At 39.6% G+C, this 132,989-nt stretch overlaps 1 protein-coding gene across 1 annotated transcript; it reads right to left on the bottom strand.

Moving 5' to 3' along the window:
• Positions 1 to 11,559: 11,559 nt before the first annotated feature.
• LOC149209495 (uncharacterized) lies at positions 11,560 to 110,567 on the bottom strand. The gene is made up of 9 exons (XM_089398646.1): positions 110,449 to 110,567; positions 110,057 to 110,171; positions 108,486 to 108,600; positions 31,865 to 31,901; positions 31,534 to 31,603; positions 31,155 to 31,259; positions 30,561 to 30,711; positions 30,310 to 30,392; positions 11,560 to 11,936 (listed from the first exon to the last, which is right to left on the bottom strand). Exons 1-9 carry the CDS (start codon positions 110,488 to 110,490, stop codon positions 11,560 to 11,562), a joined length of 1,095 nt encoding a protein of 364 aa, XP_089254772.1. The 5' UTR covers positions 110,491 to 110,567.
• Positions 110,568 to 132,989: the final 22,422 nt, after the last annotated feature.

Raw genomic sequence — 132,989 nt, 5'->3', positions numbered from 1 at the left:
AGAATCTAGGGCAATTAGATATAATAGGATTCTTCTAGACTTGATAACAATTTGTGAAGCACTTTTACAATTTATCTTGTTAGCTTAATCGTCTTCTCTTCTTATTAATACTTGTGTGTTTACTTCATCAAACTGCTACCAAAACACAAGATGTTGGCTCTCCGCTAGGGCAAAACCTCTCTCTTAGAGAGGAAAACCCTTTCGTAATTTCTCTTATTGAAGCTTCTATTGATCAATGCCAAACCTTAGACCCTTGACAAGAATATCCTCCAAGCACAAGTCAAGTCCTTCCTCCTTCCTGCACTTTGTTTCCCCAGCACTTCGTCCTTCTTCTTCCAACACTTCATTCCCCAGCACTTCGTCCTCCTCCTTCCGGCACTTCGTTCTTCTTTCAACTGTTGATAGTCCTTGGTATACTAGCTCTAGAAGAGACTCCAACCTTTGATGCTTAGTGAGATCCTTTACCAATGAAGACACCTTCCTCCTCTTAACCAACTGAGCCTTTTCTTCATGTGAGGTTGCAGACTTGATGTGACAGTATTGCAGCCCTAGTTTCTCACACGTGTGAGAAGTTTCTTTTGTATTTGATCCTTTTCTTCTTCGCTTGAGAGAGAGTCTTCTTCGCTTAAGTAGGAGGCCTTGTAGGCCTAAGTTTCTAGCCCAAACGATGAGAGATGAGCAACTGTGATGTGGTTGTTGTAGTGACCGCAGACAGCCCTCCTTTTCTTGCATGTGTGACTGCAATTCACCCTAAAAGCAGTCCTTTCAACTTCAGTTATGTCTCCTCCTTCACTGCACTAGAGGCTCCTTATCTCGCTTTTCCTTCACTCTTTTCTCAGCTCTTTTTCCCACTGATTTTAGAGATGAGATGGCTTGTCGTTAGAGGAGTGGACAGTCTCTATATATAGAGGATTGTACCTCCTTTAGGCAGACTTGAGGACTGTAGGCCGACTTGAGTTTTCTTCATCGTTTTTGCTTCTTTGAAGATGTCGTTGCATGGAGAGGACTTAACTTTGCTTGGAGGAATATCTTTTGACTCCTATACAAATATATGCATGGTGTAACATGCCCTTAAGGGTCTTCAACATTTTCTTGACTCTTTGACTTACCTATAACACTTTGACATGTGCTTGACCTACTTCAATGAACAAGAATCTCATTGATAAATATACCAAAAATAATATTTCTTTTCTTGAATAAATACAAATATCAAAAGTACATTTATGAAGACCAAACCTAGTTACACTTTCTTCAACACTCTATGTATCTTGTCTATGGTGAAATACCTTTGGTCTAGGCATTTTTTCACCGCATATCTGACGTTCAAAATGGTGAGCTCTGAAAATTTTGCATCCAACAGCATGTTGCTGCTAGTTTTCACAAACGATAATGCAAGCTCGTATGTTCCATGCCCTAGGTTGTGATGATTTTCTAGTGCTAATTAGACAAGCACAATTTTATGTCACTAATAATTACTTTCAATGATATATCATATATGATATTACTTTAACACACTCCATAACATCATTAAATAATTACACTCAGAAAATTCAATAGGTCAAACATTGACTGTCTCATAAATTTGACTCCTTAAAAACTTTGGCCTCTTCCTCAAATTCCTTTTCATGTGTGAGAAAAATGTGAGTAATAAATGAGTATGATTGTGTATGAAAATGAGAAGTTCAAGTGTCTTTTTATAGTGATTTTAGGATGCCCAAGAGGCACATCTCTTTGCAAATTAAATTTAAAATTTATTTTTTTCCTTTTAATTTGTCTTTCTTTTAACTTGTATAGCTGGGGAATACCTCCCGCAGCTACCCAAAAGTCAGCACTCCCTCTTAGCTAGGGAGGTATCCACCTTGACTTCCTCAGATATCCACTTAGCTGGAAAAAAAAATCCATCCCAAGATCCCACAGTCATAAATTGTGATAATCAAATCAGCATCAAGATGTATGAAGACCTCCGTGCTCCATTCCAGAACTAAGCATATTAACAATAAGTATCATTATATTAGAAGTCTAGTACAAGATGGGGTCGTGAAGCTATAGTACGTACCAACAGATGAACAAGTAGTTGATGTATTGACGAAATCTCTTCCCAACAAGAAGTTAGTTTATTTTAGGAGCATGCTCAGGTTGGTGGATATCTCTGGCTTGGTTGAGAGGGAGAGATGATGTACCAGAAAATTGCTTGTATGATAGTACTTGGGAGGACATCGTGGCCTGGTGAGTATTGAGATCTCAATTGATGTCTACATCCCAATGGTAGTGTATTGTGTGGAGCTCCACTTTAGTGTTGATGCCCAGATCCCTGTAAGGGTTGGTGTCAGGGCATGGAGGCCTAGAAGGTATCCTATTGAATGGATACCTGGGTTGTAGCCTGATGTACCTATAGTGCCAAATGCCTAGATGACAACTTAGTCCCTGTTGGAAGGATACCTTGGCAGTAAGGGTATCCCTGGCATTGTGTATGTCGTAACTCTTCTGTAAACATGTCAATTTGAATACATCATTGTACCTATTTGTAAAAATTATGAATACCTCCCTAGTTAAGAGGGAGTTTTGAAAATGTAACTATGGCCAGTCTTCATAATTGCTATTGTCATTTGTAATTATGTATTTATTGTAAAATTGAGAAAGAAAGAAAGAAAAAATGTTTTTTAAGCATGGCTTTCATGCTCTTTTATTTATTTAATAGGTTAAAGCCTCCATTGTAGGCTTCGAGAGTTTCTCTTAAGTCATAAGAGTCATTGTCATATTTATTAAACCCTTCTTGGGATTTTGCATCATGTTAAGAAAACTATTTTTGAGACAAAATAGTCATTTGTCACCTCCTCACCAAGTTGGCTCTACCTTTAAGAAGTCGGTCCAGAATGAGGCAATTCGACCCCGTAGAAACAATATAAATAGAAGAGGAACTCGACCTATTTGACATTCATTCATCCACAAGTTCGATCTGCAATTCGAGGGCAAAAAAAGATGAGTGAAGTTAATGAGAAGGAAGAACAAAGCAAAGGAAGTCTAAATCAAAGTTTTTGGGCATCTCTCTCTCACGCGTGCGAGTTTTTCTAGGGTTTTTGGGCAAGTTGCAGGGGCCGAAATTTTTACAGTAACTGTAGGTCCGAAATTTTGAGTTGCAGTGGCTTCGAAATTTTGAGCTGCAGTGGGCCGGAATTCCAAATTCATGCATATTTGAAGCAATTGACCATTGTTGATTGGAGCAGGTTTTGTCTACTTGAAAGGAGGGTTGACTTGGTGATTGGAGGAGGTCTTGTCTAGGTCAAAAGGTCTTGGATGCAAGTGATTAGAATTTACAAAGATAATTTGGATGACATCCAATCTCATTGGATGATGAGAATTTATAAAAATAAGTTGTCAAATTTCTACCAGGCAAGCTGGCAAGCGAATTACCTTGAGGTCCATTTGCTAGGCCATGCACTGTCACCCTCACAGTTGGTGCACAACATTACAAGATACCTGTATCCTCAAACCCTCGTTCATCATAAGGCCACCCACAAACACAAGGTTATGGGTCAACCACACAAAACCCCTTTGCCAACGAAGTCCATTTGCTCGACCACACACTGTCCACGTCATAGTTGGCCCACCAACATTATAGGGTGTCTCTATCCTCGGCTCTTCGTTCATCATGGTTATGGGTCAACTGCACAAAACCCTTGTCCTTGAAATCCATTTGCTTGGCCACATGTTGTCAATATCACAGTTTGCTCGCAAGCATTACAAGGTATCTCTATCCTTGGAACTTCGTGCATCATGGTTATGGGTCATCCACAACTCATCTTCAACAAAGGCTTCTCCAGAGGGAACTTCACACAATGGGGACCATTAATTCCTAAGGGGGGAGGAATGATCCGAATGGAAATTTACCCATGGTATTTTCCCATGGTAATGTAACTAAAAGAAACTATAAATAACCAGACTCACTTTGTAAGAGGACAGATTGTCCAGCAAAATGTAGTTGCAATCATCATCCTGATCTAATAAAAAAAAATAGTTTTCTGATTTATTTTTTGGGTTGGTTTACTGCATGGATTTCTTCTTTTGCTTCCTGGTGCAACAATTACTCAGATCTTGGGCCCCCAAGATCCGGATCACCTTTAGAAAATCATTGGCTCGATTGTGTGACCTACTTTTCCTGCAATAATAACAGTCAATATCTTCTTTAACTATATGTTTCCTTGTTTTTTGTTCATTAGCCTTTTAGTAAGTAATGCATTTTCAGGATAGACTCCTCCATTTATCATGTTATCTTTAGCCAAAAGAGATGATATGATATCATTTAAAAATTGAAGGCATTTGATTTAGTGTAAAATTAGCATTGTTGTAAGTTGAAGGTAACGCATTTAACAAGGTTTTTGCATTTTCTTCTACTTTTACACCAACTTCAGCTAAGCAACTTTAAAACATTTATATGGCTAGACATAGTAGTTTCAGTAGCCATTTTGAATATAAAGAGTTGTAACTTCCAAGAAAATTTTGCATCCAATGTTTTTGCACCAAATAACTTTTGTAATTCCTCTCACATTTCTTTAGAAAATTTGTCTAGATCAAAATGATGTAAATTGGACTCTGAAATAGCAAGGCAAGTTATTGATTGCATATTATCATCTCTATGATACCATTCAATCAATTTATTAGGCTATGTAAGTTCTAGAAAATTGCCTTTGACTATTGAATTTGAATATTTACTTTCCTTGCGTGAATGTTATATCCATTGAATTTTTCTACAGGGACTTGCATTCTCAGAAAATGACATGAGTAATATGTGAATGACAATTTTCAAATGCCTCCGAGATACATATTGTTAAAATGGAACACCAATGTTGTTTAAACTTTAGGGTTTTAAATTCTGCTCAAAAAAATTCATGATAGTAAAACATCTATGAATGTTATGTCTCCCTAAATTTAGATAAGTTCCTGTCACTGGTAAACTTAGGGTATGAATCATGGCCACTCCATCAGAATGATCAGCGCCTCGCTACAATTTGATGAACAATGGCTACAGGTTTACTTCTTCCTTGATACTACACTATGGTATAGATGGTGGCTCACTCATATTCTTCAACGGCACTCAATGCCAACAAATCAAAAGACCAACAATCCAACTCATTCAGGAATTACAAGCAATGAATTTTTCACCCATGAACAAATTTCTATACAAAGTGGGATATGCAATTCAACTTAGTTATGACCTTGTAGATGTGTGTCGGGCTGAATTATTGCAACTGAACTATGGCCTCTACTTTCATAGATTTGATTATGACCAGATAGAGTGGCTCCCTCAATCTGATAACTAGCAGCAACGATTTTTTGTTCTGATAGAGAAGCTCTTTTGATTTCATGACAAGAAACTCACTTTTTATTTGTTACAATAATCGCTTTCAATTCCCATATATGTTTGCTTCATTCCTTCAATACACCTAGCGGATTCGCTATATAACATCAACTTTCTCAACTCAACATTTATACTTTCTCCTTTGACAAACCACTACCTCTCACAACAACACAACATTATCTAGATCAAGGCATAAATTATAACTTCTTCACAAATAATGGACTCCAATATCTCTAGGCTCACAGACTTCAATGATGCTATGACACTAAGTTATAAAATTGACTATGCATCATAAAAGAAATAGGGATAAAGGAGATTAACACAAGAAATTTTATTAATATAGCCACTTATTTAACATGTCTTCATTACATTGGGTTATTGGAGCATTATACTCCAATGCCCTAGCTAGTAGTTTGTTCCTTCAAGGCTATCACCTCAACCAGTTGTCAAGGCATGCCTATGGTTGGTTCCCAAAGGATTCCCAACACCTTTAGTTTATGGCCATCTCTCCAAATTGTCTACCCCCTTTTAGGTAGTCACTAGAAACACCAAGACATCTCCTTCTGTTAAGCAAGACTTGAACTGAGCCACTAGAGAGGGCATTTATAAATGATACATCCAAACCACTTGGATCACACGCTTTTTGGAGTTGAGGGATGACCTTATTGTCTGAACTCCATACATGCGTCGAGTTCAAATGCATGCTCTTGAGATCCCCATGGATCAATTTTGAGTGTGCTCTCACATGCTCTGAGTAGAGATCCATCACCGCATCTAGCAGCTTGATAAGATCAAGGCTACATGGAAGCCGGAGTGAAAGTGGGAAGTCGACAATTTTTAGAAGCTTTCGTGTCAAGAGTGATTTTGGGAACATTTTTATATAATATATATTTTGATGCATATATGTCAACAAAAGCATGTAGAATGTTATAAAAAGCATAAAAGCATGGATTAAACCATATAACATCAATCATCTAGTAGTTATAATCTTCATCAACCATAGGTCCACAAGTTACAACCAGTGTGGAAAAAGTCTGCAAAAAATCGGGATTAAATCCCAAAATGGCGATTTTTTTTAGCAAAACGATTTAATCGGCCGATTTTTTGCAGACTTTTTCAGTCCCGAAAAAATCGTGATTAAATCATTTTATGCCCGATTTTATAGGGAGTCGACCGAAAAAGTCAGTCGTCCCTCCCAGGCCACGGATAAAGAGGCCAAAAAGGCCGAAAATAATATCATTCTCTGTTGTTTTTTCTCCCATTCGACGTTGTGGAGAGAGTAGTTGTTTGCCATTGCCCTAGAGGAGAAGATTTGCTAGTTTTGTGGTGGGGATTTGGAGATTTGTCCACTGCTCAACGTGAGAGATTCAAAGTGCCGAATTGTTGTTGCCAGGTATGTATTTTAATCTCTCTTAGTTTTTTTACACAAATGGCTTCTTAAATCTTTCTATAATTCTATTATTTTGTTTATATCTTATTTTTGCCTAGAATTTTGAAAGGGAAACATTGTTTAGAATCTAGATTGAAGCAAAACTTCAACTTTCAAGAATAAAATGACAAAAATTCAAACCCTTGTTTACTGAATCTTAGTGTTTTCAAGTGACTATAAAGAGGCATTTAAAATCTAAAATCAACTATTGCATTTGTGTTTGCTTCTTATGTGATGGGAAATTTTTAATTTGTTTCAAATTTTTTTTTTGTGCCCGGGTTTAAAATCAAGCTCAAAGTTTAAAACAAAATGCCAAGGATTTTGGAGTCTACGTGGGAATATGCTGAACCTGATACTATACCCGAATCTGGGGGGATCAATAGAATGTATTTGACTTGCAAGTTGTATGGCAAGCATATGTCAAGAGGTATCAACAGATTAAAATTCCATTTGGGGCAAATTTCGGGGCAAAATGTTGACCTTTACCCAATACATCTCTAGAAATCATCTGACGGGCCATTCAATCGTTGATGGATAAAGAGGAGAGAAAAGACACCAGGGCAACACTAAAATTCCAACTTGTAGGGGCCTCAAGAGTGGGGGGAATTGAGAGTGGCAGTGCTTCTTCAGCATCACCTTCCTCACCCATATGTCCCAACCCCTCATCTATCTCATCTTTTTTTGTTCCTAGAACCACACCTGGTGCACAACCTGGCATCAAATCAGCACTTAAAAAAGGAAAAGGAAGAAGTTGACAGGTTGGTCAGTAAGTGTCTTCTATGGAGTGATGTTCCTTTCAACAATGCCAAGACAAACCCATTCTACCAACCTATGTTTGATGTTGTCGTTGTCGTTGGCCCAAGGTACAAAGCCCCCACCTTTGCAGAATTGAGAAGGCCTCTTCTTCAAGATGAATATACTGATTGCACTTTTAGATTGGAGGAGTTTAGGGCATCATGGGAATTGGATGCACAGTCATGTCAAATGGTTGGACTGACCAGAAGGGTAGGACCCTTCTTAACTTCTTGGTTAATTGTCCCAAGGGGCAATGTTTATGAAATCTGTTGATGCATCTGCACACATTAAAGATGCACATACATTATGTGAGTTGTTGGACCTCATCATTCAGGAAGTAGGCCCAAGCAATGTTGTCCAAGTCATGACAGACAACGCTGCAAATTATGTTGCAGCTGGCAAGTTGCTTATGGAGAGGTATCCTAACTTGTTTTGGACACCTTGTGTTGCTCATTACATTGACTTGATGTTGGAGGATATAGGTAAGATTCCTATTGTGAAGGATATTGTTGAATCATCCAAGAGCATAACAAAATTTATATATAATCATGCATCTGTGCTTAGCTTGATGAGAAAATTCACCAAAAACAAAGAGTTGGTGCATCCTGCCATTACACGATTTGCCACTACTTTCATATCTCTTCAGTCTCTGTTGAATTCTATGTGGGATGTGAAGAGCATGTTTCTTTCACCAGATTGGCGTGCTTTATCTATTAGCCGCAAACCAGAGGGAGAGGGCATATGCAAACTAGTTTCATATGATCAGAGCTTTTGGGCAGGAGTAGAGGAGGTGTGTGCCATTTCAGAACCTTTGGTAAGGGTTCTTCGGTTGGTTGATGGAGACAAGCCCGCAATGGGCTACTTGTATGAGGCCATGGATAGGGCCAAAGAAGCCATTCGTGCTTATTATGAAGATAAGGGAGACGAGGGGTTAGAGAAACAATAGTTCATATGGAGAGTGATTGATGAGTGATGGAACAATACCCTCCATCGCCCCATTCATGCTACAGGTATCTACCTCAACCCCGCATTTTCTTACGCCTCTGCTTTTAGATTTGATGCCGAGGTGATGGATGGATTTTTCACTTGTGTGGAGAGGATGGTGTCATCTGAGCAAGAACGTGAAGATATTTCTAAAGAAATGGAGGTATATAGGATGGGGGGGCGGCACATTTGGTTTTACCATGGCTATTAAGAATAGGATGACCAAAATGCCAAGTAAGCTTTAGTTTGTTTCAAAATTTGAAGTTTAAAATTTCAATGTTTTTTTTTATGTTTCTCATTTTTCTTTTAACTTGTAGATGCTTGGTGGACAAGCTATGGTGGCAAAGTACAACATCTCCAAAAGCTTGTTGTTCGAGTGCTCAGCCAAACATGCAGTTCCTCTGGGTGTGAGTGCAACTGGAGTGTACTTGACAAAATACACAGCAAAAAGCGCAACAAGTAAAAAAATTTCAAATTAAATTTTTTGAATTCATATGATTATTTTTTATATTTAAAATTTCTAAGTACTAATTTACAATCTATGACCCTAATACAGATTGGAGTCCCAACGCCTTAATGACATGGTCTACGTCTACTACAATCTTCGATTGTGGGTGAGACAACTTCAGACACCTCCTGATGTGGAAGCCATCTCATTGGACAATATTGATACCACTGTTGCATGGAGGGTCGACACTGAGAGGCCGACCATGGACTCGATCCCAAATTGGTTGGGTGTGGATCTAGAGGGGGTAGCAGTTGCAGGGGAGGGAAAGCCAGAGGTAGAGGAGGAGGAGCAACATCAAGGTTAGGAGGCAGAGCTGGATGAGGATGATGAGAAGGAGGTGACACCATCTAGGATGGGCAGCAGCAGCATAGGACAGAGGCCACCTCTTTTATCTGCTTCTAGAGGACGACTAACTCCATTTGTATTTCCAAGGGCTGGGCCTTCTTCCTCTGGAGGAAAAGGCAAATCCATTCCCTATTCCAGTAAAAGGGGAAGAGGATCTCAGTGATTGATTACTTTATGACTTTTAGATGACTCACAATATACATTTATTATATTTTTTGTTGATATTTTGACTCTTGAGAGTTGAGAATCAGACAAGACTCCAGATTCAGGAGTTGATTCACTATTTTGATATGTGATGTAGCACTAGACTTCATATTAACTTCTTTACATGTTTATGTGGAAATGCATTTATTTGATGTTGTGGATACTCTAGATGTTAAAAAAAATAAAAATAAAAATGAATATTTTTGTGTTTTTTTAATTTTGCCGACTTTTTCAAAAAACACCAGACTTTAACAACTTTTTCAACTTTTGGACCCTTGTCGATTTAATCCCAACTTCGACTTTTTCCACATTGGTTACAACATCTCGGTTCTCATCATGTTGGGTGTGAAGCCAAATTATCCTCTTGATTCAGGAGTCTTGTTTCGGTCGCATTTGGATCCCAGTCCCTGATGGGGGGTGTGGGGGGGCTTGCCCCCCCACTAGTGTTGCAAGGGGGTCCAGGGGGTTGGCAACAGCGTTTGAGGCCCCCCTGGTAGAGATTCAGGGACAATGCCCTCGAAAGGAAATTTTTGAGAAAATTGCCTTGGAAAATATTGTAATTTTGTAGTCAATTTGGTCTGTTCATTAGGCAGAAGAATTGATGATAGAAGTTATGTTAATTTAGCGTTTTTTACCTAGAAGGCAACCCTCTGTTTGTATGATGGAATTGTATTGCGGCTGCGTATTATTCTGTATCTATTCCTATCTTTTGCTAGCACTTGATCACAAGTTTTGACTCGTAGTGTCTTATTTTCATCACATGGCATAATCTTGTAGAGATGCTTTCTTACACAAGTATATGAACTAGTGTAGGTTGTTTTACAATGGGAGCATGTAAAATTTGTTTGTTCCAACCCTTTTCCTTCTCATTAGCTTTGTAGTATACTTTTACAAGGGTTTTTTTGTAAAGAAAAGCTAGGGAGCAGAAAAAATTGCGGGAGCAAGCTCCTGAAAATCATCACTCCCTGAGCACTTTCGTTCGGAGCATGCTTCGAGAGCGGAAGCAAGGGAGGCAGGGGGGGCTCCCCCACAACACTGAATAAGATATACCAGCTTTGTCACCTACATGAGCCAAAGATGGAGGTGCATCTCAGTTTTGGTGACCTCTATACTATGACAGAAAGGGTAGATATCATTGCTTCTTTCGCAACTAGGGGGGCTCCCTTTCCATCTTCTTTTGTTGTCCCAACCAGCAATGCCTTGATTTATTTTTCAGAGAATTGTTCAGTCACAGATCTCAGTCTTCATGTCTTTGTCTCAGTCGATGGCTGTTGGGAGGAACACCTCCTACTTCTTGGTTGGCCTATATGATCGGAACAACAAACAGCAAGCAGCATGTGTTCAGAATAATGAGACCCCGTGACTTCTCTAGACCTAAAACATCTTCACAGCCTATAAGAGGGAATGTCATTCCAGCTCAGAGGACATAGCACACAACACATTATTCCCAAAACTCAATTGAGTAACCAAGTTTCTATACAAAGTTTCTTTCCCACGACCTCAAATGTTAAGAGAGTTGAGATACATTATTTGTGTGTTCCCCTCAGCTAGCTCATACAGCTAGCACCTGTCAGCCCTGGTCACTGACCAATGGATATCATATGCTAGTGCATAGACCCTTTCACGGTGATTGATGGTTCCAACAACGAGCCTGTAGGGCCCCCTCACTCATCCTCAGCCACCAGACCCAACAGGCCTTGACATCCTCTCTCCCTTTGGTTTGGCAATGAGATCTCCAGCTTGGAGAATTTTTACTTCTGTTGGACCCACATTTTATCTCATACTCTCTCTCAGCTAGACTTGCTTCTAGTTTCTAGCTTGTTCTTAGATATTAATATATTTTTCTATTTTCAGCATAGATCTAGGAAATGCTTTTGTATACCCACCTTGTACTTGTAGTAGATGATCTTAGCCCCATTGACCTACTTTTGTGGTCATTTATTGGAACTTGGACATCAATAAAATTAATCTCATCTTATCTATGTCAAGTTGAACTTGTTGCATCTTATATTCTGGTTGCCCTATTTCCACTAGCGCACTCCATTTGGAATGAAGAATATTCAGAATCAAGTTATGAATTGATGTTCTGCACAGGTGAATAGACCTAAGCATATACGTTTGCATCCAATTTGTTTGAGAAAGACCAAAGGAGATCATTTTTAATTTTTGAATCTTTACAGTAAGAGCAAATTTTAGTGAAGAAGATAAATAAGAGATATACCCTTTGTAACTTTTGAAAGTCAAATTGCCAAATCCAGAGGCCTCCAAAACTTGAGCAGACTTTTCTCCATGTTTGTAAATGACGACATCATCCACTGCAAGATAAGTTGAAATATGCAGTGAGTTGAAATTCACACTTTCAACGAAATAAATTATTCAAAATGGATGATTATTATCTATAGTACATATCAATAAAGTATAAAAATGCAAACTGGAATGACAACATGCTTAACAGAGACCTTTTCAACAGAAAGATGGTACACAACTAACATTATATCAAAATTCAACACACACACAGAGCTTTCCAGCATGAACATGGACCAGAATATGTAATAGCAGATTCATATGAAAAGTCCAAGGATCAAGTATTTGATTGATATTTGATACCTAATTGTATAGGAAGCCTATGATATTCAATCTTTTGAAGTAAACTGTAACCTTGGGCAATCAATAAAACAGAAAAAACCCATAAGAAAGCCCTAAAAAGTATGCAAAACAAGATTAGTTCAGAGATTGAAAGATAAAACATTTGCGATAAACAATTCAATCAAATCCACTTAAAGCTATTTTCTCCAAATAACTGAAGATATATGTCTTCAGCCCATTTCTTAATAGCAAGGTGTAACCAACAGAGTATGCAAGAAGTTAATATAAAGGGCATTAGAATGTGGACAACCAACAGAGTTTGGCAGTACTGCTGGTGTAAAGGGTTTTTGTTCAAAGCTACTTGAACCAAAGCACTTATTTGGTTTGGTTTCAAAATTCACTACTGTTTAGCATAAATAATGAGCATATTTTTTATGGTATAATGGTATAAATCATACATATCAATGTTGCAGTAATTGTTATCGGGATAATATCGGTGAGGGAAAAAAACTGGAAAAAATCAGAAAAATCGGGAAAAACTCGTAAAATACAAAAAATATTCATTTTTTTTCAATCTTTTTAATATCTAAAGCATCTACAACATAAAATAAATACATTGACACATAAATATGATAAAAGAACTAATATATAAGATGTGTAATATGATAATATCATTTCTAGTGCTACATCACACATAACAGTGAATCATGTCCTGACTCTGGAGTCCCAACTCAGCCTCAAAATATCAACAAAAAATATAATAATGTATCTCATATCATGAGTCATGATGTCAAATAAAATGAAATGAACCAAATATCTAATACCACTGATTTCCTCTGCCCCTCTTGCGAGAAAATGCAATAGCTTTCCCTCTAGATGTAGATGCCGATGGAGTTGACAGTGGACTCTGCGGTGCTCTAGACGCTGAAAAACTAGGAGCTACAGGAGGTAGACCACATCCTCTACTGGTGACAGGGGTAGCCTGGGCAGGTTGTGTCACCTCCTCCTCATCAAAAAATCGGCAAAAAAAAATTAAAATTAAAATTAAAGATTTTTTCCCAAAAAATCGTGATTTTTTTGTAAAAAGCATGATTATTTCAAGTTATTGCAATTTTTTGCGAAAAATAAAAATAAAAATAAAAAATTAACATAAAAATCGGGTGATAATATCACCAAACTCAAAAAATCGCGATTTTCCGATAATATCGCGATTTTCGCAACACTGATACATATAAAATACTGCACAAATTGACGGATGCTCATATGCCTATATGATTAAGCTGCAATAAATATTAATCATTCAAAAGTTATTATACTGCATCAAAAAGCATAAGATATGCTAAGTTGTTTTATTATCATCCCAACCTAGTCACCTGCAAATGCTGAGCCTTTTATATTACCAAGCCCAATGACAAAATTGTCAAAGACAGGAAAACTAATTATTGCTCATTATTGACTGCTGACCAAGCCCCCTAAAAGTTTTTAGTTGCTAGAAATTAGAAATATGCAGAACCAGAAAAAAGGAAAATCACTTCAGGGGCTCATTCAAGAACAAAAGAGACTCATTACTCATTCAAACTAATATCAAATTATGCAATCTGGATCACCCATTTAACAGAATTCGAATTTTTTTGAGTTCCGCCATCTTCAAACCTATGTTCCAGCGGGATATGATGTCAATCAGGTTTTAGGCACCAATTTAAGGGCATAATTGACTGTTTTCAAAGCCCTAGTTTGCCAAAGGGTTTAGGAAAAGAATTTGGCCATTTGAAATTTCCACATTACTTATAAATGAATTTTAAAGTTTTCCCAATGTACATAATGGGAAAATGTATCCACATTCCACTGCTGGCACCATGTCATCTAAATATTCCGTCCCATCAAAAGCATAGTCAATTTCAATCATTTTATACTTGAGAAAGTATAAGTCTGCTTTTCAATAGTAGCATAAAGATGGTTAGGATCTGTGCCAGTGTCATTTTTATCACAGATATATTATTATATTGTAACTATTACAATAAGTACGATATTTTCTGGCTACCCACTATGTCTCCTGCACATACTGTGACAAGACAATAATTTCATGTTGTTGCAGTAAATTTGAAATTATCCCACTAAAATCAATTTTTTGTATAATTTCAAATGCATATTTTTAAAAATGAATATATCATTATAAGTTTGCAATGAATATATATTGTATTTATTAACGCTTGTGGATATTACGATAACACAAGTTTATTCCATCCAACGACAAACTGTCAAAAAAGCTATTTGCAACACTGATCTACCCATGGTTTCACAATCAATCCTAATTTGACCCTTCTACCTTCAGAATTCACACTTGATGTCCTCCCTAGAACCCTATGTTGCCAGCTTTTGGCCCATTGGTCGATGTGCTTTTTATGGCTATCACCTTGTCCTCCATTACAGTGATGTTGAAGCTGGTGAGAAGGATCATGGCACAAAAGCAGCCCTGCAGGTTTGTCGCAGGTTCCAACAGTATATGAGAAATAACAATACCTGAGAAAGTTTGAATTAATGTACCTTGCTCAGATATTTTTTTCGTCCAGTCTACTCTAACAATATATCATTAGGGTCAAGGGACTAGATATATGTGAAAACACATTGTTGGCATTTGCATGACATGTAAAACCTAACTAAAGGTTTCTTTATGATTGGAAGACCAGACTCTATAAAACCAAGTGATAAGTTGTGCAACACAGGTTTGTAGAAAGACCCTTGTGCTATGTATTAATATTAAATGTATATTAATTATAAGATTAATTTAGGAAGAAGGGGCACAATCAAAATATCATGACCTCTCATGTAAAGGCACCAAGGCTATATTTAAGCCAGGGGCCATCATTGTAACATCATCATTCAGTTCTTTCATATAATAAATATAGATATATAAATATTTGTTCAATTCTCTCTGTAACATTTGGTATCAGAGCCAGCCATAGCTGCTACTCACTATTCGCTGAAAACCACCGTCGTTTTCTCTGTCTGTCTCGTTGTTCGATGCCCCATCTGCTGCTCATTCATTCTGTTAACCTGATCTACTCCTGGTCCGTTGTCCCCATCCATTCCTTTAACCTGCCCCACTCCTGGTCTGTCGTCGTCGTGTGGTGTAGACCAATGACAACCCTCACCATCTCACCATAGTCACACTCTTATGTCTCCATTTTTTTCTCACCCGAACATCACGCCGCTATCAACTGGTCGTGACTCCCCGACAAAACCGTCCCTCGTCGTAATCTTCTTGGTCGCGACCACAATACGTACATTTCGCCTTACGCCTTTTATAGTATGATATATTATTTATTGATTTAGATATAGTTATAACTTAATATATTTAAAACATAAGTTATAAATTTATAATTTAGCATAGTAAATAATTATTATTATTATTATAACTATATGTTATTAGTAAATAATAATAATTATAGTTATAACTATATAATATTAGTAAATAATAATAATAATATTATAACTATATATTATTATTATAAACTAATAATATAATTAATCAAACAAATTAATTGAAAAAAGAATAGGAGAGAAAGTCAAACGAGAATGTAACACCACCAGTGACCCGAACAATGATGATGAGCAAATTCAATAAAAAACTGGATGAGTTTGAGAAGAAGCTCAACCAGAGTGACACAAAATTTACGACACTCCAAGATAAAACAGAGAGTATAGAGAATCAGCTCCAACAAAATTATAATGCCATTCGAAAGGACCACGCAGACCTTTCAAAAAAGGTTGATCATAATCACAATCAAGTGATGAATATGTTGAACCAGATATTTTCAAAAAATAATGTCACCACTAAATGACAAGGCTCTTCTAATATGTTAGAGCCGTCAGATTCATGTCAAACTCCTGAATCTCCACATTCATCTACCATACCTAATCCAGAAAACAATATACTAAATATTCAAAATATGTTGATTTCAAACCAAATTCTTTCATTCAAGGCAGCGATTGTCATGTACCAACAAAACAAAGAGCAAAACTTGAGTTATTGAAATTTGACAGTAATGAGAAACATGTTGTAGCATGGCTCAATAAGGAAGAGGAATATTTTGAGATTTACAATATTTACAATGATGATAAAAAAATCAAACATGCTTCCCCACACGTTGAAGGTGATGCATATAACTAGTACATGTGGTGGAAGAAATCATCATATGCAACCAATAGCAAATTCAGAGATGCTTTCTTTAAGGAGATCTAAAGTGTCAAGGAAGAAGAGTTTTTCATAGAACTCACCAGACTACAACAAAAAGGTGATGTGGACAAATATATTGTAGAATGGGAAACACTAGCTACACGAGTGTGCGGATTATCAAAAAAAAGCCTTATTCAATCATACATCATTGGACTTAAACCCTATCTCCAGCATGAACTTAAGCTTCATGATGTTATATTTATAGATGAAGCAAGACAAAAAGCAAAAGTTGCAGAAAAGAAAATCGAGAGAATGTTGTGGCCAAAGGCTGAAAGACTATACTCAAGACGAAGGTTTCCCCAAACTTCTGACATGGAAAATACAAAGTATGTTCCACCACATCTATGAGGAGGAAAATCTAATATCACGGTGCAAAAAATGAAAGAATGTAAATGCAAACATTGTGGCGAAAAATGGGACCCTATACACATGTTTTAAGGGAGTTTTAAGGGGAAGGATACCAAGAACTTATATAAATGTGAAGCAACCAATGATTCAGATAGTGAAGAAGCAAACATAAAAGAAGTTGAGGATTCTCAACAATTTTCCCCAGAATTAGATGGTGAAAATGTTCCGCAAGTATCACTATCAACCATGACAAGAATAGCCCAACCCCAGATCATGAAGTTAAAAGGGCATATCAAAAAACACAATGTAATGGTTCTAACTGATACAGGAAGTACTCACAGTTTTTTGGTTTCAAATCTTGCAAAAAGGCTCAACATTTTCACATATCCAATGCCTAATATGAAAGTGATGGTAGCAAATAGAAAGAAAATTGGAGTGGGAAAATGCCATAAGGTTAAATTGTAGATTCAGGACTACAATATAGAATCCCCATTTTACATTGTACTGCTTGGAGGAGTGGATGTGGTCCTAGGTGTCCAATGGCTACAAACCTTAGGCACTTACTAGTCCAACCATCAAAAACAATTTATAAAGCTTAGATGGGAAGAACAAAATATAAGTTATATGGCTTTCAACCACCAAAAAATCAGATTGTGTCATCCCATCAAATGGTGAAGTTGACCCAAAAAGGAGCTCCAGGATATATGGTGTGATGTCATCAGATGGAAATAATGGCTTCAAAATTAATTGGCGGTGAACCACCCAAAATTCAGGAGTTGATCCAAAAACACAAGAAGGTATTCCAAGATCTTCCCCTACATATGCCACCTAAAAGATAAATTGAGCACATAATCGAAGTCAAGTCAGGATCAAACCCTGCTAACATCCAACCATATAGATATCCACATGATCAAAAAAAAAAATCAAAAGAATGGCACAAGATCTCTTAAAATGTGGTATCATCACAAAGAGTAGAAGCCCTTACGTTGCTCTGGTAATTCTAGTTCAAAAGAGGGATGGACTATTTAGACTATGTGTAGATTATAGAGGATTGAATAAGATAACGATTAAGAACAAGATCCTTATACCCTTCATAGATGAAATGTTAGATGAACTTCATGGATCCAAATATTTTTCAAAATTGGACTTAAGATCTATATACTACCAAATCAGAATAAGATTAAAGGACATCGCAAAGACTGTATTTCATACTCATGAAGGTCATTACAAATTTCAAGTAATGCCTTTTGGGCTAACTAATTCTCTAGCAACCTTCTAGGCAAAGTTGCATGATACGGGGAAATGAGTACGAGTTTCCAAAACAGGTACAGGTACAAAACGTGACCCCCCCAAATTTTGGAAACAGAGAAACACAATATATATATATATATAAGGACATTTAAGAAATATGTGCAATCATAAAGCATACATGATACATTCTAATTTATTACATTATGATTAAATTGTCCAATGTCAATGCATAAACTATAAGTCTTTAAATTTACATCACATTTACTCGTGAATGATCACATAATGAAAATAGTAACATCCAAAATCAGCCATGAGAAATTTCTAATTTCTTGTCTCATTCTTGATTGGGAGTTCCTCCTGCATAGTCGAACGCCCTTAGTGCTCTTGCTTAAATACAAGTTACATACCCTAGTACCCTAGGTGCTCTTGATTATTGGGAGTCTCCCCTGCATAGAGAGCTTGGTTCTCTTGATTAAATACAAGTTCCATACCCTCGTACATGACAAAATCCAATGAAAACATTGCAATCCCCCCAATCCTAAAATCTTGAAAAACAGATAAGTTTGTTGGATTTTGAGTGAGATCTAAAATTCTACTTTATCCATATGAAATCCAACAAGGATGAAACCACTCTCAAACATCCCGAGTCATTTCATGGTAATGTTAAAAATTTAAGTAAAAGGATGAAAATGAAGGATAAAGAAGAATGTCACTTTTAAATCAAGAATTTAACATTACCATGAACTACATATCAACACTAGGGCCATAGGCTTGAAAATTAGGCTGCCCCACTCAAAAAAATTTGTTTCCAATCTTCAATTGCTCCCTCTATCACTCCTGAATTGGCAGAGAGCGAAAAAATAAATAAACACTTTATCGTTGAAACGTGGTTGTACGACCTGAAAACATGTTTCAAGCCATACTGGGCCACGTTTCCCCCACATGAAACGTGGCAGTACGGCCTGAAACACGTTTCCGCATTTTCGTTTCGTTTCAGCCCAAAAACTTCCTTAGCACCAGTGTTTCCTACAACATAGCTTCCAAGCTACCATGAATGAAGTATTCGGACCATATTTGAGGAATTTTGTACTAGTTTTCTTTGATGATATTCTAGTCTATAATAAAACATGGAAGGAGCATCTACAACATCTAGAACAAGTTCTCACTATACTAGAAGAGAATCAGTTTTATGCAAAGATGTCCAAATGCACCTTTGGAAAAGAAGAAGTAGAGCACCCTGGACACATAATATCCGAAGGAGTAAAAGTAGATCCTAATAAGATCAAGGCAATAAAAGAATAGCCTAAACCAATTAACATCTCCAAATTAAGAGGATTTTTAGGGTTGATTGGATACTACTGACGGTTTATTAGAAATTATGCCCACATAACTACTCCTCTGAGAAATCTTTTAAAGAAAAATTTGTTCATATGGGATGATCAAGTAAAGCAATGTTTTGAAATATTAAAGGAATTCATCTCTTCAATGTCGGTCTTATCAACTCCTGATTTTTCAAAACCTTTTATAATTGAATGTGGTGCTTTCATATTTGGATTAAGAGTCGTATTAATGCAAGATGGCCATCCCATAGGTTTTGAGAGCAAAAAGTTAAATAAGAGGAAGCGTTTGAAATCAACATATGATAAAGAGATGCTTGCTATCATGCATGCCCTAACCAAATGGCGACAATATCTTCTAGGTAGCAAAGTCTTGATACATACGGATCACAATAGCCTGCAGTACCTTTTACAATGGAAAACACTTTTGGCAAAACAACAAAAATGGTTTGAAATCAACTATAGTTCCAAAATGGTTAGATGAAATTCAACGCGAATATGCGAAGAATCGAGATATATGTAACTTAATTGTTAATCCTATTCACAATTCAAAACTCGAATGGAGGAATGCGTTGAGAAATCTAGGGCATTCAAAATTTAACAATCTCTCTGCTTGATAATTGCTTGTGATGTACTTTTACTTCTTAGCTTATGATATTTTCTTTATTAGGTTATGAATGTGTTCTCTTCATCAAGGCCAATTACCAATATGCAAAATAAAAGACAAGTGACACAGTATGTAGACTTCTCATCCAAGGCCAAAACCTCTCACCTCTTGAGAGGAAAACCCTATCAAAATTCTTCTTCTAGATCTTTAATCGATAAGTATCAAGAGCATGACACAGACCCTTGACTCTAGTATCCTCTCAAGAACCTTGTCACTAAACTTGATGCTCTACTTCTTCCTTTCCTCGCCTTCCTTCTTGATCTTGAACTGCTCTCCTCGACTTCTACTTAGAGAAACTCGGTCTCTATTCTTCTCACTGCTCCTCCCCGACTTCCCTAGAGAATCTCGGTCTCTAGGTCTTCTACTTCAACCTTCCCAGAAGAATCCTTTATGCTCTAGAAGAAACCCCTTTTCGCTTGCCCCGAAGAAACTTCGTTGCCCTAAAAGAAACTTTGTTTTCCTAACTTCTTACTGCCTAGAAGAGACTTCTAGCTGCCCCAGAAGCTAAGTTGCAGGAAACGTTGGAGAAGGGTCCGTTTCCGGCCAGAAACGAAACAGAAATGAGGAAACTCGTACCATATGGCCTAGAAACTTGTTTCTGGCCGTATTGGCCCGTTTCTCTAGGAGGAAACATGGCCAGTACGGCCGGAAACGTGTTTCCAGGCCGTACGGTGGAGTTTCCTCTTCTAACTTGGTTTTTTCTTGTATTTAAAAAAAAAATTCGCTTCTAATTTTTTATTGGGCGACTAAAATATCTTTTGGATGCTTCTAGATGCCTCTAAAGTTATAAAAAAGAGGATTTTTTTAGTGGGGCAGCCTAATGTTCAAGCCTATGGCCCTAGTGTTGATATGCAGTTCATGGTAATGTTAAATTCAAGTAAAAGTGACATTCTCCTTTATTTTTCATTTTCATCATCCTTTTACTTAAATTTTTAACATTACCATGAAATGACTCAGGATGTTTGAGAGTGGTTTCACCTTCATTGGATTTCATATGGAGAAAGTAGAATTTTAGATCTCACTCAAAATCCAGCAGACTTATCTGTTTTTCAGGATTTCAGGATTGGGGGGATTGCAATGTTTTCATTGGATTTTGTCATGTACTAGGGTATGGAACTTGTATTTAATTAAGAGAACCAAGCCCTCTATGCAGGGGAGACTCCCAATAATCAAGAGCACCTAGGGTACTAGGGTATGGAACTTGTATTTAATCAAGAGCACTAAGGTCGTTCAACTATGTAGGAGGAGACTCCCAATCAAGCACGAGACAAGAAATTAGAAATTTCTCGTGGCTTATTTTGGATATTGCTATTTTCATTATGTGATCATTCATGAGTAGATGTGATGTAAATTTATAGACTTATAGTTTATGCATTGACAATTGACAATTTAATCATAATGTAATAAATTAGAATGTATCATATATGCTTTATGATTGCACATATTTCTTAAATGTCCTAAAATATATATATACATATATATATATATATATATATATATATTGTGTTTCCCTGTTTCCAAAATTTGTGGGGGTCACGTTTAGTACACGTGCCCATTTCCCCATTTCGTGCAACTTAGCCCAGAAGAAAATCCTTTTCGCTGGCCTAGAAGAAATTTCCTCAGAAGATACTTTTGCACTTCTCTTTGTTGCTCCTTTTTCGCACTTCTTTCTAGACCGAATTCAAGTCGAGTTGCTTTCTAGAATGGAGCCTAAGTTCTTCTATTTATAACCTTCTTCACAGGACGTTAAGGTTGACTTGATAGTTAGAGTTAGGCCGACTTCATCTAGCAGATTCCCCATCGTTTGTAGGCCGACTTGAAGAGGTTAGGTGACAAGTTCTTGGAGGATACTTTTACATAGACAAGATGACCTTTTACAAAGTGTAACATGACTTCATTTACATGACAATGACTCTTGCATTTTATGAATAGATGACAAATAAATCCTAAAGACTCTCAATGGGAGTCTTGACTTAAAAACAAAATCCTTGCTCATAAAACCCATGAAGCAAGTCAATAAACTAATTTCATTTTTCTTATTTACATCTCATTACATAAAATCATATTTACATGTCATTATGAAGACCGGACCTAGTTACACTTTTCAACAATATGACCTCCTTTGGTAGAGGGACGAATTTATCTAAGTCCCACTTCCAAATTCAAAACCAAAGTTCTTAAGGAATGTCATGATTCACCAGTAACTGCACATGTAGAATTCTTCAAAATCTGCTATAATACACGCCAATCATTTTTTTGGAAAGTAATGTACAACGAAATTCAAAAATATGTAGCATAATATGATGAATGCCAAAGAAACAAAAACGAAAAGTGTTTGACACCAGGATTGCTCCACCACCTGCATATCCCAAACCAGAAATGGGAAGAAATAGTGATGGACTTGATTGATGGGCTACCCATGTCAAACAGGAAGGATAAAATCCTTGTGGTTGTAGACCGACTTACTAAATATGCACACTTCAATGGTGTAAAAAGTTCATATTCAACAAAACAAATAGCCAAAAGATTTTGCAAAAAGATTTACAAATTCCATGGGTTTCCAAATATCATTGTTAGTGATAGAGATGGCAAATTTAAGGGAAACTTTTGGAAGGAGTTCTTCAAACTAATTGGGACATCCCTCAACATGAGCTCAACCTACCACACCCAGACAAATGCGCAAACTGAAGTTGTCAATGATTGCTTGGAAGCATATCTTCATTGTTTTGTAACAAACAAGCATAATAAATGGTTTGAATGGTCACATTTGGGAGAATAGTGGTACAACTCCACTTATCACACTTTAGCCAAAATGACACCATTTCAAGCTCTCTATGGTTATGAACCTCCTAAATGGGAGTTAGCCATAAATGATATAAAAATTACAGTCGTAAAAGATCAATTAGAGGTGAACCAAAAAGTCATTCAAACATTAAAGGAGAACCTAAATATTGTAAGGAACCATATGAAACAACATATTGACCAACATAGATCGGAAAAGGAATTTCACAAAGTAGATTGGGTATATGTCAAACTCCAAACTTACAAATTGTTGAGAAATCAAAGCAAATAGTAATTAGGGTTTGATTCCTCTTCTTTGATAATTACTTGTGAATTATGTTGGCTTCATTTACTTCTTTAGTATATTATGTTTCATCAAGCAATTACCAATATATGTGTATATGAAGATCACAAGAACAAGAGACACAAGATGTAGGCAGACAGCCAGGAAAAACCCTATAAGGGGAAAACCCAATCATAACTCTTTCTTAAATAGATTCAAAGACAAGATGAGATAGTACAAAACTCTTTTGACCTAGACACAAACTTCCTCCAATCACCAAGTCATGCCTTCCTTCTTCTTCAAGTGATGTTCTCCTAGTAGCAACTTCGACCTAGAATTTCAACCTGGCAGCAGTAGAATTTCAATGTCCCCAGCAGCAGAACTTCAACCCCAGCAACAGAACTTCGACCTACAGTAGATTTTAGAATTTCGCACCCAGTAATAGCCCACTAACTTCGCACGTGTGAGAGAAAGATGGCCCAAAAACTTTGACTTTGTCTTCTCCTTCAATCTTCTTACTCCTCTTGGAATTTCACACCTTTTTCTGCCTCTCTTTCTTGTATATCGAACTTGTTGAGTGTGTGAGCAAATGGATCGAACAGCCTGTCTATGTATAGCCTCCTATGGAGGTCGAATTGCCCTAATATAGGCCGACTTCAACTTCATAGGGCCAACTTAGTGTGGAGGTGTCAAATGACCTATTTGACACGAAGTTAATTGTTGTTACATGATACAAAAGCCGAAGAAGGGTCCAATAAAATTTACAATGACTCTATTGACTCAACATAAAACCTAGAAGCCTACAATGGAGGCTTTGACCTATAAACATGATGACCCAATCACAAAACCCGTGTTTTAATAAGTCATTATAAAATTTATTTTGACAAATAAATTACATTATACAATTATGAAGACCGAACCTAGTTACATTCTTCAACACTCCCTCTTAACTAGGGAGGTATATATATATATATATATATATATAAACACATGAACTACGAAGATTTTAGGCACACTCAGTGCCACAAACTAGATACTTGACCAAGGTTATCTATTCGAGTGGGACTAAGATGGACTAGAGTTTTCAGCGACTCTAGGTATCATCAAGCTTACTAACTAACCATCAACCCAGGGATCAACGTGTGTATCCAAGGTCAGAGCTCCAAGATCAACGCCACCCTCCCTCTTAGGGATCAGGACATCAAACACACATAGGTCGGCCAAACGTCCCCCAAAGCATCCACCATTAGATGCTTCATCTCTATTTATCAACCAAACCTACAATGTCAACCAAACCAAGCATGCTTCTGAAATAATAAAACTTTTGATTCGAAAGAGACTTTGTCATCACATCAGCTACCTGTTCATCTGTTGAAATATATTGTAGCTTTACAACCCCATCTTGTACCAAACTTCTAATACTTGTTGTAGATATGCTTCATCCATGCATGGAATATGAGGTCTTCAGACATCTTGATGTTTCTTTGATTATCACAATTTATTATAGTAGGATCTAGAGGCTTTCTGAACAAATCTATCAAGAGTTTTCTTTTCCAAACAGCATCCTTTCTATTAAAATTGTCAACTAGGGCCAAACTCCATGTGGGTCATCTTATTAATGGCAGCTGATATTTTTCTTGATCGCTCTCATCGAGAGGTGTAGGATTGATCTAAAGATCATCTGATTCCAATGAGTATTCATGGAGATATGAATTTATTTGTGTTATGGGACAATTCGTCAAGGTCGGCCAGCAACCAAATAAACCCCACATGTGCTCAACGTTTTAGTATAAATAGAGGTGACTTGAAATTCATTTGGACACACACACTTGGGATCTCTTCCTCTCTACTTGTCTTTGGGTTTTAGTAGGAGGAGAGATCCTAAGGGATAACGTTGCCCTAATGGAGAAAGGATCTACGCTGCCCTAATGAAGAAGCCCTAATCAAACTTAATGCAATCATGGAAGAGACTACTATAGCGTAGCAAGGAGTTCTAACTGCCCTTAACGCTAGTCTAGAAGAGACCTAAGTTGTTGTCCTAAAGAAGAGACCTAGCCCTAGTCGCAGATCTAAATGCAGCCACAAACAAACCCTAGCCGCAGATCTAAATGGAGCCACAAACAAACCCTAGCCACAATTGAAGAGGTGCCCTAGCTTCAGTCAAGAGAAGAGGGCATGCCCTAGCCGCAGTTGAAGAGGTGCCCTAGCTTCAGTCAAGAGAAGAGGGCATGCCCTAGCCACAGTTGAAGAGGTGCCCTAGCTTCAGTCAAGAGAAGAGGCCATGCCCTAGCCGCAATAAAGAACAAACCCTAGCCACAGCGTTTGAAGTGTGGATCCGTGACAAGTTTAGAGAAGATTCTTCTCTGTGTTTTGGTGCAGATTCTCTGTGGAAGAAGGTTGCAGCGCGAAACAGCTAGGAAGGTGCTTAAGGGCAGATTTATGGGTAGCGTGGGTATGTCTTCTTAGTCATATCAGGTCGCAGCAAATCAGAGGTAAGATGGAGTATTTATGTGTGGGTTATCTCTGTCACAGGGCCACTGAATAGGGTTGTTGCTACAGCTGCGTGGGAGGACCTTTTTGTGAGGGCCGAAAGACTAGTTGAAGCCCTCTCTCTAGGCCACATATGTCCAGGACAAAGCGCAGTAGCACAGAGGTTCTTCCTTATTGTTTGGGGCTACTTTATGTTGCTGGTTGGTACAGGTTGGCTGTAGGATATGTGGAGGAGGAACCTCATATGCTACAGCAGATTTGGATGCCTATCATTGGACAGCAAATCCTTGATGTAGCAAATCCGAGATCTGTAGGGTGCCTTGAGGTGATTGTGACAGCTAGTACATGTTGCAACAAAGTGCAGCAATGGGACAGTAATGAAGCTTGGTAAAGCATGGACAGCAGCAAGCATGGTGATGCATGGAACAGCAATGAGGCTTGATGGAGCAAGTAAATGGGACAGCAGTATAGTTGTAAATGATCAATACATGGGCAGCATGTACATGATGCAATACATGGACAGCAGTACATGTAACAAAAGATGGGACAGCTAGTACATGGAGCAGCAAGGTACAACATGTCTAGATGAGACAGCTAGTACATGGAGCAGCAAGGCACAGCATGTCTAGATGAGACAGCTAGTACATGGTGCAGGAAAGTGCAGTATGGTACGTAGGACAGTAGTGGCAGCATAAGGTGCAACATGATGATGTGTATAGCATGGTCATGAGGTCCAGCAACGTGGTGATGGATGCAGCAAGATGCAGCACAATGATAGGTGAAGAAGTCACATTGGAGAATCAGTTGAAGCAGCATGTCTTCAACTGAACTCATGTAGAGATGATCTATTCTCTTATCTAGAAAGTCTAAGTGTTGACTTCTCTTGTAAATGTACTCTCTCTCTATGTTGAACTATTGAAGAACATATAAGAAGAATTGATCAAGGGTTTCCCCACATTGGGGTTTGTCCCTGGCTAGCGCCACATCTGTGTCCTCTTGTCTTGGCTTGTCTTCTGCGATTTATGTTTATTTTCTATCTGCAATTTACTTTAATGCTGATGTGATTGTTAATCTGGAAAAGATATTGAGCTAACTATGAAAATTGAAATAAATTGCTCGTAGCATAGAACATACCTAAAATTAACATGGTATCAGAGGTGAGGTGAAGACAAAGCCCAAGCAAGAGTGGTAGAGCAATCCCCGAAGACAGTTGGGAAAGGACAAAAGGCTCAATAGGTTCCTCATCCATCTTCAAATTCACCAAGGGTGAAATCAAAGTAGAGAACATTATCAGAATGGCGTAGCGGAAGCTTATGATGGCCTACCTAAAGATCACTTCATTGGGAGGTCCAGATCTAAGGGTGGAAAGAAAGGCAGATGACTTGTTCGGCCATTATACGAAGGAGTGTCCAAATGGCAGGGACACATCACTTGGTGATGATAACAATCATTCCAGGAACATCTTCAATGATCAGAGGAATGACAGGTAATACAAGTCATTAAGGAAATGGCCGACTCTTCAGATAAAGCAAGGAACCCCAGGTATGAAGAATCAAATGTTGCTTCTGATGAGATAAAGAAGTGTATCTTGTATTGGCCCTCTCCTTCAGATTCTTTAGGAATCTGGCTTATTGATTGTATCATTGTAGTGCTTCAAGGCACCTCATCGGATAGAAGGGTGCTCTCTCGAATCTACTAGAGATGGAAACAATCATGGGATTATACTTGGAGCCAATGCCACCTATCCCGGAAAGGGTGTAGGAAATGTTACCCCTCAATTGAACGAGGGTAACTCGATTCATTTACAGAATCTCTTTTATGTACCTGATCGCAAGAAGAACCTGGTGTCCATTTCGGCAATGAAAATCAAAGGTTACAAGGTGGCATTTATCGATGGAAAGGTACGTGTTTGAAAATAGAATTTTCAAAAGATGCTTTTACTCATGAGTTCAGGGTTGGCAATTTGTATCCAGTTACAGGGAGTCCATTGGGGACCATGTCAGCTGACACATAGCCACTGTTAGTTGCACAGAAAACAACGCAAAGACAGTCTGAGTTTATGACTGAGAGAAGGCTCATTTTTCAATGTAACTTGGCAGTGACTCCAGCAAGATAATAAGGGGGATAAGTTTAATTTTCTGTGTATTAATTTCCTTAAAAGCAATCTCAGAACTCCTTGAAGACTGGTTTTCCACTTGCGGGTTGTTCCAGGGTCTTAGACCAAAAAATAAGTCTCTTATTTTCTGTGTATGTGCTTGCATTTTAATCTTGTATCAGCGGTGAAAAGACAAAAGAGGTAGAGTAGTCTTTGTTTCAAGTTATATGCAAATTAATATCAGTCATATGTTTATGATGGGTTTTGGGCATTAAACCATGCAAAAACTTGAAACTGTGTGGTATACAGCGTAACCAAAATTTTCTACAGTAACTAATAAAGTGGGAGTATGAGATTTGCAGTAAGGAACATTGTCTTCTCCAAAGGTACAAACCAGTCCAAACCAGCCAAGTCTGTGTTATGAATAAAATATAGATATAAATAATGTAAATATAAATAATAATAACACATCATAAATAATGATTAAATAGTAATTACCGTTCATAAAGGGACGCCTGCCTAGGGTATATAAGCAGGCCCTCACTCTCATTTGTATCATCATTCTTATTCATACATATTAATATATAATTCTTGTATCTTCAATGGAGATCTACACATTCCAAGTCTTCTGGAATGTTTAACCTGTTATAATGAACCTTGTTTGTAATAGTCCGTCATGAACCAGCCAAGCTAGTTCACGAACCACACATGCGGACAGAGAAAGTTTAGGGCATTTTTTATTTAAAAACAAATAAAAAAAAATGAAATATGAAATATTGTAGGCATTTTTAACCTAATTTGTGCTTATGCTAGGCCTGCTACTACTACTACCACTGAGGTTCCAAATGACCTTGAGGAGCCGGGAGACTCTGAGCCAGATGATGTTTTTGTAGCTCCTGTTGATGATTCCATTGGTGAATCTGGTGATGGGTTTGATGAATGATCATGTTGATCAGTGATTCATAGTATGCCAGTAGCTTGTATCACTGTTTTCGGACTCTGGAGGCCATTTAGAGCCTCATTGATTATGCATTATGTTGCTGACATGTGTTGCACTCAATGCCATTTCAATATGTAGATGAGAAAACTTTGCATATTTTGCCTGTGATGGTTTGGAATCTTGAAAATAATCTTTTTTATTAAAATTTAATTATTTTATGTATTTTTTGGAACTGAGTCATTGAGTTTGAGTGGATCCGAGTCCAAATCGAGAACCGAGTTTATAGGTGGCGGAGTCAGTCTAAGTCCAAGCTTTAAAACTATGTTTCTAATTCTGTGGCCTGCATTTATTCTATGTACTTGTGTGATTCTCTGATAACCACCTCATGAATAAACATATAAGCGGGGGCCCTCCTCATTGTATCAATCAACTCCATTGAATAAAATCATATTCCACATTTCTCAAGTCTTAGATTCAGAATGAGCAATTTAAAGTGAAAGACAAGAAGATTAAACTGCTCAGAAATGGCCCTTATACCATTGTCGAGCATATTGGATGATGATGAAGAAGAATAAGGCTTGCTTGCTCTTGATGAGTTATTTGCTAAAGTTCGTGCAGAAAGCGGTCTACCCATAATTAACCCTGAAGCTTTCGCACTGGGCTAAAAAGACAATCACCCCAATATCGGATTTACACACACAAGAACATAGACAGGAATGCACTAAGAATAAGAGACAATAGATTGCTTCATTATTTGGTGATACAATGTCTCATTACATAATAGAAAAGGAGGAGAACATTATGTAACTGCCAAATACCTAATATTTTAATGACAACATTTATTAAGTTTGGTTTGTCAGCTGGGTTTAGCTCAGGTGGATGGGAAAAAAGTTGTTATCCTCCCTACCCACGTTCAATTCCCACAAGTGACATGCTGACCTCTTAATGAATATATTTCTGTAATGGTTTCAAGCCTAGTTGTTGACCGGCCTTATGCTTGAAGATTCTAGAGTTTACCCTAAGTAACATCCCTGAAATGAGGGGAAGCACTCAGAGGTTTTCCTATCTGGAAAAATAATTTATTAACTTTGGGCTTAACGTGTCAGGTAATTGGCCATTTGTTGTCCTATCTAGCTGCCAATACTTGTGCTCAGACTTTCTTAAGCTCCTCAACTTGGAGCCATGTAAGATCCTCATCCAAATAGATCTTATAAGTGAGCAGCAAGAGCCCCATTTTAGCCTTGAAAGCTCGAAGATAATCAAAGAAATGCAACTATTCCCATGGTTATTAGAGGGGGCTTCAAAGGACATCACTGTACATTTATCATGGAATTTTTTAAGAAAACAAGACATGTAAAAGAAAATATAAATGCTAACCAAATCTGATCAATGCAAATCTGGTGAGATTGCTTTGTTGTGCTTGGATATGTTGCACTTGTAGGAGTATATTGATTTGAATGAAAAATATGATGCATTTTCAACCAAAAAATGTAAATAGACCTGATATTGAACATAACATGAAAATGCACTCATTGTTTTTAAAAACAATGTTCCTAGAGCTGTGAAAGTTGAAACATGCAAACATAATGGTCTTTACATTAATACATTCTAATGAGAATAATACATGTGAAACTTTGCAAAAATATGTAATGCATTTCTTTTACACCACCCACCTTTACCATGACACATAAAAATAGGCATCGTTTGTGCACGCTTTACAGCCTCCTGAGACTCTCGTAACTTGTTCTGTAAGTCCCTGTAAAATGAAGATTGTGCTCAAGAAATGGACAAGCTATATCCAGGACATATATATAAAATCAACAAGATACTTGAAAATAAATGCTCCCATACTTTTAGATAATCAAACTAAAAGTTGAATAAATTCGTTCTCTCTACAAGCTTGCATTGGCAAATTTAAACTCACTTGGCAGAAGGAAGCCACCCACTTAAGCCAACAGCTGCACTAATATTAACTGGATATGGATCGCCATTAGAGTACTTCCCATAAACACAACAAGTTGCTGAATACAAGGAAATTGCTGCACCCATACTGAAACCTCCAACACCAAGTTTGACTGCAGTACAAGAATGAAACTATAACTATTACTACATCTAAAGTCTCGGTAGTGTGAAGTCAATGGTGAAGGATTCAATAAATACTTTTAAGACGTCAACATATACAATTGAACACATGAATAACAGAGATGTGAAAAGCAGTATAAATTAATTTAAGCCAATTTGTGGTCATTGTCAGACTTTAATAAAATTAAGTATAAATTAATTTAAGCAAATTGTGGTCATTGTCAGACATTAATAAAATTTATCTTATCTTAAGATATAACAAGTACCACAGATTTGTATCTTCAAGTTGCTTACAGTAGTTATTTGAAATTTCATCACCAAATCAAAAGCAAAACAAGGATCGTAATACTTTATTTTCTCAAGTTTTTCTATTTCTTCCTGAACTGCATTAACTGCTACAGATATGAATCAGCACTCAAAAGTTTTGAATTAATACTTTCAGCGGGCTCAGTTGATAATAGGTTTGCTACATGTGCTGCTGAAGAATCTAAGCCTTCCAAGTCAGCAGGAGCATCTTCAGAAAGGTCACCAACATCAAACCCTAGAACACATGGCATATACATTTTGGTTAATAGAAATTAAGACATTCAGCATAGTGACCTGACTCCGTGTAACTTATCTCAAGGATAAAAAATCAAGGATTTCACAAAAAGCTGCCGTGTCAGAAATTCAAATGTTAGAATTTTTTGAATAAGTTTGTATACTATATGTCTTTAATAAGAATAAATCTATCCAGAGTAAGAGAAAATAATAATCACAAAATTGAAGGGTAGATCCATCAAAAACAAGTCCAGTGTAAAGTAAAGAGCACATACAAGCAGTGGAGGGAAAACCACCAAAAAGAGCTATTGGGCGAGTAGGAGCTGTTGGGCATATCCATTTTATCTGCAGCAACAACAAATATCATTGATTCTATCATATCGAAAGCAATTATTTAAGCTTGTCACCTGCTATACTACACACTAGAGACATAATGCAAAAGTGAGGTCTTCATTATCTGGTTACACAAATTCTTATTATTCATCAACACAACAATGAGAGTCTGTAAGCTTTAGAGATCAACACAAACATGATTGATCATACATCTTACTTGCTATTGATAAGTATAAATATATTCCAAATATCAAAATATAAATAAACACTTACATTAGGAAGAGGAAGTGTTTCCAAGAGCTGGGACCAACTGCAAAATTAGTAAAATCATAAGTGTTCAACTATTATGACCAAAATCAATGAACTCAACTTCAAAAATATAGGGCGAAGCATATTTCAGGAAAATAAATCAAGAAATATTAAAAACCCTTTTTACCTGAAGCAAATAATACAAAACAGAGGAATCATAAAAATGGCACACTAACAGCTTAGGCAAACAAATCTCCTAAAAGAACGTTCAAACTTATTGTTACAAAAGCAGGCTGTAAGCCTAAGTGTTACACTTATTGAGTCTTGACCACATTGCTTCAACCGTTGGATTACCAATACATCATGCTTGTTTGAGAAAAGAAAGAAAGAAACTGTTTTAATGTTCACGCATGACCCAAGTAAGTTAATGGGAATCAAAATTAAATCCAGTAGAATCATCAAGAACTAAGGTGGAAAGAACACTAGAGAAAGTAGCTAAACATGAGGATGATAAAATAATGTAAAGATAGTAAACATTATAGACATAGCTAGAGGGGTAAACCTAAACTACAAAACCTAAGAACATGTATAAATTTTCATAAAGGGAGGATGAAAACCAAAGCTGGAAATCAAGATAGGAGATCACCATTGTCACATCTTCGTATCCATGCTCAAAATAGAAGCCAAGGGATTAATTATGTCATCATTAACCACTCTAATAGGAGAAATTCAAGATCTTATAATATCCCTAGGAGAATTCTCAAAGCTAAGAGGGCTAGGCTGCATAGTCCTTGAAGGAGGCAAGTGCCTTCTTTAGAAATTCCCCTAACTGTTGAAAAATCAGTGCTAGTAGAATTAGGGTTTGATTTCTCTTTCTTGATAATTACTTGTGAATTATGTTGGCTTCTTTTACTTCTTTATTATATTATCTTTCATCAAGCAATTACCAAATTATTTGTATGATACTATGAAGATCACAATAACAAGAGACACAAGATGTAGGCACTCAACTAGGGAAAAACCCATATCTAGGGGAAAACCCAGTGAAACTTCTTCCTTCAGTAATTGAGATAATCCAAGACTCTTCAACCTAGACACAGACTTCCTCCACCACCAAGTCAGCCCTTCCTTCCAGCAACTTCAATCTAGATCTTCGACCCTGCAGCAGCACTTTGACCCAGTAAATCCAAAATTTCGACCTTCCCAGCAGCAAAACTTCGCACCAGCAAATCCAAAACTTTGACCTTCCCACCAGCAGATCTTTGACCCAGGAAATCCAGTACTTTGACCTTCTCAACAGTAGAACTTCGACCCAACAAATCCAAAACTTCGACCTTCCCAGCAGTAGAACTTCGACCCAGCAAATAGCCCAGTAACTTCACATAAAAGAGATTGAGAGAGAGATAGCCTAGAAACTTCGACTTGCAATCCTTCTTTCTTCTCCTTGAACATCGCACTTTTCTACACTTTCTTCTTAAGTATCGAACTTGTTGAGTTGGTGAGCAAATAGATCGAACTGCACTTGTATATAGCCTCTTTTGTGGGTCGAATTGTCCTCTTGTAGGCCGACTTCATCAAGCAAGCACCGACTTAGATCTAGGGATGAGAATAAATGTGCATTTAATTCTCACTTTCTATTTTTTAACTCACCCACTTAGCCTTTTATTTCCATAGTCACTTTTTCACGTTCTAATTCTTCATTGACTTCAATAAAGTCACATTTAAATTAGAATGTAACTTTACCACTTATAAAGTCACTTTTAAATTAGAATGTAACTTTACCACTTATAAAGTCACTTTAGTAGAAAAGTACAAATAAATTTGGACACTTTTCCCTAGGACAAAGATCAAAGCCTTAGGGAACCACTTGCCCTCTGGTACCCAAATTTTAACACTCCCTCTTACCGAGGAAAGTGCTCCTCACCACTCCCATCTTGTCTCTGAAGTAGACATGCTTGCCCCGTGGTAAGGCTTTGGTGAAAATGTCTGCTACCTGCTCATTTGTGGAAATGCACTCAAGCTTGACTGCTCCCTTTTGGACGTAGTCTCTAATGAAGTGATACTTGATCTCAATATGCTTTGACCTGTCATGAAAAATTGGATTCTCTATGACTTTTATGCAACTATGATTATCACAGTAAATTATCGGAGGTCTCAATGCCTGACCAAATAGACCAAACAACATCTTGTGAAGCCATATGGCCTCACAACTAGCCAAACTAGCAGCCATATACTCTGCCTCAGCTGAGCTCAATGCAACTGACTGTTGTTTCCAGCTGATCCACGACACATCTGTCGAATCCAACCCAAAACAACACCCGGTAGTACTCTTCCTATCTGAAGCACAACCTGCCCAATTTGAATCCGTGTACCCTGCCAGTCTCACTCCATCACCCTATCTATAATCTAGACCAAAATCCACAGTCCCCTACAAGTAACGAAGAATGTGTTTTGTAGCCACCTAGTGCACTCTCTTGGGCTCACACATGAACTGACTCATAGTGTTAACTGCAAAACATATATCTGGTCGAGTGTTGACCAAATACATCAATTTACCAATCAGCTGTCTATATAGAGTAGGATCCACCAACTCGGAATCAGAAGCGTGAAGCTTCTTCCAGTTAGTGATCATAGGTGTAGACATGGGTTTGCAGTCCTCCATGTGAAATCTGCTAAGAATATCCACAATGTACTTCCCTTGTCCCAGGAAGAAATGCCCCTCCTCCTGCCACACCTCCAATCCCAGAAAATAATGCATCAAGTCGATATCCTTCATCTCAAACTCTGAAGCAAGATCTCTCTTGCAGCCCTCAATGAGTCTCTCTGCACCAGTGATGATCAAGTCATCAACATACAACACCAGAATGAGAGGCTCCTCACCCACCACAATGAAGTATAGGTTCGGATCAGCCTCACTCTTTGTGAAACCCAACTGTTGCAAGTATGTATCAATCCTCGAGTACTAAGCTCTAGGAGCTTGCTTCAGGCCATAAAGTGCCTTTTTCAATCTGCATACATGGGACTCCTTCCCATGCACCTCAAAGCCTTGCAGCTACTCAATATAAACCTCCTCCTGAATGAAGCCATTGAGAAATGCGGTCATCACATCCATCTGGTGGATCTTCCAACCCATCTTTGTTGCAATCGATATAATGGAGCAAATAGATGTATACCAAGCTACGGGAGCGAAGGTCTCCTCTTAGTCAACTCCCTCTACCAGTGAGAACCCTCTCGCCACAAATCGAGCCTTGAACTTCTCGATGTTTCCATCTGCAGCATGCTTTATCTTGTAGAGCCATCTAAAAGTAACAACTGATTTACCTTCAGGCCTCGGCACTACCTCCCAAACATCGTTCTTCATAATAGAAGAATACTCCTCCATCATGGCCTCTCTCCAAACCTGCTGGTTGGCTGCCTCCTCATAACTAAAAGGCTCGAAGTCAACAATGCGTGTTACTAATGCCATGTAACTACAGAACCGCTCAGGTGGTTTACTCTCTCTAACTTGTCTCTTTGGCCTAGCAACTGATGTGGCCTCGCGCAAGGTATCTTTAAGCCACTTGGGCTTCCTCTTCCCTGAGCATACTTCTCCCACCGGAGTGAAAGAATCCTCAACATCATCAGAAGCTTGAACTCCTGAAGACTTTCCAACTGACCTCATGCTTGAATCTGTGCCTGTGGATGCTGAAGTATTGTGTGAACTCTCCATTAGTGGACTACCCTGTGAACTGCCCTGCACGCTGCCCGAAGAACCTCCCACCTGACTCTGAGAGCCATTGCTCACTGATGGACCTGACACTGTAATCGATGTACCTCCTGATCCCTAACCACTGGATCCCTATGACTGACTCAGCTGCTCTTGAGGGTTTGGTGGCTTTAGATACTCTAACTCCCATGACCTACTGAAAGCTCTCTCCTCCTCGAACTTCACATCCTGCCTGACAACCACTTTCCTTTGCGCAGGAATATAAATCCGATAAGCTTTCGAGGTCTCGCTATAACCCACAAAGATGCCCTTATCTGCAGTGGGCTCTAACTTGGTCCTGTTCTCCTTGGGGACATAGGAATATGTAAGGCACCCAAAGATACGAACGTGCCCAACATCAGGCTTCTTCCCAGAAAAAGCCTCCTCCAAAGTCACATTCCCCAAAGCACAATGTGAACTCCTATTTTGCAAGTACACAGCAGTGTCGCAGGCCTCTGCCCACAAAAATAAAGGTAACCCCTGATCATGAAGCATGGCTTTGGCAGCCCCTACAATGGATCTGGATCTGTTCTTCCTCTCCACAACCCCATTTTGCTGGGGGTTGTAAGGAACTGTGAACTCCCTCCTAATGCCTGCCTCAACACAAAAATCAACAAACTCACCAAGGGTATACTCCCCTCCATTGTCTGACCTGGCGACCTTGATCATTCTACCTGTCTGGGTCTCCAAAAGAGCTTTGAACTCTTGAAGACCTCACTCTTGGTCTTCAAGAAATAAATCCAGGTCTTCCTGGAGTGATCATCAATGAATAAAACATAGTACTCATAGCCACTCAAGGATACATGAGACATCCAACCACTCACATCGGTATGAATCAAGTCAAGGATCCCGGTCGCTCTGTTGTCACTGCTGGGAAAAGGGGATCTGGCAAACTTCCCCATAGCACATCCTCTGCATACATCAAGGTGATTTGAACTGAAATATGGCACACCAGTGGTGATCTCTCACAATGTACTCAAGGCCCCATGATACATGTGCCCCATCCTGCGATGCCAAATCTCACACAACTCTGAACTGCTAGATCTGTTGTCGGTCCTATCTCGGGTGCTGCTACTCAATGCCATCAGGGGCTGGAATGAGAACTTGTACACCGGCATGGCGCACACCAATTACTCTAGATGAAGAAGCTGGAGTTCCCCTAGGATATATAAGCACCTGCCCTCTCCTGAACAACACATCATACCCTTTGTCCTCAAGTGCTGAGACGGATATCAGGTTCTTCATTCCAGGCATGTATAGAACATCTGACACTTTCAAGGGAGGTTTGGGTCCCCTATCAAATGTCAATGTCCCCACACCGACTACTCTAACCATGTTGTCATCACCAAGTACTACCTCCATATCAATATCATCCTCTAAAAGCTCTGAGAAGTATTCTCTGACTCGTGTCTTGTGGTGGGAAGCACCACTGTCAAAATATCAAATGCTAGAAGATGCTCTGCTAGTAGCTGGGAATGCACACTCCCTCTGAACCTGTATGGCAGGTGATCCTGCACTCGTGGCTTCACAAGCTATGAACCCAAACTCCCGATCAAAGCTCCCTAAGAAGCTCTCTATCTCTGCAGAAGTTGCCATGGGTTTGTCCTTCCCTTTCTTGTTCTTCTTCTCCAGACACAACAGCATAGTGTCCCAACTTTTGACAATTCCAACATTTGACTTTGGAATAGTCCCTCTCCTTGTTTTGTTGCTCGCCTTTACCTTTGCCTTTGCCTCCACTATTGGAAGCTTGCTTCTTTGCTCTGCCCTTCTTGCCTCTTGCTAACAATGCCACATTGTCATCCTCCTCCACCTGTTTGGCTGCCCCAAGATGGTTTTTTTTGATCTCATTCTAATCGCAATCATCCCACAACTCTCCCAGTCAGGAAGGTTTTCTCATGCAACAATGCCATCCACAAAATTCTCCCAAGTCTTGGGAAGACCATTCAAAGCAATCACCAACTCAGTGTTAAGTCTTGAAAATGTCATTCATTTGCATTATACTTTCACTATTATGTCCATTATATCACCTCCATTTCACTACTATGTCACCACATTCATCCCACTTTCATTATTATTGGGCCACCTTTATGTTTTTCCAATATTTATTATTTCTAAGCCTTTTAAGTGAATTTGTGGTTAAACATTAGAAAATAATGTGCATATGCTTATACCTAACAAATGGGTTGAGATTGTTGACATGTGTAGGTTGAAAGGAGGCTTCTAAAAGACCCTGATGTGGCACTCTAAGGCCAAATTCGAATTTGGTTGGAAAGAATCATGGGATCATGAGGATATGTGTCACATCTCCTAATTGTATTGTAACTCTAAAAAGACATGTGTCTTATCAGTTCCTATTTTGATTAGGACTCTAGAGGTAGAGGGAGAGATTCATGGACTATCATTAATGAGATGGCTCTCATCTTTTTGTATAAATAGGAGATCTCTCTCCTTCATTTGCTAGTCTTTCCTTTAGTCTTTTCTTAGTCCTTTTAGTTTGTTAGTCCCATGGTTTTTGAAAGCTTTGGAGAGCTTTGTTGTACTTTGCACTTTTGAAGAAATTGAATAAAGCTTTGATGTTCTCAACATGGAAGGAGATGTGAAGTAGATGTCATGGAGCATATTAGGATGTAAGTAGATTAGATTTCATTTTGTAAATATTGCTTTGTAGAATGTAAGGTAGATTAGATTTTCATTCATGCAATTTTAATTTATGCAAGTTATTTTCTCCCGGGATTGTGTGTCTTTGTTGTATTTGCTTTATCTCTAATGGTATTTTCAGTTGTCATATTCATAAGTTGCTGCCTTTATTTTATTTTTCTAGCTTGATTTCTAGTTTAGTTTCTCAAGTTGTATGCTAACATATTGATGGTCTCTTTATCATAAGTTGTTCATCTTTAAGAGATCAGAATATTAATAAATTACAGCTTGCTTTGAGTACTTTTTAGACTAATCTCTAACTACTTCTTAATCGTGTTTCACATAATCCCATATGTTGGAAGCAGAGAGTTAGGAAGAGTTGAACATTATAACTGGTCTTTAAAGTGGATTTTTCTTATTTTGATTACTTTTTAGACTTATTTCTAACTACTTCTTAATCGTGTTTCACATAATCCCATATGTTGGAAGCAGAGAGTTAAGAAGAGTTGAGCATTATAACTGGTCTTTAAAGTAGTTTTTCTTATTTTTTTTGCAGCAGCATGAGTAGTGACTAGTGCCATTAGAAAGTGGTTTTTATGCTTTGCTTTCAGTTTCATTTCAAGTTATTTCTTTCAAGCTCTTTCTTTGCAAGTTTAATGTACAGTTTGAATTACTGCATGCCTTCAAGTTGATTGTAGATTCATGATGCACATAGCCTTCTAATGAACTAATGATGTGATAAAATCATCTTGTCCTTTTGCTGCAGCAACAAGGATACTGGGTCTCATAGTCATTCTCTCATTATTTGATTATTGCATGTAAGAACAAAACCCCAAAAACAACATAAACTATAAAACAACGAAGTAAGAGAAAAGTTAACTAAGCACATATAGTGCACCACACTTCATCAGTTTACGATACCCGGATTGATAATTTATGTAGAGCAATTTAAGACATTAAATTGACTAGACATTTTGGCGCCGTTGCCAGGGAAGTGTAATTAGGAGACCTTATTTCTTACATCTGAAAAAAAAAAATTAATAATCCTTGAGTATGCTCTCCTCTTGCACTTTGTGTGATCTGGAGGATCAGAAAAAGGATTGTTAAGTAAAAAAAGACAAAATAATAATTCTTGAGTATGCTCTCCTCCTGCACTCTGGTGATCTGGAGGATCAGAAAAAGAATTGTTAAAAGAAAAAATAGGAGACAAAATAAACTTCAAACATTTCAATTGATTCAATAAAAAAAAAAAAATGAAAAAATGAAACTCAACTGCTTTGATAGGTTCAAATTGTCCAAAATTGTCTGGTTATGCTTTGTAGTGGTCTTCAAAACACTGTATCTTGTTCAAATAAGGTTTTGCAACTTAGCTGCGGAAACTGCCCTGATTCCGCAGCTAGCTGACAATTCTGCAGCTCGCTGACAATTCCGCAGCTGTTTCAAGGTTTAGCAGGTTACAGGCATCCAATGAAAAAACCGACCACATGGGCATCTCCAGAATTGTTCCGACATGGATCCTATCCTAGTCACCCAGCTCAGATCGACGAAAAACTAGCCTAGGACCTCAGTCAAAGTCTTGTTTTTAACATGTTTTTCTTGAAGTATTTGCTGCCTGAAATTGAAAATCATTAATCCTTTTTATAAAATTTTACAATTTCAGAGAAAAAAAAAAAAAGAGAAAAGCAATCTATGGCTATCTCCATTTCTAGTTTTCACTGTGGCTTCAATAAAAATCTGCTTCCTTGTTCAAGCTTTGGCCTGAAACAAACTCTGTTTTCAAAAAGAAAAATGTACTAGGACCCTGACCAGCTTGTGCTTACCTCAGTATAGGCTCATATAAGTCCCTCTGTGTATCCATTTGCCCCTGCATACCATCCCTCAATGTCATCAAGGTTTTCTTCCTGATGTTCAGAAGGAGAAATCTAGAGAAGTAAGCGTTTAACAGTGAACCACTCTTTTCAAAATAAAAGTGGTATTCCTTGGGTAAAACCTCTACTAGAATATTGTGCATAATAAAGCAAAGAAATGATATGTGTCTTTGGTTCTTTTAAAGACAGACTTGAAGGAAACAATTTCGTATTGATGATTACTCCCTCACTCCACCGTTTTTTTCACTCTCGATTTCATTCACCACTTTGTTTCATCGTAAACCTCTCTGTTCCATTTTCCTCACCTATCCACTTAAAACCCCGATCACCAGTCCTGCAATTTCATCACAGCCACTCTGTTATAGCAGTAATACCCACTGTTGAGCACTGCTTTTCCGCATAGTTTTCTCCTCCAGCGTGCAAACACCACTGTCAGAGCTGCAGAGTGAGCTGATAACCGAAATGGGCAAGTTATTAAGAGCAGAGCCGGAAGGTTCTAAATGGTTGACTGCATTGAATTGAACTTGTGTAACATACCTGCAAAACAACAAATAAAACCACAAGAAAAACGAATGCAAATTCATAAAAGGCCGAATGCAGAACTGTTAACTCAGAAAAACGTAAACACAGGAAAAAACGTCAAACTTCAAACGTTCGATTTGCCCAAATGGAGACGAATTTCAAAAAACTAAAACATGGGTTTTTTTGCCAGGTGGGTTAATTAGATAACCCAGAAACCGTTTGGGGAAATTCGTGGTGGTCTGGGAGAAATCTTCGGTTCTTTGGAGCCTCTTTTTTTGCCGCCGCGTGAAAAAAAAAATTGGATTTGAATTGATTAACTGATAGATTGAATGTGTTCTGCGTGCCTGAGGAAGGGAATTCTAATTAGGAATCATTGTATATTGCTGGCATCTGAAATCCGATTACACACCTTCCCTCTCATTAAACTCAACCTGTTTGGAGACGTGTTCCAATTGAACACGACTCTCTGCCATTAAATTCCATGAAATCGTTGTCGGTTAGATGTTGGGAGAAAATCATGTTTGACGGATTCCCTGCTTAAGGATAATACCCTTGTCATCTTTGCGCTTGGCTCTTAAACATGTTGTGGAGACCCTCAAGTTTGGCCACGAGAGCAGCAAGCTGTTCATAGCAAGCCGCAGGCAAATTTCACAATGTAACTACTCAGTTGGAGCAGGCTTTAAGTGAATTGGCTTATGTAGAACTTGAATTGTCAAATGAAGTTCGAGAACAGGTTGAACTTGTACATGCCGTCATTTGTAACCATCTTATAGCCACTTTACATGAATTTTTTTGGTTATGGCTCTGCTACATATGGGCAACCTGTTATGGCTATCCTACTAAATTAATCTTGCATCAATATTATTGACGAAAAATCCCATATCCATAATGCCTGCCTCTTCACCATGTGTTGTTGTTTTTGTTGTTACAAAATCTGTTGTTGCTGCCCTTGAGAGATATACTCTGCTGTTGCTGCCCTTGAGAGAGTAGAGAATGATGCAGTCATCTTCCCATACAGGAAATTCATGTCACAAAAAAAAAACAACAACAAAACATTAAGATTTGGACTCCAAAGGATCAAAATAATTTTGTTATGGACTTTTTGTCATATGATCCCCTGATATGATCTGAGGTTTTTGTTGTAATTACTACACTCTGTTTCAGCCACTCCATTTCACAGCACTCTCTGCACTTTCCGCAGCCAATACAGCGTTTCCGCAGCTAGCTGACAATTCCGCAGCTGTTTTGTTAAACTCTAGGTTGCAGGTGTCATCAGGCAAAACAAGTCACATGGGTAGCTAGGGAAGTGTCAGTACATGGATGATGTCCTATTCATTCGGTCAAATTTGATGAAAAAGACCCTGGTCAAAGGGAAGTCAAATTGTGTGTTATCACAAAGTCGCCACACTAAGTCGCTGCATGTCAAAAAAAAAAGAAAAAATAATTTTGAATCAATGAAATGAACAAGTTATTTTCTCACTTTTCTTAAGGTATTGATTAATTTTGGACTGATAATGAAAGATGAATGGCTAACTTTGTATCCAAGATTTTTAGCTACAGAACTGTGCACATTCCGCAGCTAAAGTCCAATTCCGCAGCTATTCTCTGATTCCACAGCCAGAAAAACCTCATTGTTCAAATCAGCTTATCTTTTTCATACAAAATCAGATTTTGATGATTTAAGTACCATTGGAAAGATCTCAACAAGATCTATACAATGAGAAATATATCATTAGAGTTTGAAATGGCAAATAATGAAATAAATTGCTGAAAAGAAGCAACATCAACTTGAGGCACTAATTCCAAAGCAAGTATAAATTCTTTTGATTTTTCCTTTGAGAACTTGTTTCATTAATACAAATTCTTAGTTTTGTGTGTAAATATCATAACTAGAGAGATTGATCACCTCTCTCCTTTGATAATCTTACATTCCATTGCAGAAGAAGTATTAGTTTTTTTTTGCAGGTTCCAGGAGGAAGGACAAATGACTACAAGAGATGGTGTCTCTCTAAGAGACCAATTTGTTTCATAAGAGGATGATCAGCAACAAAGAGGAAATATGCTGATGCAAAATCAGATCCAAACACTTGAAAAACTTTCAAATACTATTGTCTCCATCACATCCATACTTCATAATAAACCATTCACCTCATTCCACTCCATATTTTCCATTTTCATTCACATACACTTTCCATCTCTTTTTGTCCATTCATAACCCACAAATAAAAGCAAGAGGCTCATTCACATGCTTATTGCCATTGCCATTTCTGTTCTCCATTGCCATTTTCCATTTCCATTTTCCATTCCTTGTCATTTTCATTCTGCAAATAAGCCCTGCTTCAATGCAAATTATTGAGTCCATAGTCCTTTGAGTCTAAGTTCTTTGTAAAAACACCTTGAGGCTTGCATGCCTTAATGGCAAGTCCTCATGCTGACAAACAATGGGGAATACATTAATGTCCCTTGTTCGTTAGATCTTCTAGGTGACTCGACATCAGCAAATTCATTCGTACCTAGCAAGATGTGTTTGGGCATCTTGACTCTCATTGTCATCAATGGTGAGAGTTCTCGTGTTGACTAGTGGCATTCATTAATGGCCACTAAGCCAACAATTTCCTACTATGTTCGACATCAGAACATCTTTTCACATAGTAGGAATTATGCCAATGAGTTTTGAAGACATGAAGACTATTATTTTCAGCATTTTGGAGCAGATTCAGCAAGTTTTAGTAGAAGCAATAAAAAGCCATCTTATCTCTCTATCCATGACCCCTCTTGTTCAGCCACTAAAGAAGAATATGATCAGAAGTTTTCAGCCACCACACATACAACTCATCCATTCCAAAGGGTAAGTGAAGGTACGGAATTTTCTAAACTTTTAACCATAGAATTCCATAAAAAGCTAGAATGATAATTGTTGGAAAAACATTTCTCTTCCTCATTTCATAAAATTGTCAATACCATCAGTTGGGGGGAAATACATTCATATTCATATCTTGCCATGTCCATATCATATTCAGGATCACATACTTCCAAACATATATTAAATATTACATTGCTATTATGAGCATACAATGGCTTTTGAAAAAGTGCTTAAAGGATAAATTGGATACAAACAAAATCATGGTTGTCACACAAGAACCAACCATCATGCAATCCAATAAAGATATACTTTGCAACAATAATCAAAATATCATTATGCAAAGTTCAAAGATCAAAATAGAAGGCAACAATAAAAAAAAAAATGGTTGTAACACAAGAACCAACCATGTTGCAATTCAAGTGAAACACTTTGCAGAAATATGAAGTTATCAAATGATATCATGCAAAGTTAAGCCAAAGCTCAAGGATCAAAAGAGTTAATGTAATATATATTGCATGAGGACATGCAATAGCTTCAGTTGGGGGGTATGTTGAGTCTTGAAAATGTCATTCATTTGCATTATACTTTCACTATTATGTCCATTATATCACCTCCATTTCACCTCCATTTCACTACTATGTCACCACATTCATCCCACTTTCATTATTATTGGGCCACCTTTATGTTTTTCCAATATTTATTATTTCTAAGCCTTTTAAGTGAATTTGTGGTTAAACATTAGAAAATAATGTGCATATGCTTATACCTAACAAATGGGTTGAGATTGTTGACATGTGTAGGTTGAAAGGAGGCTTCTAGAAGACCCTGATGTGGCACTCTAAGGCCAAATTCGAATTTGGTTGGAAAGAATCATGGGATCATGAGGATATGTGTCACATCTCCTAATTGTATTGTAACTCTAAAAAGACATGTGTCTTATCAGTTCCTATTTTGATTAGGACTCTAGAGGTAGAGGGAGAGATTCATGGACTATCATTAATGAGATGGCTCTCATCTTTTTGTATAAATAGGAGATCTCTCTCCTTCATTTGCTAGTCTTTCCTTTAGTCTTTTCTTAGTCCTTTTAGTTTGTTAGTCCCATGGCTTTTGAAAGCTTTGGAGAGCTTTGTTGTACTTTGCACTTTTGAAGAAATTGAATAAAGCTTTGATGTTCTCAACATGGAAGGAGATGTGAAGTAGATGTCATGGAGCATATTAGGATGTAAGTAGATTAGATTTCATTTTGTAAATATTGCTTTGTAGAATGTAAGGTAGATTAGATTTTCATTCATGTAATTTTAATTTATGCAAGTTATTTTCTCCCGGGATTGTGTGTCTTTGTTGTATTTGCTTTATCTCTAATGGTATTTTCAGTTGTCATATTCATAAGTTGCTGCCTTTATTTTATTTTTCTAGCTTGATTTCTAGTTTAGTTTCTCAAGTTGTATGCTAACATATTGATAGTCTCTTTATCATAAGTTGTTCATCTTTAAAAGATCAGAATATTAATAAATTACAGCTTGCTTTGAGTACTTTTTAGACTAATCTCTAACTACTTCTTAATCGTGTTTCACATAATCCCATATGTTGGAAGCAAAGAGTTAGGAAGAGTTGAACATTATAACTGGTCTTTAAAGTGGATTTTTCTTATTTTGATTACTTTTTAGACTTATTTCTAACTACTTCTTAATCGTGTTTCACATAATCCCATATGTTGGAAGCAGAGAGTTAAGAAGAGTTGAACATTATAACTGGTCTTTAAAGTAGTTTTTCTTATTTTTTTTGCAGCAGCATGAGTAGTGACTAGTGCCATTAGAAAGTGGTTTTTATGCTTTGCTTTCAGTTTCATTTCAAGTTATTTCTTTCAAGCTCTTTCTTTGCAAGTTTAATGTACAGTTTGAATTACTGCATGCCTTCAAGTTGATTGTAGATTCATGATGCACATAGTCTTCTAATGAACTAATGACGTGATAGAATCATCTTGTCCTTTTGCTGCAGCAACAAGGATACTGGGTCTCATAGTCATTCTCTCATTATTTGATTATTGCATGTAAGAACAAAACCCCAAAAACAACATAAACTATAAAACAACAAAGTAAAAGAAAGGTTAACTAAGCACATATAGTGCACCACACTTCATCAGTTTACGATACCCGGATTGATAATTTATGTAGAGCAATTTAAGACATTAAATTGACTAGACACTCAGTACGTGCAATGATCTCACCTACGGCTACCAACTCATCTCTCACTGAAGTGATCTTTGTGAGGTATATTGTAGCACTGTCAGTCTTAGCCATTTTAATGGCCTTCAGTTTCTCCTTTAGGACCATTTTTCTGTTTTCATTTGAGCTCTGGTAAAGACTGGTCAAGGCTGTCCACATCTCATGTGCATAAGTCTTTCCTATCACATGAAGAATGACACGATCTTTGATTCCTTCCAGAATCAATCGTTTTGCCTTAGCATTCTTTTTGTTGAACTCTACCAATTGTACAAGGTCAACAGGAACTACTACTAGGTTCTGTGTGGTATTTACCATAATGCCCCAGACTGTTGCTTCCTCAAAGATGGGCTAGATTCTCCCCTTCCATGCATTGTAATTGTTTTGCCCATCCCACCTGTCTTCAACTCTCAAACCCAAAGATATGTTTCACTGTACTACCAAACTGAAATTTTCAAATCTGTGGTAAAGGTTTTTGTTTTCTGTGTAAAAATCAGCTTGCTGTAATTTTCACTTTGCTGGCCCAAAATGCACTTTTCAGCCAACCAAGCTCTTGATACCATGAGGAAATTTCAAACCCACTTCGATTATCAATTTTCCTTATCACTCCATGCATTTAATTTTAAATCCAAGCATGATAAAAATTCTAAAATCTGGAAATGACAATATTTTCTTAAAACACAAATTTAGAGATTTCTCAACTGCTGAAATTGCAGAAATAAAACATAGCAAAATTATGACAGTGACACACAGGAAATAACACAGTGACTTTTGGTCAATGTAATCCTGGAAAAACCCCCTAAAACTCTTGGGGAAAACTAGTTTGAGAGCTCTTCTTTATTTCTGAAAATGCTTTTACAAAGAAACTGAAATACACAGTAAAAATTCCAGCAACCACAAATTACAAATTCTCTCGATTTTTGTGCTTCAACTCCACCTCGAAAATCGTGCCAATCAGCAAATAGCCAAAACAAAAAAAATTACAGCAATAAAACAACATTAAATGCTATATGGCCTACCTCGAAAAATGTGCCCAGAACTTGTTGTACGGGTCGTACTGATTTCAGCAGTACGACTACCTCGAAATTCATGCCCTTGCTGTTGTCCGATTTTTGTGCCTTTCTCCTGCTGTACGGTTTATCCTTGGGATGCGTGCCAATAAATGATGATGCTCAATTCGCTGAAATGTCTTCTTGCTGCTCTCCTTCACTTCCTTACTGCTCCGAAATTTTCTCCTTGCTCTCTCTTCTCTTTCTCTCAAATGCTCATGAAAGAATGAATTGATCTTTCACTCTTCTCTTCTCCTTTACTCTCTTAATGACCTTTTGAGTTACCCTAAGATCTAATGGCTGAGATTCATTTAGATCTAGGGATGAGAATAAATGTGCATTTAATTCTCACTTTCTATTTGTTAACTCACCCACTTAAATAAAGACCCGCTTAGCCTTTTATTTCCATAGTCACCTTTTCACTTTCTAATTCTTCATTGACTTTAATAAAATCACATTTAAATTAGAATGTAACTTTACCACTTATAAAGTCACTTTTAAATTAGAATGTAACTTTACCACTTATAAAGTAACTTTTAAATTAGAATGTAACTTTACCACTTATAAAGTCACTTTAGGAAAAGTACAAATAAATTTGGACACTTTTCCCTAGGCCAAATATCAAAGCCTTAAGGAACCACTTGTCCTCTGGTACCCAAATTTTAACACAAATGTAGTGGTACTTATTGTTGATATGCTTCATCCTTGCATGGAACACGAGATCTTCAGACATCTTAATGTTGCTTTGATTATCACAGTAGGACTTAGAAGCTTCTCAAACAAATCTGACAAAAGTTTCCTCTACCATAAAGCCTCCTTTCATACTTCACATGCAGCCATATACTCAGCTTCAACACTACTCAAAGCAACAGGATCTTGCTTTCAACTCATCCATGAGATCATCACAGATCCCAAACTTAAACATCCACCAGTAGTGCTTCTTCCATCAGTCTCACTACCACCCTAATCAAAATCTATAAAAGTTGTCAACTTGACTTCCTTCCTATCATACTTTAGGCAGTGATGTATAGTGCCACATAGATATCTTAATATAGTGCCACGTAGATATCTTCATATATGCTTGGCAGTTATCCAATGATCATGACGAGGCTACAACTGAAATTGACTAAGAATGTTCATAGCAAAACATATATTCGGTCTAGTATTTACCAGATACATCAGAAAACCCACCAATTTTCGATAGGTGGTAGGATCTATGAGACTTGAGTCAAAGCTCCTTAACTTCTTGAGATTGGTGATCATGGGAGTAGTCATGGGCCTTGAATCCATCATACCGAATTTCTGCAACAACTTAATTATATACTTTCCTTGGCCCATATATATCTCCCCAGGTTTCTACCATACTTCCAGACCGAGGTAATAATACATCAGTCCCAAATTCTTCATGCAGTATAATGTTGAGATCATAGTATCAAAACCGATCTTGCTAACAGGTTACCGGTCTAACCGGCCGGTTAGCAAGCCCACAGGTCGAAACCGGCCAAAAAACCTGGTCAGGTCACCCATTTCGCCCTTTTTTGCAATAAACCGGTCCTAATCGGCCGATTTAGGACGGAACTGGCCAATTTTTAGCAAACCGGTCGGTTAGAGGCAAGCCCACCGTCAATTAAATTTTTATTTTTAAGTGACTGATATAAAGCTTTATGTCTCAATTTCCAAGGAAGTTGATGACTGAATTCTCTGTGAGAGTGTGGATTAAGATGAGCTAATTCTGATGCATTAGAAGTGATAATAGAATCTTCCTCTGATAATGAAACAACAGGAGCAATCAATTACAACACACGCTGGTTGCTTTGTATTTTAAGGTACTTGATATTCTTCTGTACATGGAGTAATTGTTTGAGTGCAAAGAAACAAGCAAACTACAGTCATTGGTCTTCAAGGGCTCTCAATCTTTCCTCACAGACTTTGCTAAACACTTTGCTAGCAGAATTCTTACTTGAAATATATACAATGTGACGCCTTTTGAAGAAACAAAATGCCACCTAATCATCAATATCATAGCCACCTGTTGATTTTAATCAACATAAACAATGCACAATATGATTTATAGCACTACACTAAAATTAAAAAACAATGTTTAATGGAGAGTTGAGATGATACATCCCACTAACAAATTTACACAGGATGCTACTCTGGTTTCCAACAAAGAAAGGAAATATGTCTCCACAACTCTTTGTTCATGGTGCAACTTGAAAAGTTAGGAGGTGGTTGACACCTTGGAACACAGAATTTGTGGAACAGAAAATCTCCCATACATCCAAGGAGCCTTGGCGCATGTTCAAGGAATTTCTGCTCTCCTTGCCCATTTTACCCTCCAATACATGACTTAAACAAAAGGAATGCCCTTTTAAAACATCGAAATAAGAAAATAAATTGACCAAATGAACTTACCCTTTAAGTTGTTTTTGAACTTTATAGGCCATTTAGAGCCTCATTGCCTATGTATATTGCTATTTTGTCGATGATATGTATTGCACTCGGTGCCATTTTGATATATTCACTTTTACATGGTATATAAATGAACAAACTTTGCATATTTTGTCTCTATTGGCTTGGAATCATGGTTTTACATCTTAAAAATAGTATTGTTTCATTAAAAAATAATTATTTAATGTATTTTTTTAAAACCGGTTCGTTTAGACCAAACCAGTCCCGGTTAGACCATTTCCAGTCGGTAAACCGGGTTCATTAGGTGGACAGGTCTGGTCACCAGTTCCGGTTTTAAAAACACTGGTTGAGATGTAGCTTTGCTCCACTGTCCAACTTCAAAGAAGTTGATCACAAGCCTTTAACAGCATAACTTTTGTTGTCTCCCAATTGCACTGCATGAGAAGACTGTTTCTTTGATAGAGTGTGAAGTTGTTTGCTATCTCCTGTCATGTGCCTCGATGCTCCACTATCAATAATCCATGCATTGTCATCATTGAGTGAACCTGTGAATGCAACTAAGAACCCATTGCTTTTGACCTTGTTGAATAAGTTGTAGATGATTAATCCCATTTTCAAGTATCTTGTCATAGAGGGAGTAATCTTTTCTTTCAAGCAAACAGAGTGATCACCAATCTTTCGTGACCTTAGCTCTGATACCATGTTGAAAAATTAGTGCTAGTTGAATTAGGGTTTGATTTCTCTTTCTTGATAATTACTTGTGAGTTATGTTGGCTTCTTTTACTTCTTTATCATATTATCTTTCATCAAGTAATTACCAAATTATGTGTGTATGAAGATCACAATAACAAGAGACACAAGATGTAGTCACTTAGCTAGGGGAAAACCCAGTCAAACTTCTTCCTTCAATAATTGAGATCATCCAAAACTTTTCAACATAGACACAGACTTCCTCCACCACCAAATCAGCCCTTCCTTCCAGCAACTTCGATCTAGATCTTCGACCCTACAGTAGCAGCACTTCGACCCAGCAAATCCAGAATATCAACCTTCCCAGCAGCATAACTTCGACCCAACAAATCCAGAACTTCAACCTTCTCAATAGAAAAACTTCGACCCAACAAATCCAGAACTTCGACCTCCCAGCAACAAAACTTCGACCCAACAAATAGCCCACTAACTTCGCATAAAAAAGAGAGAAAGAGAGGGATAGCCCAAAAACTTCGACTTGCAATCCTTCTTTCTTCTCCTTGAACTTCACACTTTTCCGCACTTTCTTCTTTAGTATCGAACTTGTTGAGTTGGTGAGCAAATACATCGAACTGCACTTGTATATATAGCCTCTTTTGCGGGTCGAATTGTCCTCTTGTAGGCCGACTTCATCAAGCAGGGCCGACTTGGTGTGGAGGTGACAAACTACATATTTGACTCAGTAATAATTCTTTTTAATGTTTCAAAAGCCCAAGAAGGGTCTCATTAAATGGACAATGACTCAATATAGAACCTAGAAGTACTCAATGGGGACTGTGAAAATTTCTGAATCTAACACATCAGAAACCCCTACTGCAATTATTGGTTTAACATCTCCTACTTGTTCTTTGCATTAACAAGTTATTTAATTACATAAACATCGATGTAAACACTATTGCAACCTACACATAGATATAGATCATGAACTGAAATAAACTGAGACAAATACACAAGGGACACCGTTATTTTTGGACAATCGTCCCTGGAAAAACCCAATTCGGGAAAACCGATGTAGCATATAGAGGTTTTGTATTATTAAGAAAATTCTTGAATACAACTAGGGTGCCAGATATGGCTCACCCAACAGATAATATCCTTGGCAGTAGTACCTCTATCCGAAGACAGATCTTCCGGCAAATTCAACAACTGGATGATCAAACCCCACAGTGACCCAATTGTTCCCAGTGCTGGACAGCGATGGCTGCTCCAAGCTCTATGCTGGAACTGCGTCGCTCCTCTAGGAGCTGTGTCACCCCAACAATGAGCCTCCCTTGCTGAGAAAGTCGATTTTTTTTATCTAGTCCTTCTCTACCCCACAGAATCTCCCCAGTGCTGCCTCTAAGGGCCTGTGTCAGCCTCTACAGCTTCTGCGTCAACCCCTATAGCTTGAGAATCTAGACACTATATTAAAAAAACTAGTAAATTATAATTTGTGACTTACTGATAAATTGTATTTAACTGATAAAAAACTAGTAAATTGTATTTAACTAATAAAAAAAATGTGTATTTTAATTTTTGACTTACCTGGAGGCTGGACTCTGGACAGTGCGGCTTGTTGAAGGTTGCTTACGGGACGGGGAGACTGAAGTCTAGACGTTGTCGGTCTGCTGTGCAGTGTGCGCTCGCTGCTCAGTGCTACTGCTAGTGTTGTCACTGCTCAGTGGCGGCTCACTGCTCTGTCAATGGTCATGAGAAGGTCGAGGCTATGTATGCGTGCAGCGTCGTGCGAGGAGTGGAATGAAACAAAACAAAACCCGTGGAGACCGACGTTGTGCCTGTCACTGTGTTTTGGATTTATGAAATAAAACAAAACAAAACCCGTGGGAGAGCGACATTGTCACTGTGTTTTGATTTGTGAATTAAAACAAAACCAAACCCACCCTCTGCGGCATACATAAACAACGACATTTATCTTTCTTTCTTTTTTTTAAACAACGAAAAAAACGAAACCCTAACTTAGACGGGCCCGCATAAAAATCATTTTTTTTAAAACCGGAAAAAAACGAACCGCAACAAACTTAATTGTGAATTTGATTCGAATTTAGTGAAGTTCGTGATTAAGTTTGGGGTTTGGGTTCGTCATTTTGTTCGGCGAACTTGATCGAACAAATTCAAATTCGGTTGAAGTTCGGCGAACTTCAAATCCCTAGGATTAAATTCGCCGAACCTGGTGACTTAGGTGTGGTTCATCATCAGGACCAGAAACCTAAATTTAGATATTACATATTGTTCAAATATTAAAATTGTAGTTCATAAGGTATTATATTGCTCATTTAAAAGTTCATTTAACCATTGAAAAGAAAAATAATTTATGTCCATAAATGTACTAAGCTAATTCACCCACCCCCCTCTCAGTTTAGTCAAGTTTCCAACAAATAATTGAAATGATTATAGATTTTCTATTGAGGAGACCAATTTCTATTCTAGAATTCCCAATTATTGATTTAATTTGATTGAAATTTGACTGATAAGACTTCGAAACTTGAAGCCTAATATTTGATATTCCCCGCTGTCAAGTTCAAGGTGAGAAGTTTGTTGGAAGGATCCAAGCTCGAGCGTTGGATTCTTGATGTGGTGGTCTTGTTGACTAACCACTAACTATCTTCAGTTGATTTGGTATCGGTGATTTCTAGTTTACCCATTCACCGCTTTCCATTGAACTCGTGGTTTTTTTGGTTGACCACTAACTATCTTCAGTTGATTTGGTGGTTAGATTTTCTATTGAGGAGACCAATTGCTATGTTTGAATTCCCAATTATTGATTTAATGTTGATTAAAATTTGACTGATAAGACTTCGAAACTTAAAGCCTACTATTTGGTATTCCCCATTGTCAGTTGCAAGGTGAGAAGTTTGTTGGAAGGATCCAAGTTGGAGCTTTGGATTCCTTATGTGGTGGTTTTGTTGATTGACCACTAACTATCTTCAGTTGATTTGGTTTCAGTGATTTCTAGTTTACCAATTAACTGTTTTCCATTAAATTCGTGATTTTTTGGGTTGACCACTAACTATCTTCAATTGATTTGGTGGTTTTTGGCTTTCCACTAACCATTTTCACTTAAATAATGTGGTGGTTTTTGGATAAATGCTAGCCAATTTTACTTCATCAATTCGCTCCCCCCTTAAAGGTGTAGGAGAGTTATGCTTGTGCACCCCCCCGTCATTTTTTTCTCAAATAATTGGTTGAAAACTTTTTGCTTTGTTCATAACTTCATTTCTTCAAGCGTGTCTTTACCTCTATCATGACTAGATGGTAAGCCTTATGTAGCTTCTTTACTTGTTGATTCCATTCCATGAACTTATCCATCCATATTGAATTATTTTGTTAGATTTCTTCTGCTTCCAACACCTTTCAGATAGGTGATTTGTCTTCCCACAATGAAGAGAAGAATGAAGATAAAAACACTGACTTTCCATATGAGCATCTCTTTGACAATGCTAGCACTTTTTATCAATACTCAACTTCTACAAGAAATCTTGCACTCACAAACAGAATTGATTTGGAGTAATCTAGAATATGAAAGTTATTTTCTTTGGTGTATCCCAATCCATGTCGATTTTTGTTGAATGATATTTCTTCCCAAAGTTTTACAACCATCTTAGAAGACTATTTTGTTGTTCTTTTTCTTCTTCACAATTGCTTTTGCTATTGTTGTTACTATTATTTTTTGTTTCATCCATTGATTCCATCAAGTCTTTTGTATCACACTGAGTATCAATTACTTGTATTATGTCTTGGGTATTACAAGTTGCATAAACTTTTGTCATTATTTCATCTATATCACATGTTGTATCAATTTTCTCTAGTAGCTCCACTATGTCGCAACTTTCATCAACCTTTTTGATAAGTTCATCTATATCACAAATTGCATTAACTGTATGGATGAGATCTATGTGTCACAAATTGCACCTATATTTGTTGTAGATTTTGCATCAAGCTTATTATCAAGTTGATCATGTTTTTCTCCTAAATATATCTAGAGTGCATCAATAAGTTGATCCTTCATATTTAGATCATGTTGAAGATTATTTGTTATATGTAGTGTATTAGCCATTTGATCAATTATGATTTGTTCGTTATGTATGTTCCACTCAAGTACTTTTATTTGATCTTGCAATTTAGGGTTGTAATCTTGCAAATCATTGATTTCCTATGATGTGGTTTGTAAACAGTTTCTTACTTTACCCATTTTTCACTTGACACGCTCGCTTGTACTTGCTCACTTGATTAGCTCATTTATCTAGACTCACTTGATTTTTTGACACTAGGATGTCAAGTACAATCGATCATGCACCCAAAAGTGATTTGTACAATGATTAACTTTTGATGACTCAACTAACCTCCTTATTCAATTCCAAGTAGGAAGTGTTACAGTAGATCTGGTAATTAATTTGAACAAGTAAAAAGTAACATTGACCCCCTTGCTCAATTTCAAGCAAATCTAGGACACATGAGACCAACATAAATATGATTTTATTATAATGTATTTATTTTGTGATCAAAATGGGGTACCCAAATACAACGAGAGGGTTATAAGAACATTTATATCCCAAGCTTTGTCCCACTTTTATATCAATTACAATCCTTCAACCTTTTCCATAATACATTGTTTTTCCTTTTCAACAAAGAGATAAGAGGATCTTTTCTACACACTTTCAACGATATTTTCAAAATCTTTTTGAACAAAACTTATAACCATATTGAAGGTTGAAAAGACATTACCAAGTCCTCATTATATTTTTATGACCCCTCACACCTTTTGATCATCAGAGGAATATGCTCACTTGGCCAATGCATAAATAAAATATGAATTTACTTTGACATGACACTCAAACACTTTAAAAAAATCAATATAATTTTTTCAAAGGCTTATAACATCACCCTTTTAGTCATGCACTCAAGACAAATAATCCTTGCTTCTAATCTACTTAACTCTTTTACATATACTTACATCCCTCCTTATCCTCAACCACGTCGTGGTTCCACTTGGCTCCCAGGCATTTTATCACCAGCACCTTCTCCTCTTCCACATATACCAAAATCTCAGACTTGGTCAGGCTCGCAACGTCGATGTAAAACACATGCTCCTTAGGCGCATCTTTAATGTCTACGACCGCAAGTTCTACTCGTTTTCCTCATGCAGATGACTTCCCTAAGACAATCATCAAGCAGACAAAAAAAAAGCTTATTCGTCTACTCTCTGAGTAGATTCAATGGCAAAGGGAAGATACTCATACTTCAATCTCCAAATCAATTCTGAAAAAAACTGGATCACCATGCTTTAGATTTTAATAGTAATCTCAATCAATTTGTAGATCTACGAAGTAAAATCTTCATCCACTAATAAATCTTTTGACAATGGAATAATAGAGCTTTGGTGGCAGAAGCCTTGGTATTCGCAAAACCACAAACTCGATGGATCGAGCCTATCGAGCCTCTCATGCAAATAGCAAGTAGATCTTATTTCTTCATTACATTTCTTCACCAAGGTTCGAACTCAAAATATGATTTCATGAATCCAAACAACTGCAATGGACCATCTGCAAAATTATAGATCTTACAGATAGAAACCTAAATGTTTCGGTGGTGGTGAATATGAAACCTTTGTCTATAAGATGTTGACGTTTGTAGCTCGAGAAAGTACTTCTATCGAGAACTAAGTGTCTAGGTGTGCAAAAGTCGCCCACTGTCTCCTTAGAACACTAGCTCTTGTGTGAGCAAGGTGTTTTTGTAACTTAGCCTAAGTTAGACTTAAGAAAAGCATATAATTATTATGTTGGCTTATTGAGCTAAAGTAAACTTAGGAATGTTGAAATATGTAGCTAGATTGAATCTTCATAAATATGAAATGTAATCTTGATTCTTGTATATTGTAAAAAGAAAGAAAATTTGTTATTGTTATTTTTGTAGCAAGGGTTTCATGCTCAAGGTCATTTTATTTATAGGTCAAGCACCCATTGAGTGCTTCTAGGGTTTGCCATAGAGTCAAAAAGTCAATAGAGTTGTTGTCATATGAAGAAGACCCCACTGAGCATCTTGTCACATGTCAAAAGAAATATTTTTGTATTTAAAGTGTCAAAATACCCCTCCAAGACCAAGTCGGCCTGGCAGCGAAGAAGTTGTTCTCATTAAGGCATGCCAGCCTTCTTGGAAGCCTTTATATAGGAGAGAACTCAACCTCCTATGGACACTCAATCATTCCTCATCATCCCAAGCGAAGAAGAGGTAGAAGAAAGGCAAGCGAACAAGGATAGATGGAAGAAGGACAAAGTTTTTGGGTTGATACTCTCTCTCTCTCACGGGCGAAGATAAGGCTAGGGTCTTGCAGCGACAAGGTTGAAATTGTCAAGTTGCAGAAAGAAGGTCAAAAATGGTGAAAGCAAGGACTTTTAGGTCACCCACTAGCCCTAGAAGGCGAAGCAATACAAGCGAAGGAGCACAGAAGCCTTGGAAACCCTAATTTTCCTCACATGTGTGGAAGCAGCGACTGTTGCAGGGGCCGAAAATTTCAGCCATGCAATGGAGGCCGAAATTCTATAGCTGGGGGTCGAAATTGTGCAACTGGAAGAGATTTGACTGGGTTTGATTGGATAGAAGCAGCATGTCATCAAAAAGGTCTGGCTTGGTCTTGGAAGGGTATTGGTCTTGGTTTAGAGGTCTTGGAATTAGTCATTTGAAGAATCTATAATAAGAGAAGAGATTTGTGGGTTTTCCTCTCAAGAGGAAAGGCTTTGGCCCTGGCTTGCAACCTACAACCTGTGTTTTTGTGTACTATCGATCTTCATGTTTTTGGTAGTTGTTTGATGATAAGAACAACATAATAATAAGTGAAGAAGCTAATAAAGATAATAATCAAGAAAAAGGAGCTTCTAAAATTCATGTGGCAAGTGAGGTTTTATATGGTGGGTGATGTTTTGGAAGGACGGAGCGGGAAGAGCGGAAAATCGGAAAACCAGGGTTGAGAGTTTCTGCGCGCGTTTTTCTCCATGGACGACGGTCGAGGAGGGAGCTCCACTCCCTCCTTCAGAGAGGTGGTTACCAAGGGCAAGAGTTCCCCAGAACCAGGCAGAGGTAACAAGATGGAAGGAGGAAAAGAAGGGAAGAGGAAACAGAATGTAACAAGAAGAAGGAGAATGAAGGCACAAAAGGCAAGGAGGAAAATGACAAAAAACAGGGAACAAAAGACCGGAAACAAAAGGGACCGTGCAAACCTAAAGCTGAAATCACTCCCAGAGTAATCTTAAATAATCCAAAGTTGCAGGCCCACAGGGAGCACATGCAGACTTATGCAATCATATGCAAATTCATGGGACTATGGCCCACCGAAAAAGCTTTAAAAACATGGATTAGATACCACTGGAAGCCTAAAGGAAGCATCGATCTTCATCTAGGATCCAAGGGTTTTTTCACTATGGTGTTTGCAAACATTGAGGACAAAGACAGAGTGTTTGAAGGTGGGCCCTACTTCTATGCAGCAGCAGGGCTCTACATGTGACCGTGGATGATGAACTTCGTGCCGGAGCGGGAAACCTTTACCTCAGTCTCGGTTTGGGTAAGACTCTATTAACTACCTCTGGATTACTGGCAAATAGAATCACTAACAGCCATAGGCAATAAATTAGGGAGGTATGTCAAAACTTCTGAAGCTACAAGAAGGGGTAAATACACCTCCTTTCCCAGAATCTGTGTAGAGATGGACCTATCTGGAGCTCTTTCGGACGAGGTCATACTGGAGGTTCATGATGAGGAATGGGTGCAGACTGTCGACTACGAGCATATTCCATTTAGATGCCGAAAATGTCATGAATACGGACACCTTCTTAAACACTGCCCTCTTAGCAAGGTAGAGAACAAAAGCAAACCTAACACAATGAATGAAACAGATGGATTTCACAAGGTAGCTCGCAAAGGAAAAAATGGAAAAAAAGGGCCAAATCAACACCCAAGAGATGACCAAAAAGGGAGGCCGAATCAGTTCCATGTTCTCAAAGAGGCGGAAGATATAGCAAGTGAAAATCAGTAACGAAGGAGGGATATGATAAGCAGGAAAAGGAAGAAGAACAAGATCAGGCATAGGTAAAGGAAAAACAGAAAGGGATAATGATGAGTGAATCAGAGATGGATATGGATCAGGAAATGACTCAGAGCGAAATGGAACTAGAAGACAATGAGTTACAAGAGATTCTTGACAGAGAAAACCTAGATCTAGAAGGGTTCTTGACTAAGGGAACAACGGGTGGGGTAGAATCTCTACCACAAGAAGAATGCAATCGAATAAAGCAATTATTCTTATGGAAAACACAGGCAAAGAGCTTGGTAGAAGACAACAGCATTGAAAGACCGGGAAATCATGGAATGAAAGCAGTAAAATCGACTCTAGTATTATAGCTCCAAGAAACCCGGGGAAAAAAGGGGCTAGAAAAAAGCAGAACGAGTTGTTAATGGAATGTGGATAGCTCATGATAGACTCAGGTAAGATGAAAGATCTAACCAGTTACTCCTTTACCAATCTGTAATTATGAAGTTTACAACTTGGAACGTAAGAGGTCTAGGAAGCAAAAGAAAACAGAGAATGCTGAATAATAGAATGAAACAAGTAGCTCCGGATATAATTTTTGTCCAAGAAACGAAATGCTCTATTCAAAAAATAAGACAAATCCATAATAGGTGGCTCAGCAGATATGAGTTTATAGAAGTCAAAGCAGAAAATACAACAGGGGGTATCCTCATCCTCTGGAACCCCAAAAAAATAGGTATTATTGATGCGGAGGCATCAAGAAATTATCTATCAGTTGTTATACAGCCTATAGGAGACAGGGACACATTTCTTGTAACGAATGTTTATGGCCCTCAAAGGTTAGATGACAAAATCAAGTTTATTGACTCCTTAGTGGACCTTCGAAGCAGATTCGCAGGGTTACCGTGGGTTATAGGAGGAGATTTCAATATAATCAGATCTCTCTCGGAGAAAAAAGGAGGGACAAGAGCACTAAACAAAGATTCCTCAGCTTTCCAATGTTTTTCAGAAAACATGAAGCTGGTAGACATTGAGACAAACAAGGGTCTTTGCACATGGAACAACAAAAGAGGAGGGGATTACCAGGTAGCTTCCAAGATAGACAGATTCATGATCTCTGAAGAGCTCCTGCTTCTAGACAAGGAAATAATAGCTGATATTCTTCCTTTTGGAGGCTCATATCACTGGCCAATTCAAATGGAGATCAAGGGCATTAGCACCCCAAGAAACAAATCGTTCAGGTTTGAAAATATGTGGCTTTCACACCCGGATTTCATCAGCAACATTGGAAAATGGTGGGCTAAAGACCTACAGATTCAGGGAACATCTATGTTCCTGCTACATAAAAGATTAAAACACATCAAGCAGAAGCTAAAGGAATGGAACCAGAAGGAATTTGGCAATATTTTCACAAGCAAAAAAATCGTGGAAATCAATATCCTAGAGCTCAATCAAGCCTTGATCAAGAATGGCTTTGACAAAGACAAAAATGATCAAGCAGAGAAATACCACCAAGAATGGGAAAGGTTGTGCAAGCAAGAAGAAATTTTTTGGAAACAAAAATCTAGAGTTCTATGGCTAAAAGAAGGAGTACGCAATACTAAATTTTTCCACAGATCTACCATTCGAACAGAACTCACAACAAATCTCTTCGATCAAGGACGAGAATGGCCAAATTCATCAAGCCCATGAGGAGATAGAAGCAGTGTTAGTAAAGCATTTTCGGGACATTGCCAAGGAAAACTTTTCAGGAAGAGAACCTTTCATTAAGAATTTAATTAAACACATACCTAAATTGGTATCCAGAGAGGACAATGGTAATCTCAACAGACCTGTAACTGAAAAAGAGATCAGTGAGGTCCTCAAGGAAATGCAAAATGTCAAGGCACTAGGCCCAGATGGATTTAATGTGGATTTCTTCAAAGCCTGTTGGAATATTGTTAAAAGGGATATTGTAGAGATAGTAGAAGACTCCAGGCGGAACAAGACCATTTTGAAAGCTCTCAATACTTCCTTTATTGCCCTTATTCCAAAACAGGATAATGCTCAAACACCAGAGAAATATAGGCCCATCGCCTTATGCAATGTTGTCTACAAAATAATCTCCAAGGTGGTGGCCAATAGACTCAAACCCCTGCTGCCCACACTTATCTCCGGGGAACAAACAGGGTATGTTGAAGGAAGACAAATTCTGGACAACATAATTCAAGCTCACGAGGTGGTTCACTCGTTAACTGGCAACAAGAGAGCGGGAATGATCATGCAACTAGATATAGCCAAAGCATATGACAAAGTGAATTGGATATACATCAAAAAAGTGCTCACAGCGTTTGGTTTTGATCATAATTGGGTCAGATGGGTCATGGCCCTTGTAACTTCGTCCAGCTTTTCAATTTTAGTGAATGGCTCTCCTTCTGAGCTTTTTCTCCCTTCCAGGGGTCTAAGATAGGGAGATCCGCTCTCTCCCTTTCTCTTCATCCTCATGATGGAAGGGTTGGGGCGGTCCATCAAGCATGCAAGAGTAACAGGAAGAATTCGAGGTCTCCAACTTACGGAGAATGGGCAAGTTCTAACTCATCAACAGTTTGTAGATGATACCATGTTACAGGGAATTCCTACTATCAAAGAAGCACTTGCTTACAAACAGATTTTGGACAACTTTACGAAAGCCACAGGTATGGAAGTTAACCTTACCAAATCTAAAGTCTTTTTCTTCAACACTCATATTGCCATCTAGAGAAATGCCTCCAGAATTTTAGGCTTTCAAAGAGAATCTCTTCCCTCCAAGTATTTGGGAGTTCCACTCACAGCTAAAGCCGGACACAAGAGTATATGGGATCCATTAATAACTAAAATGCAAGACAAGGTCAGGAAATGGACAAACAGATCTTTAAATTTAGCTGGTAGACTGGTTCTTACTAAAGCAGTTCTCCAAGCTATCCCAATCTTCATGCTATCAGCCCTCCCAGCTCCAATAGGAGTCTTGCAGCAATTTCAGAATATTCAACGAGACTTTCTGTGGGGCAAAGAAGAAACTAGGAAAAAATGGGCTTTAGTCTCTTGGGAAAAGGTCTACAAACCCAAGAACCAAGGAGGCCTGGGTTTAGACAACCCAGAGATTCTCAACAAGGCTCTAGGAGCCAAACTTTGGTGGAGGTGGGTTAAGGATCCTAAAGCTCAATGGGCAAGCATTTGGAAGGAAAAATATGCCAATGCCTGGCCGGACTCGGATATCATACGTATGATAGGAACAGTGAAAGGCTCCCCCATATGGAACAAGGCCTGGGAGAACAGAGAAGTGGTGCAAAAAAATAGTTTCTGGGAAATCAAAGAGGGAGATCTAGCTCTTTTCTAGGAAGACAAATGGCAACAGGAACCAAATCTACTAAAGGAATAATTGTTAGGCCTCAAGCAAGAGACTAACAATCAAGGATTAGTAAAAGTGAAAGACTTTTGGGAGAACTCACATAATGCAGGAAAGTGGAGAATCTGGAAAAAAATTGAGGGCAGAGAGGACAGAACCCTCAACAGTAAAGCAGAATCCCTCAAGAGACTGTTGGATCAGAGAATAATTTTAGTAATGGAAGGGCAGGACCAACTGAGATGGGGTAACAACAAAGAGGGCAACTTTAATATCAAGGAAGCTAAAGGTTTTCTCCTTGATATGGAACCCCAAGCTCCTAATAAAACTTGGCAGAAGCTTTGGAAGCACAAAGGCTGGATGAAAATCAAACTTTTCATGTGGTTAGTTTACCACAGGAAAATTTTAACATGTGACAACCTTAAAAAAAGGGGCATGCTGGGACCCTCCAGATGTCAACTCTGTGAGACCCAGGAGGAGACTATAGAGCATCTTCTCAACAGCTGCATTTTCACCAACAGGATATGGGAATTTTTTACCAACATCTTCAAACAATCTGATAGAGACAAAGAAAGTATTGCCAACACTCTAAACAACTAGAGGAATAATTTTTCAGATAATGAAATTCTCAACTGTGTCTGGAATCTTCTGCCGAGTTTCATCATTTGGAATGTGTGGAAGGAAAGGAACAAAAGAATATTCAAAGAGGTAAAGTCTGCCCCTCTTAGCCTAGTGGAGCTGATCGTAAAACAACTAAAGGAGACAGTGGTCACCATGGTTAGGAATCTCACCAAAAATCCTCCCACAGTTGGAGAGTTAAGAATCCTCCAGCTGTTAGACTTGCAGGGGCTTATTCCTCAAGGTCTAGACAGGATAGCAAGCATGAGAGAAAAGGTGGAGGAATTCTGGCATCCCCCCCTGAAGGTTTTTTAAAGTACAACATTGATGGAGCTTCCAAAGGCAACCCGGGAGATGCTGGTTTTGGGGGGTTCTAAGGGATGATACACGTAGCATAATCTCCCTCTTCCATGGTCACTTAGGAAAAGCCACTAACAACATGGCAGAACTAATGGCTTTGGAACAATGCTTAGAATTTTTGATACAGAGCAATTGCCAAAATGTCATAATAGAAGCGGATTCAGAGTTAGTCATAAACGCTACCAAGAGAATCAGTAACGGAACAGGGCCGGAAAAGGTCACAAAACACTGGAGGTTAACTAGAGTCCTTCAGAGAATTCAAGTGCATCTATAGGAACTTCGCACTCTCAGATTTATTCATGTGAGGAGAAAGGCCAATAAATTGGCTGACATTCTAGCCAACCAAGGTGTTAGCAGCAAGGACAGCGCAATCTTAAGGAGGTGGAACATAATGGCGCAGAGTAACCTGAAAAAACTCAACCATAACCAGGCGGAAGAGGACAAAGAAGAGTATAGGCGCAAAATGACAGAACCCAATTAGTAATGTCAGCAGTCAGAGGGCTACACCAAGGGGGACAAAAAGATGCACAATGAAAGGTAAGCCAAGGTTAGAGGTCAAGTGGACCACGATCAGGACTATTCTCAATGACAGGCATCAGAGCTTCCCGGACCATAGAAAGCAGCATCAGAAACTTCTGCATCATCCTAATTTTTCAGTGACGGAAGTCAAAACCGCCTCTGGGCGGTTTCGCAGCGATCGCACCGCTCTCAGGTTAAAAGGGGTTTCAGATTTTTGGCAGTGATGCCATAGAAATCATGCCACGTGGTGGAGGGCCCGGTACAATAACCACTTTCCCCGCGCCCTAAAGGTCGATTACTTCGGGCGTGCGATTTTCTGCTCTGCTGTCCGATGGCGCAAGGTAAATCAACGCTCAAGATCCATCGAGCAGTTTGGTAGGGCCCGGGGGTTTGGTGGGGTAGGCGGTTTCGTAGCAATCGCACCGATTTTTTGTTAAAAGTGGTTTTTGTTTATTGGCAGCGATGCCATAGATAACTTGACACGTGGAGGAGGGCCCAGTCCTAAAACCACTCTCCCCGCGCCCTAAAGGTCGACGACTTGGGCGCGCGATTTTTGGCTCAGCCGTCCGATGGCGCAAGGTAATTCAACGCTCTGGATTCATCGAGCAGTTTGGTGGGGTCGTGGGTTTGGTGGGGTCCGCGGTTTCTTTGAGCAGTTTTGGTGGTGCAATTCTTCGGGGTGTCATCCGTTTGCATGGGGATGTGTTTACCGTCAGTTCGATTGGTGATTTTTTATTGGGGCCACGTGGCCTGATGGGCTTTTCGCTTGAGTTATTTGGATGTTTGTTTGTCGGAGATCAGGCCTTTGTTTTGAATGGTTCAGCCAAAAGTATGTAATGAAAGATTATACTGGTGGTTGTTGCGGGGTGATGCTTTACTTTGGCATCATGCCCTTTGTTTCCCTGTCACCTCTTGGAATGCAGGGTTCTTGTATATTTTGTAACTTTATTCTTGATATTATGAAATAGAAGGAACTACTCTTGCTTTAGCAAAAAAAAGATAATAATCAAGAAAAAGTAAAAATACATCACAAGTAGTTATCAAGTATAAGAGAAATCACCCTAATTATAACCCTATTGATTTCTCAACATGGTATCAGAGCTAAGGTAGACAAAGGGCATGATGAAGATCACTACATCTCTGAAGAAGTCATTGGCGAAGTTTCCTATGATGGCAAGTCAACTAAGCAAGGCATCAAAGAATTTTGGAATCTCCTATTATCTATCAAGAATCATATACCAAGACTTCTACTACGAAGGACAAAGGGTTATCCTCAGCACTTACAATGGAGCATCCAAACATATTGTTAATTTTTACGCTGCTCTAATTTATATCAATTACTTTAGCCCAATTCAATTCTTCAAATAGCAATCTTTTTCCATTCATCAACAGTAATTGAAGATAGAACTTTAAATGCAATGACAAATAGGAGACAATCAACACATCAACAAGAGACATTAGTTTGGTCAAAGACCAAGGAAAAACCCCACAAGGGGGAAAACCCTTTGTAATTCTTCTTTTATTAGATTTTCATAAAAAGTTCAACAAAGAGTACAATGAGCAATATCTATCAACAAGAATCGAAGTCAAAGGCTTTGACTATCAACCAAGTCAACTAACCATAAATCCAATATACCAATGATGAAAAGTCAAATCTAGTTAATTATCTCAAATCTGTTATTCTATCCAAGTAAACAACAGTCAAAATCTACCGTAACAAGTCCACAATGTTGATTTTTGGTAGCATCGAATGTGCTCTAGCCTTGAAATTTGGAGGAGAGGCTAAGGCACATGAGATCTCCAGACCCAGAAATCGTTTTGAGTAATTCCTCCAGGACGAGGAGTTATTAAAATAATAAATATTTTTAATGGGTATTAATAAAGATAAGGGTGAGAAGCTTCTAAGAGACAAGGATCGAGTTTGTTTTAATCTTAGTCGTTGATTAGGAAAAGTATAAGAGAAGACTTGAGGATCATTTGGAGACACACCGACAGATACTTAGTATCTCAGGGAAAATCGATTCTCAAGTAGAGGAGATCGATTTCAGAGGGAGAGTTGCAGGGTGGAGGAAGAGGAGGGCATCAGCAGCAAGCAATGACAGAGGAGGAGGTGACGCAGGGACAGTGGGAGACAACACAGAGAAAGACGCAGTCCAAAGAAGAGACGCAAAGCCTACACAAGCTGATGCAGAGGGACACAGAGCCACTCAGAGGCACGTTGGGCCACACAAAGTGACACAGGGGTGACGCAAAAGTAGGAGCAAGGTCTCCAAAGTGTCAGAAGGTCTCAAAGGGAAAGTCTTAGGTGTTTTCTTTCAGTTTCCCTGTAAAATCATTCCTTGTAAAAGAAATTGTTGTTGAAGATTAATAAAGCCCTCATCCGCTGCACCGGTTTTCCCACATTGGGTCTTTCCAGGGACAATTGTCCAAAAATAACTGTGTTGATGTGATTGGTTCTTGTGCATGTATTTTTTTCTCTGGGTAATTATGTGATAAATGCAGTAGAAATTATTTTAATAACAAGGGATTTCGTTAATAACTTATTGTGAATAATAAATAGGTGAAATAAATCAGTTGCTGCAGTAGTAGAATATCAGTTTAGAAATTTTCACACACAACAGTCAACGGCCAACCCTCCACTTAACTTGGTCAAGGCAGCAATAAATGTGGCCTTGAATGCTAGTCAAGTTTAGCCCAAAACAGTCAAAGATATCCCTATCAAAATTGGTCAAAGGAGAGAGAAAGTTGTTGTCATAGTCTACAATTTCCCCGATCAAACTACCCAGATTTTCTCAATCTTAAGGTCAGTCAACTCGGCCTCTACAAAAAGAAATTTTCACACTCAAAGCAAGTCAAAACATGAAGGAAAACTCAGTCAAACTGTGGTCAAAATCTGCAATTTCCTGTGGTCAAAGTCTGCAATAGGTCTGCGGTCAAAGTGCCCAGACTTCCTCAGTTTTTTTGCCAAAAATTGCAGCCTGCCAAGACAGAAATGCCCTCAAAAGATCAAACCAAAATTTGGCCCAGAAAGTCAAAATCTATGTTGGTCAAAGTTGGTGAAAGTTGCAGTCTGCTTCAAATTTCGTCCTTCTTTTCCAACCCACATGTGTGAAGAGACCCTGCAATTTGTACAAACCAATGAGGAGAGGAGAGATGAGAAGTTGTGAGTTGATGTGTGTCCAAATGAGTTGGAGGTCACTTGTATTTATAGGTGTTGGAGGAGGGCTAATTAGTCTCTCTAGGCCGACTTGACAATTTGTGCAACTGTGGGCTTCACTTCAAAAATCCACTTTCCCTTGTCCAAGTCAAGTGCTTCAAAAGTCAAAATTGGTCCTCTCGAAAAGAGGAATCTAGTCCTATGGCTGAAGTTGTCACAGAGCTGCCAAAAATTAACACATATGACAAGTGAGCACAAACAACTAAAGACCCTATCAAGAGGAAAGTCTTCCTACTATGTTGAACTTGGAGACAAAAAGAGCTATCCTGTAAGAGGAAAAAAAGAGGAATCTAGTCCCGTGGTTGGAAGTTGTCACTGAGATGCCAAAAATTAACACATATGATAGGTGAGCACAAACAACTAAAGACCCTATCCAGAGGAAAGTCTTCCTACTCTGTTGAACTTGGAGACAAAAAGAGCTACCCTGTAAGAGGAAATGGATCAACTTCGATGGAGCTGGAAAATGGAGGAAACATACATCTCAACAACATTCTATGTGTACCACATTTGCAAAAGAATTTACTTCCTATTTCATGTCTAGAAGATAAGGGAGATAGGGCTGCCTTTAAAGATGGAAAAGTTATGGTATGGGATAAGGTTCTAGCATCAACAGTGCAAAAGTCATTGGGATTAGTGAAGGAAGACTCTACAGGTTACTTACACGTCTCTTTCTCAAGCCTTGGTTCACATTGAAGTTAGCCCATGTGAGCTTTGGCATAAAAGGTTTGGACACTTTCATTACAAAATCTTAAAAACTCTAAATACAATGGCGAATGGCATCCCTGAACTAAAGGAGGATCATGAAGGATTTTGCAAGGGATGTGCATTAGGTAAAAATGTTAAGAAACCATTTGGAAGCAGTGCTTCAAGATCAAAAGAAACCCTGGATCTCATTCACTCTGATGTTTGTGGTCCTATGTCTACAAAATCTCTCGGAGGTCATCTATATTATGTAACTTTCATTGATGACCACTCAAGGAAAACTTGGATCTATTTGCTAAAGTCCAAGGATGATTGCTAAAGTCCAAGGATGAAGTATTCGAAAAAAATTTAGAATTCAAAGCAGAAGTATAAAATATTACAGAAAGAAGGATAAAAATATTGAGATCTGACAATGGAGGAGAATACACATCCAAGGAGCTCGCAGCTTTCTATGAGACAGGAATTAAGAGGGAGTTGATAGTTCCATTTAATCCAGAGCAAAACAGAGTAGCAGAAAGAAAGAATCACTCAATTGAAGAAAGTGTTAGAGATATGTTACATGATCAAGACTTAACTCAAATTTTGTGGGGTGAAGCATCTAAAACAGTTGTCTACATTCAAGTCCTCACGGATCACCTGATAAGATGACTCTTGGAGAAGCATTCACTGGGAAGAAACCATGTGTAGACCATCTCCGGATATTTGGTTGTCCTATCTACATTCACATTCCAAAAGATAAAAGAAAGAAGTTGGACCCTACAAGCATGAAAGGCATATTTGTTGGCTATAGTAACACCTCAAAGGCATATAGGATCTACATAAAGGAGGGGCACCAAATTGAAGTAAGTCGATATGTGAGCGTTGCATATAAGAAGTCTAAAGATCTCCCGATTGATTACGATGATGAAGAACTTCCTATATTTGAAGAATGTTCTAGGGAGGAAGAGGATTCCAATCATGAAGAAGAATGTCCCACTGAACCTATATAGCAAATCGTCATTCTTGAAAATAGAAAGAGACCTAATTGGTTGAAGTCTACTCTTCAAGATGCAGAAAGACATGAAACAACTAAGGGTATATTCAGGGAAAGCAAGAAGCCTAAAAGATATTCAAGGTATGCAACCTATATGACAAAGTTGATTGAAGCAGAACCATCTACCTTTGAAGCGGTTGTCAATCATCAAGAATGGAAAGATGTTATGAATGAAGAATATCAATTAATAATGAAGAACTGAGTTTGGGAAATCGTTCCTAGGCCGAAAGACAAATTTGTGGTAACTTCCAAGTGGCTCTATAAGATTAAACATGTGGCAGATAAAAGTATTGACAAATATAAAGCAAGGTTTGTGGCTAGGGCTTTCTCCCAACAAGAAGGCATTGATTATAATGAGACATTTGCACCTACAACTAGATACACAACTATATGATCATTGGTCTCTTTGGCAACACTTATGGGATGGAACATCCATCAAATGGATGTCAAGGCAGCATTCCTCAATGGTACTATCGATGAAGAAGTGCATATAGAACAATCCCTAGGATTTGAAGTGAATAATAGAAAGACTCACGTCTGCAGGTTTAAGAAGGCACTTTATGGCCTTAAGCAAGCTCCAAGGGCTTGGTATGCAAGGATGGACACATATCTACAAAGATTGGGTTTTTCAAAGAGTTTTGTTGATCTGAATCTCTATATCAAGGTAGTGTAGGGTGAACCCATAATCATTCTTCTATACGTGGATGATCTTATCATAACATGTGTGGAAGGTCATATTCAAGAGTGCAAGTCTGCAAGAAGCAATTGGCTGCAGAATTCGATATGAAGGATCTAGGGTTGATGCACTATTGCTTGGGATTGGAAGTTTGGTAAGGACCTAGTGAAATATATCTAGGTCAAGGAAAATATGTGATTAAAACGCTGCAAAGATTTGGCATGATGGACTGAAAACCTATGAAAACCCCCATGATCACAAATTTGAAGAGGTTAAGAAGTTTTGATTCAAGCCTCATGGATCCTACAAGATATAGACAATTGGTTGGCTCTCTAATGTATCTTGTGAACACTCAACCAGACATTTGTTTTGTAGTGAATATTCTCAATTAGTTTCAGATAGAGCCTAAATATGACCATTAGATAGCAGCCAAGCATATACTGAGATATATGCAAGGAACAATCCATTATTGCCTGAAATATGATAGAAAGAATGATGTCCAATTGATTGGATATATAGATTCTAATTAGGGAGGCAGTGAGACATATGGAAGAAGCACTACTGGAGGATGTTTTAGCTTGGGATCCTCTATGATATCATGGATGAGTAGAAAGCAAGAGTCAATTGCTTTGAGTAGTGCTAAAGTTGAATACATTGCAGCATGTGAAGTTAGTATAGAAGTTATCTGGTTGAGGAAGTTGTTGTCTGACTTGTTTGAAGGACAGATGGACCCTACAGTTATACATTGTGATGACACCAGTTGCATGAAGTTGTCTAAAGACCCAGTATTCCATGGAAAGGCAAAGCACATAAACAAGTATCATTACATATGAAAGTTGATGCAACATGGAGTATTGTAGCTACAGTATATCTCCACCAATGAGTAGGTAGCTGACATTTTGACAAAATCTCTTCCTAATAAGAAACTTGTATATTTGAGAGACAAGCTTGGATTGGTTGATATCTCCACCCTAGTTAGTAGGGAGAGATAGACACATCGTTCTTGTCTTCACTTTGCGAAGAAAGAATGACGGATTGGGTAAGCATCTAATTTTCGATACTCATTGAGGATGAGGTAGGGCATCCAATAGGTAAGAGTAGTCGAAGAGGAAATTCCTTGAGGATGTGTTATTCCAAGACACAAATTGTCCTAAAAGGACATACCTTGTGAACATCTAGGTGGGGTATGTGCCTTAAGAGACAATGATGATGGTGTCTATCAGTCATATCTCACCAGCATTGTGCTCTGATCTTGAGGAGAGATAGAGTTGTTAGTCAAGGCCTTGATATGTAACAATGCTAGTTGGTATGATGAGATGCAATGAGATACGCTGAAATAATAGCTAATAAGATGGCTTACCAATCCAACTATTCTTGTGATATCTCCTTAGTATGAGAATGTCCATGTACCATTATGAATACCTCCCTAGCTCAGAGGGAGTGTTGAAATATGTAACTAGGTTTGATCTTCATAAATATGAAATGTACTCTTGATTCTTTTATATTGTAAAAAGAAAAAAAAATTATTATTGTTATTTTTTGTAGCATGGGTTTCATGCTCAAGGACATTTTATTTATAGGTCAAGCACTCATTGAGTGCTTCTAGGGTTTGTCAGAATCAAGAAGTCAATAAAGCCATTGTCATATAAAGAAGACCCCATTGGGCATCTTGTAACATGTTAAAAGAATTATTTTTGTGTTTAAAGTGTCAAAATACCCCTCTAAGACCAAGTCGGCCTCATTAGGGCATGTCGTCCTCCTTGGAAGCCTATATATAGGAGAGAACTCGAGCTCCTATGGGCACTCACTCATTCCTCATCATCCAAGCAAAGAAGAGGCAGAAGAAAGACAAGCGAAGAAGGATACAAGGAAGAAGGACGAAGTTTTTGGGTTGATACCCTCTCTCTCTCCCAAATGCGAAGATAAGGCTAGGGTTTTGCAGCTACAAGGTCGAAATTGTCAAGTTGCATAAAGAAGATCGAAATTGGTGAAAGAAAGGACTTTTAGGTCACCTACTAACCCTAGAAGGAGAAGCTACCCAAGCAAAGGAGCAAGGAAGCCTTGGAAGCCCTAATTTTCCTCACACGTGTGGAAGCAGCAACTGTTGCAGAGGCAAAAAATTTCAGACCTATAGTGGAGGTCGAAATTTTGTAGTTGGGGGTCGAAATTATGCAGCTGGAAGAGATTTGACTGGGTTTGACTGGATAGAAGAAGCACGTCATCCACAGTTTGAATTGCAACATGGCTGACGAAGGCTCCAAACAATGCAAGTGACACCAATGAAAAGTGTTGGTAATGCAGCACTGAAAATGGTTGAAGAGGTTAGGAGGCAATTCAACACCACTCCTGGTCTGATGGAAGGTCATGCGAAGCTAGATTATGGAACTTGTGTGTAGATATCAACTGATGCCTCGCTAAAAGAGATGATTCCTCCTGGTTGCCTTGTGATGCTTACACCTCTCATTGTTGGTACTTTATTTGGTGTGGAAACTCTATCAGGTGTCCTTGTTGGTGCTCTTGTATCTGGTGTGCAGGTTGTTATTTCTGCTTCCAATACTGGTGGTGCTTCTAATCCTGCTAAGAAGAAAAGTGTACAGTGTAATTACAGTCACAAGTTCGGCCACATGAAGAAAAATTGTTGATAGAGAATTGCTTCTGAACAGAAGAAGTAGGGAGGGTCTCATTAGAAAGCGAATGTTGCAAAACATTCCGAGCAAAAGGAATCTGCTTTTTACGCCTTTATGGCTAAGAGGTCCTCAGATCATGCCCCGTCTTCTGCCTGGTACATTGACTCTAGTGCATCACGTCATTTCTCTCACAAGCGTGACTGGTTTACAGACTTCTCATCGTTCAGTGATTTCGTGGTATTCGGAGGAGGTGAGGAGTACACAGTGGTTGGCAGAGGTACAGTTCAGATCCAGACTGATGGGCGCACACTTATATTCCTAAATGTGTACTATGTTCCTCGTATGGAAATTAATCTGTTGTCTGTCAGCCAAATTATGAGGAACTCTCCTCAGCTCGATGTGGTGTTCAGTGTGCACAAGCGCTCCATTATTGACAGGGAAACTCGTCTTACGATTGTTGTTGGCCTAAAGGATTATGGTCTATACAGGCTTCTTGACACCGGTGATTCTCCAGAAGTGGCTCTAGCAGCTCGTGTTTCTCCCATCAGCACTCTGTGGCATCAGAGATATGGGCATCTAAACATTCAGTATCTCTCTCAGATATCTCGGGAGGGACTTGCGTCAGGGTTACCTGATATTCAAACACAGCAGTTGGGAGTGTGCGGCGCATGTCAAGCTGGCAAGCAACATCGGTCTTCATTCAAGGATGGAGAATCTTGGCTCGCATCTAAGGTACTCCAGTTAATTCATGCTGATATTTGTGGTCCTATGAATACATATTCAGTTACTAGTTGCAAATATTTTTTGCTTATTGTAGATGATTTCAGTAGAAAGATGTGGGTGTACTTTCTAAAACATAAATCTGATGTATTTAGTATCTTTCAGAAGTTTAAGTCCTTAGTTGAAAAAGAGTCTGGTTGTAATATCATAACTCTTAGGACCGATAACGGGGGGGGGGAATTTTGTTCTTCTGCTTTCTCCAACTTCTGTGATACCCATGGCATCAAACGCCAGTTAACTACACCCTACACTCCTCAACAGAACAGTGTTGTCGAACGTCGCAACCATACGACTGTTGAAATGGCTCGTTCCATGTTACAACACAGGAGTGTTCCGAACAAATTTTGGGCTGAAGCAGTGTTTACTGTTATCTATCTTCTTAACCGATCACCTACTCAGGTTGTTAAGGGGAAGACTCCAGAAGAGGTTTGGTCTGGCCGTAAGCCTAAGATCAGTCACCTCAAAGTGTTTGGCTCGATTGCATATGTTTGGATTCCAGCTGCTAAGCGCTCTAAGTTAGATTCCAAAAGCCAGAAACTCATGATGACAGGGTACAGTGATCACCACAAGGCCTATAGTCTGATAGATTTAGACATTGATCGTCTTATCTTTAGTCGGGACGTAGTATTTGATGAAGACAGAGGGTTCTTTCAATCCCCTACTTCTGAGCAATGTTCTGAGGATCAACCTCCCAATGTTCTTCTTCTGTTAGGTCCACCTGATGGGAGGGATGATGCAGCATCAGTATTTGATGATGCACTACCTGAGTTCCCTCCGGAAAATAATCCTCCTCTCATTGCTCCTGTTGTTCCTGAGCCTCCTCCACCTACTCCAGATATTGGTTCTTCTACTCTCTGGCCTAAATGGTGGGCTAAAACTATTGGTGATCTCCGGGATAATGAGCTCCTTGAAGGTAGAACTTCCAAAAATAAGAGCAACCAGCAGCCTACAGTAAATTTTGCTCTTATGGCTAACGTACACAGTATTTTTGAGCCTCAAACCTATTCAGAGGCTAAGGGTATACCTGAGTGGGAACAGGCTATGGAAGCTGAATTCCAGAGTCTTCAGAAGAATCACACTTGGACCCTTTCTGATCTTCCTGCAGGGAAGAAGCCCATTAGCTGCAAATGGGTGTATAAAGTGAAATACAAAGTTGACGGAACCCTAGACAAGTATAAGGCTCGCCTTGTTGCTCAAGGGTTCTCATAGAAGGAAGGCATAGACTATGAGGAGACCTTTGCTCCTACAGCCAAGATGAGTACCATACGGCTCGTCCTTGCCTTAGCAGCTCAGTTCAGTTGGAAAGTCCATCAGATGGATGTAAAGAGTGCTTTTCTGAATGGTGACTTACAGGAAGAAGTCTACATGACGCAGCCTCCAAGATTCAAGGTTGCCGGTCAAGAACAGAAAGTCTATAGATTAGTCAAAGCACTCTATGGTCTGAAACAAGCCCCTCGGGCTTGGTACATGAAAATTGATAAGTACCTCACATATCATGGCTTTCAGCGAAGTCCATCTGATGCAAACCTGTATATCAAACATACTGGTGATGATATTTTGTTTGTGGTTGTCTATGTGGATGACCTTATCATTATTGGCAGTTCAGCATATTTGATCCATGGGATCAAGCAAGATTTGTGCAACATTTTTGATATGACAGATTTGGGACTTCTTCATTACTGTTTGGGGGTTGAAGTCTAGTAGACTGAGAACAACATCTTTCTCTCTCAGTCCAAGTATGCCAGAAATCTTGTGGACAGGTTCAAAATGCAGGATTGCAAACCTGCCACAACTCCTATGGAACCAGGGTTCAAACTTTCAGCTCAGTCATCCTCACCACTTGTGGATGAAACTTTATTCAGGCAATTAGTGGGCAGCCTCATCTACCTTACTGCCACTAGACCGATATCAGTTTTGCAGTGAGCTAGATTTCACGCTTCATGTCAGCGCCTAAGGCTGATCATTGGATAGCAGCAAAGCGTGTGTTGCGTTATGTGAGTGGCACTCCTAATTATGGACTTCTGTACACTCAGAGTTCAGATCCTACACTCAGTGGTTACACAAATTCCGACTGGGCAGGTTTGATTGATGACCGTAAATCTATAGCTGGGTATGTGTTTAGTCTGGGATCCAGCGCCGTCACATGGACTAGTAAGAAGAAGCAGGCAGTGGCTCTCTCCTCAACAGAAGCAAAGTATCGGGGAGCAGTTAAGGCATCTTGTGAGACAATTTGGCCTCAACGTATGCTTGCGGATATGCATGTTTTCCAGGCAGGTCCTACTCCCTTGTTCTGTGATAATCAGGGAGTGCTCAAACTCGTCAAGAATCCAGTCTTCCATGAATGAACAAAGCATGTGGAAACCCATTGTCACTACTTTCGACAGCTTGTTGAAGACGGATCCATTCAGTTGCTATATGTTCCCACAACGGAGCAACCAACAGACATCTTCACCAAGCCCCTTGGTCCTGATAAGTTTGTAAAATTCAGAGGGTCTATAGGTGTTGTAAATAGATTGAGCATTAAGGGAGGGTATTAGAATAATGTTATTTTAGTGTTTAATGCTCATTTATGTAGATAAGATCGTCTGTGATCTTATTAGCAGTTTCTTATTAGAAACTTGTTGTTTCTATTTTCTTAGTACAAACTTGTTGTTTCTGTAAATACTTTTGTATTATTTATTGAACTTCATTGTTCATTGTAAATCAATTCAATTCATTCATTGATTCTGGCTTTGTCTTGGTTTAGAGCTATGTTGCACGAAACTTCTAAAAACCCGGCGTTTCAGGTCATACCCGTACCTGAAACTCCGAAACTTGGCCGAAACTCAGCCTAAACTCGACCATCATGTAATCATCTATGAGAGTTAATATAGACTTGTTTTTCCTTCTAAATTGTCATATATGGGTCTTATTCCCTTGTTTCTTGCAAGATAATGTGTTATTCACTTATTTATTTATATATATATATGACGTTCCAGCTAAAGTTTCAGTCGACATTCCATTTTTGGGAGGTGACGTTTCTAAACATTCCCGTTTCGGAAACTTCGAAACGTTTAAGCATTTCGTGCAACTTAGGTTTAGATGTCTTGGAATTCGTCATTTGAAGAATCTATCAAAAGAGAATAGACTTGTGGGTTTTCCTTCCAAGAGGAGAGATTTTGGCCCTCGGTTGCAGCCTCCATCTTGAATTCTTGTGCATTATAGATCTTCATGTTTTTGGTTGTTGTTTGATGATAAGAACAACATAATAATAAGTGAAGAAGTTAATAATCAAGAAAAAATAAAAATACATCACAAGCAGTTATCAAGTATAAGGGAAATCACCCTAATTATAGCCCTATTGATTTCTCAACAAGTAAATTATTTCCTTTAGTGATTATATTTTAATTTCAACCCTTGATCTCAAGTGAGGCGAGATCTAATCTCAGTTGTCAATCACTTTTGAGATTAGGGTTAGGGATTTAGCTAAATGAAAGGCTAGGGAGAAGGAGAAGACACCATACAATAGCACGAGATCCAGAGAATGAAACAGCAAGGAGATCTAGATCAACCAAAGAGGGTTGATCAGCTGGATTAGATCCAGTGTTCTATGTAATTACTCAATTAGGCCATTTTCCTAGGAAAGGAGCCCAAGTAAGTTCAGAGCTTAATGAAGAATTAGGATTGGGCAAAATCTGAGTGCCACTTATGTGATTGAGATTAGTAAATTTGCTTTTTTTTATAATTATTTCAGCTAATACCCTAGTTGTGTTTTTACTTAGTAGATGTAATTCTCCTCAGAACTAATTACCTGATTACTAGGGTAAGAAAATTAACATGGTATAAACTCTGAGATACTGATCTCTAAATCACAGGTGCCAAGTTTGTACTGGATCATCGAGGCCAAGTTCGGTTGCAATCGTATGAGATAGAATTCTTTTAAAGGGGGGTGAAGTAAATCAACTGTATTGCTGAAGAGAAATTTTAAAAAAATAAAATAACGGGACAAGGTGTTGGAAATAATGAGAAGGGGGGGTTGAATCAATATTCCATTACTATTGACAATTTTTAGCCTTTAAAACATTTGATGCACATAACTCATGAAACACAGATGTTTATATAAGAAACACTTATACAAATTTTCTTCGTAAATATTTTGTAAACTTCCCCATACAAAGTAAGCACCAACTTGCAACTTTTATAGGCACCAATCTACAGGAGATTTCAGTCCCCTAGTTGAGCACCAACTCAGCAAATTTATAGACACGAACCTATGGGAGACTTCAATTTGTCTACACTACACTTTTCATCTTCCTTTCTCTTGTTGTTGTACCCTCTTGCACTCCTAACTCAACCTCTGTCCAAGTTCTTCTTCAACTACTTATCTTTAGATGATCAACAAACACGCCACCTTTGCAAGTCATGTTTTCATCACATGACATATCGTAACCCATGTCTCCCTAGAGATCTACTGCCTACTGTCATGCAGTCTGCAATATGGCCAGTTAGTTCTCTCTATTTGAAACTACACAACACACAGTCCTTGTCTCTTGAATGCTACACCTCCCTTGGGGTGTCACCCGTGTGCAACCAACAACCTCTTCTCAACTCAAAAACACACAACCATCAATAAAGTCATCTTTCTAATGTTCATCTCTCTTAACTTATCTTCCTCTTCACATAGCACATCTACCCACAATACAAAATTTCATGCAATTACTTTGAAGAGTACTCAAATGGTAGACCTGATGACAATGATAACCTTTTTGGTGATACACATGATGAGTCAAAACTTTAGGTACTGAATGAATGCAATTTGACTAGGAAGAGTAATGGAGGTACTTAACAATACTATGCTCTCAACTTCTCTGAAGAAATGAGTCGTTATCCCTTCAATTATGATCACAAGGACATAAACTGGGAGCTTATCGACTACTACAGTTCTCTCTTATCTAAGACTTAACCTGATCATAGCCTTGCAATTGAGAAAATTATGCAACACATTCTAAGGTTGATCACATAAGAATATAATGATGCTCTTAGAACAAATCAATTTAGCTAAAGTGGAGCAAGTTGTTATGAATATTCCTAAAGGAAGCTCTCCAAGGCCGAAAGGCTTTACCATAGACTTCTTTCGATCATGTTGGCCTATCATCAGTCTAGATGTTTGGGAACTAGTAGAAGACTCTCAAAGATTCTCCAATGTTCTTCCAGCTCTCAACTCGACTTGTTGGGCCTTTGCTCCCATGATTGACAAGGCTTAAGATCCTAGCAATTTTCGGACCATTTCTTTATGTAATGTTATCTACAAAATCAAAACCAAATTTATTGCAAATAGTCTCGAACCACTCCTACCCTGCTTAATCTCCCCTAAGCAAGTAGGCTATGTGGAAGGTTGTCAAACTCTAGATGGCAACATTGTAGCTCATGAAATGATTCACTCTTTGAAATAATCTTGAAAGGCAGGTATGATAATCAAGCTTGACATGTCTAAAGCCTTTAATAAATTGAGTGAGTGATATATCCATCTTGTTCTTTTAGCCTTTGGATTTTCCAAAGCTTGGACCAATTGGATAATGACTCTTACCTCTCTTCAGCCTTCCTCATTCTTAAAAATGGTTCACCCTCAGCTACATTTTCCCCCTCTAAAAGAATTAGGCAAGGGGATCCTCTCTCCCCCTTCCTTTTCATTTTAAATGGCAAAGGGTCTTAGTCGCTTTCTCAAGGCAATTATTGCAAAAAGTAGAATAAAAGTTTAAGAATGTTTGGAGAATCATCTGATCTCACAGCAACAATTTGTGGATGACACTATGCTCATGGCAGTGCCCACAGTTCGTGCAAATTTTTCCTTCAAGCTTCATGCCAACCTCAAGAAAATCAATCAAATATGGTCAGTCTCAACTTCTTTTCTTTCATATGCTTCCTATTGTTCAAACTCACATTTAGTTTTCAAAAAAGCTCTCTTCTAGCCAAATATCTAGAGGCTCCCCTTTGTTGATAATGTTGTTGATTTTTTTGGTGGCTACGGTCGATATTCAAGTCAGCCCTCAAAAGGAATTAAAAGGAAGAAATTTATAATTTAAATTGAAATTTAATTTGCTTCCAAAATGCTCAAGTCAGCCCCAAAAGATCTGGTTGGTTCAGCCATAAAGACACACCAATTTAAGCACCCTCAATCACTATATAAAGGCACTCGACCTCACCACTTGGAGACAAATTCGCACCATCATATATCTTCTGATTTTCCTTACAAGCACGCAAGTTAAGGAGGAGCTTCTGATGCAGTTTGACCAAGTCTGTTTTTACCTACATTAACTGAAATTTCAGGTGCACAGTTGACCGAATTGAGGCCAGTTGACTGAATTTCAAAGGCACAGTTGACCAAAATTTTGAGGCTAGTTGACTGAAATTCTAAGGCCAATTGACCGAGTTTCAGAGGTTATTTACCAAGTCTCCTGAGGTTAATTTGCCCGAGTTCTTTGAGGCTTTGACCAAGTTGTTGACCAAGGTTTGACTTGTGGAATCTTGTGGTCTGTTTGATGTAATTTGACTTATGAATATCAGATTGTAATTTTGCTAAACTGAAGAATTTCTCCTAGAAAATATTGTTGGGTTTTCTCTCAAGTTTGGATTTCCCAAGTAAAAATTTGTGTCTCTTTGTGTGCTTGGCTGTCTCTTTATGATCCTACTTTCATTATGGCATTACTGTTGAAATTTCCTATGTAACATTGATGAATGATGTATGTGACATAAGTGAACTTGGTTAAAGAAATCATTAGAAAGAATTATCAGTTTAGAAGATCATGATAAATCAACATGGTTTCAGAGCAAGGTTAAAGGGCAGCCATTAAAGAGGCTTGAAGAAGGCCAAGTTCTGCATGGTGAGGCCAAGTTCTTGAAGGAAACCAAGTTGTTATCATCATCAGGGTATTTGTTGAGTCAGTGATTTATTACAGAAGGGCCGAGATATTCAGCCAGCCAGATCAAGTCTCCTTATAGGCAGAATTCGTCAAGATTAAAGGTATCCTTTCTAGAATTGTATTGAGGACAAAACTAGTTGTTAAGGACCAAATGCTGAGGGCAGATCATATTTTGAAGTGCCAGAGTTCAATATTCTGTTGAGACTGATACACTTTTCTATTGGAGCCGAGATTCATCTTATCTGAAAATTGAATTGTTTGATCACTTGAAGAGGATACCGAATTTCTTCTACACCAGGAGACTGAATTGCTCAGTAGTTAGCAGGTTGAGTTATTTATTCTGGAGGTTGAGTTTTATTGGGGTCAAAAATCACCAGGAGGTCAAGTTGATGGGCCGAGAACCTGCTCCACTTAGAGGCCGAGATCCATTTCTTTGGGAGTTGACTGCATTAATTGCAGCAGGCTTATTTGGTGGTTGTAGTAATATTCTAGAAGACACACTTTGGAGGTTGAAATCCACTTGTGAAAGCTGAGTCATTTCAGAGCAGGAGTTGTCCTTATAAAAGCCAAATAGTTCCTATTTCTACAATGGTTTTGAGGAGGCCAAGCTGCTTGGTTTGGAAGGGTTGAGAGAGATCATCGAAGAATTGCCAAGTATTTTGTTTGTGCCCCAAAAGACAGAAGTTAATAATCATTCTGTAAAGGAAGTCTGGTTTGAATAGGACCATGCTCGTGCCACTTAAGGGTTGTTCCTTACACGTATATTTGGGATTGGTTGATGGAGCAAGTTCTTTTTTGAAAGATTTTCTGGAGGACATTTGAATGCCATGATCTTATTCCCTCCTTTGTAGCCATCTTACTTTCATGAAGCATTATCTATGAAAGACTTGGCTCGACCTGCAGTATTTTGCCTTTGTTGACATGATAGTAGAAAGGGATCAATAGAACTCTAGAAAGCAGATTAGCAGGGCCAAGACAAGGGCTCATGTTTAGGCCTGATTGGGTGGCTTCAAGGACAAAGTTGAAATCTGTTTAGAAAAAGACAGTCATGTATCAGAGATGCCTTGTATATGCTGCTGAAGTTTGCATTGGCTAAGATATGTTGCTAGGGTCTTGCCAGAACAAATTAAAGTTACCCCAGAGCTGGAGGGAGCTGTGGAGAAAGGCTCTTGCATATAAAGCTTCAAAACCCATAACTCTTATGCTAAAGTATGGCCCTTTCTTGGAAGAGTTGGTAGACTATGATTTAGAAAATCCCTAAGGTTTGGGGATAAAACCCTAGAACTAGACCTAGAATTGATGAATGCACTGAATGAAGAAACCCTAGTTCATGTGAATCATGCAAGGAAGGAAAGGAAAGCTACATGCATTAGTAGTTGATGACAAGGATGAACATTTCTAGCACAATGAGTTTGCATAAGGTAAGGATCAAGAGGGAGTTGACAATTCCCTACAATTCTCATATAAAAAGATAAGTACTTTCTATCTTCCCTCCTTGATTATTGCTTTATTTTTGGTCAGCCTCTTCTCTTTGTATCTTTTGCTTAGTTATAATCGTTTCTTCCATGACCTTCATGAAGGTTGCCAAGGCTCTGGTAGCAGATGAAAGCATCAAGAAGAACGAAGCAAAGTTTGTTGATTCTCCCAAGATCAAGCATAAACTCAGCTATAGTGATTTGTGTTCAAGAGGGAGAAATTGTACTAACGTCTAGAACCATGTCAAGAGCTACTAGTTCAGAGGGAGCAGGCGATTGTGCGGAGACCTAAAGGGAAGTCAATGGTAACTTCCAAGTGGATCTACATGATCATGCATGCAACAAAGAGAAGTACAAAGAGAGATTCGTGAGGGTTCTCCCACTATGAGGAGACATTTGCTCCAGTTGTTAGATACACTTCTATTAGAATTATTATTTCTATTGATTATGTTATAGATTGGAGGTTACATTAGATGGAATGGAGAGACCGCTTTCCTCAATGTAATCAAGAAGAAGTGTACATAGTGTTGCGTCAAGGTTCTGAGGTACATGAGAGGGAATCTCTTGTCTACAAATTAAAGTAAGCTTTTTATAGACCTCGAGCATGGTATTCTCGGATTGATGGATATCTGTTGAGTCTTCGTTGGTCTTGTTATTGAATGACATGTTTCTGACGGAAGCAAAAAGGACTCACGTGGCAGAGGAAGCAACAGTGACAAAAGGATTTGCTTTTGAAAAAGAGAGAGCAGTCAAGCCTTGCTTCAATGTCAGAGGGAGTTGACCTCTGAGTTTGAGGATGAAGGATCTATATTTGATGCATTACTTCCTTGGTCAAGCCCTGCTTCAGTGTCAGAGGGAGTTGACCTCTGAGTTTGAGATGAAGGATCTAGATTTGATGCATTACTTCCTTGGTCAAGCCCTGCTTCAGTGTCAGAGGGAGTTGACCTTTGAGTTTGAGATGAAGGATCTAGATTTTACGCATTACTTCCAGTATGAATATTAATGAGTTAGATAACTCTTCTTTAGATGATGATTCTTCAACACGAGATAGAACTACTACGATAACTTAAACACAGGGACAACAAAGCGGACCAAAAAGGTTCACAAAATTACTAAAAGATGTTCATGAAGATGAATAAAACAAGACAAGAACTAAAAGTTCAACTCAATTTTTTCCTTAGTCACTCATGATTCCATTCAACCAAAAACTTTTGTAGAAGCAATGAAGCATAAAGAATGGAAACAAGCCATGGTGGATGAATATGACTCAATAATTGCAAAAATGGAACACGAAAACTTGTAGATTGTCCAACAAATGTTAAACCCCTTCGGCCACAAATGGTTTTACCAAATTAAGTATAAAGAAAATGGTCAATAGAGAAGTATAAAACAAGACTTGTGGCTAAAGCCTTTTCTCAAAAAGAAGGGATTGACCATGAAGAAATGTTTGCCCCAACCAAAAAATAGAACACAAGAAGAATGGTGATAAATTTGGCTACACAATATGATTGGACACTTCATCAAATGGATGTAAAAATTTCCCTTTCTTATTGGTGATTTGGAAGAAGAATTCTATATACTCGAACACCAAGATTCGAAGTTGAAGGGAAGGAGCATAAAGTTTGTAAAAATTATCAAAGCTTTATACGACCCAGAACATGGTATGCCAAAATGAATGAATATCCCAGACACATTGGTTTTCATCGCGATGAGTCTAATGATACTCGTTATTTCAGGACGAACAAACCAAACTTGGTCACCATTGTACTTTATGATTTGATCATTACAGGCAATCATGAAGATCACATCAAGCGGGTGAAACAAGAACTACAAAAGGGATTCAAAATAACAGGCTTGGGCCCACTTTGATACTATCTTGGAATAGAAGTTTCCCAACAACATCATCAAATCTTCCTTAGTCAAACCAAGTATGCTACATAATTGTTGAAGAAGTCGACGTGGCATCCTGTAAACCCTTTCTTACTACTATGGAGGAAAACCTCAAACTTTCAAAGTTTGAAGGGGGGGACTTGGTAAACAGTACAAGCTATTGAAAATTTATTGGCATCCTCATTTACTTGACAACTACTTGTCCAAATTTGTCATATGGCATCAGCATTCTTTCTAGATTCATGCAAAAAAAGTTCTCAGGTACATAACCAATTCATCTCATGTCATGTTCATCATTAAGCAATTATATATAGAAAATCTCAACAGTAAAACAATAATTACAGTAGGATCATGAAGAGACGGCCAAACACAAGAGACACAAATTTTCCTTTGGGGAAACCCTAACAAGGGAAAAAACCCAACAAGTGCAACCTTTTCTTAGAGAAATTGTCCAATTCAACAAGAGATACAATTTGATTTTTCCAGTCAAATAAAGTCAAACTAAGAAGTAAACAAGCCCAGGTCAAAGATGGTCGAATAGAGATATTCTCGGCCTCTTGTAACAACTAGTCAACTCAGTTCAAATAGGCCAAATTTTGGCGTCCTGCAACTGCCTCAGAAGCCCTATTCAACTGTGGTCAAACTACCTGAGGCTTGTGGACAAACAACCTCTGAATTTTGGTCAAAGTGTGCCTTAGACCTACAGTCAAACATCCTTTGAAATTTGGTCAAACTACTCCATTGAAAACTTAGTCGAACTATTGGTCAACGCGAGTCAAAGGTTGGTCAAACTTAGATCTTCTTCTCTCCTCTCTCCTTCGCACATGTAAACAGAAATTAGAAGATCTTGAGGTGATCCAAATTTTTTCTTCAAGTGAGGAAGTTGATTCGCAATATATAGTGGTTTGATAAGCCCGAATTGGTGTGTCTCTTGGTTGGGCCAACTTAAGTTTGGAGGCAACTTCAAAATTTAAAATTCAAATTTTCCCCCTTTTATTTAGAGCCGACTTGAAACCAAATTTGAATTTTTCATTTTCTTTTATTTTGTGGCCTAATATGAATTATGAATACCAACTGCAACTACCAAAATTCAAACCTCCCTCTTAGCTATGGGGGTATTCTCTTTGACTTCTTCAGATGCTCTCTTAATGAAAAAAATTTCCCTCCCAAGAAAACATTGAATGAGCTAGCTATGTTGATGAATCCATCCAACTCATGTTCTATTCCAAAACCATGTGGAAAGCATCATGCAAAGGGATCTAGTTACCCACTAGTCACATCTCTTTTGCAAAGGATCCAGTCGCTGACAAGCCAATTACCCATTGGATGGTCAAGTACCACCTGACACTTGGGTCACCAAGTCGTCACTTGGAACCATGTCAAGTACCCCCTGACAAATGGTGAACCCATGGGTCCATTTACCATTCCCACATGTTGTCACATGCTATTGAATGGCAAAACACTTGCCAGATGCTATAAGGCACTCACTCAACCCACTAGCTAAATAACCCTTGACAATATGGTTAGATACCTCTGACTGTGGGAGTACTCCAAGCCTTGTTGTAATTTGGGCTAATCTCCGTAGCCACATTACATGGCCCCCAATCCATACCCATGACCTGTAAATATCCTGACCTAGGGAGAATCTTTGCCCCTTGAGGCTACAACATCAACACTCCCTTTAACTAAGGGAAGCATTCTCAACCACTCCAAGCTTGTCCCTGAAGTATATAAACGTCATCTTGGGAAACAGGTTTTCTGTGAATGCCAGCAACCTGCTCATCTATAGAAATGCATAAGAGCCTCGCTACTCCCTTCTATAACATGTTCCAGATGTGGTAGTACCATTATCTCAATGTCCTTTGACCTGTCATCATGATCGTCTCCTACACATAATCAAACAACCCTGTAGTAGCTTTTGAACCCACACTGCTTCACAACTAGCCAAACTAGTTGCAATATACTCGACCTCTACAATCCTGAGTGCAACAAATGCCTGCTTCCTGCCCATTCAAGATATCAAAGTAGAATCCAAATTGAATCATCATCCTAACGCACTCTCCCTGTCTTCAACACTCTCTGCCTAATCTAAATTTGTATATCCCTGCAGTTGTACTTCATCATTTGAAATATGTACCATGTCAGTAACTCAACACATGTGTCGCATGCCTCGGCTTAACCATAAACTGATAGGCTTCTTCACTAGATCCATCACCACAGTTGCTTTCTGATTTATTGTGGCAATCCTAGCTTCTCCCTCTACCACTAAGCTTCTTTAGATTAGTTGCCATGGGTGTGGACATGGACTGGTTGTTCGTCATCCCAAATCTCTAAAGGATCATAATAATATGCTTCCTTTGACCAAGGAATATCTCGCCCGACTTAGCTCCAAGAAGTAATGTATCCAACCAAGATCCTTCATCTCAAACTCAGAGGTCAACTCCCTCTGATATTGAAGCAGGGCTTGACTACTCCCTCTATCACGAAAGCAAATCCTCCTTCCACTGCTACTCCCTTAGTCACATGAGCCCTTCTGCTCCAGTCAAAAACAAGTCGTATAATAACAAGATCAATCAGGACTCATCAGATATCCATTTATCCAAGAATACCATGCCTGAGGTTCGTACAAAGTTTTCTTTAGTCTACAGACATGAGATTCCTTCTCATGTACCTTAAAGCCCTGAGGTAGCTCTATGTACACTTATTCTTCAATTAATCCATTGAGGAAAGTAGTCTTTTCATCCATCTAATGTAATTTCCAACCCATAGTAGAAGCAACATAAATAATCATTCTAATAGAAGTGTCCTCATAAACTTCTGCCTCTTTCTTGGAGAGCTTTCTTTCCACGAATATCGCTTTGTACTCCTCTATGTTGCCATCTACCACACACTTGATCTCGTAGATCCACTTGGAAGTCGCTATTGACTTCTCTTCAGCATAATTTTCTCCATCATGGCATCCTTCAAACTTGTTGGCCTACCAGCTCCCTCTAAACTGTTGGTCAAGGTTGTCATTTATGTCAATATGGCATTGTTGGAGGTGGCAAATATTCTTGTGATACATGCCTTAAACCCTTTCATGATGTTGCCCTAACTACATGACAAAACCCCAAGTACATTTATGTCGTACATTGGTGATGCATGATCTAAATGCCCATAATACTCTAGAAGATTCCTTATCCCTAACACATTAATGCAAGTCCTAATACTTATGATGCCCTTAAGATACATGAATGGAAGCCTATGTGTATGAAGCCCTAATCCTAATGAAGAAGCCCTTGCCCTAATGTCCATGAAAAGCCTTAGATCATTGATGATGAAGCCTTAAATGAAGATGCCCATGAATACATATTGAAAAGGCACCCTAATCTTGTTGATGTCCATGATACCTTTAAAGAAGCCCTAATCCTAATCAACTTGATGACCTAATTCTATAAAGAAGGAGCCCTAAACATTGGATGCCTAAAACTAAAATCCTAATGGCTGCCATAAATAAAATAATAATGACAGTCTCACAAAAATAATTTTATTGGTGGTAAAATGACCCTATTTAAGGATGGGATTGGCATAGGAGTGTAGAGGATTTTTTCCTCTTTCTAATGAGCTATTACACGCCCCCAAATTCCTTACCGTTGAAGAGAAATCAATTTTTGAAATCAGCATATGTCAAAAATTGTCAAACTGTCCAAGCCGACTTGAGTAGGCTCATAACCCTTGGCAAAGAGACGTGTCCCTTCAGAATATGGAAAAACCACTATAAATATAAACCTAAATTCGTCCATTCAAGCTCAGATTTTTTGGTGGAGACAAAACAAGAGGTAGAGAAGCAGTTGCAACCTAGAAAAGCAAGGAAGACAAGTTTGTGGAATTGTTCTTGGGTTAAATAGTCTCCCACGGGTTCGAGCTAGGAGCAGAGAAGTTGTTGTAGTTGTCGTGGTCGAAGTTGTCGTAGTTTCCGTGGTCGAAGCTATTGTAGTTGTCGTGGTCGAAGTTGCCATAGTTGTCATGGTCGAAGCTGTCGTAGTTGCCATGGTTGAAACTACAGTGGTCGAAGTTTCTGTAGTTTCCATGGTCGAAGTTGTCGCAACTGCCATAGTTGTCGTGGTCGAAGTTGTCCTAGTTGTCGTGGTCGAAGTGTTGATTTAGTTGGATTGGAAAAATAGAGATTGTTGGAGTCTTCTCTTGAGAAGAGAATAGGGCAGAGTTGGAGAACTTTGTGAAACAGCATATTGAAGATTTGTGGAGATCATTGAAGACCATGATGCATTGAACCCATCATGAGGTGACCTTGAAGAACTTTTGTTTGGGTAACATGAAGAGGAGACACCTTTTGAGAAGACAAAGTTGTCATTAATGAGCTAAGAGCTTTAGAGATTAAGGGCATTGTTGACGCTGAAGATTGACAAGGCCCGTTGAAGAAGGCATTGGGAGTCGTGAAGTATAACCAAATATATCTTAACGAAGTAAAGCAAGGGTTGGAGCCCAAGAGGTTGGACCCTCAAAAAGACAAGTTGGTGCCTTGGAAGATAGGGTTGGAGCCTTAGAGGATGAGAGTCCTCAAGAAACCAAGTCGGAGCTTGAACCAGATATAGGGTTGGTGCCTCAAAATTGATAAGGTTTGAGCCTTGGAAGTCCAAGTCGGTGCCTGGAAAATACAGGTTGGAGCCTAGGAGATTGAAGATCAGTGTCTTCATCTAGGGTTGGAGCCCTAGAGATATTGTACTTGATTTATTGAAATAATTAAGAAGGCATTTATTCTTATTATTCATTTTGTGTTCTAAATATAAGTGATCTAACTAGTAAAAGTAACAATTGAAAAGGAATACTGATTCACCCCCCCTCTCAGTATTTCCAACATAAACTAGGAGCTCTTCTGGTCATCAGGTATGATTAGTACAATTTCTCTCTTGAACACAAATTATTGATCCTGGAAGAATCCCCTTGCTACAAGCTTTGTTTCATTCTTCCAATGCTTTCATCTACTACCAGAGCCTTGGCAGCCTTCACGATTTACCTGTAACCCTCAGTAGGAGGTCATGAGAGAAACAATTGCAACCAAGCAAAAGACACAAAGACAAGAGGCTAACCAAAATTAAATTAATAATAGTAATCCAGGAAAGAAGATATGAAGCACTTATCTTTTGAGGATTGTAGGGAAAAGTCAACTCCCTCTTGATCTTTGCCTTCTTACAGAAATCATTGTAATCCATCTACAAACTCATCATCCTATCCTCCTCATCAGCACGTTGCTTTCCTTTCCTTCCTTGCATGAGCTAGGGTTTCTTCTTTCAGCAGAAACATCAATATAGGTCTAACTCTAGCATTTTATCCTATCCTAGAGCTTTCTTATCGAAGACTTCTAGTCTTCTAGGGTTTAGAAACCCTAGATTTCCAATTTTCATCTACACCTTTTGTAAGTCCAACAGACTTTGTCATATGCAAATTTTCTTTCCATATCCAAATGTCCAAAACCATAGAGTCCCCATGCCTCTGCATATGTGATGAAATCCATCATGTTACCAATCAATCAAGGATGTTCCATCTTGGTGTCAGTCCAAGCAAATGTATCAAGATTAACGGTCCATTATAGATTCTGTAGGGCTTGGATTCTACCTCTTTCTAGCAATGTAAAGAAACAACAGCCTTTGACTATCATCAACAAGGACAACATATGGCAAGTCGAGTCATAGTTACAAATGAAGGTAAGGAGTCTTCAAAGAAGGGAATAAGATTATGGCATTTCAATGTCCTCTATAGAATCTTACAAGAGAACCAATCTTCAATTCTGAAAATGACTCGTCCTTCACAAGAGAATTTCGGTCTCCAAAAACTGATGAGGAACTTGTCCTCTTCTTCACTGTAAACTTATGAATGCCCTTTCAACTACCATGTCAACAAAACTGAACTCAACCCCTGTGCATGATCAGCATAGCACATTGATAAACATCAAAACATGAATTCTTTTGCTTTCAAATTCAAATCATGAAGCTAGTGGAGTGGGTCTGTATTCAATCATCAATATGCCCTAATAGTTCATGACACTTGAAACAAGTGTATCCAATGTCCATTTTGCCTCAAAAAGTGACCTCAAAAGGTTTGCTTCAAATATAGCAATGTTTATAACCAATACTCCAAGCTTCTCCTTCTTCAAACAATGATACAAGTAGTTTAATAACCTCTTCAAAGAGTTATCATTTGAAACTTTTGCCCATCAATTATGAGGCAATACAATTTTGTATTGATAAGGGTTAAGGCCTCTTGGTCTGAAGCCTAGTTTGGCCAGCCCTTGAGGACTTTCGCCCCTCCTACAATTAGGGTTGAGGCCATTTAGCCCTAATCTAGGGCATAAGCAAAGTCAAGAACTTTAAGTCAATAAATTTAAACTTGGAGCTCGAACGGAATCAAACAAATCTAGGGCATAAACAAATTCAAGTCGACAAGGCTCGGACAAGGACTTCGGTCCTCCTTTCAGGGTTTAGATTAGGGCTTCAACCCTCCTTTAACCTTGGTCCAGACTTCGTTCTATTCAAGCAAAGCTTGGCCCTCACATGGCAGAAATACTAGGCAGACATGGATGCAAACTTGGAAGCTTCTCCTTCAACGTTTAGCCTTTCTCAAACAAGTAGCTTGGCTTTCTGCAAGTCTCTTTAATGGCTGCTCTTTAACCCAGGCTCTGATACCGTGTTGATTTTTCATGATTTCCTAATCTGATAATTACTTTCCAATGATTCTTTAACCAATTCATCTCATGTCACATTCATCATTAAGCAATTATACATAGAAAATCTCAACAGTAAAACAATAATGACAGTAGGATCATGAAGAGATAGCCAAACACAAGGCACAAAAAAATTTACCCTAGGAAAACCCTAACAAGGGAAAAAACCCAGCAACCTTTTCTTAGAGAAATTGTCTAATTCAACAAGAGATACAATCTAATTTTTCCAGTCAAATAAAGTCAAACTGACCAACAAACAAACCCAGGTCAAACCTGGTCAAACAAAAATACTTTCAGCCTCCTGTAATAGTTGGTAAACTCAGGTCAAATAGGCCGAATTTTGGCCTCCTACAACTACCTCAGAAACCCTAGTCAATTGCAGTCAAACTACATCAGATCTGCGGTCAAACTGCCTCAGGCCTGCGGTCAAACACCCTCTGAATTTTGGTCAAACTGTGCCTTAGACCTGCAGTCAAACATCCTCCAAAATTTTATCAAACTGCTCCATAGAAAACTCAGTCAAACCATTGGTCAATGCGAGTCAAAGACTAGTCAAACTTTTCTGGTCATACTCGGTCAAACTCCAATCTGCGTCTCTTCTCTCTCCTTTACACGTGTAAACAAAAATCAAAAGATCTTGAGGTGATCCAAATTTTTTCTTTAAGTGAGGAAGTTGAATGGCAATATATAGTGGTTTGATGAGCCCGAATTGGTGTGTATCTTAGCTGGACCGATTTAAGTTTGAAGGCAACTTCAAAATTTAAAATTCAAAATTTTGACTCAACTCGAAACCAAATTTGAATTTTTCATTTTCTTTTATTTTGTGCGCTAATATAAATTATGAATACCAACCACAGCTACCAAAATTCAACACATACAAGGAACAAAAGATTTTGGGCTTATCTATAAGAAGAACGAGAACTTTATACTTGTTTCATATTTAGATGGCAACCATGACAAATTTTCGATAAAGGCATAATACATTTAGCTTCGAAAGTAGCATGTGAAATTGTCTGGATACGTTGAATTTCATCTGAAATTGTCTGGATACGTAGAATTTTGAAGGATCTTGGTGCTATTCATAAAACCCCAATTACATTATTTATTGATAATCAATTAGCAATCAATGTGGCCAAGAATCCAATTTTGATAATAAGATCAAGCATGTTGACATCAAGTATCACTTCATCAAAACACTCAGCAACAACAACATCATCAAGCCAAAATATTGTGCATCTAAAAATCAAACTTCAAACATTTTCACTAAGCCATTAGGAAAATAAATTTCACCAAGCATACAAAAGAACTTGGCATTTGTAAAAATAAACTTCACAATTAAAGAGGGGGAATACTAACCTCATAATCCTAAAGTTTTTTTAGTTATTTAGTTAGATAGTTTTCTTAGATTAATAAAGTTATTCAAACATGTATTATTTCTAGAATAATAAAAGTTGATTCTAGAAATGTTGTATTACCTAGAAGATAGATAGGCCTTGACACAACTTTGCCATAGTGATTATCCTTGAGTTGTTTATCAAGGACACATGTACTGTTGAGATGAGGCTAAAGAGGTTATACAAATGCAATGCCTCTCACCCCTTATGTAATGGCTTTTTCTTTTTTTTCGTTTTCTTTTATTAATAAAATTATGTATTTGAGGACAGTTTTGCTAAACTTATCGCCAAGGCTTCAATAATAGCCTTTAGACAACAGATTTTGATAGCAGCACAACAAGGAACTGCCTTTGTAGAGGAGGCCCACCTGGAGCAAAGCTTCATCGCGCATGAGGAAACCAATGATGAGCTTGAGGATTGGATACTGGATATTGGTAATACGAGGAGTTTCAACACCAGATATTATCAAGGGGCGCGCTAAGAAGCTTGCATGCGGTCTGCTCCTAACCTATCCAGACCCTTCGGCTCCTGCGACGGCCGCCTTTGGCATGCCTAGCCCGTCTATCGATGCCCCTCACCCCCTCCCCCCATGGCAGAGCTAAACTAGAGCCACGGCGCTCTCTCTTTCAAAGACACAAACTGGTCTGTAATATCTTGTTTCAGGGATATTCCCACAAACCCCAGTAAACTCCAACCAAATACGTACAAGTGATATAGTAACCGAGAAGCTCAAAGTGATATAAATAACAGTAATGCAACATACAATAATATAAACACGGAATACAAGCAGATACTCAAGAAATGCAGAGAGAAATGCTAAGCCATTTTATTATACTGAGTAATGGAAAGAGTACAAGAGGTGATCAGAAAGATGGCACCTTGACTTGCACAAGGCAAGTGAAGAAATACACCCATAATAGCAAAGAAATGGCCTCTCTCTGAAATACGTCCAAGCTGCCAGAGAATTGTTGTGATGTTGCTACTGCATGGAATCAAGTGAGGATTTGGGGCTGTTCCCCTCCTCAGAAAATGCTAAAACTTTGGAATCAGCCTCTACTCAATAAACCCAGAAAGCTTTTCTCAAATAGCTGACCCCCGAAAATCACCCCCTTGGGGATCTGCGTTGTCCCTCCAGGCTCTGCGCTGTCACTGAATAGAACCCTCCAAAACTCTGCCCGAAACTCTGCCAAAATCCTCCAATAAGCAAGGGTTGATCCCTTGCTCAATCTCCCAGCTCAAATCCTCCGCAAAACCCCAATCCGGAACTCCTGCCAAAAGTAACTGCGTCCCTCTCTCAAGACTGCGCAGTCATAAAATGCTCAGCTCCTCCTCAACTCCAAAGATCAATCCTCCTGCAAAGACTGCTGAAAACTACCTTGCCCGAGCAGGCACTCGAAGTCCCCCGCCCGAGCAGGCACTCGAAGTCCCCCGGGGCTGGCTAAGGGTGAGATCTCCAAACGGAGACACTCGATGCACTAAACAGTGCTGCAGACAGGCTAAACAGCCAGCGTGCTCTAAGTCGAAGTGACTAGCTCAAATGCACATAATCGAATGACAAAATGAGGAGGCTCCTCTCTCCTTTATAGCGTTGGCCTCTCTCAATCCCAAGGCCCACCTCCTCCAACGTAGCCTTTCTCTTGCCACGTGTTCCTCTCCATCTGCGCAGTCCCTCCAAGTGTCTACGTGGGCCCCTCCTCTACGTGGTCCTTTGGCCCCCTTGGCTCCCCCTTTAAGTTACAACATTGTGCTACTAGGGAGTGACTTTATTCCAAAAGTGAGTTATGACCCCCTTTTCTCACCTTTTTATTTATAAATAACTATAGAAGGCAAAATTGAGCAAAATCAAATATTCCAATTAGCCATGGCTAATTAGGAATATTACATGGTCGCCCTCCGGACCAAGCCTACTTCTTCACTATGCTGGCCTCCAGCACAACCTTCCAAACCTCAGGAGAGAAACCTGAAGGCATAGATTCGAGACAGCAGAAAGGGAAAAAGAAAGAGACTCACTCAGCAAAGGGCACCACCTCTACCATCCCCTCTTCAACAGAGGCAACCACAGTAAAAGGTCAGGTGCAACAAGAGGAACAAAAAAAATGAGTAACTGCAACCCAATAGCCAAGAAAATTCCGGAGCTAGAAATCCAGGACTCAGGAGTAGCGGTTTATAGAGAATACATGCAAGAACACGCAGTCATCTGCAAATTCATGGGCATTTGGCCAACAGAGAAAGCCCTGAACTGGTGGATACAAAACAAATGGACACCTAGGGACGAAATCAAACTCCAGTTGGGATCCAAAGGATTCTTCACAATAATCTTCGACCTCTTAGAAGACAGAGACAGAATTTTTGAAGGAGGTCCTTACTTCTTCAATTCAGCGGGCCTATACATGAGGTTTTGGAAGGAAAACTTCACTCTAGAGAAGAAAGACTTTATAAGAGTCCAGGTCTGGGTGTGCCTCTACTCCTTGCCAACGGATTACTGGGCTCCCTCGGTCCTCAAAGGCATAGGAGACCAACTGGGGGAGTACATAAAAATGTTTGAAGGTACCAGAAACGGTCACTACGTATCATATGCCAGAATTTGCATGTATATAGATGTCTTCGGAGCCCTCCCAAAAGCAACAAAACTAATCTTCAGGGATGAAGTATGGCTACAAAGTATAGATTATGAACACATCCCCTTTAGGTGCAAGAAGTGCCATGAACACAGCAATCTCTTCAGAGACTGTCCTCTAAGCAAAACACCTCAAAACACTGAACATGCGAGCAAGGAAAAGGACAGCAAAGGCTTCACCATAGTCAACACTAGGAACAAGAATAGCAGGAAAAAAAATAATAATCCTAGGAAGGATCAGCAAACCGCGGTAAATCAGAACTATTTCAATGCCCTAGTCAACACACAAGAACAGTTAGATCCGAACTACCAGACAGGAGATGAAGCAGGAGAAAAGAAGCAGAACAAAGCAAATGGGGAACAAGAAGATAGAGAGGCAGATCATAAAAACAGGAAAAACGAACACGCACAAGAGGATACCAAAATGGAACAAAAAGGGATTGAGGAAACCCCTGAGGAGAGCGCTATAGGAGAAGCATTGGAAGGGGTAGACCTGGCATCTATAACAAAAGAATGGAAGATAAATGGAATAGAAGCAATACCAAAACATCATTTCAAAAAATAGAAAAAGCTTACCTCCTCCAAGAGGAACTAAAACACAGTGCAATCCATCCCTCATCAGACAACAACGCATCTAAAGGCATCATAAAACATTCCAGCAGGAGGGTACAACCCAAAAGGACCAAGTCGAAAAAGAGGCAGAAAGACTACTAGCTAGCTCCTCCAAGAACTGGGTGCCAAGCTCATCAACGAAGGAAAGGTAAAAGCTCTAGCCCTAACCCCTTCTCCTTACCTATGAATTGCATTTCTTGGAATATAAGAGGACTTAATGGTCTTGGAAAGAAAAGAATCTTGAAAAACATAATCATGTCTGACAAACCTGACATCCTCCTCATTCAAGAAACTAAACTTGAATCAGCTCACTCTCCTCTCCTCCATAACAATTGCTTCAAGCATTATAGCTTTATAGCCAACTCAGCCATAGGATCTGCGGGAGGAATCATGACCCTATGGAAAAGCTCAAAGTTCGACCTCATCTCCTCAATGGCAACCCATCACTCCATTGCTTTGGTCTTGAAAATCATAGGTTCTAATGACAGCATCTGTATTACTAATATCTATGCCCCCCATAAGGTGAGTGATCGAATCAAGATGTTGCATTGTATCACTAATTTGATGGATTTCATTCACTAACCTTACAAAATCATTGTTGGGGACTTCAATGTGATCACAAACCTAGGGGAAAAAGGGGTGGAATCCGAAAATTGGACAAAGACTCTGTTAAAATTGGAAACTAGGGCAAAACTTCATGTGGGTCATCTTATTCATGGCTGATAATATGTTCATTAGATTCCTCTCGTCGAGAGGTGTAGGATTGATATAAAGATCGTCCAATTCCGATAAGTATTCATGGAGATATGAATTTATTTTGATTATGGAATTATTATCAAGCCGGCCTACAACTCATGTAGGCTCAGAAGCCCAACAGTCGCATCTATTCAAACACCAACGTTGTGTATAAATATAGGAGGACTTTTCCTCATTTGGACTCACTCATCTCATCACATCTCTCTCTCTACTGCGCAGAAAAGAGTCTCTTCTCTATTGCACAGAAAAGGGTCTCTCCCTCACACATGTGAAGCCGGAAGCTGCCGAAACTGAAGCTGCAACTGCAAAAGTAGAGTTTCACCTACATGGACTAGAAGATCTCCTCATCTGAACTGCGTTGTAGGTTCATCTGAACCTCCTCTGGAAGCTGCAACTTTTGGTGGTGGAATCAAGTCAATCCGACGGACAATTTGCAAGATATCGACTGCCCTAGTTTGAAGCAGGAAGCTGCCGAAACTAAAGCTGCAACTGCAGAAGTAAAGTTTGACCTGCGTGGACTAGAAGATCTCCTCATCTGAACTGCGTTGTAGGTTCATCTGAACCTCCTCTGGAAGCCGCAACTTTTGGTGGTGGAATCAAGCCGATCCGACGGTCGGTTTGTGAGATATCGTCTGCCCTAGTTTGATGATGAAGCCGCTAATGCTGATGCTGCTAATCTAGGGTTTGCTACTGCTGATATAAATCAGATTTATTGTATTGTTTCTCTCTGTTGAATTATTGAAGATAAAAGAAGATTTGATCAACGGGTTTCCCCACACATTGTGGGGTTTGTCCCTGGCTAGCCGCCACATCTTGTGTCTCTTGTCTTGGCTTGTTTTCTGTCGATCGTTTAATGTTCTATATGCATTCTACTTTATGTACATGTGATTGCTAATCTGAAATAATAAGAAAAAGAAGTAAATTGTTATAAGCATAGAACATACCATTACTTAACATGGTATCAGAGCTGAGGTGAAGACAAAGCCCAAGCAAGAGCAAGAGCAATCACCAAAGAGAAGATTGGCAAGGCTATCCTAAAAGAATGATGGGGTCATCAACACTCTTTCCTGCCGAAAACAAACTCCGTGAGAAAGCTGACTATCAGAGATGGAAGATGTCTATCGATCTAAACATTGAGGATCAAGGAGTGTTGGATCATGTAAGAGGCAATATTGTTGAGCCTCCATCAAATGCATCCATTGCTGCCTGGAACAATGGAAGAACAAAGAAGTCAAAGCGAAGAAGATCATCCGGGACTCTATCGACAAGCACTTGGTGGCCTACATCTCTGAACTGAACACCTCCAAAGAAATCTACGATAGACTGGTGAGTTTATTTAAAGTTACTGATCAAATCAAGTTTTGTTTCTTAGAAATAAACTAAGGGAAATCAAGAAGGGTAAAGATGAGAGTATGCAAGCATACTTCTTAAGAATCATCGAGATCAGGAACGATCTCATATCTATTGGGGAGACTATTACTGATAGGTAAATGGCACTCATGACTCTTGGAGGATTACCATCCGAATGGTACGTGTTCAAGACTACTCTTCTGAACAATAATATAATTCCTGGTTTCGAGGAATTAACGACTAGATGCATTCAAGAAGAAACAAGGGTAGAAGAGCAAGAAATGCCCATGCCTAAAGGTCCTCCTGCTGCCTTTTCTTCTGATGCTAAGAAAAGAAATAATTTTAGGACTAAATCAAAAGGAAAGGCTGGACCTAAGGGTGGAAGAAAAGGACGATGTTACATTTGCGATAAAGTAGGTCACTATGCAAGGGAGTGCCCTGATAGAAAGGACTCACACTGGGACGATGATTAAAATCCCTCTGATGATGGAAAATTCAATAGCAAAGGTAAAAGGAATGCTGAAAATCAAGGAAGATGACAACCATTCAAGAAGGCCAGAAATTCCAGGATGTATTAAATGCACCTGACCTCAAAAAGAACCTGGTATCCATCTCGGCAATGCAAGACAAAGGCTACAAGGTAACCTTCAGCGATGGCAAGGTACGTATATGGAAAAATAATGTTAAAGATGCTTTCACTCTTGGGTTTCGAGTTGATTCTTTATATCAGGTCAGTGGAAGTCCGCTAGGTGTCATGTCTTGTGACACAACTCTTCAATCCAATCTTTGGCATCGGAGGTTTGCCCACCTTCATTACAAAGTTCTACCCAATGTAAGACAGATGGTAATAGGGATGCCCGAATTCCAAGTAGAGAAAGAAGGTGTATGTCCGAGATGTGCCGAAGGAAAGCTCAAAAGGGACCATTCCCCTCAAGTCAAAGCAAGACCTCCGATATATTACAGTTGGTTCACTCAAGCATATCTGAGGCTGGCATTCAGAGGGAGACTACTACACCACATACTCCTGAGCAGAATGGTGTGGCGGAAAGGAAAAACCATACGATTGTGGAAGCTGTTCAAAGACTTCCGAAGTTTCTATGGGCTGAAACTACAAACACCGCCGAATATGTACAAAAACGATGCCCTCATCAAGCATTGGGTTCCAAGAATCCTGAAGAAATGTTCACTGGTAAGAAACCTGATGTTTCTCATTTTTTGGAAGCCCTGTATATTTTCATGTGCCGAAAGAGAAAAGAAATAAATTGGGTGCATCTGGAAAGAAAGAAATTTTCGTGGGCTATGGTGAAAATACTATAGGCTATAGAATCTATGTAGCCGGTCAAAGGGAAGTCGTGATTAGTCATGATGTCACCATTGACAAAGATATGGCTCTCAGCAAGGTGGAGAATCTTCCGACTTTGAGGAGCTCTCAAGAAGCCGACACCAGGGAACCGAAAGAAAAGTATGATGAATCAATGCCTGATGTAGAAGAACCCATGGATCCAATTGATCATCATCCACATGAGCCTTCCTCTTCTAGGAAGAGGCCTTCATGGCTTAGAGGGATACTTGATGATGCTGAAGGACATGCTGCACCCTGAGGAACCTTCCGTCAAAATAAGAAACCTAACAGGTATCAGGGATACCTGACCATCATGAGCACAATCATACAAAACGAGCCTTCATCATTCTCAGATGTTGTCAAGCATCAAGTATGGAAGGATGCTATGAACATTATGAAGAATGATGTCTGGGAAGTAGTTCCCAGACCCCAAAACAAGACAGTTGTTACTTCCAAATGGCTTTACAAGATAAAGCTACAGCAGATGGAAGTACGGAATAGTATAAGGCTCGTTTTGTTGCTCGTGGTTTCTCCCAGAAGGAAGGTATAGACTATGATGTGATATTTGCACCTGTTGCTAGATATACGACCATCCGCTTGATCATAGCCCTTGTGGCTTCACAAGGATGGAACCTACATCAGATGGATGTCAAGACCGCGTTCTTGCACGATTCGAACAAAGAAGAGGTCTATGTGGAGCAACCCGAAGGATTTGAGATTTATGATTGAAAATCTCATGTATGCAGGTTGAAGAAGGCTCTCTATGGGCTGAAGCAAGCACTCCAAGCATGGTATGAGAGGATCGATCGCTACTTGATGACGTTGGGATTCACTAGGAGTGAAGCCGATCCTAACCTTTACTTTAAGGTTGAAGATGACAAGCCTCTCATACTGGTGTTGTATGTGGATGACCTCCTTCTAACAGGTGCATACCCTCTCATTCACAAATGTAAGAGGGAGTTGGCTTCTGAATTTGAAATGAAGAACGAAGGACTTGAAGTGTGGCAGAAGCCAAGGGAAATTTTCCTATCTCAAGGAAAATATGTGGTGAAGATTCTGAAAAGATTTGGTATGGTGGACTGCAAGCTTGTGACTACCTCGAGGATCTTAACTTTCAGAAGTTATATGGTAGTGATGTCAGACCAGATTTGGGAAATGCCTATGAGTTTCAAAAACTCATTCACGTTGATGTTCTTGGTGAACCTCCGTCCGAACATATGTTTTGCAGTTAGCATTGTGAGCTCATATTTGGTTGAGCCTCATTAGATTGGTGCCAAGAATCTTCTGAGATGACTTCAGGACACAATCTCTCATGGATTGAGATACACTGCCGGAAATATGAAACTGCATGATTATTCGAATGCTAATTAGACAGGTAGTGTGGAGGATCACTGGAGCACTTTTAGTGTTGTTTCTCTTTGGATTCTGCTTCGATATAATGGATGAGCAGGAAGCAGAAGTCGGTTGCCATAAGCACCACCGAGACCAGATACATATCTACGAGTATGATCTCGTATGAAGCTGCCTGGTTGGGGAAACACTTCAGTGAGTTGTTTGAACACATACCACTGTGATTCTCTGTAACAACCAGAAGTGGGATTCGATTATTGAGGAATCCCGTTTTCGTCAATTGCTCCAGCAGATAGACATCATCTGGGATATGGTAAGTCGATGAGCAAGAAGGCTCCATCGCATTAAGATGATGTACAGGTCAATACACCTTGTCAAAGCCCTGAGGAAAGATCTAATTTGTGATTTTCCCAAATGACTTGGAGTCATCAAGAAACCCTTGTACAAGGGTCCTGCATGTTGCATACATTGAGCTCTGAAAGCTCTGAGGGCTTGCGGTTCTTACTGGAGCAACATACGACCACAAGGTGACTCACCCTCCCCTGGTGGTGCGCACTGGAACAAGATGATTCGCTCTCTTGTGGGACAAGATGATTCACTCTCTTATGGAACAGGATTGATGTGTTCTCCTGTGAGGCCTGGATTGATGTGTTCTCCATGGCGACTGTAGCAGGATTGATGTGTTCTCATGTGAGCCCCGGATTGATGTGTTCTCCATGGCGATTGTAGCAGGATTGATGTGTTCTCCTGTGAGGCCAGGATTGATGTGTTCTCCATGGCGATTGTAGCAGGATTGATGTGTTCTCCTGTGAGGCCTAGATTGATGTGTTCTCCATGGCAATTGTAGCAGGATTGATGTGTTCTCATGTGAGGCCTGGATTGATGTGTTCTCCATAGCGATTGTAGCAGGATTGATGTGTTCTCCATGGAAATTGTAGCAGGATTGATGTGTTCTCCTGTGAGGCCTAAATTGATGTGTTCTCCATGGCGATTGTAGCAGGATTGATATGTTCTCCTGTGAGGCCTGGATTAATGTTAGCAGGATTGATATGTTCTCCTGTGAGGCCTAGATTGATGTGTTCTCCATGGCAATTGTAGCAGGATTGATGTGTTCTCCATGGCAATTGTAGCAGGATTGATGTGTTCTCCTGTGAGGACATGATTGATTAGTTCTCCTGTCGAGGCATCCTACCCATGCAGTCTGGGACTTATGGGAAGTACCTCTCATCTGATCAATGAGCAGGGAAATGAAGTTAGGGACCATAGTAGTACCGATGGACGCATCGTTATATCTACCGTACTTCCTATGCTAGGATGACCTCCATTGATCTGGGATCAATGATACTGGTCTGGGACCAGTGGTAGGAGTTGTACCATACTATGACGCTGACTTCGGGTCGGTTGAGACTGGTCTGGGACCAGTGGTACATACTCTGAGACTGACTTCGTGTCAGTGCAATACTGGTCTGGGACCAGTGAGAGTGGTACATACTATGACGCTAACTTCGGGTCGGCTGAGACTGGTCTGGGACCAGTGGTACACTCTCTGAGACTGCGATACTGGTCTGGGACCAGTGGTGGGAGTGGTACTTACTATGAAGCTAACTTCAGGTCGATTGAGACTGGTCTGGGACCAGTGGTACGCACTCTGAGACTGACTTTGAGTCAATGGAGGATGATACTGGTCTGGGACCAGTGGAGTTGTACTCACTATGACGCTGACTTTGGGTTGGACAACACTGGTCTAGGACCAGTGGTACATACTCTGAGACTGACTTTGAGTCAATATGATACATCCTCGATCATTTCTTCTTCTTCAAAATTCAGAGAAATGCATAGCAGAACAGAACAATGCAAGAGCAGAGCAGAACAATATAGATCAGTACAGGGCAGAACAAGACAAAGCAGAACAGGCGGAATAGAGCAGAGCAGGGCAAGGGTCAGGCTATACAGGGCAGTGCATTTGATGGATGAATAGTAGCGATCGATAGACAAATTGTAGATGAAGTTCTCCCTAGTTGAGAGGGAGTGTTAAAATTGGAAACTAGGGCAAAACTTCATGTGGGTCATCTTATTCATGGCTGATAATATGTTCATTAGATTCCTCTCGTCGAGAGGTGTAGGATTGATATAAAGATCATCCAATTTTGATAAGTCTTCATGGAGATATGAATTTATTTTGATTATGGAATTATTATCAAGCCGACCTACAACTCATGTAGGCTCAGAAGCCCAACAGTCGCATCTATTCAAACACCATCGTTGTGTATAAATATAGGAGAACTTTTCCTCATTTGGACTAACTCGTCTCATCACATCTCTCTCTCTACTGCGCAGAAAAGAGTCTCTTCTCTACTGCGCAGAAAAGGGTCTCTCCCTCACACATGTGAAGCCGGAAGCTGTCGAAACTGAAGCTACAACTGCAAAAGTAAAGTTTGACCTGCGTGGACTAGAAGATCTCCTCATCTGAACTACGTTGTAGGTTCATCTGAACCTCCTCTAGAAGCCGCAACTTTTGGTGGTGGAATCAAGTCAATCCGACAGACGGTTTGCAAGATATCGACTGCCCTAGTTTGAAGCCGGAAGCTACCGAAACTGAAGTTGCAACTGCAAAAGTAAAGTTTGACCTGCGTGGACTAGAAGATCTCCTCATCTAAACTGCGTTGTAGGTTCATCTGAACCTCCTCTGGAAGCCGCAACTTTTGGTGGTGGAAACAAGCCAATCCGACGGTCGATTTGTGAGATTCGTCTGCCCTAGTTTAATGATGAAACCGCTAATGCTGATGCTACTAATCTAGGGTTTGCTACTGCTGATATGAATCAGATTTATTGTACTGTTTCTCTCTGCTGAAATATTGAAGATAAAAGAGGATTTGATCAAAGGGTTTCCCCACACATTGTGGTTTTTGTCCCTGGCTAGCCGCCACATCTTGTGTCTCTTGTCTTGGCTTGTTTTTTGTCGATCGTTTAATGTTCTATTTGCACTTTACTTTATGTACATGTGATTGTTATCTAAAATAATAAGAAAAAGAAGTAAGAACATACCATAACTTAACAAACTCAGAGGCCTTTCTATCAACTATTGAAAGCCTCAATCTCATCGACATCCCAACAAGCAATGGTACTTTCACCTGGAACAATAGAAGAGGAGGAGAATGACAAATAGCTTCCAGGCTAGATCGTTTCCTCCTCTCAGAGGATGCATACCTCACCTCTTGGGAAACGGAAGCTCGTATTCTTCCGCAAGCTGGCTCTGATCATTGGCCAATCTCTCTTAAGTTTCATATCTCTAATGGTCCCAAGAATAAGCCTTTTAGATTTGAGGCCTTCTGGTTGGATCACCCGGATTTCCTGGGCAAAATGAGGCAATGGTGGAATAACTCTACAACCAGATCTAGTAACAAGATGTACACCTTTCTACAGAAACTAAAATACATCAAAGAGGAAATAAAAAAAATGGAACAGAGAAACATTCGGCAATATCATCACAAAAAACAAACAAAAACAAAACAAAAAAATCTAGAGCTTAAAATGGCGCTCCTCCAGCAACATATCATTGAAGAAGATATCTTAGACCACAGCAAACAAGAAGAGAAAAAATTACAACAAAGTTGGGAGGAAAGAGCCACTCAGGAAGAGAAGTTGTGGCAGCAAAAATCCAGAATAAATTGGCTAAAATGTGGGGAAAAAACATCGCTTTCTTCCACAAATCGATGATCCAACATAGAAGAAATCACAGAATTCTAGCTCTAAAAAACCGAGAGGGACACCTCATTCATTCTTAGGAGGAAATGGAAGAAGAGCTAACTCAATACTTCAGCTCTCTCCTTAAGGAGCCAAGGAATGATCAGGATGAGGACATTAAAAAAATTACCAAACACATTCCCAAGATCCTCACCGAGGATCATAACAAAATGATTTTTAGAAAAGTTTCTCTTCAAGAAGTGGAGGATGTAGTGATGAGCATGCCCAATGGGAAAGCACCTGGACCAGATGGGTTTACCATTGATTTCTTCAAATTCTGCTGGCCAATCCTAAAAATAATATCCATGCCCTTGTTCAAGAATCCAAAACCCAAAAGCTTGTCCTAAAAGCCCTCAACGCCACCTTTCTCACTCTCATTCCCAAGGGCGATTCAGCTGACTCCCCAGATAAGTTTCGTCCCATAGCCCTTTGCAATGTCATTTATAAAATCATCTCCAAAGTCTTGGCCAATCGTTTGAAATTCTTCTTGCCTCTTATCATCTCACATCATCAATCAGGCTATGTGGAAGGTCAGCAAATAATGGATTGTATCATCCTCTCACATGAGCTAATCCACTCTCTCAATTTGCGAAAGAAACCGGGTATGATGATCAAATTATATATGTCTAAGGCCTTCGACAAAATAAGTTGGGCCTACATGAGAGCAGTTCTGGAAGCTTATGGGTTTCACAAAGAGAGTATCAAATGGATCATGGCAATGGTGTCTGGTGCGTTCTTCTCCATCCTCCTGAATGGTTCCCCCTCTCAGCCTTTCCACCCCTCAAGAGGTATTAGGCAGGGTAACCCAATTTCTCCCTTTCTCTTTGTCATAATGGCTGAATGGCTCAATCAATCCATAACTGCGACCTTGTCTGCGAATGAACTACCTGGTCTCAAGCCTCATCCTTTAGCTCCTCCTTCCACACACCAACAATTTGTGGATGACACCTTGCTAATGGGTCTCCCGACTGCCAAAGAAGCTTCCTCCTTCAAGACCATTATGTCTGACTTCTCTGCGGCCTCTGGCACCTCCATCAATCAAGAAAAATCTAAATTATTCTTCTTCAATACTCCTCTGCCCATTCAAAGAAACATTGCTAGAATCCTTGATTTTCCCATAAGTACTCTCCCCTCTAAATATCTAGGGGTTCCCCTCACGGACAGGCCACTAGCTCATGTCACTTGGGAAGCATTGATAAATAAATTAGAAAAGACGCTGGTAAACTAGACCTTCCAATTGTTAAATTTGGCAAGCCATTTGGTTCTTGTAAAATCAGTTTTACAGGCGATCTCGCACTACCTATACTCGGCTTTGGCTGCCCCAAAAGCAATCTCCAATGCAATCAGGAATCTGCAAAGGAACTTCTTATGGAGAGGAGCAAAGAAAAAGCAGAAATGGGCTCTAGTAGCATGGGAAAAAATTTGTAGACCCAAAAAAGAGGTCGGCCTTGGACTCAAGGACACTGAGCTCCTAGGGAAGGCCTTGGGAGCAAAAACTCTGTGGAGATGGTTAGCAAATCCCAATTCCCCCTGGGGTATCCTATGGAAGGCAAAATACGCTCCCACCCACTCGCAGGAGCAAATAATAAGGCTCAATGGCAGCATAAAAGGTTCGGTAATCTGGAACCAAGTGTGGGAGAACAGGACAATCATACAAAAACATAGCTTCTGGGAGATTGGGAAAGGGGACAAAGCACTCTTCTGGGAAGATGCCTGGTAGCAAAGGCCATAACTCAACAAGGATCAATATCAATTGATCAAGTCCGAGATGCAAAACAGGGGCAGGAGCAGGGTCTGTCACTATTGGAAACCAAGCACAGAAGGGAACAGCTGGAGAGAATGGATTGATCAGAAAGAGTGGGTTCCCCCCATCAACCCTCAAGTTTGGTCTGAGCTATCAATAGAACTACAAAAGAGACAAATCCTCCACAACACCTCTGAGGACAAGATCCGTTGGGGGCAAAACCCAGCAGGGCACTTCGACATAAAGGAAGCATATAGATACATAGCCCAACATGATCAAATCCAACCAGACCCCAAATGGAAATCAATGTGGGATACAAGACATTGGCCAAAAATTTCCATTTTCCTCTGGCTTGTCTTGCACAAGAAAATTCTAACCTGGGAAAACCTCCAAAAAAAGGGTTTTATTGGACCTTCCAGATGCCATCTATGTCAGCAAGAAGAAGAAACTTCAAATCACCTAATGAATGAATGTCCCTATGCAACTAAACTATGGGATTGGGTTAATTTGGTCTTTAGAGGATCGGATCGAGATCCCTCCTCCATCCTCAACACCATATCTAACTAGCGTTCTTCCTTTTCCCACTATCCTTCGGTTAACAGAGCATGGACTCTCGTCCCAGGCATTATCTGTTGGGCGCTCTGGAAGGAACACAATGCTATAATATTTCAGGGTAATTCATCACAAGAGGAAATCACCTTCTCAAAGGTCAAGAATTCTATTCGTGAGCGGGTGGCCTCCTCTCTTCTTCAAGATGCCAATGGCCCTCCCAGCAGCACAGACTTGAGAATTCTTACCATGTTGGATCTCCACTTAGCCAGCGTCCCTAAGGCCCCCTCTAATTCTAGAAAAAGAGGACAGAATGACAAATGGTCGCCTCTGGAGCAGGGAACTATCAAGCTAAATTACGATGGTGCGGCAAAAGGTAACCCCGGGGTGGCTGGATTCGGAGGAGTCTTTAGGAATGCTCAAGGGGGAATTCTATGGATTTACGAGGGAAATATTGGTTCATCAACTAATAACGTAGCAAAATTACATGCATTGGAACATGAATCACCATCGCGAAAAGCCACAAGATCAGCCCATTGATCATTGAAGGTGATTCAACTCTCGCTACACAGGTCTACAAGAAGCTCTAGCAGGGGATGGAAGCGGCCAAGGTTTCGGATAATTGGGCCTAAATAAAATCCTATAGAGAATTAAAAACAACATGGAATGCATGGAAGGGTTACATTTCCAGGCCATCAAAAGAGAAGGGAACAAGTTGGCGGATAGGTTGGCCAACGAGGGGACAGCAGGGAGCCTACGGCTGAGATCCAGGTCATGGCACGATCTAGAAGAAGGTGATCTACGTCAGCACTGTGAAGCTATCAATGTCAGGGACAACCAGAAAAGAACAATAATTGTTCGAAAATCCCGAGTCACATCAAGGGTGGCTCAAGGAATTGGGAGGATGGTGGTACTGTCGTGTATATGCCCTGGCACGTCCTTTGTTTGACAGTTGTGCTTGATATCCCACCCACGGCCCCTCTCCACTGCAGGGACGCCGCCCTTCTGTCCCATCAGCCCGGTGAGGCACCCTCTCCACCACCTTCCCCCTGTACCTCCCACGCTCCTACTTCTCTCCCCTTCCCTCGGCTCCTCACCCCCCGAGGCCCACCTGCCCCTATTAATTTCACCCCTCACTCTCTCCTTCCGGTCATTCCCTTTGTTTCTATTCTCTGGCCCTTTCGTCTTTCCCCTGTTCTCTATCTGTTCCGGTTCTCTTGCCCTTCCATCCTCCCCATGGCCCCAAAGTGCAGCTCCAGCCCGGCTCCGATGCAGGGGCGCAGGCGTGGGAGAGGCCTCTTGCTGGAATTCCCTTGGTTCTCCCCCCATCACCTGTGATGAATCCTCCACAAGGTGTGCCACGCTCAATTATGTTGTGGTAGTGAACCCAGAGACCCAAGAGCGAATTGCTAGCCTTGAAGCTCAAGCCAGAGCTCTTCGCAGAGGCGTTCCCTCGAAGGATGTGGATGCAGACTTCGCTTGGATACCCGACCCCACTCTTACCACAGTGCGAGAAAATCTCTATGCGCGTACCATTGACATCTGGTGGCAGATGAAGACCATTCTAGGCCTGGCTCTACAGGAGCAAGCGGAACGCTCTAGGGAGGTTGAAAACAAAATTGACAGCCTAACTGAAAAATTTGTGATCTTCGTCGAAGCGGTTCATCACTGCCACTTCATAACCCGTGAAGCTCCGCAATACACAGTTTTAAAGAAGAAGTCTACGGCCAAGGTCCATACACCTGTCAATTGTTCTCCAAGTATCAAGAAAGAAATGGCAGGGGCCTCCTCCAGCCGCCCGTCTGTCATAGCGCCACAGGAGGGGAGTACTCAAGAACAACCAATTAGTCTAGACGACAACGACCTGGCTACTGCAAATCCAGAATGACTGCTGTAAGGCCGCTGCTGCGAATGAGGTTTTGGAAATAAAGGCCCTCGGCGCTGTCTGTCAAAGAGCAACTCAATCCTCTGGTCCCTTTTTGGAGTCAAATGTCAATCAGGTTTCTGTTGGTTTACAGTGCTCTGATCTCTACAATTCCCATTGTAAACAGAACCCATTTTTTGTAAATTCGCATCGTATCTCGGTTAAGCTGATGGCTAGAACAGACAGTGTAGTTGGCTCTTGTGACAGCGACACTGTCCTGCACAATCCAACCTATGTAAATACCTCCTTTTACAGTAATATATCTTATCTTATTTACAAAAAAAACACTAGATATTATCAAAAAGTTGATTATACTGGCAAACCAGGACTAGAATGGGCAAGGTATTGATGGAAAGGCCTGACGCCAATCAAGAGATTTTACCCAGCTGGATGAAGTGCAACTTTACACAAATGAAGTTGATCATATGGTCACAGTTCTAGCCAAACAGCTAGTATATTTGCAGTTTGCAGCACCCAAAGGCCACTCAAGGCAAGTACCCATTGATGTTGACCCCTCACCCTCTACATAATTCCCTATATGGACAGGCCTGTAGCATCTTTTCTTTTATTTTCTGATAAGAAAAGCAGGATTGACATCCCTCAATATAGCAATAGAACTCAGGATAGTAGTTCTATTTTGGTCTATAGTCGATATTTGTATAGTTTTGTGACTGATGTTATGGCTCAGACATTATGGAATAAAAATTTGTTCTTCTGTTTCTAATCTGGTTTCCCTAGTGGTAGCCCAACAACTTTTGACTATGTATAATTTCTTCTTTAGTTAATACAAATTGAGAGCTAGCTTACAAAAAAATGGTGTGTATAGGAAGCATAGGGAAGAAAATCAGGTCAGGGATTGGTGTGCAGTGGGTACCATAACCCATATTCTGGAACTTAGGGAAACAGAGAAGGAGGTCAACACTTTCATGCAGATTCATCATCAGAAATATCTGGAGTTAGCATCATAAATGTGTTCTAGCATCCTAAATGTGTTCTTTGCAGTCTCTGGTTGGATGGATATCAGCCCAACTTAACACCCCCAAGAGGTTGTCTCATCTCCTTCCCCACCAGACTTTGCATCTTTTGGTGACTCCTCTCTCTGCAGTTTTTCTCTGGCCAATGAGCAGGATATAGACATCCTGCGCTTCCCAAATCAGTAAGTGGTGGACACCATGAGTGAAAGCAGCCCTATAGCTCATTCTGATGTGGAGATGCACTCTGAAGATGCTGCAATGCAGATTCAGGTGACCTGACAGTTGAAGCCATTTAAAGTTATGATTCCTATGTTTTTACTGTATTTGGTATGTTTTGTCTAACAGTTTTTTTTTACTATTTCAATATGTAAGACAGTACACCTGCCAGAGCTTTAAAGGCTAGAACTAGAAGGTCAGAAATAGAGGATATCTGGCTGTTAAATTATGTGTTTCAGATTGTTGTCTGGTTTGGCTGCAGCTTTTTCTAATATAAAAGCAACCAGTTACAGTGAAAAAAATAGAAACTCAAGCCAGAGAGCTGACATACTACAAATTTGCCATTCACTAACCAGACATGCCTACAATAACTTCGAACAGCAGTGCAAATTATTATTAATGTGTAGCTTCACATTAAATTCTTTTCACCATGCTATAGATTATATAGCAACTTTTGCACCCAATTTGGTCAAAGATAAAGTATAGCTACATTAAAATTAAGCTGGACTAATTTCTTTCATTTTCACTACCTCGCTTACAGCTCCACACTGGATTCTATCAAGGATGTGACTTAGTTTCTCTACTTTAGATTAACTCATGCTTCTACTACCTTGCTTAACTGCATCTTGTGCTATAGAAATTAAGAGCTTCAGAATGCACCCTCCGAGGTGTAATCTAGGCAATAAAGAGCAACAGCGATTGCTCCTTCCTAACTGGAAATTGTTCAATACCTTAAGAGAGGATGTAGCCAGCCTACTCTTCTCAGGCAATACTCTTCGTGACTTTAGGAGAAGTTAGCAATGTTGCAACTTAACTTATATAACTTCCTCTAACATATCTACCTGTAATTGTCCATGTTTATTTTTTCTGTTTGAACTAAAATTGGGCAAAGAAAAATGAATTTAAACAGGGATTTGATCAAGGGTGTGGCATTTTTAAGCCATCCTCAGTCTCTTAAAGCACAAGATCTTAGAAAACACTATACTAATTCTCCAGAACTCCTCATAAATTATGAAAATACATGACGAAATAACAAATATCAATCTGACAACAGCACTAACTGATTAATTCCCAATTAACCACCCTAGAAAATGAATTGTCCAACGAAGATACCTTGAACCATTGTCACCAAGCCCATGAAGCCACACAATGGTGGCCTGATGTTTCCCCTTTGGTTTGACTACATGTGTTCTCCCATACTCAAATGTGCGCCTTTGAGACCTACTTCCTGCACTCATCCATTCCTCTCATCAACACACGTACAAAAGATAAATTCCAGTTAAAAAATAGATAAAACTGTATATAACCCATTGTGATTGATCTTACAATTAGCAAGTGGCAAAAAGAGGTGGGTGAAATACTTCTTGTTAGAATGTTTTATAAGCTGGTTTTATGACAAATCTGTAGTAGCACATAAAGCTCTTCCTTGCTTTGTTATTTGGACTCTGTGAATTGCAAGAATCACAACTGTATTTCAAGGAAAGGAGAGAAATCCTATGCAGATTGCTCACGAGATATGATTCTTCTATGGTGGATCTTGGAACCCTGAAAAGGCAAATCCACAAAGAATCCTCAAAAAGCCTGAAATTGATTATTCAAAAGTGTGGGGTTTTTTGATGGACCTTGTCAAGGAATACCAGGTATGTATGGTGCACGGGGTATATTATTCTTATCTTAAAAATATATATATTTTTCCTAAGCATGCAGCAGGCCAGATATCAAATAATAGGGCTGAGTTCTATGATGTATGATTAATAATGAAAGGTACTACAGACACAGCCATTGCAGGTTTCTAGAGATTCAAAGCTCCTTGTGCACTGGGGAAATGGCATGTGCCAAATTGAGAATTTGGTTCTATTTCCACTCACGAATAGAGTTCTTGATATAAGGAAAAAAAATCAGATATCTCATTCAGACATATTTACAGAGCATATTTTCAAAAATGGAGAACTCCATCTGGAAACGGTTCTTTCCCTTTACTAAATGCCATTCAATTGATCTCTGTTTTTGGAAAATGAAGTCGTGTTAAGACCCGAAAAGGCTTGTTTGCATAATTTGGTGTTCTGATGCACAAAATGAGACCTTCAATAGCTGAGAAAGACTGTAATAAGCAGACGAAGAATCTGTTCACAATCTGAGGGTCTCTTTAAAAGTAAAGTAGAGAGTCTTTTAAGGCTCAAAAGGTATCGTAAATACAGACCAATGAATATTCTGATTTCAGCTCTGAAATATCAAATATGAAAAAAATCATGGACAGACAATTAAAAAAATGCAATTGATCTATGAAAGAATTTATGATTAGAGGTTCAAAAATTGCTGTTTTGCCACAAAAATGAAGTTAATAGATGATCTGGTGGGAAGAAAAAATAATCAAATTCATTCAAATGTAAACAGCCCTTCCAATTGAATAAAAACTGATAGATAATTGTCACTTCTAGAAAGCTAAATTAATCAAATTCATTCAAATATAAATAACCCTTTTAAGTAAATGAAATATGACAGACAATTACAGTCTGCATAACTACATGTAGCTAAGATCCCAGAATTAGCAACTTCCCATAGCATAATAACCCTCGTGTTAAAAACCCTCGCGTGAGTCATAATCTTGACATTATCCAACGCTAAATTGGACAGTATCTCAGGGTAAAAAAGGGAAAAAACAAATACAGAAGCAGAATGCTTACCAGAGCTAAAATTGGAGGTACTTCCGCTACTCATTGTGAATTTCCGGATATAATTTCCCGTACTGAACAGCGAAAAATAGCTCTTCTTGCCCACCTGAGATAATACAGACCTGATCTGATTTACAAAACGCAAAACCAAGAACTATATAAATAGCTTTAAATTTGTTACAAATCTAGTCCGAATCGAAGAGGGTTTGTTCGATTTCAGAGCCACTTCGGGACTGAAAACGACTCGTTTTTCACAAGCTCCCAGGGAATCAGCGCATAAAGCTGAATGACAAGCAAAGGGCCTATAATTATTGATATTCTTGTACAGGAAGTGTCGAAAATAGAAAGGTTGAGAGATCATTTTTCATGTTTCGAGGAGGAATAGAATCAGAAGCATTACTGACCTGATAGCTCCCACCACCAACTAAATGTGGGCTGAGGAGCATCGTGGGTTTTGATCAAAATTAAAACCCTCCTCCAATAAAGATGGAAGTTGGGACAAATATGGTAAGGAATATGTCAAATATGGTAAACTTTAAACAAGAAACATGAGATTGTTGTTGAATTTTAATTTATATTTAAATCATTTTATTAAAGGAAGAAACCTTTGTAAATAAGCCAGCTTCAAACTCTTCACAGAATATGCTCCAGCAATCTAATCCCACTCCAACCAAGAGAATAAATCCTTTTATATTAAGAGAAAGCCCTGTTGTGGGTGTGAAAGGGACTTCCAGCAATTGCTTACCTAGAAAGGTGAAAATTGTCCCAATGCCAAAAAGGGATCTAACTTTGGTGGACAGAGCTTACCCCGGGGTGCATTATTTTCTATCTCATGTTACCAGAGATTGAGACAGAAAGTTAAGTGTGATGGAGCCTAAAGGCGTTGCATGTTCTTCGAAGGCTCTTGTTGGAGAAATTGGTTGGTACTATCAAGGAAAGGTTATGTCAAGAATCTTATCTTTAAAGAATGGTATAAATGTGCTTTATTTGATAGTAACCAATAATAATGTTACAATTCTTAAGGTGTTTGGGGTGTTTGGGGTTTAAAAGGGAATGGTATAAATTATTAAAATTATATTTTATTTTATTGTAATAATAGCAGTTTTATAATATGTAAGTTGTTAGAAGAATTTTATAGATTAGTATAAGAATATACGATATTTATTTAATTGTAATAATAATATATTGTAATGATAATATTTTATTGCCATTAAGTTTAAGTTATTGTTCTCGTTTGCAATATTCCTTTTGAATCTAAGATATTTATGAAAAAAAAATTAATCTGGCTTTTTTTCCCTCAACTGAAAAGTTGTTATATTTAAATGGAATATAACCATGTATAAATGTTTTAATTTTTTTTTTACTTTTTAATAAAATAAAAGGTTAAGAAAATATAATAAAATAATTTAAAGTTTTTTTACAATTGTCAAATGACTATTGAGTAGCATTTTAAGTTTTTGATTTCATTATTCTCGGATGGGGTATCAATATTGTGAAGTGGGCGCATTGCCCCTCGCTCTACCTGGCCAAGAGGTTGGGAAACGTGGTAGCATGCCCCGTAACCATGTCTTTATGACTGTCCACACAGTGAGACTCTACCTCATGCGAATTGATGGTCGGTCACTTGATCACATGCTCAATTACACTGACAACATTGAAGTCTTGCCACCATGCCAGGTTTGTCAAAGTCTTGCTCGTGTGATGTTTATTTTCCTCCTCATGTATCTCATACATGTCCCCTCCACACTACTGTTCTCATCTAGAAAGTCTCGCCATTAGTCTTCTCCATCTGTAACCTCTTCCGCGCACCCTAGTAATACAATTCGCACGTACTACCCGACCCACTTTTGTGAGCCTTGGTGAGGCCCTATTTTTCCGCTCTTGATACTCAATTGTAGTTCCATAATTGGCAGGTTTACTACCCCAAGCTGGAGACCTAGGAGTGCCTTTCAATTAGTACTTTGGCATATCAATCGAGTGTTGTTGTTTCTTTCTCTATGTCGAATTGTCATGCATGTAGCAGCGTCTTATTCAAGTCCCTCATGCATGATAGCGAATAATCTTTATGGGCGTTAGACCTCCTTGGTGAGAGCCTTGGTCATCTATGGTTTACATCCCACTCACTGCATGATCCATATTCATGCTTTTGCTCATGTTACTAGTTTTCCTCTGGCCATCTTCTATGTTGGTCACTCTTCTCACATCTCTCGATTAGCTCTCAGGGCATTGTGTTTCTTCTTTGGTATATATCATGTAACCTTGTGCTTTCTTGGCTAGCATCCTCTTTAGGCCTCATGTTTTCCCTTATAACTCCTTCTTATCTTATTCGCCTCTCTAAAACCTCATCTTCATCTGACTTCCTTCCACCTTACTCCTTTCCATCCTTGCATGGCTACTCTCACTTGGTTTGTCGCTTGTTCCCCTTTCCCCTAAAATCTTGGTCTTGTCTCCTTATCATGGCCTTCACCATGCCCCAACATTGTGCACATGTTTGCTAAGGGGCGGCATATTATCAGGAGCGGGCTTCTTAAGGTCACTCTCGTACCCACCATCGTTGGAGGAAACAATTGTAAGGTTTTGGGATCTCCCCCCAGGCCCCATCCAAGAGGAGATAGGCCACATGGAACGCAAGGGAGCCTCCATGCATCAGCAACTTTTAGACACCAAGGTTCTCACCGAATTGGTTGATTGGGTGTCGGATATTGGACACATGCGCAACTAATTCAATCAATGATGTACGTAATCGACTTATACTAACACTTGAAGTTTCTCCTTCGGCGGATTCTGATACACTGTTTCAAGCATAGAGCAAACATTTTACACTCTCTAAAGCATTTCAATCTTCAGTTAAGAGATGTAGACTAGCGCTTTGATCACATTGGACAACACCTAAGTATTCCTCCTCTAGCAGGCAACAACCCCGATAACAATGAAGACCCTATTCAGGTTGTTGCCACAAACTCTTATCCATTTGTTTAGCTTATGCCATGTTCTCAATTATTTTGCATTTTGATATTACAATTTGTTGTAATGGCCTATGTCGTCTATTTTTTAGGTCATATCTCATCCTTCTAGTCGTTTTGAACTTTTTAATATCATATACCTCTCTGCGAAGAATGCACTTTTTCCTATGGTCCAATCTTCCCAGTGGAATATCGACCTAGTATATCCAGCACATCTATGTCCATTCCAGTTTAGAAAGCAATACAATATTTACCAAAAAATGTCTTTAATCTCATTACTAAGTTGTTATTAGAGTTTCATTTATTGGTAAAAGAAAATAGTATAAATTATTAAAATATATTTTATTTAATTGTAATAATTACAAATTATAATTCCTCAGTTTAAATATATATATTTTCATAATTAATCATAAAGTTTTGTTTTTTTGGGGCCAAAATGTGTATAAATTTTTGAAATTTTCTAAATATTTTTTATATAATTTATCTTTAAAAAATCAAATGATATTAATAACCAATAATGTTGATTAAATACATTATACAATAAAAATAATTTATAATTTTATTGTTATGATAAAAGAGAATGTTGAATAATCAAAATAATGTTTTTTTGTAGGCTTGGTAGTACCTTTTCATTAACTTTCGAAACTATAGCAAGTTACATCCATATGTATGAGAGTTAGGTAGCCTCAACCTGCACGGAAGGAAACCAAGTTTGTTGGCCACCTAACCACAAAATATGCCATCTGTTAACACCCAGGTTGTTCCCTATGACTCCCAAGGGAATACGGCCGGGGTAACCACTAACCAATCTTTTAATCACTGTTTCTAGCCAAACAGTGATCAGAGAGGGCTCTCTCTTTATGATTTAAATCTACAGTGATGGTGTTTTAGGCTAGGTATTGAGTACAGGTCATGTTTGTGTTTCGGTTGATGAAATTCCCTTAGACTTCAGTGATGTAGTTTTTTAGATATGTTGAATATCATTGGGCAATGGAGTCTGTGGCTTAATGTGTTTGAATCTGTGAGATGAAAGCTGGAACTTACAGGGCCATTTGGTGTTTAATAGAACAGATTTTTGATTAAAAGACTGGTAACAGGTAGCACAAACAGTGAAAGCATTTAAGAATTTTCACTATTTATCTATATGTTCCCAACAGATAGCTTTAAGAAGAGAAAACAGAAGTCTTAGGGGCAAAAGTTGAATCCCTGAGAATGACTGTTACAATAAAAACACAGTTTTGAATTGCAGCAATTAAGAATTACAATTCTGTTACTGTATATGAGGAAAACATATATAATAGCTCAGTTTGAGTCCAGGGTAAACATGGTTAAATCCTGGTACTATCCTTTCACCTTGCTATCAAGTGTACAACATTAGAACGACAAAGAGAACAAAAGACTCAAAACAGACACGACAAGAGATTTGAGAATACTTATAGTTTTATGCAACACCCATGGAATCCTGTAACATGCATCCTTCACCACAAGACATCAAATACACCAAACTTCTGGAAGTTCCATTCCTCCTTTTTATTAATTCTCTGAAAATATTACAGCAGATGGAAGTTATCCAAGAGAAAATTCCAGCAACCCCTTCAGCATCTGTGAAGGGTCTATATATACTAGCGGTGGTCTACAGAAATATCTGAGTTCTGCGTTATCTCAGTCTTTACATTCTCACCAACTCTTTAAGACATTATGTCGAAAATTTATTACACATTTAATACACAGTACAGGCATTTTAATGCTCTGTCAGAAGATATTTAGCTTTATAAGAATAGCTAAGTCGGTCTGAATATTTGGAGTTAATGCATAGAAAACCCGACTGTAGGCTGGTACACTATGTCTCGGACCTGTCAGCTGTGACTTTGACTGCTGCTGGTGGCGAGTGACTGGTCTGGCCGAGTTGGCTCAGCCTCTGCTTTTTCTGTAAATTTTAATTCCCAAAATTGCCACTGCGCGTGTCTGCCTTTTTCCTTCTGCGCTATTGGTTCTGGCCTGTCAAAATTGTCTGGGTCAAATGCCTCCAGACATCCTGTGTGGGCAGTTGATGTGCCAAAATTGCCCCTAGAGTCTCATCTGCTTCTGTGAACTTGAAGAAATTGGGTGGTGTATCAAACAGATGCTCTATCTCATTCATGAGAAAAAACAGGTTCTCCACTCTGTCATACATCATTTGCCCTGTGGCTGGCCCTGTGTCCTTTGAAGTGCTGGGAGGTTTTGCAATCTCTGCTACTGCATGTGCATCAATTCTCTTGTTATAGTTGTCCAGGGTGAGCAGTCTTCCCACGCTGCTCAAAATGTTGGGGAGGCCTCTGTTCTGCAGTGTTACAAACTTCTCCAGGAACCTGTTAATTTCTGTCTGCATGTCCTGTGTCCTTCTTTCCAAGGTTCCAATCAAGTTTCTCAATGTAACAACTCTCTTGGCTATGGCAATTGTTTCTGTCCTGTTGTTGATTCCCATGCTAGCCAATTGAGTGCTGGTTTTGTAATTCAGGATATTGATCATCCTGGTAGCTGCTTCTGGCATGTGCCCAAGGCTTGCCCTTGCTCTCTGTATTTCCTTGTTTGCTTTGGTGATGAGCACCATTTGTTCATCCATGGTTTCAATGTATTGCCACTGTTTGGCAATGGATCTCCCAATGTTGCTCCACAACACTGCTTTCATATCAGCCGTTACCCTTTCCAGTGCAAGCTCTTTTTCCAGCTCAGCAATCCTTCTCTTAAGGGTTTTCACCTCTCTCTCCTTGGCTGCCTCATTTTGTTTGCTTTTATCAAATTTCTCATTAACATTTGCCAAGTTCTGTTTGAGCCCATCCAGCTCTTTCATTTGAGCTTCCATAGCTCGGATCTCTGCTTGTAGCTTCTGCATATCTAAGCTAGCAGCTTGCTCTGATGTTGTTGTGGGGGCTGTGGATGGTGCTGTAGCTCCTGTTTGCTGAGGAGGAGGAGCGATGATCGGAGGTGCTTCCTCAAGATTTATTATTAATGGAGGAGGCTGGGAGGATTGACCTTCCCCTTTCTGTTTCATGGCTTCTTGTAGTGCTGCCTTTGCAGCTTCAGTTTGTCCTAGCTGGTCTTGAGTCCTAACCAGCTCTTTGTATAAGGATACCAGCAGGTCTGTGGTATCTTTTTCTTGCCGTTGCTGGGCAACTTCATCTGTTTGTGGATGGATGGTAGCCGGGAGTTTGATTTTCTTTCTTAGGGCTGCCATGTCTGCATCCCTTATTTTCAGCAGTTCTTGGATGCCTTTGACATCCTTGGGATCATGTCCTATCTCTATGATTACCTCCTCCAAGGATTTGATCCTGTTGTCCTTGGCTTGTGAGGATGCTCGTTCCAATTCTAGCTGGGATGATGTATTGTCTAGGCTGCTCTTTAACTTGTAATTTTCCAGTGTCTCATCTGCCAGGGAGGCATACACCATTTCACCCGTTTGTTTGTGTAACTCTATCTTATCCATGGGGTGAATATCTTTAGCCAGAACCTCCATGTTGGTTCTTAAATAGTCTGAGGTGGACTGAGGATGTAGAGTTGTGGGCACAAAATGGCTCATTATCATTTTTCCCTCACTCACATCAAAAGCAGACATTAGTCTCTGCTGGTTGCTGGGAGCTAGTTTTAACAAGTGATCATAGAGTTGCACTTTTATGGGATCACTCATTCTCTTGATTTCTATGAACTGCTGCTTTATACTTGAGTGCCCCTCTCTATGCCGGCCAGAAGAGCTGACCTCTCCTCCCATTGTCATATCTGGTCCTCTTTGAGATGAGCTGGCCGAGAGTTCTCCACTGGGTGGGCCCATGCCCATGGCCTGCCTTACTGCTATGTCCTCCTCTTGGGAGTCATTCAATCTTTGTCTCTTCTCTCCTCTGATAAAGGATGAAGTCTGGGGAGTCTCTCTCTCTCTTTTTCTGGTTAAGTCCTCCTTCTGAGGTGTTTGGAGGACTGAGCTGTCCACATTGATGTCTGTCCTTGGAGACAACTCTGTTTGGGGCTGCTGTTCTGTAGATCCGGGCAAATCTGTCTCTTTATTTTGCTGTAATGGCTGCTGCCCACTAGTTTGTGGTTTATCTTGTTGCTGCCCCAACTCCCGCTCTTCCATTTCTTCTTGCTGCTGTAGCAAGGTGTCAACCTGTTCTTCTGTTAATATAGGTGGTTGTTCCACCTGTTTGCCTTTGTCCTTGCTTGCTGCTTGGGTTGTCTGCTCGGCAGTTCGCTGTTGTGTTGCTGGTGTTGTGGTGGCTGCCCCAATTTGCCTCCTGTAGGAAATAGGCACCTGTCCACAAGTTTCCAAGTCAGCTTGTTTTTGGACATTTCTAGCCTCTTGCTCAAGTATTTCTTCATTAGTCATTTGCTCTACTAATGTGCCCTCTTCCCAATCTGGTGCATTTGCATATTTTTCAATTTCAGGTAATCTGGCATGAGCATAGTTGCCTAACTTATACCTGATCCTCCTGAGGGAAATAGAGTGGTTAGGGTCATATGGAATCCACTCAAAACTAGTTTTCAACTGGAGTCCTTCCAGGATTCTGTCTGCCTCTTTCCAGCCTTCTTCCTTCCTGTTGTATAAGAAGGGACCTAGCTGATTTCTCACTTTCAATTGTGATTTCTTGTTTTTACTCTGAAAGTGTAGGTAATCTGAGTTCCCAAATTGCCTGAAATATTCTAAGGCAAACAGTCTCATGGGAACGTACCTTGGCAGCCTAAATGGATTTAATTCACATCCATACACCCTAATGACTGTGTGATTCTGGTAGAAGTACCAGTTGCCGATGTTGTAAAGCTTGTTCAAATGAAGAATTCTTTTCATGTCATTGGTCAGTCTAGGAGGAGGGGCACCTTGCAGCACTGTTAGGGCTGGATGGACAAATAAATCAATAAACTCACAGTATGTATAAGGTGATACTGAGGTACGATGGAACACAGGGGTCCAAAAAACAACTGATCTTGGGATTCCTTGGGCGTTGAGTGGCCTCAAAGGGACAGAGAAGGTAGCTGGCTGGTTGAACAAGAACAGATGGTATATGTAGGAGGTGTATCTGAACAGCCTCTCCCTCTTCAAGTTCATGAACTGGTCATGAATCTTCTCAGCTATATAAGTTGCATAATCATAGTGGATAGCTGGAGTCTTACCCGGGGCAAATATGGACAGCATTGCCAATATGCAGTCATCTACATCTTCTAGTCCTCTGAATCCTAGGACATAGCCAATCAAGTCCACCATCATCCTGCCCAACTCATTCAGGTATTGGTAACCAATGGGAGGGGTTCTGACTGCTTCAGAGCTAGGTGTAACAAATAGCTGGTTAATCTTCACAATCTGGTCATTAGACAGGTTGTTTCCTCTCCTTATCAAATCTTGCATGGAAAGAGGGGTCAGTTTCTTGGCTGTATGGAAATGCAGCATCTGATTTATACTCTCTGGAGTGATCTGAAACAGGACCAGGCCTGTGGGGCTAATGACTGCCCTTTGGCTGGGGTCATAGCACTCTTGGCAACTGTAGATGAGCTCTGGCATTGGATTGACTTGGGGAAGGTTGTATATGGGCAAATTTGATTCCCAAATCCCCAGGATATCTGCTCCACTCATGTGCTGGGCTCTCAGTTCATTAAACATTAGGATATTATACTTAGTTCCCATAGGGAACCAGTCCAGCATCTGGTAATCCATGTCTCCCAGGGCTTGCCATGCTAATTCTTGGTGGGGAGCATTGATAGGCTTAATATTGAGAGCAATGGGAGTTTCCATAGCTTGTGAAGGGATAAACTGTTGCAATTTGACAAGTGAGTTGGCAAAGACAGACTGCAGATTGCCCTCTGTGGTAAAAACTTGATTTTCTGAACTGTCAGAGGGGAATTTACCAGCTAGAAATTGAAATACTGCTGGTAATTGGTTACAGAGACTCTTTTGGGGCCCAAGTGAGCTTCTGGTAGTAGTTCGGAGGTATTTAGCAATGAATTTGCCGGGGAAACGCAGAGCTGAGGGGTTTTTAGATGAATTGCAGCTTATTATGGCTCTGCAGGGAATTTTTGGACTTCACAGAGACAATGGTGGAGGTATAACCCGGTTCTAGCGGTGAAAAAATCTGTTTTACGGTCCTATTATGCCTGTGAGCAGTTTAGAGCAGAATGCAGGTCGAATGGAGGGCAGGGTAGGGTAAATACCTGTAACTTGACGTGCAGAAGTCGTGATAAGGTGTACTGCAGTTGCTGGAGTGGTCGCCTTTGTTGAATTTACAGGTTGGCGGAAATCCGGGCAGAAACGGTTAAACAGAGAGTTCAGCAGACAATAACAGTGAAATGGTAAAAAATGCGTGAAATTTGGTTAATATGAGATTTTTACCCATTTGGCGCTTTTATAGGATGACGTCAGCATGACGTCATTGGTGGGTCACGGTGATGTGACGTCAGCTGACGTCATCGGGGTAGACGTGGCAGCAGACGACCGGTCAAAGGGCGGTGAGGTGGCAGTCCAGTCAGCGGTGAGCTGGACGTGGCAGAACGGTCAATAGCGGACGGGCGGAGGTTAAGCCGTGAAGGTTACGGTTAAGGCTCTAACCGTCACGGTCTCTCGGGGCGGTTAGAGTACGGCGCCCAGGGTGTCAAAGGGAGCTCCGAGACGGTCTAACGGGCGACGCGTGGCAGAGGCATGACGAGGCGCAACGTCATGTTCTCGGGAGTTAACGCGCGGACGTGGACGGCGTTCCGATATTGTGGTGGGCCGTCGGATCTGGAGGGCTTGATCCGACGGCTGGCGGAGGTGTAAGGTGCACGGCGGATAGTGCGGCGTAAAATATTAACGTTTATGGGTTTCGGCATAGTTTTTCAAATGTTTTTTCTGCCCACCCGCGCTTGCCTTTGGGAATGTGCCGAAAGCGGGATTTGATTTTTGTAAGGTTTGCAGAGGGTTTTGTGGGCTAGAGGGGTTTAGAGAGGGGTTTTTACCCATGCAAAGGTATTTTTTGAGGGGAAATGATCTGCAGCAAAGGGAGAGTATCGGAGATAGGTTCACCATGGTGGCCAGATGCCACTATGATCCCTCTTTGCAGATTTCTCGGCTATTATGCCTAGGGGAGGGAATATATAACATTTAGGGCTTTATACACCTTAGTGTTATTACTATTAGGGCAAGGGATAGAATAAGGGAGTTAAATAATAGAGTTAGGAGTTAGTATGAGGGAAGGAGAGGAATCTTTGAGAAAGGGGATGTTAATAATGGAGTAGGGGGGAAAAAGTGAAGTTAGTGATGCTCTCTGCTGTGAATCCATGAAATTCACCACCTTTTTTGCTGATATGTCCATTGCCTTGGCAAAATATCTTTGACAACTATGTAATGGTGAACCTGTCCTTTCTGCAACCACAACTGCCTACCCAACTATTTCACCTAACATTTTTTAGTTTCTTCTTGGAGGGGCACTTAGACTTGCAACCCTCAATTGCCTTTTCTTTTCTTTGGCTTTTTCCTTTTTTACTCTATCTGCTTCTACCCTTATCTCTTCCAAGGTCCCAGATTAGGCTTTTGGGAACCTTTGTTTCTCTACCTGAACTACTTGTCTGCCAAGATTAAGCTGTTTGGACAGACTTCTTTCTCTATTCTACAACTCAAAATTGAAACATGGCATGATCCAGATTAGACTGTTGAATCATCCACAAAAATGTAATAAGGTCCTCAATATCTGAAGTAATTTCACACACCTCTGATTACCTGGAAATATGGGCTCTTTGTGCTAACAAAGCAGAGCATATTTGGATTTTCAATAATCAATCATGAAATATGAAACCTATTACTATAGGTATCCAACAGTGGCTCCACATGGGGATGGTTTTTCTTTTGAAAGACCAAGAACAGCAGGTCAGATTGCCTTGTTGCTCGATTGTCCATCTTAATCTTTGAGCTCTGATACATGTAACCTGTCAAAATTGTGTGCTTTTTGATGGGAACCTCTGGTTCTATGTGCCTGTTGCTGCTAGGTGCAGCACTTGGAAAACCTCTTCTTACAAACTAAAAATAGAAAACATATATAGGCCTGAATATATACAATGAACCTTTGGATCCTTATCATAGTGGACCATCATAATAGTGCTTCAGCATCCTGCCATTGACAGGACCTTCATCCAGTTCAGTTACAGTCAAACTTTTAAGGAAATAAGTGTTATTACCTTGCACTGCTTGGACAGCAAATGGTCCTTTCCACAAAGAATCAAATTTCCCATGTTTCCCTTTCTCTTCTCTTCTTGCATCCCACTTTAGAACTTTGTCTCCCATATTGAAATCTTCTGCTTTGGTTCTTCTGTCAAAGGCCTTTTTAAGTTTTTCCTGTAGTATCTGCACTCTGCTGAAAACTTGTTCTCTGGTTTGCTGTAAACAGATTATCTGGTTGATCCTTCTTTGCATGTCATTTGGCTCTGCTTGACTTTCTTGTAGAAGTTTCATAACTGGCACCCCTAGTGATGAAGGAAATCTGGCCTCTAATCCGTAGACTAACTCATATGGGCTGGTCCCAATTGATCTTTTGGTGGTTAATCTGTCTGCCCATAAAGCATTTACTAGTTTCTTGTGCCAGTTCTTTTTGTTCTCTTCCAGCACTTTCTTAATGATGTTTATCAGGCTTTTGTTTGATGATTCAGCAAGACCATTTCCCTGAGGATAGTAAGCTGTAGAATGGCCCAAAGTAATATGAAATTTATGGCAAAAGTTTACCATTTTCTTGGATCTGAAGGCAGCAGCATTGTCTGTTATTATCTTGTCTGGGCAGCCAAATCTGGCCAGTATATTGTTCTCTAAGAATTGAATGATCACTGAGTCATTTGCTTGTCTGCATGGGGCAGCTTCAATCCACTTGGTAAAGTAGTCTGTTGCTGTTAGAATCCATCTGTGTTGTCCTGAAGATGAGGGGTGAATTTCTCCAATGAAATCTAAGCCCCATTGTTGAAAAGGTCTCTCTGTTGCAATGGGCCTCAAAGGAAGTGGCAGCAGCTGTCTTTTGCCTTCAAACAGCTGGCACTTGTGGCATGATGTTGTGAATTTCTTCACATCTGAGAACATGGTGGGCCAGTAATAACCGGCCCTTAATATTTTGTCCACAGTGGACTTCCAGTACAAATGTCCACCACAGTCTCCAGCATGGAATTCTTGCATAATTTTATCAGTTTCATTCTCAAGAAGACAGTGCAGCAAAATACCTTCATGGTTTTTCCAGAGTAGATTCTTATCTAACACACAAAATTTGGATGTTTTCATTTTTAGGAACCTAGACTTAGTTCTGGACAGTCCTGGGGGAGCACACAGGTTTTGTAACACATAACAGATATCAGAGTACCATGGAGATTGTTCAAAGGCTACGTTGATCTTTGGAGTCGCCAGCTCTGTTTCACTGTCCAGTTGGTTTATATCTAAGGCTTGGAAATTTGATTCTGTCATTAACTTAGCCAAACCTTGCCCTTTTATTAACTTTGTAGGCTTTATTTCAATGTCAAATTCAAGTATGTTTGCAATCCATTTTCCTCTTCTACCCTCTAAGTTTTCTTGGGTGAGAATGTCTTTGACAATAGGACTTGGTACATAAGCCACAACATGAGAGTAAAGGATATAGATCCTAAAATCTTTGATAGCTTTGATTAATGCATAGGCTTGTTTTTCCATTATTTGGTATTTCAAAGGAGCATCCCTAAGAGCTCTGCTGAAGAAGGCAATGGGCTTTTCATTCCCTTGATCATCTTTCTGCAATAAAACAGCAGCAATAGTATGCTGGGAGGCAAAAGAAAAAATAATAAAGTCTTTGTCAAACTGAGGATTAGTTAATACCGGGGTTTGGGTTAAAGCCAGTTTTATGCTTTCAAAGGCTTGCTTTGCTTCCACAGACCACTTAACCTTTGAATCTTTCTTTAGCATATTGTTTAGCAGTCTGATCAATTCTGCTAAATTTGGGATGAACCTTCTTAAAAAATTGAGTTTTCCTAAGAATCCTTGCAACTCTTTGACATTCCTAGGGTGAGGCATTTGTAGGATCGCTTGTATCCTATCTGGATCAATTCTTATGCCATCTTTTGAAATGATGTGTCCTAAAAGTTTCCCTTCTTCCAAACCAAATAAAGACTTCTTGGGGTTTAAGGAAATGCCATATTTTCTGCATGTTATGAAAATCTGTCTTAAATGTTTCAAATGTTCTTGGTCAGATTTTGAGAAGGGTGTAAGATCATCTAAGTAAATGACCAAGAAATCATGAATTTCTTTTGCAAAAGCAATGTCCATTGCTCTTTGAAATGTTGCCCCTGCATTCTTCAATCCAAAGGGCATTTTCACATACTTGAAAGTACCCCATGGGGTAGTAAATGCAGTTTTGTCTTGATCGTCAGGGTGTACCAGGATTTGATTGAAACCTGAGAAGCCATCCAACAATGATATTCTTGAGGCTCCCACTACTCTTTGAAGGATGTGGTCCATTTTGGGTAAGGGATAGTTGTCTTTGAGTGATACTAGGTTCAAATTCCTTAAGTCTACACAAAGTCTAATCTCACCAGTTTTCTTTCTTGTAGGGACCAAATTTGAAATCCACTCAGAAAACCTGATTGGTGCTATGATCCCAGCTTTGAACATTTTTTGTAATTCCTTTTCAATGGAAGGAAGAAGCACAGGATTGATTCTTCTCAATTTTTGTTTGAATGGTTTTTGATTAGGCTTGAGGGGAATGGTGTGCTGTATAACAGAGGTATCATAAGACTTCAAGTCTTCATAACCCCAGGCAAAGACATCTTGGAATTCTTTAAAGAGATCAACATATTTGGGCTTTTGATCAGGGGGTAAAGCAGCAGATAGCTTTATTATTTTAGGCTTGTCAGTGGTACCAATGTTACATTCTTCAATTGTTGCATCTAATGGCTGCATCTTTGGTTTCCTGGAGACATCATTTGAGTCAAAAGTATCCTCTAGTGGGGTAAGGCCTGCTGGAAGAAGATTGTCTTTGAGTTGTATGATTTCATCTTCAGCACTGCCCAGCTCTTCACAATCAATTTGGTGAATTTGCTGAATGTTTTCTTTGTTGAAAATGGTTGGACTGAGTAGTTGTTTTGCTGTCCTAGGTGACATTGGGTGAGCAGACTGTTGAAACTGTAATTGTGATTGACTTGCTCCATCAGTAATTTGAGATTGACTTGCTGTCTCAAGATCAATATTTAATCCTGTAAACTCTTGTTGCAAGGTTAAAAAGTTGTTTATTTGCCTATCATTCTCAAATACTTGCCACTCTTTGACATTGTTTGGGATAGAAGATCTATATTTGACCTCTGCTGTGAAACAATTGTTGGGTTGTAATGGGAACTTGAAGGTGCTGGCAAATGTTGCCAAGCTGTGAGCATGGAGATTGTGGCCCCTTGGAATCTTTGTGAGAACAAACTCGGAGAAAGTTTCTAGTATTTCAATTACAGCAGACCTGTAGGACCTTAATCTTTTGTCATTGGTGACAAAATCCCCTTTTACTTGTTGAATTACTAGATCAGAGTCCCCCATGATTGAGAGGCTATGTGCTTGTAATGATTTAGCAATCTTGAGACCTAGTAGCAGAGCTTCATATTCTGCCATGTTGTTAGTGCATTTAAAGTTCAGTCTATATGCTCTGCCTTGTGCACAGGCTTTCTCTTTGTTATGTATCCATACTCCAGCTCCTGCCCCTAACTTGTTAACTGAGCCATCAAACTCTAGGACCCACAGACTATCTTGCTGGTCAGGGGATCTTAAACTCTTTTCATGGGATGGCCATGTGAGCATGAGTTGAGGTTTCTTTTTCCATTTGTCTCCTAGAATAGTTTCATCATTTGTTTGACCATCTTTTTCAACTAGAGGAGGGTGAATGGGTGCTGTTGGGCTGATTGAAATTTGGCAGGTGTCACTTATTTGACCGATGTTTTGTTCCTGTATGGGTGTCTCGGTCTTGATGTCATTGCTTAAGAAATTTGTGCTGTCATTGAAAAGGATGAAGGAGTCTATGTCCGAATGGACAGCATATATTGGAAAATTTTGAGGCTTTTCTTCACTGCTGACCATGTATTTCATGAGTGTTTCCCTATAAAGTCTCTTGGGTTGCCCAAAGACAGAGATGGTTGCATATGACATGTCTAATTGCAGGGAGCCTTGGAGCTTGGCTCCCCATGATCTTGATAGGAGCATTCCATATTTGGGTGGGATATCAGCAACAACAACATCCATTAAAATGGTTTTGTTGGGAAATTGAACCAAGGACACACACAAATCCTTAATCAGGCCCAAGCATTTTACTTGACTAGAATCAAAAGAAAACAGGTCTTTGTATGGTCTTGTTATATCCAAATTTAATCTTTCCATGACCGCTTTAGGCATGAGGTTATGAGATGCACCTGAGTCAAACATTGCATTGTGCAGTATTTTATCATGAACGTGCAAACTGACATAAAAAGGTAAGACCCCTGTGACTACTGTTTTTCCATCTACCTCTGGACCAAACAGTAATTCTGGAGTGTCATCTAGCACATTTACATCATCTTTGTTGTTGGTGAGCTGAAGGGATTTTTTGATCTGTTGTTTGTATATGTCATGCTTTGCTAACTCTGAGAGGGGAATTGCTACCTTTAACTTGCCAATCTCTACTCCTAAGTCAAAGGGTTTATCCACCTGCATTTTAAGGTCACGGACAGCAGTCCTTTCCTTGTTCAATGAATCTTCTTGTTGGATTTCATCTTGATTTTGGAACCTACCCCCCATGCCCATGTCTTGAGGGGTGATATTCGGATTTGGGTGAGAGGATGAAGTTGCTGTGGGCTCTTGTGAGGTAGGCAGTAATTCAGTGACCTCCTCAACCACTACTTCCTTTGCAGGCAAGTTTGTTTTGTGATTAGGTTCAGTGACTGAGTCTTCTTTAGATTGTTGTTTATCCTTTACCTTTTCTGGCTGATTTGCATTCACAGTCCTACTTCTTAGTTTGTACTGCTTATGGACTTCATATACAACAGTATCATATCCTTGCTTGAAGTCAAAGGATTCTCCTGATTGTGTTTGGAATGTTTTGTTTTCATCCTCATCATGGTCTTTTTGTGTTAGGAAAACATGGCTTTTACCATCCAGACCTATTAAATTGATCTCTGGATCTTCATTGAGCTGATTAGCCGAGGAAGTTTCTGCATAATTTTCTTGAAAAGGTGGTCTGATATCTTGGTCAGCACCTGTTTTTCCTATATTGGGGTTCTGTGTTCTCCTAAAATTTGGGTTTCTAGGAGTATTGTTTTGTGGTGCTTCCCATGATGACTTTCTTTCTACTGATTCCACTCTCTCACCTAGTCTTTTCATGCTGTTTAGTATTGCATCCAACTTCTGATCAAAGCCCGAGGGCTCTTCCTTGAAACCAACCTTCTTTTCCAGCTTTGCCCTGTTTCTTTTGGCAATTAGGTTGGCCTCTACAGTGACTGCAACTCTTTGGGCTTCTGCAAGGGTTGGAGGGTCTCTTTCTCTCAACTGATAGGCCATATCAGAGTCAAAACCATCAGGGAAGTTATAAAGGGCCAAATCAGGAGGGGGCCTTAAGTTCTGGGGAATAGCATTGTATATGTTGTTAAACCTAGCACAATATTCCAACACCGTTTCTTGGGGACCTCTTTTAATAGTGTTATATTCACCCAGTATATGGTGTGGATCTCTCTTTTTCTCCCATCTGTTGGTAAATTCCTGGTATAGAACTTCAGAGGTTGCAATGGAATTTGCATTCAAGGATCTAAACCAAGTTCTGACATCCCCAGTTAGGCTTTGGACAAAAATTCTCATCCTGACACTATCATCATCAATTTCATAGGTCTCAAAGTGGTCTTGCATCTTTTTAGCATGCTGGATGGCTGTCAAAGGGCCATGGGAATCAAAAAATGAGAGTCTGGTTTGATAATCTTGGGGTAGGGCTGGCGCATTGGCTGGAATCTGCAATGGTGCATATCTGTTAGCCATGTTTATAGGGTTAATAGGGTTGATAGGAACAAATGGGACAACTGGGATAACAGGTGTACTGGGGTTAATAGGATGGGTAACAAGTGGAGAACTGGTTGAGTGAGTATGTGCAGATGGTGAAGATGGAAAGGTAGCACTTTGAGGGGTTGAAGATGAACTAGGGGAGTTGGGTGTGGAACGGAAAAGGACTTTGCAAGGAGTGGGAATTTGAAGGGGTTGGTCTGACCTTATATCTGAATCAGCAGGTTTATCCTGCTTGTGCTGTTTCCTTATGTTCTTTGGGATGATATTTGGGTTATCAACAATGATGGGTTGGTCAGGGTCAGGGTGTGCCCTAGTGTGCCTTGGGTTTCTTTTAGGAGCCAGCTTCTAAGTGTTCTTTCAGAATTTTATACAGAAGTTTTGTATTTACAAGGGCAAAATAAGAACTCTGGAATGACTATATATGTTTCAAGGCTAGGATAAGTTTTCCCTAGTTAGCTCTTCCCTAAGACTGCCCCTGTATAAGAGAAACAGTCCTAAGATGTCTTGGCTAGCTCCAGGCTTGATGAAAGCTTTGGAAGATAGATAGTAATTGAATAGTCCTCCCCAGTCGAGTCGCCAATTATGTTAACACCCAGGTTGTTCCCTATGACTCCCAAGGGAATACGGCCGGGGTAACCACTAACCAATCTTTTAATCACTGTTTCTAGCCAAACAGTGATCAGAGAGGGCTCTCTCTTTATGATTTAAATCTACAGTGATGGTGTTTTAGGCTAGGTATTGAGTACAGGTCATGTTTGTGTTTCGGTTGATGAAATTCCCTTAGACTTCAGTGATGTAGTTTTTTAGATATGTTGAATATCATTGGGCAATGGAGTCTGTGGCTTAATGTGTTTGAATCTGTGAGATGAAAGATGGAACTTACAGGGCCATTTGGGTGTTTAATAGAACAGATTTTTGATTAAAAGACTGGTAACAGGTAGCACAAACAGTGAAAGCATTTAAGAATTTTCACTATTTATCTATATGTTCCCAACAGATAGCTTTAAGAAGAGAAAACAGAAGTCTTAGGGGCAAAAGTTGAATCCCTGAGAATGACTGTTACAATAAAAACACAGTTTTGAATTGCAGCAATTAAGAATTACAATTCTGTTACTGTATATGAGGAAAACATATATAATAGCTCAGTTTGAGTCCAGGGTAAACATGGTTAAATCCTGGTACTATCCTTTCACCTTGCTATCAAGTGTACAACATTAGAACGACAAAGAGAACAAAAGACTCAAAACAGACACGACAAGAGATTTGAGAATACTTATAGTTTTATGCAACACCCATGGAATCCTGTAACATGCATCCTTCACCACAAGACATCAAATACACCAAACTTCTGGAAGTTCCATTCCTCCTTTTTATTCATTCTCTGAAAATATTACAGCAGATAGAAGTTATCCAAGAGAAAATTCCAGCAACCCCTTCAGCATCTGTGAAGGGTCTATATATACTAGCGGTGGTCTACAGAAATATCTGAGTTCTGCGTTATCTCAGTCTTTACATTCTCACCAACTCTTTAAGACATTATGTCGAAAATTTATTACACATTTAATACACAGTACAGGCATTTTAATGCTCTGTCAGAAGATATTTAGCTTTATAAGAATAGCTAAGTCGGTCTGAATATTTGGAGTTAATGCATAGAAAACCCGACTGTAGGCTGGTACACTATGTCTCGGACCTGTCAGCTGTGACTTTGACTGCTGCTGGTGGCGAGTGACTGGTCTGGCCGAGTTGGCTCAGCCTCTGCTTTTTCTGTAAATTTTAATTCCCAAAATTGCCACTGCGCGTGTCTGCCTTTTTCCTTCTGCGCTATTGGTTCTGGCCTGTCAAAATTGTCTGGGTCAAATGCCTCCAGACATCCTGTGTGGGCAGTTGATGTGCCAAAATTGCCCCTAGAGTCTCATCTGCTTCTGTGAACTTGAAGAAATTGGGTGGTGTATCAAACAGATGCTCTATCTCATTCATGAGAAAAAACAGGTTCTCCACTCTGTCATACATCATTTGCCCTGTGGCTGGCCCTGTGTCCTTTGAAGTGCTGGGAGGTTTTGCAATCTCTGCTACTGCATGTGCATCAATTCTCTTGTTATAGTTGTCCAGGGTGAGCAGTCTTCCCACGCTGCTCAAAATGTTGGGGAGGCCTCTGTTCTGCAGTGTTACAAACTTCTCCAGGAACCTGTTAATTTCTGTCTGCATGTCCTGTGTCCTTCTTTCCAAGGTTCCAATCAAGTTTCTCAATGTAACAACTCTCTTGGCTATGGCAATTGTTTCTGTCCTGTTGTTGATTCCCATGCTAGCCAATTGAGTGCTGGTTTTGTAATTCAGGATATTGATCATCCTGGTAGCTGCTTCTGGCATGTGCCCAAGGCTTGCCCTTGCTCTCTGTATTTCCTTGTTTGCTTTGGTGATGAGCACCATTTGTTCATCCATGGTTTCAATGTATTGCCACTGTTTGGCAATGGATCTCCCAATGTTGCTCCACAACACTGCTTTCATATCAGCCGTTACCCTTTCCAGTGCAAGCTCTTTTTCCAGCTCAGCAATCCTTCTCTTAAGGGTTTTCACCTCTCTCTCCTTGGCTGCCTCATTTTGTTTGCTTTTATCAAATTTCTCATTAACATTTGCCAAGTTCTGTTTGAGCCCATCCAGCTCTTTCATTTGAGCTTCCATAGCTCGGATCTCTGCTTGTAGCTTCTGCATATCTAAGCTAGCAGCTTGCTCTGATGTTGTTGTGGGGGCTGTGGATGGTGCTGTAGCTCCTGTTTGCTGAGGAGGAGGAGCGATGATCGGAGGTGCTTCCTCAAGATTTATTATTAATGGAGGAGGCTGGGAGGATTGACCTTCCCCTTTCTGTTTCATGGCTTCTTGTAGTGCTGCCTTTGCAGCTTTAGTTTGTCCTAGCTGGTCTTGAGTCCTAACCAGCTCTTTGTATAAGGATACCAGCAGGTCTGTGGTATCTTTTTCTTGCCTTTGCTGGGCAACTTCATCTGTTTGTGGATGGATGGTAGCCGGGAGTTTGATTTTCTTTCTTAGGGCTGCCATGTCTGCATCCCTTATTTTCAGCAGTTCTTGGATGCCTTTGACATCCTTGGGATCATGTCCTATCTCTATGATTACCTCCTCCAAGGATTTGATCCTGTTGTCCTTGGCTTGTGAGGATGCTCGTTCCAATTCTAGCTGGGATGATGTATTGTCTAGGCTGCTCTTTAACTTGTAATTTTCCAGTGTCTCATCTGCCAGGGAGGCATACACCATTTCACCCGTTTGTTTGTGTAACTCTATCTTATCCATGGGGTGAATATCTTTAGCCAGAACCTCCATGTTGGTTCTTAAATAGTCTGAGGTGGACTGAGGATGTAGAGTTGTGGGCATAAAATGGCTCATTATCATTTTTCCCTCACTCACATCAAAAGCAGACATTAGTCTCTGCTGGTTGCTGGGAGCTAGTTTTAACAAGTGATCATAGAGTTGCACTTTTATGGGATCACTCCTTCTCTTGATTTCTATGAACTGCTGCTTTATACTTGAGTGCCCCTCTCTATGCCGGCCAGAAGAGCTGACCTCTCCTCCCATTGTCATATCTGGTCCTCTTTGAGATGAGCTGGCCGAGAGTTCTCCACTGGGTGGGCCCATGCCCATGGCCTGCCTTACTGCTATGTCCTCCTCTTGGGAGTCATTCAATCTTTGTCTCTTCTCTCCTCTGATAAAGGATGAAGTCTGGGGAGTCTCTCTCTCTCTCTTTCTGGTTAAGTCCTCCTTCTGAGGTGTTTGGAGGACTGAGCTGTCCACATTGATGTCTGTCCTTGGAGACAACTCTGTTTGGGGCTGCTGTTCTGTAGATCCGGGCAAATCTGTCTCTTTATTTTGCTGTAATGGCTGCTGCCCACTAGTTTGTGGTTTATCTTGTTGCTGCCCCAACTCCCGCTCTTCCATTTCTTCTTGCTGCTGTAGCAAGGTGTCAACCTGTTCTTCTGTTAATATAGGTGGTTGTTCCACCTGTTTGCCTTTGTCCTTGCTTGCTGCTTGGGTTGTCTGCTCGGCAGTTCGCTGTTGTGTTGCTGGTGTTGTGGTGGCTGCCCCAATTTGCCTCCTGTAGGAAATAGGCACCTGTCCACAAGTTTCCAAGTCAGCTTGTTTTTGGACATTTCTAGCCTCTTGCTCAAGTATTTCTTCATTAGTCATTTGCTCTACTAATGTGCCCTCTTCCCAATCTGGTGCATTTGCATATTTTTCAATTTCAGGTAATCTGGCATGAGCATAGTTGCCTAACTTATACCTGATCCTCCTGAGGGAAATAGAGTGGTTAGGGTCATATGGAATCCACTCAAAACTAGTTTTCAACTGGAGTCCTTCCAGGATTCTGTCTGCCTCTTTCCAGCCTTCTTCCTTCCTGTTGTATAAGAAGGGACCTAGCTGATTTCTCACTTTCAATTGTGATTTCTTGTTTTTACTCTGAAAGTGTAGGTAATCTGAGTTCCCAAATTGCCTGAAATATTCTAAGGCAAACAGTCTCATGGGAACGTACCTTGGCAGCCTAAATGGATTTAATTCACATCCATACACCCTAATGACTGTGTGATTCTGGTAGAAGTACCAGTTGCCGATGTTGTAAAGCTTGTTCAAATGAAGAATTCTTTTCATGTCATTGGTCAGTCTAGGAGGAGGGGCACCTTGCAGCACTGTTAGGGCTGGATGGACAAATAAATCAATAAACTCACAGTATGTATAAGGTGATACTGAGGTACGATGGAACACAGGGGTCCAAAAAACAACTGATCTTGGGATTCCTTGGGCGTTGAGTGGCCTCAAAGGGACAGAGAAGGTAGCTGGCTGGTTGAACAAGAACAGATGGTATATGTAGGAGGTGTATCTGAACAGCCTCTCCCTCTTCAAGTTCATGAACTGGTCATGAATCTTCTCAGCTATATAAGTTGCATAATCATAGTGGATAGCTGGAGTCTTACCCGGGGCAAATATGGACAGCATTGCCAATATGCAGTCATCTACATCTTCTAGTCCTCTGAATCCTAGGACATAGCCAATCAAGTCCACCATCATCCTGCCCAACTCATTCAGGTATTGGTAACCAATGGGAGGGGTTCTGACTGCTTCAGAGCTAGGTGTAACAAATAGCTGGTTAATCTTCACAATCTGGTCATTAGACAGGTTGTTTCCTCTCCTTATCAAATCTTGCATGGAAAGAGGGGTCAGTTTCTTGGCTGTATGGAAATGCAGCATCTGATTTATACTCTCTGGAGTGATCTGAAACAGGACCAGGCCTGTGGGGCTAATGACTGCCCTTTGGCTGGGGTCATAGCACTCTTGGCAACTGTAGATGAGCTCTGGCATTGGATTGACTTGGGGAAGGTTGTATATGGGCAAATTTGATTCCCAAATCCCCAGGATATCTGCTCCACTCATGTGCTGGGCTCTCAGTTCATTAAACATTAGGATATTATACTTAGTTCCCATAGGGAACCAGTCCAGCATCTGGTAATCCATGTCTCCCAGGGCTTGCCATGCTAATTCTTGGTGGGGAGCATTGATAGGCTTAATATTGAGAGCAATGGGAGTTTCCATAGCTTGTGAAGGGATAAACTGTTGCAATTTGACAAGTGAGTTGGCAAAGACAGACTGCAGATTGCCCTCTGTGGTAAAAACTTGATTTTCTGAACTGTCAGAGGGGAATTTACCAGCTAGAAATTGAAATACTGCTGGTAATTGGTTACAGAGACTCTTTTGGGGCCCAAGTGAGCTTCTGGTAGTAGTTCGGAGGTATTTTAGCAATGAATTTGCCGGGGAAACGCAGAGCTGAGGGGTTTTTAGGTGAATTGCAGCTTATTATGGCTCTGCAGGGAATTTTTGGACTTCACAGAGACAATGGTGGAGGTATAACCCGGTTCTAGCGGTGAAAAAATCTGTTTTACGGTCCTATTATGCCTGTGAGCAGTTTAGAGCAGAATGCAGGTCGAATGGAGGGCAG

This window comes from Pinus tabuliformis, chromosome 1_2 (genome assembly GCF_031772625.1).
Source record: "Pinus tabuliformis cultivar Carrire ecotype Pingquan chromosome 1_2, CPIR1, whole genome shotgun sequence".
NCBI lineage: Eukaryota > Viridiplantae > Streptophyta > Pinopsida > Pinales > Pinaceae > Pinus > Pinus tabuliformis.
The sequence above is the reverse complement of the archived record's forward strand: the minus strand, read 5'-3'. Positions and strand labels throughout refer to the sequence as shown.

Bases quoted from the DNA above. Each gene is read 5' to 3' on its own strand.
- LOC149209495 (XM_089398646.1), bottom strand. From the start codon at position 110,490: ATGCTCCTCAGCCCACATTTAGTTGGTGGTGGGAGCTATCAG. The intron at 31,260-31,533 runs GTATGTGCTCTT...CATGTGTTCTAG, and splicing joins TGGTTTTCCCTCCACTGCTT to GGTTTGATGTTGGTGACCTT. The intron at 30,712-31,154 runs GTATTAATTCAA...CTTGTACTGCAG, and splicing joins ATCAACTGAGCCCGCTGAAA to TCAAACTTGGTGTTGGAGGT.